Source organism: Miniopterus schreibersii (assembly GCF_964146895.1).
Source record: "Miniopterus schreibersii genome assembly, chromosome: 15".
In the NCBI taxonomy this organism is placed as follows: domain Eukaryota; kingdom Metazoa; phylum Chordata; class Mammalia; order Chiroptera; family Miniopteridae; genus Miniopterus; species Miniopterus schreibersii.
This window is the reverse complement of record NC_138115.1, coordinates 1,280,295-1,424,473: the sequence shown is the minus strand read 5'-3', so window position 1 is coordinate 1,424,473 and position 144,179 is coordinate 1,280,295. Positions and strand designations below refer to the sequence as shown.

The 144,179-nt window shown below is 45.2% G+C and overlaps 1 protein-coding gene across 1 annotated transcript; it reads right to left on the bottom strand.

Annotated features, from left to right (window-relative positions):
• Positions 1-63,932: 63,932 nt before the first annotated feature.
• RYBP (RING1 and YY1 binding protein) lies at positions 63,933-133,619 on the bottom strand. The gene is made up of 5 exons (XM_081159161.1): positions 133,415-133,619; positions 132,589-132,714; positions 65,043-65,219; positions 64,862-64,960; positions 63,933-64,450 (listed from the first exon to the last, which is right to left on the bottom strand). The coding sequence occupies exons 1-5, from the start codon at positions 133,444-133,446 to the stop codon at positions 64,198-64,200; spliced, it is 687 nt and encodes a 228-aa protein (XP_081015287.1). The 5' UTR covers positions 133,447-133,619; the 3' UTR covers positions 63,933-64,197.
• Between the last annotated feature and the right edge of the window lie 10,560 nt (positions 133,620-144,179).

The window sequence follows — 144,179 nt, the reverse complement described above, 5'->3', positions numbered from 1 at the left end:
TCCTTGTTTACCTGGAAGCCAAGTTCGGCTGGGCCTCTGCATTTTATCAGGCAGCCTCTGGATACCCTGGGAGCAACCGGGCAGCAGACCTCTCACAGCTTCTCCTGCTCACACTGGGTCATGTGACTATCTCAAGTCAATCACTGTGTCCAGGGGAACTTAATACCTTGGTTGCTATCACCTGGTTTGCCTGCCCCATCCCCAAACTCAGCTTGGGGTCAACTTGGAAAGGGACAGGTCCTTCAAAAGAAAAGCCAGGTGCTGTGAATAGGGTGTATTCAGCAAGTAGAGATGAGGTAGGTGGGGGGCAAGGAAAATGGCCCCCCGTGAGCATATCCGAGGAGAGGGAGTTCCTGAGCCAGTCAAAAAAGTGGGTAACCACCCCAGCTGGTTGGGTAAACAAAGCTGATGTGGTGCCAAGAGAATAAAAATGGATCTCTTAAGGCAAAAAACAAAAACCAGAAAACCCCCGCCCTTGTGGCTGGCTCTGTGCTTGCATCTTTGGGTGAGCCCCACTCCCAGGGAGGCCTTTCCTGGTTACATCTTCTCTGAGCCTCAGTTTTCTCATCAGCAAAATGGGGATAACACTACGAACTTGTTGGGGGTTGTTGTGAAAATTACCTAAAATTCATTTCATTAGAGCCCAATTAGTTCCTATATAATGGTAACAAATTTGGTCAGTACCTCTCAAAATTTTATTTCTAAAGGATAGATTTTTAGAAATTGGAGTTCCAGTCTTAGAGATCTATTTTCATTCCTTGAAAATACAAAAATGAGTTATAATTGCTGGTCAGGGCTTCCCAGCCTCAGCACTATGGACACCAGGGGCTAGATGGCCCTGTGCTGGGCTGAATGGCTCTGTGCTGGGCTGGATGGCTCTATGCTGGGGCCATCTGGTGCATCGCAGGGTGGTCAGCTGCATCCCTGGCCTCCTCCTACTAGAAGCCAGTAGCAGCCTCCGCTACCCAGTTGTAACAACAGAAATATCTCCAGATGTAGCCAAATATCCCCTTGGTAGGTCAAGTCCCTCTCTTTGGGGAGACCACTGTGATGATAAAATAAAATGTAAATTCACACTTGTATACATATGCTTTAAGTTATTGCATGGAATGTATATTGTAAGCCCCATATTATACATGTCCCATTGGGAGGCTCTCTACGTGGGCTGAGCTAGCAAGGTCCCTTAAGATCCAGCCACACAGATTGGAGGGAAGATAAAACCTCCTGAAGTAAGTAGCCGGCATATTCTTCCTGCCCCGGGGACTTTCGAACTGCATTGGAAGGAGAGCCACCCGTCTCCAGGACAGGGGTGGGCAACGCCCAGTCCTCTCATTAGCTTCCCTTTTAGCACAAGCCCACGGCTTCTTGGAACAGCATCAGGATTGGTGTTGTGTGGGTGTCCCAAAATCATGCTCTGCTTTTTACTATTCTTTTTACGTCATAAAAAGAAAGGTCAAGCCAAGCATTCATCAGCTGCAGGGGGAGGGGGAAGAGGGTTTGTCTGCAGGCGAACACAGGAGACAGCAAAATTCAGTTTAAGACTATCCCAGTCCTCACACTGAAACTGGGGCTACCTCTCTCTGCTTGGCCGTTTTGGGGTATGCTATCTAGTCCATGACAGGCCGGCTCCTGTGTCCAGCGCAGCCCCGGGCCCTGCACTTGGCTGCGCCTCACTTGGTTTAATGCTCTGCTGTCGCCACCTTGAATACCTGATACTTTTTAAGTGCAGGTGCCGCACTTTCCCTTGGTACTGGCCCTGTAAAATCCTGTGGCCCAATCCTGCTCTCTGATCTCGAGTATCGCATCTGTGCACAGCAGTGAGGAGGCCGGACCTCCTGGGCCCTGGGAGGATCACAGACCAGTCCAGGTGCTGACAGTTCACAGCACTGCCTGGCCATCCCAGGAGCTCAGGTCACAGTGGCCCCGATGACTTTCAGGACCCATCTCAGAAGGAAGTCTCTAACTGCAGGCCCAAGGCCAGGACTCGAAGCTTCCGGAGCCTTTGAAATCCTCACTGTTTATTATTTTGTCCCTCCCATCTGTTTCCTGCTGCAGTGAACTTTTTAAATGAAACGGTCTGCGGACTTGTGTGGGGGAGGGGGAGCAGCAGGGGCAGTTGGGAGACCCCACCCCTTGTAGAGTCCCCGTGGGCAAGTCAGCAGAGCTGAGAAAACAGGCCGAGTCCCCAGAGCTCAAGCAAGAGAGGAAGGAAGAGGGGGCTTCTTGCTCACCTCAGTGCCCCGCCCAGCTTTCCAATGAGAAAAGGTGAGTGACAGCTGGTCCTACAGGCTGTACCTGGGCCCACAGTCCAGCTCCTCCTTCAGTGTGCGTGAGCCTCCCCGCCCGCACTTCGCCCAGCCATGTGGTCTGCTTGCCCCACCTCAGCAGGTGCATCTTGGCAGGTTTCTGTGGCGTGGGAGTGATGAGGCTCTGTCTCTCCCATCACTAGTGCTTTGCAGGTGGCCAGGGCCCAGCACACCCCTACAGTTCCACTGAACTGGGAGCATCACCGTGTCACGTTGGAAGTGGAGTTTTGGCGATGAGACTCCACGAGAGGATGGGTAAGATTTACGGGTGTAGAAGTAAACCTCTGGGTTTCCAAGGTCCCATTTCCCTCTGTCCACCATGGAAGAAGTCCATGCTTGTCTTTAGCAGGCCAGAATAAAGGCCACTGCCCAGAGTCTCTGCTCCATATTAAAGTCCAGTCCAGTCCAGCTGCCAGGGTGTGGAATCCACACGCCCATGGGCCATGTGGCTGCTAAGGATACATGGCTATGGAGAGAAAAACATGTGAACACAGGGGTGAGTGTGGGTCACAGAGCAAGAGAACCAGAGAGCAAGCAGGAACTCTATCTGGGGGTTTAACTAGGAGCTTCTCAAACTAACCAATTGACTTTAAAATGTCACGCACTTCTGATGGGGTCCACCCCTAGCCAATCCATTGATCCCAGGTTAGACCAGTAGGCCTCTGTGGTCTAGCACCTCCCCCTGAAGTGTCTGACTCCACTGTGCCTGTCTTTATTTCCCCTGCTGCCTCCAGAGGGGTGTTATTCCCCCTGCAGGGGCAATGCTGGGATCTCTTGGGGGGTGAGGCCCCTGCTTCCCAGCTGACCATGCCCAACAATTGTTGACTTCCCTTGCTCTCTTCCTGTATTAATATTAACTAGCTAATTACTGCGATAACAACATGGGATAATAGAAAGTGCCAGACCGGGTCTGAGGACACCGTTGGAGGCTCCCATCTGGGCTGGCATGCTGGCCGCCCGCAGGAAGGACAACCCACGTAGCTCTGCTCGATGATGTAGAGTGACCACAGAAGAGGCTGCAGACTGTGGAGTGCTGACCGAGTGCCCTAGGCATCCCTGGCACTAGATGACCTCAGTGCTCCTTCCAGGGAGGGGCTGGGCAGTATCTGGGAGCCCTCATCCCACATGGCCCGGGTCGGCCTCCTTTACTGCACCCCTCCACCTCTTCCCTCCCCCAGCCAGACCAGTCCTTTCCACCTCCAGGTCCAAAAGCTTCCCTCTTCCCAACTCTTATTCCACATCTATTATTTACGCCATCAGTCCCGGACATGCCCCTGAGGCCGGAGCCAAGAGCTGACAGTCTTTCCTCCGGAGTTTCTGCTGAGTCACCCCCTCCCGGGGCAGTGAGTACAGGACATGCAGCTGGTGGAGGGGAGGGGGCGAGCTGGAAACACCGGGAACCAAACCACCCCACACCCCTCCACTGGCTCTCCGCTATTAGGCCAAGACTCAGGATGGTGATTTGTGTTTGTTTGTTTCACAAAAAGTAGAGATATGCCTGGGGGAATGTGTCACCATAGGAAAACCACCTCTCAGGTGACAAGACGCTGTAGGAAGGGGTGCTGTCCCTGCTTCATGCCCAGGCACCAGCTCCCCAAGGGGATGCTGGGAGAAGCCCAGAGCCCAGCACTGCCTGCGTTGTCATCAGTGTCTCCATGCTGAGACTGAGTGAGCCTTCTCAGGCCCTGCTCCTGGCCTTCGCCCTCCGAGGGTGACTGAGGCCATCCCCTTAGGAAAGCGACTTGATCTCTGAGACAGAGTGGTGGTCACAGAGAGTCTGTGATGAAGACCTTAGACACTGAAATATGCTCTAATGCTTAGCAGGGAACCCCACGTATGGGGGTGCTTGATGTGTCCTGAACTGCAGTTTCTTTTGAATGGGGGCTTATTTACCCGGTAAATAAATAACTCCATCAGTTACCACAAAAGTCTCTGCTTCACCCACCTGGGGGAGCTCCCAGCCAGGTGATGAGGGGGTTGCTCTTCCCCCTTCCCCCGGCGAGTGGCACCAGCCTCTGACCGTTCTCTGTGGGCATAGTCCTGGCAAGAAGCCAGTGTCTGGGCTCAGGGACACAGCCTTGAGAACGACACTTGCTCAGGAAATAATCTGGAGACTAAAGCACCTCCCCTAAATCTGGAAGACACTTCCATGCATAGCTTTGCTAACAGCTCCTCCTTTAATTGTTTTGGGCCAATCTGTCTCCTTTCAACAAATGCATTTTCAAGTTCAGAGCTGGGATGGGAGGGCACAAGGTGTGGTAGGTAAGGTGGAGCTTGGAGCCACTGTCACAGAGCCCACTGGGACTGCTGTCAAGTGTTGGCTCTGGTTACAAGACCAAATCACAGAATTTCTCCCCCACATCTGTCTCCAAGTTAGTACCACTCCTCGTGTTCCTCCTGAGTTCCTGGTGGTGCTGGGGGGGTCCCCACAAAGCCAGTGCACTCATCTCAGGTGCCTTTTATAACCCTCAGAGTCTGTACCCCCAGCCCCAAACCGGGAATAACCACATCTGTCCTCCCTTGGAATATGTGAGCTCCCCCTATTGGATCCTGTCTCATTTATCTTCCTCGGGGCCTCGGAGAGGTAAGTATTAGTAACAACAATAATAGTAATGTATCCTTTATTGAGGGCCCATGTGTCAGTAACTCCGCTCACCCCGGTCATATATTCTTTCATTTAACTCTTACAAAAGACTTCAGTTTGGTGTGGTTATTGTCCCCATTTTACAGATGAGGAAGCAGAGTTTTAAAGAGAGAAAATTTAAACTACTCCATTTCTAATGCTTGGCCCCAGCTCATTGGATCTTCTGTCTTTCCCCTCTCAACCCTCTCCCCTCTAGCAAAAAAGAAGTGCCACCTGGTATATGAGAAGACTTCCCAAAAATGTAAAGTCAAACGTATGGTGTCTAGAGCATCTGGAGCATTCTCTCCCCCCCTTGATCATTGGCCACTTATTTACTGGGAAACTGTTGCAAGTCTCCGCCGTACCTGCTGAGGATAAAATGAGGAGCCCTCGGGAGCTCGCCGCGCAGGGTCAGGCCCGCTGCGCGCACGGTGCTGTCCACCCCGCCGCCCCGCCCAGGTCCTACTCATTCATTCTTCAACATTTATAAAATATCGAACTAAGATTGGGTTAGGCTGGAAGTAACATAAAATCCAAATATAATGGCTGCCTTAAAGTATAAAGAAGGTGGGGGATTTTTCTTCTATGGTAATTTCCAGTAGCAAAGTGTTTGATAACTAAAAGATGTCAGAACAGAGAGAGGTCTTGATGGTTCTGTTGGCCTTTGCCTCATGGACATAATGTGGCTGCCATAGCTCTAGCCACTCAATCTATATTCTAAGCAAGAGTAAAGAGGGAAAGTCATGAGCGAAAGGTCCCATATGATCTGAGCCAGGCTCCTTTCTGCAGAGCTTTCCTGGAAGTCCTTTGAGCAACTTCTTGCACTTGTGTAACGGACAGTGTTGGGGCCTGCCCCTCCCATGTCCCCTTCACTCTCATCATGTGGGTACCGCAGAATCCCCTACAAACCCCTTCCTGTGGCCGCAGTAACTTGCTCAGGTCACCACACAGAGCAGGACAGAAGAGCCAGGATTAATGGTGCCCAGAGGCAGCCTCAGCCAATGTCAGATGGCAGTTAGTGGACAAAAACTCCACCTTTCTCACTCAGGGGAACCGTGGGACCTGCTCTGCACCACCTACCAGAAGCTCTCAGTGGCACTGATCCAGGTGCCCCCACAATACCTTTGGCTTCCTCCATTCCTTGTCACATTTCCCAGGTTCCATACAAATCCTTCCAGATAAACTGCTGGCTCCTGAATGTTTGCCTCAAAGAGTCGGCCTCTGGAAACCCAACCTCAGACAGCCTGGTTGGGCAGACTGATGGGTGGCCGCCCTGGACATGGGTCTGCGAGGCATGATCCTTCAGATGGGTGTCGCTGTTCCCATCAGTACTGGGGATCTGCCGCAAGGAGGGAAAGAGGTACCATCCTGGGTGAGCTTGCAGGTAGCAACCTCTGTCACACGAGACCAGGCTACCTCTAGATTGGGTCCAGAATTTCTCCGTTTGCACCTACAACCCTCTAAGAACCTAGCCATGCCGAGCGCCATGCTGGGCACAGGGTTCTGTGGCGGCCAGGAATAGCTTCTGCCCTCAGACTCGAGGAGGAGGCAGGCAGACAACAGCAATTAGAATTAGACATGGGTGCCACAGGGCAGGAATGGGTGCTGGTTTTTGGAAGCGCTAATTCCGAGCAAGACTATTCTAAGAGATTTACATGCGTGATAACGTGTAATCCTCCCGGCACCATCTGAGGCAAAGACTATTTTACTTTCTTTATTCTACAGATAAGAAACTGAGAATCGCAGAGGCTGAAAATCTTAGCCTAGAACAGGACCATTAAGTGTCAAAATTCAGACTCAAAAACTCATTTTGGGTGACCCCTAAAGAGGGCGTGTGGGAGGGTGAGCAGCAGCGAGACAGGTGGGGAAGAGGGTGAGACAGGTCCACAGAGAGAAGAGCACCTGCAAAGGCTGGAGGCTGGAAGCTCAGTAAGGCCTTGCCGGCTGGGGAGACTGGCCAGGCCTCCTCGACGGACTGACCCTCACAGAAAGGGAGCAATAGCTTGAAAGGCCCCGGAGCTGCACCCAGGAGCCACTCCCCCTTCCGTAGGACACTGGCCACATCCTCTGCTGCGTTCTCTGTTAACAGACACACTCCTCCCACGTCTGCTTGCACACTGCCCTGCCGTGCCCACCCTCGAAGGTCCTGCTCCAATGTGCCATTTGCACAGCCTCAGTTACACTAGATCAAGTTCCCACATTGGCACCATGGATCTTACAAGTATCACTTTCAGAGTCAGAAAGTCAGGTTCAATCCCGCTCTGGATTAGCTGTGGGCAAGTCATAGTCTGTCTGACTGTTTTCCCATCTGTAAATGGGGATTAAACACCCACTTCAGTGTTGCGGCGAGGACCAAGCGAGGTTGTGCCATAAGCACACAACCAGGCGTCTGGCACATGTCCGTGTTTTTTACTATTCCCATCACCACTACTCCCCCTCATACCGTGATGCCCACTCCAGTCCATCCTCACCCCAGCTGCTCTGTCCTCCGGGAGGCCTCGTTCCCTCATGAAGGCCTGGAGCCCTACCTCCAGCTACAGCACCTTTGGCTCAGCGGGTCTCAAACTTGGCTGCATACAGAATCACCGAGGAGTTTTCACAGAGGCCCTGGGGGAAGTGGGTGGGTAGGGCCTGCCTCAGGCCGCTGAGCTGGGCAGACACAGCTGCCCTGATAGTTCTGATCTGCAGGTAGGTTCGAGACCAGGGTGCTGACCTCTCCCTTCTACAAAGGCCTGCAGTTTGACCCACATCTACCCAGAGTCTCATTGTTGGCTAGCTGGCTTGTCAGGGTTTGCCTCAGCCCCAAGGCAAGGAATCCTCCTCCTTTCCAGGCTCAGCTAGGGCGTCTGCACCGGAAGGTGGGAGAAACACAACAGGTCATTTATCTGCCTCTCTTTTCCTCCCTATGGCCCTTCCTGTCAGTGTGGCCATCGCTCAAATGCCCTGGGAGCTGACCTCTGCTTTGTTCACATGTGGCTCTCAGGGGGTGCCCCTCAGAGTAAATCCAAAGAGCCTGCCCTGCACTGCAGGCAGCCGGCTCCCAACACGGGCAGGGTCAGAGGGGTCCTGTGCCATGTGCACACCCAGCCCGAGCTCCGTCCATCCACGCCCCATCCCTGCAGCAGCCCCTTGGCCTCATCCCTGCCTGTCCATCCCTAGGAAGAACTTGGCAAAGAGAAACATGCAAGCTATTGCAGAAAATATCTTTCAGAATGGCCATGAGAGCATCTCCCATTCCACAGGTTCATCCTACTTGTAACCTTCTGCCTCAGTCACCGGGAAGCAGCTCCCTCCCTCCCTCCCCTTGACCTGGGCAGACTGATGAAGTCTGGCGGAGGTGATGCCTGAGCCTGGTTCTCTCTCTGGGGATGCTTGCCCCTAGAACCAGTTGCCATGGGGTGAGGAAGCCCAGTCCCCACAGGAGGCTGTGTAAAGATGTCCTGGCCCCAGCCCCCGCTGAGGCTTCAGCCAGATGGACAGCAGCCGTGGAGCGAAAGCACTTGGAGAGGACTGGCCCAGCCACCGTCTGCCTGGGCGTCAGGAGAGACTCGAGGGAGAAGGAGCCAGCCTGTAGGTGAGGAGTGATGTTGGGAAGGAGGTGACTGCTTCACACCATACACTTTAAAGTGTTTTTGGTTTTTTTTATGGCAAGAAACAACTGATACACAGGCCCTGAGCGTGTGCTCAAGGCCTTTGGGGCAGGGAATTCTAGGGCCCCCAGGACCCAGAGACTGGTCTAGAAGAGAAGAAATGAGCTCTGGGTGGCAGGGCCCATGGGCCCAGCAGCCCCTCCCCTTCCTGGAAGGCAGACAGCTCGGGGGAGCCAGAGCAAAGTACCTCGAAGTGCATTGCGGGGGGCCCAGCGGGGCCCTGATTGCCTGGACCTAAGGGTGACAACACTGCCCCCAGGCACCCACCTCGAGAGTGGCTCAGGACTGCCGCCCAGACTGTGGGCTCTGAGCAGAGCTTCGCCTCTGCCTCCTGCAGAAAGAGCGGGGTGAGGGGCAAGCTGGGCCCTGCAGTGAGCCAGAGCTGTCACCAGCCGTGTTTGACTTGGCTCCCACTATGTTTTTTTTAGAAAAGGAATGTGTTGCCAACATTTAAAAGTTGTAACACTTCAAATAAAAACCTGTAGGTGTATAAATATGTATTTTCCCCCTGATTATAAAAACAAATACACTAAGATTTTCTCCTGAAAAATCAGAAAAATCAGATGAGCTGGCCCCACTGAGTCCACATTTCTTTGTTGCAACAACTAGCTAGAGCTGAGCATTAGACAAGGATTCCCTTTCCATTGTGTCCCAGGCCCCGCCACCCGCTATCGCTTTGAACTCACCAGTCTTCACTCATTGCATTGAACTGCCTGGCCCCTGTAGGCATTTAATTTTAGAATTCCCAAGGCTCACTGGTCAGCTGACCATCCTGGTCCATCAAAAGAGCTTTGTGTGACTTTGGGCAAACTCCTTACCTTTTTTTGCCTCTGTTTTCTAGTCTGTAAATCTATGATACAACTGCCTTAAAGCACTGGAGTGAGAACTAAAATGAAAATGCATGAGAAAGACATATCCCAGCACCTGGCATGCAGTAAATATAAATATTTGCTATTATCGCTAGTTATTTTTCTTATTGGAGGCCTGCCTGCCATCTCCCATAGGTTCCAATCAGCCCATGCGAGATGTCTCCCAATACCCCACTCTGCCAGTCAGTCCCTGAGGCCCAGGAAAGTCACGGGACCAGGAAGCAGCCCTGAGTTGCAGCCTCACCTTTGAATGTAAATATTAGTGTTGGCCTAGCCTGGGAGTGCTGGGTGCAGAAGAGCATGCCTGCTGGAACCCCAAGCTGCACAGCTGCCAGGAGCTGCCAGGCAGAGGGGCCACCCCCTGACCCTCTAGTGCTCCAGGTTGCTTACAGGAGGCTGGAAACATTTGCACCCCATCTGTGCCCAAGAGAAGGAAGGGTCAATCCCCACCAGGCCTGGGGTGTCTGATTGGTGATGCTGGGCCTTAGCCGGTGTGGCTCGCTTGGTTGAGCATCCTCTTGTGCACTGAAAGGTCGCCGGTTATACTCCTAGTCAGGGCACATGACTGGTGGGAGGGCTCATTCTCCGGTGTGGGGTGTGCAGGAGGCAGTAGATCCATGTTTCGATCTCCCACCAATGTTTCTCTCTCTCTCCTTCTCCCTCTCTAGAAAAAAAAAAAAAGAGCTGATGCCTGGTCAAGGGTCCTGGCTTTGACAGTGGTCGCCCCACAGAGGGCGACAGAAGAGCAAAGCCTGCCCTGGGGAAGAGCAAGTCCAGAGGTAGTCCACTGGCTATGCGTTTCCAGATTCGTGACTGGCTTCAGCCACCATGGTCAGCTTGTTCGAAGCAAAAGTGAGCCACTGAAAGCCAAGGGCTGCAGATCAGACTGCTGATCCCAACTCAGACCCACTGTGCCCCTTACAGCTGTGTAGTGAGGACAGGGAGGGTTATAGTCATGCCTGGGCACCCAGGGACTAATATCTTCTGGCCAACAGCGTGACTTCAGCAAATTTCCTGACTCTTGGTCTATCCGGGGAGGCAGTCTTTACAGGGTGGGTGACATTGGGGTCAATCAGGCCTGGGCTTGCTTCTCAGTTCTGCCACTAACTAGTGGTGTGATCTTGACTTCTCTGTACCTCAGTTTACTCATCTGTTAAATGGTGATAGTAGTACCTGCCTCACAGAGTTGTCTTGAGGATGAAATGAGACCCAGTGCAGAGGGAAGGTGTAGACACACTGGAGGTGAATGCTGCTATACCAACTTGCCAGGGCTTCATGTCTGGAACCTCCTAAGTCGCTGACCAGCCTGTGGATGACCAGCCCTGTGTCCACACTGATTTATCAGTGGCCACGTCCCCATCATGGCTGCCACACCACATGTCTACAATGGTGTACACTCTGCTGCAGTTCAGTAAAGCACGACCTTCCCCCATGACTGGAAAGGGAAAGTTGGAGCAGTTCCCTCTGGATGGGCTCGTGGACATTCAGGATGGCTGGTGAGTAGTTTTCTCAGCTCACCTCTTCCCTGTGGGTGGGCAACACTGCAGGCTAATGCATAGATGCTCATAATCTTGTCTGGGCATGAAGACACCACTCCGATGGCCCCAATCCCTACATGAAGCCAACCCCTGCCCCAATTCCAACAGCAGCCTCCACCATGAGTAAACATGGACGCAGTAAGTTTCTGCTGGGAAAACTCCTGCACTCAATTTGCTGCCAAGCCAGGCGAGAGCTATAGCTGGACAGAATTACCAGCATTGACTCACAGTGATGGATGAACTGAGAGGTGAGTAGGGACAGGAAGCAAACAGATCTATTTCCCTGCTCCAAGATTTCCATTTTCTCCCCCTTGGCCTTCCATTAGAGGCTGAGAAAGGAGGCAGGAGCCCAGGGAGAAAACCTCTTGCTTCAGTTCTGAGCATCTTCCTACCCAAGGAAGGTTTCCTGTGATCCCATCCAAGCAGTTGCTGAAGGACCTGGGGAAAAAGTCTGAAAAATGCAGTTGTTTGATGAAAAGAGATTGGCTGCTGAGGGAGGGGGAGGAGGGAGTAGAAAGCAGTCAACTTCATCCCGTGGGAAATTCTTCCCCAGGCATTTTATGTTATGAGTTTTCCCAACTGATTCTGATCCCCCACCAGTCCTCCAGGTGTTGGAACTACTTGGGCTGCAGGTCCTGCTGCAAAAAGGCTCCCAAGATAATCAAACTTCAAGGCGCTCAAATCAATGACCTGAGGCTGCAGACAGGCCAGGTGGTGCTCACACGTGCAGCCATGGGGCTTTCTGACCACTGGTGTCTTCGCTCTGAGTAGAGGGGAGTCCTAGCACTAGGGGCTTCCCAGTCCCCCATGGGTGTGCTGCTAAGTGGTTTCTCAGCTCAATGCCTGGACAGCCCCATCCATCAAATGGGCTGGAGAGGACGCCCTCTCTTACCAGTGGGAGTCGGTCTAGAGGCCATTGGTCCTGCGCCATGATAGGGAGCGGTGCCGGCTGGACACCTGGAGGTAAAATTCTGGGTCAAAGTGCATGTTAGTAAACATGTTGATAGATGCTAAAAGCTCTCCCAGTTTTTACCCCTGGGTCAGGCAACTTTTACTGTGTAACAATCTTAAAATTTTAGCTGCACAAAACAGTAAGCGTTTATTTTCTGGCTTACTTGCTTGCAATTCAATGAGCCAATTCAGTTACACTGGTCCAGACTGGGCCTGGCTGCGCTGAGCTTCAGGCCATGTCTCCCATCCCCCTCGGACTAGTAGGTCCATGGGAAATCTTACTTTCATGGCAATGGCAGGACCACAAGAGGAACAAGTGGAACCAGACAAGGCCTAGGCTCAGAACTAGCCCCCACCCTCCACCTACCTCCCTGGGCAAAGCAAGTCCTGTGGCCAAGCTCACTGTCAGTGGGACAGGGAGTCACACTCCTCCCGAGATGTCTGAGCAGGGGAGGAGTGACTACAAGCAGAACAGTAATCCAGGCTACACGACGCCCTGTCACAAGTGTGTCTGCTTAAATCCCTCACGTGCACAATGAGGGAGGCGCAGGAATGCCCGCTGCGCCCCAGCTGGCAGCTCAGTTGGCTGGAGCGCCGTCCTGTGCACCAAGACGGCGGCAGGTTCAGTCCCCGGTCAGCGCATCTGGGAGGCATCCAGTCGATGTTTCTCCCTCCCTTCCTCCCTCTCTCAAATCAATAAACATATTGTCAGGTGAGGGTAAGAACAAAAAAAAGAATCTTTGCCCCAACACAGTTTGTGTTGTTAAAACCTAGAGAAAAAACCAAATGTCCATCAATAGGGAATGACCAAATAAGCCACATGAATACAGCAGAATACGACGCAGCAGCTGAAAGGGAACGGGGCCTGTCTCCATTAACGAATATGGAAAGACTCCCCAAGGCATGGTGGGTGCGAAAACCAAGTCACAGAACAACATATACAGTGTGACCCCATTTGGAAGAGAAAATGTTGCACTGGGGTGTGTGTGTGTGTGTGTGTGTGTGTGTGTGTGTGTGTGTGTGCGTGCGCAGAAGGAAGACTTGGAGGAAATCTATAACCAATTTTACCTATGGGTAAGGCCTTCTGAATCATTTTAAATTTACAAAGGGAATGTGTTTATGTATTATATAAAAAATTCTTTTTTTTAAATTAGAATACCAGAGGAAAAAAATATCATTGTTAGGGGCCTGAGACCTTATTAGATGCAAATGTTCTAAGAATTCAGGAATGCTTGGATCCTGCCAAACCAGAGCCACCCTCTCCCCCACTGCCATACACACTCCTGTCCCACAAAGTCCCTTGGGAAACAAACTCACATGAAAGAGTGGGGGAGAAAACTAAAAGTGGATGTTTATTATGAGCTGGGCTAGTGCCCAGGCAGGCAGAGCCTGTGGGCATGTAACTGAGCTGGAGCGTGAGGTGCAGGCCCACAACCTACGTGGGCTTCTCCAGGCTGCTGAGCTCTGGCCTGAATCCAGCTGTCTGCTGAGCCTGCTAATACCAGAGCGCCAGAGACGCCCATGAGAAATGGGAATGAGAGGCAGGCTGCCTCTGCTTGGCTATTCAGCCCTCACGGGAGAGGCTGTGCCCATGTGACTGCCAACTGGAAACCAGCTCCCCATTGGCATGGCCTCCTCTACCGGAGGGTGAGAAAGGAGGCCGCAGGAGAGGAGAGTAGTGTCTCTATAATCATGATGGTTTCTTCCAAAAACCTAGATCTGCATTGTCCAGTATGGCAGCCACTGGCTCCATGGGGCTGTAAACTTAAACCATTTATACCCAGCTGCTCGGCCACACTTAACACACTTCCCCTGCTCTGTAGCCACAGGGGGCTCACAGCCGCCACACAGGGTGGCAAGGTGGGAAACGCTGTCCCTCGCAGGAGCTCTGGGCAGAGCTGCTCAGGCTCACAGCAGCTCAAGGAAGAGTGGGTGCGGCGCCCACCCCGGGCCTTGGACAGGTACCTAGAGTTTGCCGTGGGCAATGGCTCTCACTCTTCTGTCCTGAACATCATTAACATTTAATTTCAAAATGCCTGTGATTCATAACATCTCAGGAGGCCTGTGAAAGATGCCAGCAGTTCAGTCTCCGCTGGAGCGGCTGGGGAAGCCACCTCACCCTGGTGCTGTCCTGGCCCCACTCTTCTCTAGGGGAGCCCTGCTAGGAAGCAGAGAAGCTTCCATCTGTCTCCCCTTCACTGTCCTTTGTAAGAAAGGTGGAAACCTTTTCGGTATAGAAAGGATGGCTCCCCATCCCAAAGAAACCTGGCTTCTACCTCTATCATGGCACAAACCTCCTCTGTTATAACACTCATGCGATCCCCTCAGGGACAAATTTCTTTTCTCAAACTCATGGCCCTCCCCCGATACTCAGCTGTCCAATGCTTAACACGCCTGCCTCCTTTGTCTTTGGCCAGACAGCGCCCACGGACTCCAGTTCCCTCAGGGTCCTACTCCAGCCCTACCCCTCATCCCTCTTACTCCAGAGTAATCAGATGACGGACGGCCCAGGGGCTGAGTCCAGCTTGCAGATGTGGATTATCTGGCCTACATAGCACTTTTGCACTTGAATAAGCTGTCTTTTTAAAAAAAAAAAAAAAGAAATTCTACTTAAAAATCCAGACTTCCTTCTCTCGACGAACCAGAAGCTCTTACAAGCCTGGCCTGTCTTCTTACACATGACAAGCAACGGAGAGCGGCCACGTCCTCTTCAGCAGCCCTGGGCACTCCCTGGGCCGCAGGCCCCACTGCTCCCTCATGTGCTGCCTGGCTGCCCTGGGCACCTGAGTGAGGGACTGTGCTCTCACTGTTCGTGTTCTCCAAGTGCATCCTGAGGGGCTCCACTCCGGTCACTCTCTGGGGGTCCCCACACTCTCCCATGGTGACCTCCCACTGCACCCTGGCCTTCATTTGTTTCAGGGACTACGCCTCACCCAGACCTGCCAGCAGCATCGCAAGCTTGTCCTACTCCAGTACGCCATCCGGTCCTCCCTCTAAGCTGCTCCCCGCACAGGCCGGGACACTGGGGCTCACTCTTCCCTCCCCAGCAGATGCCACAGCCCCTATCTCCCAACCTTTGGCTTCATAGTCTGTCCACGCCTGGTGTAGCTCAACAGCTTCCTAACTGTGCCCCGCCTTCCAATGAAAATAGCCATTAGCCACTCATTCAATCAGCGAGTATTTATTTAGCACCTCTATGTGCCAGGGATTATCCCATAGGTAGTGACCAAGAGACAAAAAAAATCTGTCCTCTCAGGCTTACACTCCGGGGCAGGGAGACGCAGTAAACAAGGTGCGTCAGGAAGGCTTTCATGTGTTAGGAGACAGTGCTGCGGAGAAAAATTAGGAAGAGGAAGGTGGGGAGTCATTTGAAATAGGTGGTGAGGAGAGAGAGGCCTCAAGAAGGTGGCATCTGAGCCACGACTTGAAAGAGGTGAAGGAGTGAGCCACGTGGACACCAGCAGGCAAAGCCAGTCAGGGGAGTGATGCAGAGCCCTGAGGCAGGACGCGCTGGCCTGTCCTGGGAGCAGGGGGAGCGAGGAAGCCTGCCCCTGCAGAGTGACCGAGTCACAGGTCACTCGGGCCTTGCGGCCATTGAAGGAACCTTGTATCTTATGCTGAGAGAAACGACCGGTTGGGGCAGAACTGGAAGGTGATGTAGCTCGGGTTGTGTGGAGACAGGAGGGAGGGCCAGGCCTGCAGCAGGAGACGGGGGCCCAGGCCAGCGGGTCGAGAGGGGTCGAGGGAGGGACAGGAGTAGGTCTTCAGACATGTTTCAAGCAGGATGTGAGACAAAGAACACCCTGAGGGTTATGCCAAGGCTTGTGCTGCGTTTCTGCAGGTCCGAGCTGCTGCTGACAAGGCTGGTGAATTTATTATGTTTCAAGCACTTTCCTTGAACTGCTCAAGTTAACCCTCTTCCGACTGCAAGGCTGGGACGCACGGCCTGCCCGTCTAAGCAATGGGTGGATTAAACGGGAGACCATAGGGCAGGGCTGCATTGCTTTCCTGGGTGGGGGACGGCTCCTGAGCCAGTCTGACTGCCCCGAACCGCGCAGCACCATCCTCTAGTTGCGAGGTCTCGGACGGCGGGTGTCACCATAGCTCACCTGTGGCTGCAGAACAAGCCACCCGAATGTCACATCAGTCATTTTATTATTAACACTCAGTCTGGGGCTGGCTGGGCTCAGCTGGGCGGAGTCCTTGGAGCCCTTCACACAGCGACAGTGAGGCAGCGGCTGGGGCTGGCATCCCGACGCTTTCTCAACACAGTGCCTGCTGCAAGGGCTACAGAAATGTGCCAGCCACTGGGACTACAATGGCTGAGGTTCCTGGGGATCTTTCTGTCCCAGTGTGGTCTCCCCACATGCACTCTCCAGTAAGGTGGCTAGAAGGCACCCCAATTTTCTTAATGCAGGCTCAGGTCTCCAAAGGCACATGTCTCAAGAGAGACACAGCAAGAAGGAAGTGTCACCACAATCCTGATTTCATCTCAAAGGAAGCTGTACCATCATCCTGAGCTAGTCTAGAGGAAGTTGTACCACCATCCTGTTCTAGCCTAGAGGAAGCTGTACCATCATCCTGAGCTAGAGTAGAGGAAGCTAGACCACCATCCTGAGCTAGTCCAGAGGAAGCTGTACCACCATCCTGAGATAGCCTAGAGTAACCTGTACCACCATCCTGAGCTAGTAGTGAGGAAGCTGCACCACCATTCAGATCTAGTCTAGAGGAAGCTGCACCACCATCTTGATCTACTCTAGAGGAAGCTGTACCACCATCCTGATCAAGTCTAAAAGAAGCTGTACCACCATCCTGAGCTAGTCTAGAGGAAGCTGCTCCACCGTCCTGAGCTAGTCTAGAAGAAGCTGTACCACCATCCTGAGCTAGTCTACAGGAAGCTGTACCGCCATCCTGAGCAAGTCCAGAGGAAGCTGTACCACCATCCTGAGCTAGTCTAGAGGAAGCTGTACCACCACAATGAGCTAGTCTAGAGGAAGCTGCACCACCATCCTGATCTAGTCTAGAGGAAGCTGCTCCACCGTCCTGAGCTAGTCTAGAAGAAGCTGTACCACCATCCTGAGCTAGTCTAGAGGAAGCTGTACCACCACAATGAGCTAGTCTAGAGGAAGCTGCACCACCATCCTGATCTAGTCTAGAGGAAGCTGCTCCACCGTCCTGAGCTAGTCTAGAAGAAGCTGTACCACCATCCTGAGCTAGTCTACAGGAAGCTGTACCGCCATCCTGAGCAAGTCCAGAGGAAGCTGTACCACCATCCTGAGCTAGTCTAGAGGAAGCTGTACCACCACAATGAGCTAGTCTAGAGGAAGCTGCACCACCATCCTGATCTAGTCTAGAGGAAGCTGCTCCACCGTCCTGAGCTAGTCTAGAAGAAGCTGTACCGCCATCCTGAGCTAGTCTAGAGGAAGCTGTACCACCATCCTGATCTTGTCTAGAGGAAGCTGCACCACCATCCTGAGCTAGTCTAGAGGAAGCTGTACCGCCATCCTGAGTGAGTCCAGAGGAAGCTGTACCGCCATCCTGAGTGAGTCCAGAGGAAGCTGTACCACCATCCTGAGCTAGGCTAGAGGAAGCTGTACCACCACAATGAGCTAGTCTAGAGGAAGCTGCACCACCATCCTGATCTAGTCTAGAGGAAGCTGCTCCACCGTCCTGAGCTAGTCTAGAAGAAGCTGTACCACCATCCTGAGCTAGTCTAGAGGAAGCTGTACCACCACAATGAGCTAGTCTAGAGGAAGCTGCACCACCATCCTGATCTAGTCTAGAGGAAGCTGCTCCACCGTCCTGAGCTAGTCTAGAAGAAGCTGTACCACCATCCTGAGCTAGTCTACAGGAAGCTGTACCGCCATCCTGAGCAAGTCCAGAGGAAGCTGTACCACCATCCTGAGCTAGTCTAGAGGAAGCTGTACCACCACAATGAGCTAGTCTAGAGGAAGCTGCACCACCATCCTGATCTAGTCTAGAGGAAGCTGCTCCACCGTCCTGAGCTAGTCTAGAAGAAGCTGTACCGCCATCCTGAGCTAGTCTAGAGGAAGCTGTACCACCATCCTGATCTTGTCTAGAGGAAGCTGCACCACCATCCTGAGCTAGTCTAGAGGAAGCTGTACCGCCATCCTGAGTGAGTCCAGAGGAAGCTGTACCACCATCCTGAGCTAGGCTAGAGGAAGCTGTACCGCCATCCTGATCTTGTCTAGAGGAAGCTGCACCACCATCCTGAGCTAGTCTAGAGGAAGCTGTACCACCATCCTGATCTAGTCTAGAGGAAGCTGTACCACCATCCTGATCTAGTCTAGAGGAAGCTGTACCGCCATTCTGAGCTAGTCTAGAGGAAGCTGTACCACCATCCTGAGCGAGTCCAGAGGAAGCTGCTCCACCATCCTGATCTAGGCTAGAGGAAGCTGTACCGCCAACCTCAGTTAATCTAGAGGAAGCTGTACCGCCATCTTGAGCTAGTCTAGAGGAAGCTGTGCCACCATCCTGAGCTAGTCTCAGGAGGCATACAGGCATCTCCACATCATGCTGTTCCTCCGAATCAAATCTCTAATCCCAGCTGATATTCAAGGAAGAGGGAAGGATGAAAGAAATTGAATACATGTTTGTGTATTTACCACCCCAAATCAAGTCTCCATTCATCACCATTTATCCCCCTATACCCTCCTTCTCCTCCCTCCACCTGCCTCCCCCCAGTAATCACCACAGTATTGTCTGTATCCATATGGTGTACATATGTTTTTTCTTTTTTTTTTCCCTTTTTTTCTTAATCCCTTCACCCTCTGTAGCCCCTCCCTGACAGCAGTCAGGCTGCTTTCTATGAGTCTGTCACTATTTTCTTCATTAGTTCATTTTGTATGTTAGATTCCACATATGAGTGGAGTCATATGGAGCCCATTTCTCTCTGACTGGCTTATTTCTCTTAGCATAATGCTCACCAGGTCCATCCATGCTGTCCCAAAGGGTCACATTTCCTTCTTTTTACAGCCTATTAGTATTCCATTGTGTAAATGTACCACAGCTGTTTTATCCACTCACCTACTAATGGACCCTTGGGCTGCTTCCAAATCTTGGCTATTGTAAATAACTCTGCTATGAACACAGGGGTGCATATACTCTTTTGAATTAATGTTTCAGGTTTCTTCAGGATAAATTCCCAGAAGTGGAACCACTGAGTCATAAAGCAGTTTCATTTTTAATTTTTTGAGGTATCTTCATACTGCTTTCCCCAGTGTCTGCACCAACCTGCATTCCCATCAACAGTGCCCGAGGGTTCCCTTTTCTCTACATTTTTGCCAGCACTTGTTGTTTGTTGATTTATTGATGACAGCCATTCTGACAGGTGTGAAGTGATACCTCATTGTGGTTTTAATTTGTATTTCTCTGATGATTAATGACCTTGAGCATCTTTTCATATGTCTATTGACCATCAACACTTCATCTCTGGAGAAGTGCCTGTTTGGGTTCTTTGCCCATTTTTCAATTGGATTGTTTGGGGTTTTTTGTACTGAGTTGTATGAGTTCTTTACAAATTTTGACTATTAATCCCTTATCAGATGTAACATTGGCAAATATGGTCTCCCATTAAGTGGGTTGTCTTTTTATTTTGTTGATGGTTTTCTTTGCCATGCAAAAACTATTTCGTTTGATTTAGCCCCATTTGTTTATTTTTTTCTTTTGTTTTCCTTGCTCAGGAAGATATATTAGAAAAGAAATGTCCAAGAAATGTCCAAGATTTTACTGCCTATGTTTTCTTCAAGGATTTTTATGGTTTTGAGTTTAACATTTAAGTCTCTTGAGTTTATTCTTGTGTGTGCTGTAAGAAGGTGGTCTAGTTTCATTTTTTTGTACATATCTGTCCAATTTTCCCAACACCATTTATTGAATGGAGTATCTTTACCCCATTGTATGTTTTTGCATTCTTTGTCAGATATTAATTGACTATAAAGGTGTGGGTTAATTTCTGTGCTCTCTATTCTGTTCCATTGATCTAAATGCTTGTTTTTCTGTCAGTACCATTTTGTTTTGATTACTATGGCCTTGTGGTATAGTTTGATATCAGATAGAGTGATTCCTGCAACTTTGTTCTTCTTAAGATTGCTGTTGCTATTTGGGGTCATTTGTGGTTCCATATAAATTTTTAGAGAATTTGTTCTATTTCTGTGAAGTATGCCATTGGTATCTTGATGGAATTGTGTTGACTCTGTAAATTGCTTTGGATAGTATGGACATTTTAATGATGTTCATTCTTTCTATCCAGGAACATGTTTTATGCTTCCACTTACTTGTATCTTCTTCAATTTCTTTCTTCAGTGTCTTATAATATTCTGAGTACAGGTCTTTTACATTTTTGGTTAAATTTATTCCTAGGCATTTTAGTCTTTCTAAAGCAATTATGAATGGGCTTGCTTTCATAGTTTTCCTTTCTGATAGTTCATTATTGATGTATAAAAATGCAAATGATTTCTGGCTATTTATTTTGTATCCTGTTACCTTACTGAATTTATTTATCAGTTCTAGTAGCTTTTTGGTAGAATCTTTAAGGTTCTCCATATACAGTATCATGTCACCTGCAAATAATAACACTTTTACTTCATTTCCGATATGGATGCCTTTTATTTCTTCTTATCTGATAGCTGTGGCTAGGACTCCAGTACTATGTTGAATAAGAGTGGTGAAAGTAGACGCCCTGTCTTGTTCCTGTTCTTAAGGGAAACAGTTGTAATTTTTGCCCATTGAGTATGATGTTGGCTGTGGGTTTATCTTATATTATGTGAGGTATGATTCTTCTTTTCCCATTTTGCTGAGAGTTTTTATCATAAATGGGTGCTGGATTTGTCAAATGCTTTTTCTGCATCTGTTGATATGATCATGTAGTTTTTAAAAATATGTTTTTATTTATTTTAGAGAGAGAGAGAGAGAGACATCGACTGGTTGCCTCCCATACTTGCCCCGACCAGGGACAGAACCTGGAACCTAAGCATGTGCCCTGACGGGGAATTGAACCTGAGACCCTTCAGTACACAGGATGATGCCCAACCAGCCTAGCCACACCAACCAAGGCATCATGTGGTTTTTATCCTTCATTTTGTTTATGTATCTATCATGTTTATTAATTTGTGGATATTGTGCTAACCTTGCATCCCCAGAATAAATCCCACTTGATCATGATATGATCTTTTTAATGTCTTGCTGGATCTGGTTTGCTAATATTTTGTTGAGGATTTTAGCATCTATGTTCATCAGGGATATTGGCCTATAATTTTCTTTCTTTGTAGTGTCTTTATCTGGTTTTGGAATTAAGATAAGGCTGGCCTCATAAAATGAGCTTGGGACTCTTTCCTCATTTTGAATTTTTTGGTATACTTTGAAGATGATAGGTGTTAGTCCTTTTTTGAATGTTTGGTAAAATTCACCTGTGAAGCTATCCAGTCCACGACTTTAGTTTGTTGAGAGTTTTTTTGTTTTTTTTTTATTACTGCTTCAATTTCACTAGTTGTAATTTGTCTATTCAGATTCTATGATTCTTCCTGATTCAGTTTTTAAAGAAGGTATGTTTCTTGGAATTTATCTATTTCTTCCAGATTGTCTAATTTGTTGGCATATAGTTGCATAATATTTTCTTACAATTTTTTGTATTTCTTTGGTATCAGTTGTTATTTCTCCTCTCTCACTTCTGATTTTATTTGTTTGGATCCTCTCTCTTTCCTTCTTGATGAGTCTGGTTAAAGGTTTGTCAGTCTTGTTTATCTTTTCAAAGAACCAACTCTTGGTTTTATTGATCTTTGGTATTGTTTTTTTGTGCTCTGATCTTTAATATTTTCTTCCTTCTACTCACTTTGGGCTTCATTTGTTGTTATCTTTAAGTTCCTTTAAGTGTAAAGTTTGGTTGGTTATTTGAGTTTTTTCTTGTTTGTTGAGATAGGCATGTAAAAGCTTTGAATTTCCCTCTTATGACTGCCTTCCTTGTGTCCCACAGATGTTAGGCTGTTATGTTCTCATTTCCATTTGTTTCAAGTTATCTTCTGATTTCTTCCTTGATCTCATTGTTAGCCCATTGATTGTTCAGTAACATGCTATTAGCCTCCATGTCTTTGCATGTTTTTCAGTTTTTTCTTGGGTTTGATTTCTAGTTCCATAGCATTATGATCAGAGGAGATGCTTGATATGATTTCAATCTTCTCAAATTTATTATACTTGTTTTGTGTCCTAACATGTGGTCTATCCTAGAAAATGTTCCGTGTGCACTTGGAAAGAAAGCATATTCTGCTGCTTTGGGGTGAAATGCTCTGAAGATATAAATTAAATCCATCTGGTCTAGTGTGTCATTTAAGGCTACCATTTCCTTGTTGATTTCCTGTCTGGAAGATCTATCCATTGATGTCAATGGGGTGTTAAAGTCCACTACTATGGGAGTATTACTGTCAATCTCTCCCTTTATGTCCATCAAGATTTGCTTTACTTATTTATGTGCTCCTCTGTTGAGCACATAAATGTTTACAAGGGCTATACTCTCTTGTTAAGTTTTCCCACTATCATTGTGCAGTGTCCTTCTTTGTCTGTTACTATAGTCTTTGTTTTAAAGCCTATTTTGTCATGTATAAGTATTGCTACCCCAGGTTATTTTTAAATTTCCATTTGCACTAAATATCTTTTTCATCCCTTTGCTTTTAGTCTGTGTGTATCTTTTGTTCTGAGGTTTGTAGACAGCATATAAATGGGTTTGTTTTCTTATCCATTCAGCTCCCTATGTATTTTGATTGGAGAAGTTAAGCCATTTACATTTAAAGTGATTATTGATAGGTATGTATTTATTGCCTCCTTTTTCTCTTTCTCCTTCGTAAAGCAGGCCCTTAACCATTTCTTGTAATACTGGTTTAGTGGTAACAAACTCCTTTAGCCTTTTCTTGTCTGGGGAGCTCTTTATTTCTCTTTCAATTTTAAATGATAGTCTTGCTAGGTAAAGTAGTCTTGGCTGTAGGTCCTGGCTTTTCATCACTTTCAATATTTCATGCCAAGCTCTTTTTAAAAAAAACACATGGCTGACCACTTCATTTAGATCAATATCAAATAACTTTCAAGCCAACAACCTGCCTTTACTCAGATCTTTAGATATCCACCTGGGTTTTGGCTTAGATGTTCTGGATTCTTTGCAAGTCCCAGCCAGCCCAGAAGGGGCTCCTAGCAGAACAGCACCCGGCTGGGCCTTCAAGGTTCTTCTCCCCACCTGGTAGGTAGGGGTTCATACTTCTGGCTTGTTAGTGAATTCAATTTTGGGACGCAGATCTTGGACTTCCAGCCAAGCTCCCCGCTCCCCTCCCAAGGAGCCATGTCAAGAGAGGGAAAATAATTAGTTATTAAAACAAGTGCTTTAGAAACATGATAACTTTCAAGCCCCATTTTTGCAGCTGGGAGACATCCTGACATTTATAACAGCCCCACAGCCCTCTCTCAATGCTCATGATGCATTTTCAATCTGGTTTTCCAAGTTATAGCTGGTGGCCAAAAGAAGTCTTAGGCTGCCCTGCTGGCTGCAGAATCCATGTGCCCTGTGATTTTACAACTTACTCAGTTTTTGTCATTTGTCTGGAAGAACTAGCATTGCATATGGAGTGCCCATGCTAACAATGCCAAAGTCATGGCCCTGGCTTCCACACACCCAACCACCAACTTGCTTCTATTCATCTACCCACCAACTCACCCACCCACTCCTCCCTCTATTCACCTATCTATACACCAGCTTAGCCATGCACCCATCCACCCACCCACCCATCCATTCATCCATCCACCCATCCATCTACCCATCTATCCATCCATCCACCTTTCTATCTACTCATCCATCCACCCACCCATTCATCCATCCATTCTTTCAGACCTAAGGGCATCCATCCTTTCATCTATTTACCCATCCATCCATCTATACACCAACTTACATATCCACCCATTCCACTATCCAACCATTCATTCATCCACCTATTAACCCAACCCATTCCATCCATCTACCAGTCAACACATTCATTCATCCAGTCAGGCAATAGACACTTAATGAGCACCTACTAGCCATTCATGTATTCATTAATTTACGTAGCAAGCATTTATTAGCAGCTACTATTAATTTATCCAGCCAACCAACCAACATGTGTAGAGAACTTAATATCACATTCATTTATTCAGCAACAAGCATCTATTATTTATGCATTTACTTAATAGTGATCAGACAGCAACCATTTATTCATTCATTTAACAAACATGTGAGTAACCATCATTCAGTCATCATCCAGCAAGCTAGCATTTATTGAGCATTTACTAATGCCAGGCCCTGTTCCAGGTAGTTAGAATACTGTAACGATTAGGATAAATTTTACACATTTAAGCAGCAAACAGTCTAAAGCAGCAAGAAGACAGACCTATCAACAGATAACTGTTCTGCAAGGCTGCCAGTGCATTGATAAACACATGGGGCATGCAGGGGTCTCCAAGAAGGTGTACACAATCCAGCCTAAAAGCTTTAGAGAAGGCTTCCTGAGGGAGTAAGGTGAGCTTGAAATTCAGACCACCTTAAATCCCAGTGCTGTTACTTAATTCCAGGGCTTGGATTGTGACTTGCCATCTGAATGTCAGTTTTTCACTGTAGAATAGAAATGATAACAGTACTTGCTTTGTGGAATTGTGAAGAGGGAGGCATCTATGGTTACTGATCCATAAGTGGTCACTCGGACTACTTACACTTAAAGCACAGTGAGAAGTGAGTAGGAGGACCTCCCAGACAGCAACACCCAGAGTGAAGGCCGAGGCCAGAAAGCCTTGTTGAAAGTAGGACCAGGGTACTGGGGACCAGAAGTGATTTCAGGTTGCTGCAAGAAGTGGTGAGAGAGGGAAAGGAAGGGGAGGAGGAGGCTGGGAGGAGATCTGGCCACAGCATCTAGGACAGAGGTTCTTTATATATATATATATATATATATATATATATATATATATATATATGTTTCAGAGAGAGGAAGGGAGGGAGAGAGATAGAAACATCAATGATGAGAGAGTCGGCATTGATCGGCTGCCTCCTGCAGACTCCCGACTGGGGATCGAGCCCCTCAACCTGGGCACGTGCCCTGACTGAGAATCGAACCGCAATCTCCTAGATCCTAGGTCGATGCTCAACCGCTGAGCCACTTCCAGCCAGGCTAAGACAGAGGTTCTTAAGGTTGTTTCCCTGAGCTCAGCATCAGCATCATGGGGAAACTAGCTAGAAATGCAAATTCTTGGGCCCAACCCCAGGTCTACTGGATGAGAAACTCTAGGGCAGGTGGGTCCCAAGCCTTCCAGGTGTCTGTGATGCACTCAAGTTTGGGGTCTGAGCATAGGTCTAGAGGGTAGGAGTTACCTCACACTGTGGGGAGGAGGGTGCAGAGGAGTCCTGCAAGATTTCCATGGGGAGTGTTTGTCAACAGATTTGCTTTCTGAAAGGTTAAGTTCGGTGGTGCACGGGCAGGCTAAATAGCCATCTCAGGCAGTGAATAAAGAAAAATTGAATTTAATTAAGGAAAAGGGGTTGAGGGATGGGGTACCCAAAGGGAGGGCTACTCAGCACTGAGCCAAAGGGCATTGGGTCCGTGATGGCAGCAAAACACCCTCAGGACAGTGAGACAAGGAAGAGCCTAGAAGAGGCAGCAGGAGAGTCGGGCTGGGCCCTCTGGCCACTGAGAGGTCAGAGAGAAGGGGCCCTGGGGACAGGGTCAGGGGTTAACCCAGGATGAGCTGCCACTGCCCATTGCTCCCCTAGTTGCGAGTCTCATGGGGTCCCCTCAGAGGGAAGGAGGGGGATGGAGATGGCGCCGCGTGCTCCCCTGGGGGAGAAGGAATGGCATGGGTGTGCTCCCCTGGGGGAGAGGAAGCAAGCGCTGGGGCCTTTGTGTTGAGCCTATTTCTCTCTCTCTTGCAGGCAGGAGTCCTAGGAGAGGTCTCAGGGGAAGGTCTTAATAGAATATTCATCATCTTTCCAGGGGTGCTCTTTCAGGGCTGTGGTCTCCACTGATTGGTCTGTGCAGAGCAGGGAGTCCTTAGTCAATGTAGCTGGTCCTGAGGCAGCCATGTAGTCATGTGTCCGGTTTTGCTGCTTTTCTGGGCCTGGAGCTGAAATACAACTGAGGCCTGGATGTTATCTTTAGGGAGGAAGGCTCAGGGAGTCTAAACCACATGACCAGCAATATGCTGGGGGAGGCTAGGTTACTGTGGGGACAAGGGTCTTTTTTCCCAGTTTTGCCCCTTGCTAGGCATCCAGGGCTTCCTGCCCTGGTGAGTTTCTGTTCCCTAGTTTCTGTACCTGGCCCATCTAACACTTTCCTTATCAAATAAAAAATACATTTAGTTGCAATTTGTTGACAATAGGATCAAGGGGCAGGGAATGTCAGTAACTGAGAAGTGACTCATCTTTTCTGCTGACAAAGCAAATCCCTGCCAGTCTCTGGTGGAAGGGATGGGAACAGGGGGTCCAGGAGTGAGGAAGCCTTGACCTTGGGGTCCCCTTACTCCTGGAAGCAAGGAGTAGCTTCTGGCTCAGACACAAGGGCACCAGGCCATGGATCTGCCAGTTCTGGGGGCCTTGCTTCCCTCATGCCCACACCCTCCGCCTATCACATACGAGGATGTCACAGGAAACCATGTGCCTTTTTGAGCCACCCCACTGCGTTGGTGGCAGCCTGGCAGCAGGCATCGCAATGACTCTCATTTCCTAGGAAACAAGGAGTCACACTTGTACCTTTGCTTGGGAGCCTCCGCATTTGGAGCCAGCATGTGACTCCGAGAGCTATTTTTAGCCTTTCCCTGCCCTGTGTTGTAGGAAGAATGATTTGATGAAAACACTAAACTCATTGAAAGCCTGGGGGATGGGAAGCCTGGGGGATGTGAAGGGGAGGGTGGGCTGCCAGAGCAGGGAGGCTGCAGCGTCCAAGATTCCAGCCCCAGCTGAGCAGCAGCACAGACGTATTGAGAGCTGGGACCTGCTATGTCCTTGGGGTCTGTGCCCTTGGGAGGTGGGCGCAGAGAGGAACAAGTACCTCCAGCACCTGGTATTGTTTGTATGTACTATGGGCTGGGTGCTGTGCTCAGTACTACACCTGCATCATTTTACTTCTGCCTCTAGAGAAAACAACATCTCCTTTTGCAGATGAGGAAACTGAGGCTCAGAGGGCTTAAAGAAGTCGCTCAAGGTCATTAGCTTGGAAGCTGGTGAAGGGACCAAAGTTTTCCACCCTAACGCTGCCTTTGGGGATGTTGATTTTTAGCTGGTTTTTAAGAAACAAAACCCAGAAAGAACCTCCCCCTTTCCTGCCCTAGAGATGCAGAGAGAGAGACCTGCTGCAGGAAGGGGCCGTGGCTTCATCACCTTAGGAGCCTTCGCCCGGGCTTTAGTCCGGAGGACTCGGCCCGTTAGCCGGACCCCAGCAAGGACCTTCCTGCCAGGAGTGTCTCTTCCTCGACCACCTGTCATTGCCCACTCTCGCTTCTGAAGTCTAATGCCCCATCTCTATGTCCCCTCCTTTGTCCAAATGTCTCTGTCCCAATGTGGCCTCACTGTCTGTCACGTCCATGTGAATTCCCCACGCACATGTAATAAACTTTGACTTCCTCCTGTTAGTCTGCCTCTGTTCATGGTATTATTAGCTCAGCCAGAAGAATTGAGGAGATAGGAGGAAAGATATTACTATTTTTTAGCTCCCACACTGGGAATCTAGGATTTAAACCCAGGCCACCTCACCCTGGAGCTTGCCCCTTGCCCATCCTGCCTGAGAGAATCCCATCTGTACCCATTGGCTGCTTAAAGCAGGACGGGGCTGACTGACGGGCATGTGTCCCACCCAGTCGCGCAGTCTTGCGCTGGAAGGGCCCCGTGTGCCCAGTTTAATGTTCTGCCATCTCCATCTCAAAATTCTCAATCACTGTTTGACAGGGGCCTTGTATTTTTATTTTGTACCGGATCCAGTAGGTTACGCCTCTGGTCCTGCTGTAGAGTTCTCTTGCATTCTTTGTAATACCCTCTGATTTGCATGCTGGACTAATTTCTCAATTTATTTTTCTTCCTCCTGTTTCGAACAACGGAGGACTTACTTTTTGTTGTGTTCGTGATGAAGATCCACATTCTGAAGCCACTTGCCCAGACGTGGGTTCGAATCCCATCTCTGACACTTATGACACGTTCTCTGTGCCCCAGGAATCTGTTCCTCCCTCCTGAGCCCCAGTTTCCTCATCTAGAAAATGAAAACAATAATAGTTCCCTCCTCATTGCATTGCTGCATGGGTGAAATAGCATCTTTTGTGGCCAGGACTCAGCATGGTGCTGACATGTGGTAGATTCCCTTGCAGCTGGTCGTTGCAGTGAGTAGAGAGCAGGTGTCCTGTGGGCCTGTCCCACTGCACACCAGCCGCTCCCCTCAGCTTAGGAACCTGCTACCTGCAGCACTCCATGAAGAGCCTCTCTTTCGCAGCCCCTCCATCAATGTTCACTACCTGGAATCTCTTGGGGTGTCCTCAACTGTGTCCCCAATGTCAAGATGTCTGAGCAGACTCCAACATCTAGGCTGATAGCCTGTGTGACTCCCAAGATCCTCCAAGGCTCAAACTCTCCCAGTACATACCCCAAGAGCCCGGTTCCAGGCTGAAGTGAAGAGACACCTTTCGCCTCACTGAGCATTTGTCACCTGCGTCTATATCTAGTGTCCCGCTCACATAAACCCTGTGAGGTAGATAAGAACTGGTCCCATTTTACAGGCCAGTAGAATGAGTTTGGAGAAGAGAGAAACTTGTCTAAGGTCATGACCAGAAGTGACACAACTGGATTAGGACCCAAGCCCAACAACAAGTGTAGAGTGACAGGTTCTGGCCTTTCCCGAGTGTGCACTGAAGCCTTGCACCACAGGGCTGAGCCACGCTGTGCTGCGGCTGGGCAGGTGGGCAAGCAGGCCAATGGCTCGCCCAACTTCCTGACGCCCATGCAGAGAACCTTCTCCCTACTCCTTTAGCCAGAAGGTGTTAAATGCCCGCATGCCATCCAGCTCCTCCCAACCTGCCAGCCAGCCCCAACTCTTCAAACTCTCAGGTAGGATGCCCTGCTATAAAGCTTTTGGGGAGAAAAAGTTGGAAAAGGTGTTGGCTAGAGGAGGGCTCACTCAAGACAGAGGCCCACCATTCTGGGGGAACAGAGCGGCCTTCCTGGGGTCGGGGCGGGCAGAGGACAGCCGGACACAGCAAGGAGAATCATATTTGGCCTTTGAAGAATGTCCAGAGTCAGGAGCCCTCAGAACCCAAACTCTACCTGTTGGTGCCTCATCGACATCCCTGATCTTCAACATCCAAAGGTTCTTCGGCTGACACCTGGAGCCCGCTGCCCTGGGAGTCCACTTGGCCCGCAGAGGACACGCAGTAACGCCCTCCAAGAGCAGCTTCTGGCAGGGACAGACGGCAGGCGGGTCAAACACGCAGCTGCCTCGAACCTCAAGTGAGACAGTTTTTTGTTAATCCTCACACGAGGGTATTTTTTCCACTGCTCCTCAGAGAGAGTGGAAGGCGGAGAGAGAGAGAAGCATCGATGCGAGAGAGACACGTCGGCTGGTGGCTCCCGCACGCGCCCCGGCCGTGGGATCGAGCCTGCAACTGAGGTACGTGCCCTCGGGCAGAATCGAACCCGGGGCCCTTCAGTTCTCGGCCGACGTTCTAACCACTGAGCAAAACTGGCCAGGTCTCAGGCGAGGCAGTTTTAAAGTGTATTCCAGTTCCTCAGAGGACGCAGTGGCACTGAGTGGCAGGCGCCACAGTAGTACATGCGCTGTCTGGGCTGCTTCCCTCCGTCTCGGTTCCCCAGACCCTTGGCAGGGCTTCCTGGGCCCTCTCGTCTTGGCCTCAGATTCTGCTTCTAGGCAAACCCAGCCTAATACAGAAAACATTTCCATCCAGTCATTTATGCATGCCACAGGTCTTCTTTGCATTTCTTCCATAGGATGAGCATAGAAAGTGATTTCCTGTGGGCCTTAGAAAATGGGAGTTGTCATTCAGTCAGCAAAGGTTCATGGAGCGCCTCCACGGTCCCGTCTGGGAGGCGATGGGTGTGAGTGAAAAGAAACACCTTTTGCCCACGTGTGGCACGCCCCAGCCCTGCACGCCACATGCACTTTCTTTCATACAAGCACCCGGTGAGGTGGCTGCTGTTAGCCTCCTTTTTCAGACAGGAAGTTGAACCCTCAGGGAGGTTCCTGTTTTCCCGAGGTGACACAAGTAAGCGCACCAGCAAGGGCTGTGGGAATCTGAGCCTGCTGAACCTTGGCCTGGGCACCGAGCTACAGCTGCTCGCCCTGCCACTGCCCACCAGGCTTCCTCACCAGCCCAGCGGCTGTTGTCATTTTACCCAACAGCTATACACAGACTTGGCTGTAAGTGGAGGAGCTTAGACCAAGAGGCTCAATAGTCAATTCCTACTCTTCTCTCTACAGGCTCTGTGACCTTGGACATGTCAGTTAACCTCCTGAACCTGACCCTATACCTCGAAAATGGGGTGGTAGTGAAGGTTAGCTTTTTGTTCTCTGATTCTGAACTGATGTCTTGTGAATACCAGAATCAGGATTTGGACCCAATAAGTCAGACTCCAAACCCTGTATCTAAAGAGACCACCCCCCACCCCACCCTGCATATCCCTCCAAGGCAAGTTGTTGATGGAAGGTAGTTTCCAGTAGTGTCTGGAAAGCAGTGGGCTGAATCCAGATGATTTTACCATGAAAACAGTGTTCTCAGTCCACAAGGGCTTCTTGAAGTCACCATGTGCTTAAAGCTGGTTCAGGGAACCACACCTGCCTCACCCTATCAGTTGGCCCCTCTTGTATGAGAAAAGACTGAGGCATAAAAGGTAGAATTCACAGGGCCAAGGACATGTTATCCCCAAGGTTGGGGACCATGACAGCTATATAGGGGTGGGTGGGGGAAGCAGGCAGGAGCTTCTGGATGGCAGTGGCTGGTGACATTTGTCTGAGGCTTAGGCAGCTCTGGAGGCAGACAGTGTGGCTCTGCCACTGTCTAGCTAGAGTGCCTTGGGCAAGTCACCTCTCGAACCTCAATTTCCTCATCTGTGAAATGGATACTAATCGCCTCAGCAGTGTGGGGTTGTTGTGAGAATTGAATGAGATAATGTGTAAAGGCTCAGTTCACAGCCTGGCAAGTGGTAACTCTTGGTAGATAGAGCTGTAGGCAAATGTACTTTCTGAACACAATAGCACCAGCGTCTCCACTTGGTGTCTGCTTCTTCCAATAGGACTTGGACTCTTTCCATCTCGGGGTGGAGACTGTCCTCCTGCTGCTGGTGCAAGTGATAGGTTCTTTTGTGGTGACGTGAGAAAAGAATTTTCAAAGGCACACTCATGGAGAAGTTTAAACTCCAGGGCAAGGTTTTATTGTGAATTCAGGGGAATTAACACAGCCAGGGGGACGAGCAGGGTGGGCCAGCTCTACAGCACTCCCAAGGGCTCTAGTTAACCCTCCATGTATCTTTTGGTCAGGTAAAGAACAGAGCACCATCCAAGCTATTCAACCCAAATTCCTAACTTTTCCCAGGCCTGGCGTTAACGTAAGAAACATTCAAACCTGTGAAGAATTTTCTGTGAGTTTATTTGAGCCAAACTGTCGACATATGCCAAGGAGCGAAAATCTCAACGGATGGAGATAATGCTCCCGAGAAGGGCAGTTTTGCACCTTGTTTTTTACATTACAATCAAAGGAGGAGACGTAGGTGGGTTACATGAAATCCACTGGTGATGGGTTAGGGAGGAGGGAGAAAGCAAAGTTGTAAACCCTCGGGGATTGGATAAAAAGTAAAATGATAGACACACACTTCTTTTACTCAGGTGCAGGATAGTTAACAGTCAACAGTTAACAAGATATCAACAACAATGAGAGGATTCATGGTCTCTGCCCTGGGGTATTGAGGGCCCAGAAAAAGGGGAAATTACTTTGTTTTGCAAAGGCATGTTCATCAAGTATGTTCTCTCAGATGCAGAAAGACGACCGACAGGCTTAGTTAAGGTGAAAACTAACCTTTGTCAGGGAAAAATACCAGCCAAGGACATGACTACCCACTATAAACTGCTTTTAGTTAGAAAGTTTTAATTTCAGACCATCCTATGTGGTTACTTTAGGTCTCTGAGTTTGCAAGGCCGCCGTGCAGGCCTCCCTGAGCTGTCAGGTTAGCGTGTGGCCCCCTCTTGTCCACACTGGATTGGGCCCCCTCCCAGTGAATTCTGTGGGACTTCATGTCCTCCATCCAGTCTGATTACCTCTCCGGTTCTTCCCCGGCTAGGCCCCGCCCCTCTGCTTTGTCACCCCTCACCCTTACTGCACGTGTCCAAGAGATCCATTACATCATCTAGTTCCTACTGTGCATCCCCCGGCAGAGGAACTTCCTCCCCTCCCTCCGCCTGGGCTTTCAGCAGCCCCTGGGGAGATTTCCTGTCTCATTCGGAGGATTAAGTCTCCTCAGCAGAATTTCCCTGGAGTGAATGAGTTTCTTTACCAATAAATTACGTGGAATTCTGTTCTGTTACTTGCTTCTGTCCTGTAAATGGCTTCCTAGTTTATTAAGATTATTTACTTCCCTTTTGCTTTCTTCCTTATATTAATAACTAGCTACCTATGCTGACACTCTCCCCTGGAATCTGAGTAGTTTTGTGGTTTCAGTGGAAATGACACCATGTGACTTCAAAGGCTGGGTCATAAAAGGCAAAGCACCTTCTATCCCTTTCTCTTGGGACCTTGTTCTTGGAACCAAGCCACCATACTATGAGGAAGCCCAAGCAGCCCACAGAGAGACTCACAGAAAGAACCAAGGTCCTTGCCCAAATCTGGCTGAGCTCCCAGCCAACAGCCAGCACCTACTTGATGCCATGTGATGTTCTTGTCGACTCATTCTCCAGCTCCAGTCTCAGCTTTTGTCATGTGAAAATCTCTCCCCACTGAACTCTGCCTAAATTGCAGATTTATGCACAAAATATATGATGGTTATTGTTTTAAGCCACTAAGCTTGGCAGTGCTGTTTGCAGCAACAGACTGATTCAGAGAGGTTAAGGAGCTTGCCCAAGGTCACACAGCTGGTGAGCAGAACTCAATCTCAAACCAAAGTCCCCAGGATCCTGGGGCAATTAATTCTTTTATCCACAATCCTCATTTAAAAGATGAGGAAAACAGGGCTCAGAAAAGTTAAGTAACATACTTAAGGTCACAGAGTCATGTTATGGGTTGAACTGTGTTTCCCCAAAAAGATGTGTTGAAGTCACAACCGCCAGTACTTCAGAATGTGACCTTATTTGGAAATGGGATTTTTATAGATGTAATCAAGTTAAGATGAGGTCATTAGTGTAGATCCTAATGCAGTACAACTGGTGTCCTTATAAGAAGGGGAAATTTGGACAAAGAGACATCACACACAGAGAAGACAATGCAATGCAAAGGCACAGGAAGAACGCCATCTACCAGCCAAGGAATGCCTGAGGCTTCCACAAGCTAGGAAAGAGGCAGGGAACAGATTATTCCTCTCATGTCTCAGAAAGAATCAGCTCTGCTGACACACTGGTTTCAGACTTCAACAATAAACTTCCACTGTTTGAGTCACCAGGTTGTGGTACTGTGTTACAGCCGTCCTAGAAAGCCTAATACAACTAGCAGTAGGCTCCTAACCCAAGTATGCCTGATCCTAACAGTTATGCTCTACTGCCTCTCCCCTGAGGCATTCTAGGAAGGCTTCCTGGAGGAAGTGACATCTAAGTCCTAAAGGATGCTTAGGTGTTAACTAAGAGATGAGGGGAGAAAAGAGTATTCTCTATAGGAGAGGCAGGTCGGGTTGCCAGGAGACCTGCTCTGAGGACCAGGACTAAAGAAGCTCGAGTGGCTGCAATGAGCTGTCTGTGCAAAGGCAAAGCTGGAGCAATGCCGGAGGCCAGATGAGGACGCCTTTGTTAATCCAGCAGGCAGCCCTTTGGATGTCATCCCAAGGGCAGTGGGGAGCCATCTGCCTTTTTCTTCCAAGCCTTGTCACCCCAGCAGGATTCCTCTAAGAGCGTTTCACACTGTGGCCTGGCCCTCATCCTAAGAGCCAGGAAATGAGGGAAATGGTGGGTTGTGCTCAGCAGGGGAGGAACTGTCTTTGCAAAGCCCCCCTCTACTCTGGGAATTTAGGGCTTCTGCTGCTGACTTCCACCCTGCAGCCCCTCAAAAGTCTTATCACTGCCAAGTATGAGTCCAAATTTGAAAAGGCCAACACATAGCTGCTGGGCGACACTCAGAGGGTGGCTTATAGGCTCTGTCCTCAGGCGGCTCACTGTTCCTGGGAGGGTTATAGATTAAGACGCCCCCGCCTGCCCTGTGGAGCTGGGGCTTGTGAGGAGTTAAGGTTCCTGTTATCTAGAGCAAGGCCTCACTCCTGCCACCTGCCCCACCCCCAAAAAGATAGCTTCTATGTGTCCTCCAAAAGTCTTTCCTACATTCTTTTCAGGTTCAAATTCCTCAGCCAACTGGAGTTTCTGACATCACCGCCTCTCCCACCAGTCTCTGTGTGCCTCCCGCTCCAGTGGTTTCCACTCTTCTGTTCAGTCCTAGATTAACAAATGTTTTCACAGACACCATATCAGGCAACTACGGCAAAGAGCCGACGCTGGGGCTGGAGATTGCACAGGGTGCAACTGCAGCAAAGAAAATAGCCCTGACTCTCCCCCAGAGGCCTAGCATTTCCCCCCAAGGAACCGGAGTTGTCTTTAAAGCCTCGGCCTGTCCTGTGGAAGCCGTCCTGAGAGGAGCCTTCCAGCTGGCACAAGTGGCCAGCTTCACACTATGCCCTGGGCCACAGGCAGCATGTGCTCAGAGGAAGTGTCTTGTTCTGATTCCCAGAGAGGGTGCCCTAAAGGCAAGAGTAGCCCTCATATTATGTCCTATCAACCACCACACCCAGCAGCCAGGCCTGCTGGGGGATGTCATCTTTATTCCAGGGCATCATGTACCCATTGAACACTTGGGAGTTCAATTTCTCAAGACACAGGACAGCAAATAGTGACCAACTTCAAGCAAGAGCAAGAAGTCAATGTGGATGGGGAGGCAGGAGGAAAGGGAGGCTGAAGGTGTAAGAGGGAACCCCAGAGTAGAATGTTGGGGTCAGGGTGTGGGGATGTAGGTGGTATTGGAGGGGGGTATGCCTCATCTCCTTCAGTTGCTTGTGGGGATGGGCTTCTTGGGGTACCACTGGAATAAGCATTTCCGGAGGCCCCCACGGGAGGATGAGGTATGGTAGAAAGCTTTATTTCCCTGGAATTATACCCCTGGGTTTCCAAAGTCCCATTTCCCTTAATCTGGTCATAGAAGAAGTATAACTGGGGTTTCAGCAAAGCTAAAATCAGAGCCAGTGTCCAGAGTTTCTGTTCCATATTTGCATAGTCCAATATAACATCACGCTAGCTCCAGTCCATTCGTCCACTGTGTGGGGGGTCCTCATGGCCGTGGGCCACACAGGAGAATGCCAGGAAGCCACAAGCGAGCCAGGAGCATAGAACAACAAGGATCCCAAGAGCACAAGAGAGCGAATTTCTTTGTTTAGGGGATTAAATATCCCAAATTTCCACTGGCTTGCAGTGGCCATGCCCATTCTGTCCAATGACCTCTGTTCCCCAGTTCCCCGAACTTTACTGGGCATATGTTTCTCTCCCCTTTGTTGGTTCCCTGGGGAGTGTGAAACTGCAGCTTCCTGGTGAAGCTCCCCAAGTGATACATCTATAATGTCTGACTTCCCCCTCTGCTCCTTTCCTGTTATTAATAACTAGATAATGACAATGGTGTCACAGGGACAGGATACATAGATTACCCGTGGACCTTAGGCATCAGCTGGTTCTGGCTCTGCCACTCCCTACTATGGCTTTGGGCAAATTACTCCAACTCCGGGAACCTCTGCCTCCTTCTCTCTAAAATGAGTACAACAAAAGCCTGGACGTGAAGGGCTGCTGTGAGGGCACAGGGTGGCCCAGCAGCAGCACAGCCTCAGGGACCGGAAGCTGCAGTAATGCGGGGTGTGTAGACCCCAGTTGAGAGAAGGGGCATGGGAAGAGCCTCTAGGAGCCCTCTGGCTGGGGCCATCAGTTTGCCTGCTTGGAAAAGTGAGTCCCACATCCATAGCCACAGAGTGCTCCCTGAGCCCTTTCCAGGCTTTCTTCTTTCATCATCACCCAGACCCTAGCGGGTGGGATCCATTCTCATCTTCATTCTAATGAGGGAGCCACAGCTTGAAAAACCTAGCAAATGTGCCAGTGTTGTCACAAGGCCAGTAAGTAGCTGAGCAGGTGGCAGACAGGGTCCAGAGTCCCCTCTGCCAAGAGCATGTTGCATCCCAGCAGAAAGCAGCCTCAGCTCCTGAGATGAACAGTCCTCCCCTCAGGCTAGACACCCTGTGGACTGGGAGGTTGCACTGGGGCCAGAGTCTGCCTGGTAATGACAGTAAGGACAGTAACGACCTCACAACCACCTGAGGAGCCCTGCCTGGCTCCAGGGAAAGTCCCAGCAGGCTCAGCAATTCAGTGAGCAAGATACACCTCCCCCCCAGCTTTCCTCACTGTCCCTCTCCTCCAGAGGCTTGGAGGAGGCAGAGTTGCAGCAGGAAAACCCACACCCAGGTCACTGGTACTCATGCCAGGAAGGCGTGTCCAGCAAGGGCCATGCCCGGCCCGAGAACCTGAGAGCAGAGGGGGCGGGCTGCTGGAACAGCGTGCTCTAAAATGAGGAGGCAAGCCAGGCAGCCAGGCAGCCAGGCAGCCGTCGCGTGTGTGTTCAGCAGTGGCACTGTGGGAAGTCAGCTCCAGGATCTGAGCCACTGGGAGGGGTAGGCCCCAATCTGGGCAGAGCAGGTAGGGCTAAGGATGGGGGAGGGGAAAGAGGGGGAGGCCAGAGATTTCAGGAACAATACCTGCTCTCAATATCCCCTGCTGGGAAGACACTGGGGGGTCCCAGCTCTGAGAAAACCCTCAGAGGGTGGGGGTAGAAAGCTGGCCAAGGGCTCCCTGCCCTGTCTCCACGGCCATCATCAGCCTGTGGCCTCTCTGGCTGACAAGTGGGAACCCCATGTCAGCTTATTCCTCTCAACCCCATCCTTTCTGATGAGTCGAGAGCAGGAGGCTGATTCGGGACCACGCATTCTGGATGTTGCTGAGGGCGCTAAGGTACATTTCCGATTGATTTGGGGTTTCTGTCAGGGACCCACTCCTGACTCCTGTGGTTTATCAGAGCCCAGCCTGCGCTGCTGTGGGTGAGGCTGCAGGAGTGGCAGGGGAGGCCCGTGCGACGGGCTGACTGTGTCTCACACCTGGAGCCTGTGACTCCCCACAACCGCCTGGGCCCACTGACACGGCTGATGGACCGAGCCTCCCGGGCTGAGTCCCGGCTGACGGGCGACTGCCGCCCTGACAGGACTGATGGGCGGGTTGGCTGGTTGATAGCAATGCACCTGCTGTCTGGCTGGCTGCCTGATGCAAACTGATTGGGTAACGGGGCAGCTCACTGTGACTTCCAGCTTGACTCCCTGACTCCTGTGACTGAAGGCTAATTCCGGTGGCCGGTGGCAGGTCAGCCCGCCTAGGTGACTGTTATCGTCCACCCGCCAGTCAAAAGTGAAGATCTTGCCTGAATTACCTGGCTGGGCGGCAGCTCTCCTTCAGACCGACCAGATCCGACTGTCTGAGCCCTTTGTGCACACCGGGCTTTGAGAATGACTTGCTGGCTGGCTGGTGTTTCTTTGTGGCTGTGACTGACCAGGACACAGACTGTGGCTACCTGTGACAAACTGTGACTGACTGTTCAACAGACAGAAACTCAGAAACTGACTATACCCAACTGCCTGGTCTGGCCGGGGGACTGGCAACCTGCCATGGTCATTGAAAATGACTGTCGGGGCCCTGAAGGCTGCAGGCTGCCCAAGATTGACCAGACTGATAGGAGACTGCCAGACCGCTGGCTACTGGGGACTGTGGCAGTGTAACTGAGTCTGGCTGTGAGACAGCCTCCTACCAATTGACCGACTTGGATGTGGTGCCTGGCTGGCTGATTTTGATTGGCTGTTGGGTGACAGAGGACTTCTAGGTGACTGGCTGGCTGTTTGAGATGGGCTCTCTGACCCTGCCTCGACTGACCGGCTGGCTGAAGACTGAGCTGGGCCAGGGGCAGGAGACTGCTGACCAAGGCAGTGATGAAAACTGTGAGTGGACATGTCTGACCTGCAGCCCCGACTGTGTGACCGAGTGTGACTGTAGACAGTGACCGGCCGGGTGGCTGACTCCCGGGCCGTGACTGGGTGTAAGCAAGTCCGACTGACAGTCAATGACTAGCTGCCTGACCGGCTGACTGCAGCTGTGACTTATGTTGTGAGCGGCCCTGCTTGAAGGTGTGGCCCTGATTGTGTGTTGAGGTCTGACTGTGACACAATGACAGACTGACAGACTCTCCTAGTTCGCTGCCTCTGGGTCAGCCTGTGAACACGAACAGGGTCCCTGCCTGTCCCAGAGGCATTACCGTCCCTACCGGGAGTGGCACAGCCTGGGGGCAGGCAGCTCCCAGCAGCTGGGTGAGAAGAAAGGGACAGGGCTGCTGCGGGGAGCAGGACAGGCCCTGCCAGGGCTGGGCTCACGGGAAAGCTGCACCCCACCCTCGCACGGCCGGGCACTGGAATATTCTCTGAGCTGTTTTTTAGCTTGGGTCTTATAACTTCTTTTGGGGGGGGTGGGGGGTGGGGGCTCGTGGGAGGGAAGCAAGGAAAACCTATAAATATAGTGAGCCAATAATTACCAGCAGCACTCCAGTTACAGGAGCTCGTGGGGGGAGGGGGAGGAGAGCCCGGGGGTGGGGCACGGCCACTGTTGGTTATGGGCTTGGACCGGGGCCAAACCACAGCCCTGGAAAAGCCGGGCCTCAGCGCCCGCTGCGGAAGCCTTTGGAAGGAGCCTGCATCTGTCAGACTGTTACCCCTGCCGTGTCACAGCTGAGGAAGCAGCCCATGGCCTCAGGGACCAGAGCATCTCCCAAACCCAGCCCCCCTAGGCCGCCTCACAGCGCCCAGGAGAGGGACTCCGGCCCTTCACGGTCCACAGAGGCTCCGGGCAGCAGGTTTTCAGGGGCAGCCCGCTAGTCTCTGGCAAGGCGCTCGGCCTCCCGGAGCCTGTTTCCTCACCTGTCCGGTGTTTCCAAGCGGAGGCCGAGGGGCAGAACTCAGACTGGGCTCACAGAGGCTTCTGTCACTTGCTGAACATGGGCGTCCTTGCCCACAAATGGGAGTAATACCAGTAAGGGCTCTTTTCTGTCAGATCGTCCAGAGGGGGAAACACCTGATCCAGGCAAAGCCTCAGCTCAGGGCCCGGCCTCCACTGAACAGCCGGGAAATGTCGCTGCACAATTATCAACACTCACCTCACTCGCGGGGGGAAACATCAGGGTTAAAGGTCTTCGATGCAGATGCACCTGCGAAGCCACGAACTCCAACCCCCAGCGTGGTGGGAGGCAGCCAGCAGCCTGGTAGCGGCTGCTTCCTGAGCCTGGCTAGGCCCTCCCCAACACCCTGAAATGCCACCTGTCCCCCCAAAGGCTCCACACACTCCCTGGGGGCACCAGCTGCTCCGGACACCACAGCCACTAGGTTCTGGCCTCGGGACAGGAAGGCAGCAATAGGGGGAAATTCTTCGGGGTTTCTCTGGGAGGAGCCGAGGGCCCAGTCGTCCCGAGCAGACCCGGGTGGGGCAGGGGCCTCTTTCAGGAGCGCCCTGGGTCTCGGGCCCTCCAGGGCCAGTAGAAAAGGCCAAGCTGTCTTCTCAGTCAGTGGACTGGGGGGGGGCACAGAATTTCCCCAGGAGGCTGAGAACCCCAGTGTGAGCCCAGAAAGCCCCCCCGCACTAGCACTGCTGCCATGTTCCCGAGGGGCTGCTGAGGACGCCGCTCACCTGGCCTTCACAGCCGCCCCAGCCGCGAATTACAGCAAACAGGTGCTGACAATCCCCAGGTCCACAGCTAAGAATAGAAGGCGCCTCCTGATTCCTTCCTTCCTCGTTAATTCCCTCATGAAGACTAAGACCACAGACTCAGGGCTGGAGACTTACATTCAAATCCCAGCTCAGCTGGTTATGGGATCTGTGACCTTGGGCCAGTGACCTCCCCCTCTGAGATGGAGGCCAACTATAGCACCAGTCTCACAGAGTTATAGTGAGGATTTGACAAAATGCTCAATAAATACTTAAAAAATGTAAGGCTCAGGGAGCTGAGAGTGTGTCCCTCCTGCCCCACAACTGCTCCCTCCTCTGTGAACTGGGAGTAAAGAACTTCCCAGGGCCACTGTGAGGAACTCATGACACTTGGCATAGTTGCTGCCACCTTGCACAGCTCCAGGGGTTACTGTGCACATCTTATTTGATTAGTCACTGCCTCAGCCCCTCTTCGTAGTGGCCCTGTCTGGTCCACAATAAGGGCTCAAGAAATAGGAGCTATTTGTTTTACTCTTACAGGGGAAGGCAAAGAAGGAAACCAGCATTTAAATACCAAGGGTGTGTTAAGGGCTAAATTTAGATGTGGTGAGAATGCAGAAGAGGGGCCTCCACATGTAAAGGAATAGTGAAGGAATGAGGAAGGAATGGAAGGGGTCAGAGACATGAAGGGTTAAGCCAAGGGACAGACCTCGCCAGCTGGGAAGCTCCTGGCAGAAGGGACGGCCTGTGCAAAGGCCGGGGGGCTAGAGAGAGGGGAGCACATGGGTGCCTGGACCTGCTAGTATGCTGAAGCTAAAGTCCCAGCAGGACAAGGCAGGAAGAGACACCGTTGACCTGTGGTTAGGGTAGGATGGGGCAGAACGAAGGCCCTTGTTCCAACTCCTACGAAGGCTGGGGGGTGATCCTTTCACCTCGGCCAGGTTCTCTGGTGTCTGAGCAGCTTAGGAGCCACCAGGTCTGTGCTCCTTCTGAAGTCTGCAGCACAGACTCTGACTCCTTGTCTTTTCCAGTTTCTGGAGGCCAGCTCTGTTCCTTGCTTTGTGGTCCCTCCTTGTTCTTTTCACTTCAACCTCTTGTTTCCATTTTCACATTGCCTTTTGCCCCTTGAATCTCCTTCCTCCCTCTTAATAAGGAACCCGAGATAATACTGGGCTCGCCAGGATAATCTCTTCATCTCAAGAGACTTGTAATCTTTCATCACATCCTGCCTCAGGGCCTTTGCACTTGCTTTTTTCACTGCTTGGAATGCTTTCCTCCCAGATATCTATATGGCTTATTCTCTCACCTCTTCAAGGGTCTGCTCAAATGAAACCTTGCACCCACAGTCTGGTGCCCTCATTCCTCTCACCCTGCTTTACTTTGCTCCATTTTACTTTTTACCAACTGGTGTACTAGAGATTCACGTATTTGTTTATTGTCTGTCTCCTCCAACTAGAATGTAAACTGCACAAAGACTAGGATTTTGTCTATTTTGTTCACTGTGGTGTTCTCAACACCTTCAGTGACAAATGAACAAATGGGGCAACTGAAGTTCAGAGAGGTAGAGTGACTTGCCCAATGTCACACAGCTAGTAAGTGACAAAGCTAGGGATTTGATCCCAGGCAGATCTGATTCCCATACCTTAACGGTTTAGCTCAATGATACCTGTCAGCCTCTTAAAATTCACTTATGTGGGTGCCAGCCCCTCCTGCCTGGCCCTCAGCCTCCTCCTGGCTGATGATGTGGTGACTGTGGGCTGCCCCAGAAAGTAACCAGATGAATAAAAGTAGTTCCTTTGCGCCAGGGCGTTAGATTCCACAGCAGACTGAGGGCACTGTGAGGGCAGGGAGCAGTGCTGTTCCACTTGGCACTGAAAAACCAGTGCCAGACAAATGCCTGGCACCGTGAGTGCTCATGAAATCTTTGATGAATAATGAATGAATGGCTCTCATTTGATTGCGCAGAGAAGACCTGTTGTACGTCTGCCTGTGAATCTGTGTATCCACCCATCCATCTCTTCTCTCCCCCTCTCTCTGGGCTTTGGGGACCACCCATTTTCTGCCTTGAGGTCCTGGCCACATTCCCTGCTGCTCTGCGCATCTCTCACTCCTGCTTCTCTGGGTTCCACGGGAGGGTCTCCCCTGAAGTGCCTGCTCTCAGAGGTCAGGGAAGGAGGCCCTGCACTGGCCTCCTTGCCTCTCAGCCTGAGCTGTCCCCTCAGGATTGGCTAGAAGGTGAAGGCAAAGGCACTCCCTCCGATCCTACACTTTTCTGTACTTCCCTGTCCCTTCCCCAGCCAGGATTTCCAAGAAAAACAGGCCCTTTAGCCTTCTGTACAGTTTCCTTCCTACCAAGCTACCAGAAAGAGAGTCTAAGTATCTCCCACATTGGAAGAGTGAAAAAAGGCAATGGGGAGATATAAACAAGGATTAATTAAACCCATATGCAGCCCCGAGGGGCAGCACAGTGGCTGCTGCGGCTGCAAAGATACCTCCCAAAGGGGTAAGAGGATGGCAGGAGGGTGCGCCGGGCTGCCCATGGCAGGAAGGGCTGCTGCCTCACTGAAGAACCGCGAGCAAGGCTTGCAGGAGGCGTGTTGGTCTGACCAAGAGGGAGCCCCAACCGGTGTCACTGCAGCCTTCATTCCACTCCACGATCAACCTTTCAACTGACCACGAACGTGCCACGAGGACAGCACTTGGTTAGCTCCTCTGACTCCATGTTTTAAAGCCTTTGTTTACCAATGCGATCATCCCGGCTCCACGTAATATGAGAGCAGCCACTAGTGTGTGGCCACTGCACAGCCACACCTACTGCAAGCCAGGGCTCTGTGCTCACACTTTACCTCCATCAATACTTAGAAATGCCACATTTCTGTGAGTTAAGGTGTGCCCATTCTACAGGCGAGAAAACTGAGGCTCAGAGAGGTTCAGTCCCTTGCTCAGGGCCACAGTGCTCTTCTAATTTCCGGTTTGTTGCCCTACAGCAGGACTCAGCAAACCACTGCTGGAGGCCAGTCCCAATGCTGCTGGTTTTTATAAAGCTTCACTGAAACACAGCCATACCTGGTTGCTTACAAATTTCTTCTGGCTGCTTTCATGCCAGATAACGGCACCCTATGGCCCCAAAGTCACAAATATTTACCATGAACCCTGACCTGAGGGTACTTTTTCCATTGATTCTTATTATTTTTTTTTAGAGAGTGGAAGGGAGGGAGGAGGGGGAGAGAGAAGCATCGATGTGAGAGGGACACATCAATTGGTTGTCTCCCACCTGTGCCCAACTGGGGCCTGGGATGGAACCTGCAACCCAGGTACATGCCCTTGATGGGAATCGAACCCGTGACTCTTTGGTGTGAGGACTGACGCTCTAACCACTAGGCCACACCGGCCAGGGCAACTGTATGAATCTTTACAGAGAAAGATTTCCAACCCCTGTCCTGTAATCTCCTATGCCTGTTCCCCAACGGAATCCTTTAAAAAGCTGACTTACGTCATGACTCCACATTTAAGATCTTTTGAATAAAATCCATATTTCTTCCGAATGCCCAAAGGGCCAGCAGGATTTTGCACTTGCTGACCTCTCCCACATCTGCCCCACTGACCACACTCCAGCACGCTGGACCCTTTTCATTCATCTAATGCACGGGGTTCTTTCTAACTTCAGGACCTTTGTACTTGCTGTTCCCATGTCTAGAATGCTTTTCCCCAGCTTTAAACTTAGTGAAATACCATTTCCTCTGAAAGGCCTCCCCCTTTTATTTTCTGTTCCCACACCTACTCTATTTCCTTTCTAGTAGTGAGAACAGTCTGCATTGTTTATCTGCAGGTTCACTTTCAATCTCTCTTTTGCCCTTGGCTGCAAGCCCCTCGAGGGCTGGGACTGCCGCTGTGTTGCTCAGTGCTGTGGTCACCGCCTGGCACATGTTGGGGGACCTATAAATGCTGGTTGAGTGACTACAGCACAGGCATGTTGGCATCCAGGCCTGTGGGTCTCCCAAGGCCTTCCTCATGCAGACACTCCTGCCCACTCCCTTCCCACAGTGTTCAGAAAGCAACGCTCAGAAGTCTGCTGAGCGAGCAAAAAGCAAAAAGACAACTCCAGAGAGGGGCCAGCCAGGCTCCTGCCTCCTGGGAGTTCCCAGGGGCCACACCCTCCCGCTCACCTCTTCCCTTCTTCAGGGAGGCAGCCAAAGAGGGCAGCCCACGGTGGCTGCGCAGGAGCCTCCCGGAAGGAGTTTGCTGCTGCTCTCAGGCCCCACCCCACGTCCCCCAAGGCCGGGGACAGGCCTGGCTTTGCTGGAGGATGTGCCGTGCGGGCCAGCTACAAGAGAAGGTCATCCAAGTCGTAACCCTTGGAGCCTGCGAATGTGACTTTATTTGAAAAAAAGGGTCTTTGCAGGTGTAATTAAGGGTCTCAATTCTGGCTGACTGGGGTAGGTCCTAAATCCAATGATGAGTGAGCTTTTAAGGCACAGAGGAGGAGACACAGAGGAGAAGACACAAACAGAGAAGACGCAGACACAAGGCAGAGAATGGAGTGAGTGGCCGTGGGCCCCAGAATGCCTGGAGCCACCAGCAGCTGGAAGAAGCTGGAAAGGCTCTGGGGGGGGGGAGTACAGCCCTGCCAACACCACGATTTCAGATGTCTAGTCCCCAAAACTGTGAGAAAATGCATTTCTGTAGCTATAAGCCACTCAGTTAGTGGTTAATTGTTACAACAGCCACAAGAAACTAATACACCTGAGAAGGGCAGGCTCTTTCAGCCCACAAAGCACATGCTTTTGAGATCACAGAATTTTCTGCTGGGAGGGACCCCAGGGCCCAGGCGCCTGGAATTTCCTGACTGCAGGGATCCAGGCTCCACTTGACCAGCTCCACTCTACCCATTGCCCCTTGTATTTGTCTTCCAAATGACCTACCTTTTTCCTGCTCAAATGTATTTCCAGAGAGGACTTGGTCTAGAGCAGGGAGAGCCGGCGCCACTTGGATTCACTGCTCCACCCTTGACTCACAGGCAGCCAAGGAGCCGCTCAGGAGCAGCACCTCCTGCTGGGCACACTCAGGGCTCTGGAGACCAGTGAGGAGGAAGCCGCCAGGAAGCCTTGCCCTCCTGGGTCTGGCGTTCTCCTGTGGAAGGGGCTGGAGGATAGTTGACCAAATAAATACAAAGCTGTTAAAATTAAAAACGTCCATTAGCATGTCATCTAAAACTGTTTGTGACCAGCAGGGCAGCGGGTGGAGGCAGAGACCAGGATGTGGCTTCTGGGGGTGCCATTGCTTGGCTCTTAGAGCCTCAAGCTTCCCTCCAGCAAAGCAGAAGGAAGTCCCGGCTCCCAAGCCCCCTGCCTGAGAGCCCTGGTGCTGTGAGAGCGGGGACTCCCCTCCCCTGCTTGACAGGTAGGGTCTCCTGTGACTGTGGGGTCTGTGGGCAAGCACACTGTGAAGCTGGGCACTCCCAGGGAGGGTGGGAAGCTGCTCCTGAACACTTCGTCTGTAGTAGCAGCAGCCTCTGCAGTTTGCTAAACCCAGACCACCTGTTTTACATGGGTCACCAACCGAACAGCCTTGGGGTAAGCGTTCCCAGTTTATGCACAAGGAGGCGAAGGCCCAACAAGACCACAGCTCTAAGTGGCAGGAGCAGGATTTGAACTCAGGGCTGATCTTAGCCATCTCACTCTACCGCCTTAGCTCTATTTCTGAATTAGTAAAGTGTTTTTGGCTGCAAAGAACAAATATCCAATTCAAACTGGTTTAAGCCCACCTCTGACCCCAAAAAGAATTTATTATAAAGTTTAGAGCTCTCGGGCACAGTGGGATCCAGATGTCAAACACCGTTCTCACAATTCTGTCTCATCCTTGGGCCTGTTTTCCTTTGTGTCAGCTTTACTTTATGGCACCAGAGGTACCAAAACTGCCACTTGTGGCTCCAGGCTTCTACTCTGCCTCACAAACTCACTGGGAAGGTGGCCCTTGTTTCAGAGGTGCTGCCAGTCCTGGGTATCATCTTCATTGGCCCAGCTTGGGCCACATCACCAGCCCCAAACCAATAATTTGGTCAAGGGGAAGCAGTATCCCCATTGGTCAGAAATGGATCAGGTGACCACTGCTGAGTCGGCAGGAGGACAGCAATCTCACCCCCAAATTACAGAGACTGGGAGTGGGGCAGGGTGACCCACAGACGGGAAATCGGAAATCACCGACGAGCAGGATGGGTTCTCGGGGAGCAGAATGCACTGCAGCCTCTGGTTCTTCCTTCATCTTTGCCAAGTTCCTCTGAAAGGCCTCCAACCTGACTGTCATGGGAAGACAGGCAAAGCTCTCGCTGCTGCAGCAAGGGGCCCGGTGGCCGCCCCGGGGTGGAAGGCTGGGCTGTGGAGGGAGCGGCATGTACATCCTCCCACGTCGACAGTGTGGCCAACAGACTGAGTGGGTGCGTGCGAGCAGAGGTTTAAATGTGTTGGCTTCGTTTGCCCTGGTCTTCTGTGGTCCTTTATTTGTCATTATTCTCTGGGTGACCACTGGCTCCAGAATGAAGAAACACATGGGACCTACCTGACCACAGACCCAAAACCCAAAGCAGACCCACTGAAGGTCCCAAGACGACACACACACAGTTGCTGGAAGTGGGGAGGTGTGTCGTGGCGATGTGACCCCGAAGCTGACCACCCCACTGGAGAGCCTGGGAGGTTTATGTTGAGGGGCCACTATTCTTTGAGGGTTTTCTGGGAGTTAGTACTCTGAGCTGTGGCCAGTCTGCATTCTGCCAAACTGCTCTGGTGACCCAGGAAGGCAGGGCCACCGCATTTTAACACAGCAGACTCACGCCAGCTCCACCAAAGGCTTCACAGGCCAGGGGCTTCTGGAGCCCCATCCAGGGTCTCTCAGGGTCTTTCCCAACTGTGTGTCCTTGGACCAGTTATTTGACCTTTCTTGTCCACAGCTCCCTCATCTGCAAAAGGGGATAATACTAATCCTTAGCTCTTGGGTGAACTAGTTGAGAGAATATATAAAAACAGTTACAGCACCAGGTGCAGGGAGCTAGCTCAGTGAACGTTAACTTCATATTTACTCATTTTTAAATTACTGACGGAGTAAAGGTGCGTTTAAATGTTCAGTCTGCTCCTCTGACCTGGGAACACAGTACAAGGCATGTCCCCCGGGGAGAAGCCCAGGGCGCCTGCGGGAGGCGGGGAGCCCGGCACGCTGGCCCGCCAGCTTCTTTGTCCCTGTTTCCTCTCTTGGTTACTTGAAACCACACAGCCAATTCATGTATTTTGACAGCTCATTACACAAATAAGAATAAAACAAAGGCGCGTGAACAGCGACAGCGTTTGCTACAACTTTAGCCCGTGAGAAAGAGCCACGGCCGGGAGAAAAGTCACAGTCCCATGAGGCCGGGAAACACTGAAGTCCTCGCTTCATTTCCACCGGAAATTTACTGTGAGTTGATTTTGATGCCGCCTGACAGCGCAGCCCCCAGCCCAGCCTTCTTCGGGCTCTGCGCTGACAGCCCGAGGCCCGAGGCGGGCGAGGGCCTCAGACGGCAGCACCGGCCCTCCTTCCCCGGGAGCTGCGGGGTGCCGGGCACCGCGTCACGCGCTTGCTCGCGTGCGGTCGCACTTAGTCTCACCACATCCCTGGGGGTGTGACATGCACCTTTCCTCAGGTAAGGAAACAGATTCAGATATCTCGAGTGACATGCCTGCACCCCACATCAAGCGGGAGGCACATCCAGGACTGAACTCAGAGCTGACGACCAAGTTTGTGCCCAAGTCCCTGTTTCAGGCTTCGCCTCATGGTCCTGGCACTGCCAGACTCTGGGACCCTGGGTCAGAGAAGTCACCTTGGTCTTGTGTGGAGCCCAGAAAGAAGCTCGACGTCAGGGCATTTCTGCTGCTCCTCCAGCTGTGAAACCTGGGCCGGAGGAACCCAAGGCTGCCGGTCCTGCAAGCCCAGCACTGGCCACGTCTAGGAAGGGCATCCCCAGAACTCAGACCTCAGGGCAGCCCGGCCCCTGCGGCAGGCAGATACCCTCCCCACAACCCTGGGGTGGCCTCCCTGGCTGTGTGGCCTCAGGACTCAGGAAGCCCTGGAATCAGTTTTCCCACCTGGAAAAGAGTGGCACACACTTGGCTCAGTGGTTTCCAGACAGCATCAGGCAACGACACCACCAGGGAAAGTGCACACACCTCCACGTGCTGCTGTAGAAAAGAGCGGCTGGGTCCTGGCGCCCTTGTCTCCCTGGGAGCAGGTGGCACACTGCTGGTCCCACTCGTCCCTGGGCCCCACACAGCTCCAACGTCCTACACCTCTTGCATCTTGATACATGCCTCCCAGACCAGTTTTTCTTCCCAAATGTGTTAATCAAGACCCTTGGTGACAAAAACTCAGTGGAAACCAAGTTAAGCAAAAAGGGGACTGTGTGAGCAGAGGCCCTAGAATTCCACTCTGGTTTTTTCAAAGTTGGCACTCCTTGCTTAAAGACTTCTTGAATGGCTTTCTACAGCCCCTGCAGTGCGAATGCCACCTGACCTGGCCCCTGGTTCTCTCTCCAGCCGCATTCTGAGCCTTGCTCTCCTTCCTCAAGGCCTTTGCACATGCTATGCCTGCCACCTGGGATATTCTTCCCCAAGCTCTCTGTATCCAGCTCTTCCTCACCATTCAGGCTTCAGCTCAGATGCCACCTCTTCAGAGAGGCCTTTCCTGTCCACTCCAGCTTAGATAACTGCAATCACTCCCCTCCGCCTCACCTGGCCCTGTTTCCTCCTCACCGTCTAGATGGAACACTCTTGCCCGCATGCCCGTGTGGTGTCTCTCCCCCCACAGTGCCCACTGGAGAGGCTCTTCACAGTGTCACTGCACCGTCCTTGACCTCTGCAGTGCACACCATGTACAAGTGCTCACAAATACTGTGGAATGCACAAGTAAATGAGTGACACAAAACCTTTGTGCTTGGTTGAGTCTGGACTCCTCTGCCTTAAGTTCAACATCACCTGCTGCAGCTTCCTGGGCTCTCCTGGATCTCCTCCTGCTCCACTCCCACCTGGTCCCCTCGGTGCATTTGCTCCCAATGCCTCTGCTGCACCAGAGGAGCCCAGCTGCCGTCCCGTGGGCCACAGACTCTGTGTGGCCGGCCCCTTGGAGCCTGTCTTGTGCCTTCATGCGTCTCTCTGCTCTGGCCCTTCACCCTGCACCTGCCCAGCTTCCGGAGCATTTCCACAGACTGCGCACACACTCCTGCGCACCAGTCGGCTCCTCTACCTCACCTCACGCTCTTCAGGGGAGAGACTTCGCTTGACTTTGCATGCTCAGCCCAGCCCTGTTCCTGGCATTTAGTAGTGCTTCTTAAATATTGGTAAATGAATGGATGGATAAATGTGGTTGAATATTTACTATATGCCAGACATTAAGCTAAAAATACATTCTCTCATCTTCTCAGCAGTCTTGCAAAGTAGGCACTCTTATGTTTGATTGAACACATGAATGCACAAAGGAAGGGAGGAAGGAAGGAAGGAAGGAAGGAAGGAAGGAAGGAAGGGAGGGAGGGAGGGAGGGAGGGAGGGAGGGAGGGAGGGAGGGAGGGAGGGAGGGAGGAGGGGGGAAGGAACTTTTCAATGAGGGCAGAGCCATAGTCCAAGAGCAAACAGAGTCCAGGAGTAATATAATTAGTGGGAGGCACCCAGTGTAAGGCACCAGGAGTGGAAGGAACTATAGCATGTTGCAGGTTGAACTGTGTTCCCTCAAAATGTGTATGTCGAAGTCTTAATGCTCAGAACCCCAGAGTGTAATCTTACTAGGAGACAGGGTCTTTGCAGGTGACTGAATTAAGACAAGGTCATTAGGGTGGGCCTAATCCAATAGGACTGGTGTCCTTATAGAAAGGGGAAATCTGGACACAGAGGGAAGCTGATGTGAAGAGACACAGGGAGCACTGGCTAGGTGGCTCAGTCCATTGGAGCATTGTCCCAGGCACCAAAAAGGCTGCGGGTTTGATGTCAGGTCAGTGTTCAGTAGAACCGAGGTTGCAGGTTCGATCCCCGGTTGGTCCAGGCACATAAGGGAGGCAACTGATTGAAGTTTCTCTCACACATCAATATTTCTCTCTCTCCATCTCACTTCCTCTCTCTCTAAAATCAATAAAAAAGCATATCCTCCAGTGTGGATTTAAAAAAGAAAAAAGAGAGAGGCAGGGAGAAAATGGCCTCTACAAGCCCAGGAGAATCAGGTCTGTGGCACATCCCCCCTCACGGCCTCAGAAAGATGCTGTCAGCACCTGATCTTGGACTCCTGGTCCCCAGAACTGTGAGGCCATGAATTTCTTTTAAGCACCAGACTGTGATGCTTCCTTATAGCAGTCTTAGCAAACTAACACAGCATCCAAAGGCACTCACATTCAAAACATTTTGGGCCAAATAAGACCTGTCCAGAGGCCGCACTCTGCCCAAGGGGGCACAGCGGGCAACCCTGCAGCCTCCCGGTCCCTGAGCATGTTCTGTGCACCAGGGAATTGGCTCTGCGGGAAGCTGAGGTCAAACAGATGAAATGGGAATTCAAGTACAGTTTGGAGACAGGTCTGTGAGTCACAGATTAAATGGGGCAGGGACTGCGGTCGGCCTCTGTGCCTTGGTGCCCAGGCCCCGAAGCCGGGTGCTGTCCCACACAGAGGCTGTGTTTCAAGGACCCAAGAAAACCAGATTAAAAAGAAGAGATAGATTGAATCAGTTTGCACGTGAATGTCGACTAATGCCCAGCATATAGTAATCGATGTTCCGTAGAGCCCATTAGAACCGCCGTTTCCAAGTGTCTGTTAATTATGAAAATGGAACCTATTTTCCCACTCCATTTAGTTGAGAAATTTCATGTTTCACTGAAAGGTTAATTACAAACCAACTTCTAAGAACCCTTTGTTGGAAGCTTCTGTTTCATTTTCTCCAAGAGAAACCCTGAGCTCCGTATTTGGGAAGAGACTCGGCTGGCTTAGCAGAATCTTTTACTCCTGCTGCCAGCCCCAGATGCAGCGAACTCTCAGGTGGGCTGGGATTAACCAGAGACCACGTCAAGCCTCCCAAACCATCTAAAATGCAGGTTTTGTTAGTTTTTGCATTTAGACTGAAGACCACTAACTTTTTTCAATCTGTTGGTCTGGTTGCAAAAGTAAGAAGGTCTCAAGTTCTGGGACCACAACGAGAGACAATCTTCCAGCGGCTGCATGGTCAGGTCTGCTGGCTCCCGCCCGTGGGGAAGGTAAATGGTACATGGTGTGGTGGGTGCTTCATACCACATGGCACCCCGCAGCCTCAAAGAAGCCCGAGAGGCCTCGTTTTCCTCATGACAACTGGGATGGCATGTACAGGGCAGGTCCCAGCACCACGGCTAAGCCCCTTCCCCAGCATTAGCAGGGCCAGAGATTGTCCCTGTTGCCATGGTCCCATCACAACCTTCTCAGAATTCAGTTCTCTGCAGCCATGCTGGGAAATGCCCCAGTGGAAGACGCTTCCTCTGGCCCCTTCAGCTAACTCCATGTGTCTATACGTGGTCTCACCAGGCTGTCATTATGGTACCCCAACCCTGGGCATTACGGGTGGGCCAAGCACAGGATTATATCCCTCTGATTGGGTCAGGAATGGGTACATGGCCCAAACTCACTAGGACTCATAGCTAGTATATAAAGATAGTCCTCCTCTTAGATTTTTTTTTTTTAATTCTGTGCTATAGGGATATAGACCCAAGCTTCTAAGAACCAACTTTCTTGCCTGATGGAGTGTTTCTGGCTGTAGCTGGATAACAAAATAAATGATGATGATGGTGATGATGATAAATACTTATATAGTGTTACTGCTCCAAGCACTATTCTAAGCACATTGCATGTATTACCTCACTGAGTCCCCACAACGCTCCTCTTACCACCATCGCCATTTCACAGAGGCTAAGAAGCTGAGGCACAGAAAGGTTAAGTAACTTGCAAAAGGCAGCCTGACACCAGAGTCTTTACTCTTACCCACTTCCATAGAGTGAATAAGAGAAGGATGGCGGGGTGGCAGTCATTAAGCCCCTGGATCCAGTCATGCCTGAAGCGGATTTCCCAGGAACTGGATTTCCCAGTAACACAAGCTAATTCATTCATTTGCTTGAGCTGCTTTGTTTTTTTTGTCTGTCTCTTGCAACCAAAGGAGCCCTGCTTAATCCATCCCTACAGTACATTCTTCCTGGGTAGAAGACAGGCAGAAAATGTCTAGTGTTTTCTGTAGTCTATTAACAGAGTTCTTCCTAGGAACATAAAGTCCCTTCCTATGGTTCTATTAATCTTATTCCACAGACTATGAAACTGAGTCCCAAAGATGTTAAGTCATTCATCCAGGAGTCCCTCAGGTCTGCCTGACCCTCTGTCCATGACCCAGACACCTCCACATCTGCAGTGTCATTTTGGTGACACATAACACATAGCCCCACTGCTTCTAAATCTAACGTAAAGCTTTTAGCAGATATGCAGATGCCAGGGTTTTACATAAAATTCATATCACACAATTCAACCATTTAGAGTGTACAATTCAATGATTTTAAGTATATTCACAGAGTTGTGTGAGCATCACCAAAATAAGCTTCAGAACATTTTCATCACCCCCCCCAAAAAAACTCTGTATCAGTTGTTCCCCATTTTTCTCCAACCCTCTCTCCAGTCCTAGGCCACAACTAATCTACTTTCTGTCTCTATAGATTTGCCAATTCTAGACTTTACATGTCAATAGAATCACACAAAGTATGTAATAGAATTAAGGCTTCTTTCCACTTATGAATTTTGGGAGACACAATTCAATCCATAACATTTCACATTCCTTGTTGATCTGGGAGATTATTTAGACTTTGGGCACTTTGAATAGGGTGTACCTGGGGAGCAGCACCATGTGTTAAAGCATCCTGTTTTAAATCCAGGATTGGGGCATAAAGAGCTGGGCTAACCATAGACATTGTTAAAGATACACTTCTTATGAGTCCCACCTTCGGATCATCACAGGCAAGAACAAAGATGGACCAGATTCACACAAAGAGCTTCCAGAGCAGAAATAATTCTGTAAACATGTAACTAAAACTACATCTCTTCCCCTACCCAAAACTTCAGACCACAAAACTCCCCAACTTTAGTGACATTTCTCAATATTCACTTTAGAGACATCTAGCTGACTAGAAGCAAAATGGTGACTGGGACCATGAAGCTGCGTTCAGCTCCAGTGTGGCTCTCCGAGTACCAAGCAAATAGCTGGCTTCACTTTTCTTCCAATTCTAACAATGCAGCAAGAATGGAAAAACAGGTGTTTCTGTTCAGAGTTTCTCCTTGGATATGGCTGGGTTAGTGGAATGGAGGGAACTAGGCTAGATTTAGTTCTTTCTAGTTCTTGGTCAATTTCTATTTGTATCCCTTATTCCAATAAAATGATGTGGTAGACTGATTAATGCTCAAAGTATTTGCTGCCCTCCCAGTGGTACCTATCCTGTGGGACAGTTACCCAGCCCTGTCCTGTGCAGTCATGTGATTCTTTAGCTCCTCAATGTAAGCAGACATGACGTGTCATCTCTCAGCAGAGGCTCCAAGAGCCCAAGCATGGTTAGCTATCCCTTCTGCCTCAAGACTGACCATAATATCCCATAATATACCATCAGCCTAGCTTCCAGAGCGAAGACAACATGAAGTAGAGCTGTGAGAGATTTGTAGCATGGGTGAAAAACCATCCTTGTTGTCAGCTTTAGAGATTTAAGGTCATTTGTTATAGCAGCAAAACATAGCTTGAGCTGACTGAGGTAGGAATTTCTTCAGTTTGAAGCTGCCTCAACGGCTCCCAATTAACTCATGCAGCCATCACATTCTCTGAATAATATAGATTCTTTTCAGGGAGGACATCATTTAGAAGAGAGGAAAGAACCATACTGAAATGATCTGGGTCCTTCTTATCCTGCAGTGGCACTTCAATTTGGGGCCATGGAACCATTCTAGAATCCAACAAAACCTCTAAACACTGCCCCCAATAAAAATGCATAGTTGCAAAAAAAGACACATTTTCAGTAAATAATTTCAAGGAATTCACCTCACAGATGCTTCAAAGCCCATTCATGAACCCCTGATTTAAGATCTAACTTCAGTCTTTCTTTTTTCAAACACTCCCAGCAGCAAAAACTAAGTTGGAGAGCTGAAACTTGACATAGCACTTAAGAAACCTTCCACTAGAGGATAGGGACTTGATTACTCAGCTCTGGGTCATCACAATATTTAGTACAAAGAAGACAATCAAGAAAAGTGTGTTGGACTAAACACGACAGCTGTATTGGTAGGTGTTCCATTGTACAGGAGAACTCAAGCTCATCCACCTATTAAGTGAGAATTAGATCTGTATCCTAAATCCACTGACTTTAGACCTGGCATTGTCCAGATTTATATCATCATCAGCCCTCAGATTCTCCTTCAGACTCAGACTGAACAAACCACCGTTTTTCCTGTGTCTTCAGCTTGAAGATGACAGACCGTGGGACTTACCAGCCTAGTGAGCAAATTTCTATACCCGTCCCCCCTCTTTCTCTCAAGTTCTAAGATGAAAGCTGGAGGAATCAGGCAAAGCAAAGGATGCTGCTTCCCTCCCATCTTCCAGAAGCGACGCCTGACAGACACTTTCAGCTTGCTTCCCATTGGCTAGAATGTGGTCACATGGCCAGGCTCAGCTGCAAGGGAGTCTGGGGAACGTGGCCTCATCCCAGGAGGGAATCTGCCCTGCTCACGGCTGGGATTCCATTACTAAGAAGGAAGGATGAATAGAAATTGGGGGGCAATTAAGAGTTTTTACCACCTAATGGGAAGTGTTACTGTTCTTATATTCAAATATAGCCCCTTCTAATCAGAGACCTGGTTTTCAGGCGGGCTGTGCCCTCTGGGCAGGGTTGTCCAGACGGAAAGACTCACGTGTGCGCGGTCCAGGATGCCTGTTCAGTGGGAGGTCAGGTCAGACTCCCATTTCCAGGGTGGACTCCTTGTGGGCAAAGACTTAAGGGTGGGCAGTAGTGACGGTGAATATGCTGACATCTGACAAAGGAAGAAGAAGGCAGCCCAGCCGAGACCCACGGAACTCAGGAGATGAAATGTTAAGCCCTTCACCGCAGCAGTGGGCGGCTGGCCACCATCTCAGCTCCTCCCGAAGGGCCTGCTGCCTCTTGGGATGCCAGCTCCCAGCAGGGCTGGTGGCCCTGGAATGGGAGAGCCTGGTGCCCAGGACGAAGGGAAGGGTCTTCAGTGGGGGGAGGGTCGGGAAGGTGAGGGCATCAGCCAGGTTACTGTCTGGAAACTGTGCCATTTTAACATCAACAGCAACAGTCTGTGCGGGTCGTCCTGAGGGGAGTTGGCTTTATGTGGGGGAGAGACAATTGCCGACAGAGGGAGGGAAGGACAAACTTTCTTTCCCATGGTGATTCCCACGCTTTCTAGAGGCCTTTAGGAGGATGTGTGAGAGGTTAGGGACTAGGAGATGTGCCTAGCAGGCCTTGGGACACATGCCCAGTTAAATATATGTTTAGCCCTCTCCAAATTAGGCTCTATGCGGGTGGGGCAGGAAAGTAACAGGTACCTCAACTTTTCACCTGAAGCCCCATCAAGGCAGGAGAGTATTTGAGGTCTTGCACTTTATTTCTAAACTCCATGTTGAGGGTGCATCTCCCCACACGCCGCACTCCTGGAAATGATGCTGTACATTTATTTAGCTGCTCCTTCCTACACACCAGGTGTCATGCCCCCCCCCCCCCCCGGGGGAAGGACAGACTTTCCCAGGCCCACACTCGCCCCTGCAGCACTCACAGCAGCTGGCTGGGCGCTGGGATTCTCGAAGGCACCGAAGCGTACGCTCACATCCAGAGGCTGCCAGTGTCTCACCTGCTGTCAGAAATGAAGGCTTTTGGTGTCCAGGGAGTCAAGAAGGACTCCCCTCGGAAGGAGTATGACTAAGATGAACCCTGCTGACAGCTGGAGAAGCCCAGGGGCCAGGGCACAGCTCCCTGCCCGCGCCAAGCCACAGCCACGCTGGGCTCACAGACACCTGGGAATATTTTCCCATTTACAATTAGAATGCAGGCCTTCCCTATTTTGTGGTTGGGGTTCTGTTTCATGGCTCTGAAAGGTCCAATATCTGTAACTAAAGAGGCATCTGAGGGTGAAATGAGTTATCCCTTTGCAGAGCTACTGTGACTCCGAATGTGGCCTCCATGGTGGGGATTGGCAAGTGTGCCAGACAGACCCCCGTTACCCAGGGCAGGGCAGGGGACTGAACTTCTGTGGGCAGCTACCAGGAGATAGGAACTCATGGGCTTACTAAATCCTTACAACCACCTCACCATTCTACAGGGAAAGCGACTGAGGCTCGGAGGGGCTCAGTCATTCTACATGATCACAGAGATGTGCAATTTGTACCTAGTAAGTCTTTAGTACAAGTCTTTTCACTAACCTTTTCCCCAGAGTTACATGAGTTGGTAGAAGGTAGGTAAAATAAGTTTTAAAAACACCATATTAAAGTAAGTTCAATGGGTTTCCTTACTGCAGGACTTCTCAGAGCCTTAGACATGCTAATGGCGACTGAAACTCCAAGAGGGCTTGTACATTAAAAATTTACCAAATTCATTTGGCATCTGGCCCTGGTGTTCCAAGGAACATATTGTTCAACAAGCTCCCCACTCAGCCCCTTGAAAACTAAAAGTCAAGGCTGTGGATTAGGCCCTGATTCAATTTCTGACTCCTCCACTTACTAGCTGGGTAACCCTAGGCGAGCTCAGGAACCTCGCGTGCTGGGCTCCTCACTGTGAAACCGGCAGGTGGCGATTCCTCCTTCCAACCCCCGGCCCGCGCCCGCGCCCACCCCTCCAGCCGAGAGGGCTGTGTGGCGCCCACCTCCCTCACAGAGCGAGGCAACGGAGTACACTCAGGGGTCAGAGAGACTTAGTCAAGGTGCAGGTAACAAGCAGTTTAGGCTCCGTGGGCCAGTCTCTGCCACAAGGACTCCCCTCTGCTGCTGTGGTGGGAGAGAAGCTGTCATAGGCGATGTGTGCACAAGTGGGGCGATACACCTCCACTTACAGACGCTGGAATTGGGATTTCATACAATTTCACGTCACAAATGTTCTTCCTTAAACTTTTTTCATCCATTTGACAATCTACAATCATTCTTAGCTTCCAGGCTGCAGGGCCGGGCTGCAGTGTGCCCCAGCCCTGCCCAGCTGCACTCAACACTGCTATTGTGAGGGCCAGCCGAGCCCACACGCCTGAGGCTCACGAAGCAGAGCCCATCCGTCTTGCCATCCTTGCTACTTAAACACATTTTGCTGGGAGGCCGACTGTGTTGAGTAGCAGCGGTGCAGAGTGGGACGCAGCGAGGAGCTGTCGCAGGCTGGGACAGAGGGGCGGCAGTGACGGCTGCTCCCACCGCCCCGGCGCGTGTGCTCCACTCCCACACTGGGGCAAAAGTTGCCACTGGGTGCACGGCTGCCGCTGAGCGCCCCGCCTGTCTGCCCCGGCGAACGGGGGGCCGGCAGCGCTCCCCATCACCCCACGTGCTTGCTGCGTCTGCCTAGTCGGGGTGACCTCCGCAAGCGGGAGCTGCCTGGAGCTCTACAGTGGGACTTAGAGGGTCTCACCCCTCGGGAATGTCTCAATTTCACCTACTTTCCACCCTGGCAGCCTGTGATAATCCCAGCCAATGAGATTACTATCAACTTCTCCAAATGCCTTTAAATGTGAAGAGGCAATGAATTCAGTTTACATATCTGCTTTGCCTCCCCCATGGATCTCTCCTCACTCCAGGCTGCTGCTGCGATGGCCGAATTACTCAGGCCGATTAAATAGTGCTCATCTAGAATTCACTGTTCATGAGTGCATTTGTGGCTCATCTAGTGGTTTGTAGCTCACACTTCTCTGCTCAGAAGTTGTGCCATTTACGTATGAATTAAAAAAAAACCATTCTGGGGCACTAGACTTATCACTTCGTAATTTACATAAATGTAAACCACTGTGTTGTACACATGAAACTGTAATTGAAAATTACAAAAATTTTAAAAATCCCATTCTTAATAAGATGCTCCTATGTGTATGTACATGTATATATGTAACCCAGCAACTAACAATTATTAAATTCCTACTGTGTGGTGACGCCAGGCACTCTGTGGGTCTCTAATTCTCCCACTAACTCTAAACTTTTTCTCTTTTAATAATAACAGGACAGTAAGCATCATTTTAAAAATCAAACTTTTAATGAAGAAAAGTGATATTCATTGTTAACACTATTTATAGTCACAGAAACACCAAGCAGCTGTCAAAAATGCCACGGGGCTTTATTTACATGTGACATTCCACAAACTGCTTCTTCCTCTGGGTCAAGAAAATAAATATGTAAATAAATAAAACTTAAAAACAAGATAAAACAATTCCAGAACAAAACAAACCCTTCTCATTCATTCCTGGCGTTGACATCAGTGAAGCATTAGAATAAATGTTCAGAAAAAAATTTTGCTTCCCATTATTAAAAGCACAGCAAATTACAAGCAACTGCTGGGCACTGGCCCACAGCTCCTTGGAGCAGAGAACAGGGCACGAAGAGGTGTTCCAGAGACGAGGAAATAACCCGGCCAGGGGAGGCGCAGTCTCACCGGTTGACTCCAAAGGTGTATGCTGTTGTTTCTAGGAATCCCTTTGGTGGTGTGCCCTGTCACATGAGAGTCCCTGAGGTAGACAGAACCGGTGTGACAGCCTGGGCAGGTCCCTGTCTGGCCTATATGGCTGGCAGGCCTGTGGTCTGGCATTTAAAGCTACAAGTGCTCAACACAGGCCTCTTGGTCTGGTCCATTTCTGAGCAGGGACCTGAGCCTTTTGAAGAGTTGGGTGTTGGATACTGAGCTCGCTTCTCTCCTGTCTCCTTCGAGCATCTCAGCCAGCCTTCCTCCAAGGAGTGCCCCACAACTGAAGAGCTAACTAAAAACTGCCCTGTAATGTTCCCAGGTGCTTTGGCAGGTTTGCCCAGGGCAGGAATGACTCATGAGTGTCACTTCACAGGAGCATGGGGTCTGAGGATTCCGAGTCTGAACCCAGCTGAGGGCTGATTGATTAGTAATGTCTGCACAAGCTTGAGGAGAGGAACAACGGTAGGTGGTGTCACTTTTGTGCCAGGTCTGGGTCAAAAGCACCTGCCTCTGCCAGTGGGCCATATTCAGGCTGTCTCCTCCTCACCACACTGTCCCGTTGGCTGTTTTCAGCACTGCACTGGATGCACAGTGGGGACTCGAGCAAGGCCTAGCCCTGCGCCTCCCAGGAGCCCCCAGCCCCAGCCTCGCAGTTCCTGCCAGCACAGGCAGGCTTACCTGGCAGATCTTAACATCTGGGTGTCTACTTTCAGTCCAGGGTGTGAGCCCAACCTCATCTTTCCAGACATGTCCTACGAACTTTTTAATAAAAATCAGGGCCTTCAGTGGCCCATTTCTATTGCACTTAACAGCCCAGCCTGCTGGGAAGATTGTCCCTTCCTGACAAACGCAGTGACAGGCAGCCATACCAGACCTGGCTCCTTCTGATTAGCAAACAGGACCTTGAGAAGTTTTTAATCCTAGCATGGGATGGCTCTAAACCTTTCCTTGCTATGATTTTACGGTGTCAGAGTAGCTCTTCAGAACTACTGGTGGTACTTATGCTGGGGCTCAGCCTTCGCCTCCCTCATTCTCACAGTGAGAAAGAACCCACACTCTCCCCCAGATATCCTCGCACTTCCACTGCAGGGACCCTCGCTGCGCGCCTCTAACTAGTGGGGGAGGCAGTTTCTACCCTCCCCAAATGGGGAAACCAGTGCCACCAGCAGCAGGGGCTCTCATGAAGGACTCCTCGTGTACCAGAGAAAGCCTGTCACTTTCTCTGTACCCACAACAGTCCCTGGGAAACATGAGACATTTGATCCCTGCCCTTGAACCCTTCCAGATCCCCCCAACACTTCTGAGGGGCTGGTCTTGGGTTGTGACTTGGTCCTGGAAAATAAGGACAAGGAGACTGGACCTTGCCAAGTTTTCTTTTACCAGGAACAAGCCCATTTTCAAATTACGGGCTCTTCCTCTGTTAGTTCAAGTGCTGACCCACAAAGAAGAGTAACGGGATGGATCCTGGTACTCCCAAGTGGTTTCCATGTTCTTTGGAAGCAGTGGCAGTGGCCTCGGCTTGTGTGGCTTCTAGGTTTGACACTGTCTTTTGTTTACATCCGAGTCACAGTTTGCCTAATGGCACTTGGCCAGAAACAGGTTGTCTTTTGAGGGTTTTCAGTCTCACACTGAATTAGCCATTGTGAGCCATCACCTCCACTCCCTTCTGTAGGTCACGCAACCCACACAAAGGATGCCCTGCACGCGTCGGTGCATTTTCTTCCACAGCCTGGCCGTCTTCCTGTTGAACTGTGCTCTGGCTGCAGCCAGGCACTGAGATGCCAACCAACTTCCGCTTCTGACGAACGAGTCCCGCTCTCAGCCTCCTGTCCACACTGGGGGCATTCCACACATTAAAAATCTGAGTTCAAAGAGGAACTATTTCCCTAAAGGCTAAAATCTACACACACAAAAATAAAAGATTTCAATGTAAATTTTACTATTTTATTTGTGAAAAAACTACAAGCAGATTCATAAATAGACATTTCTATGAAAGCGGGAAAATGATAAAGTGGCCTCTAGTAACATAGTCGTGCACATGCCAGTAACGGGAATATATTAACATCTTTTATTTGCTAGACAAAGAGCAGTGTCCAATATAAATTTCCCCAAAACACTTAAGACCTGTGAATTTCTGACCAGTTCACAAAACCACCAACGGACACTTTAGCATGAAGGAAAAACAAACCTAAGTCTGTCAGCTCTAAGGACAGTACAGAGCAGGAACTTCCGAAAGCGTTATACAAGCTGTCTTTCTGGGCAAATGAAAATAGAGCTCGTATAATACATTAACAAAAATTCACAAGATTATGTTTTGACATACTTAACAAGCATTCTCTATTTGTCTCCAACAAACAAAGCTAAGGAAATAATGTAACCATCTTTACACAGTAAATTAAGGTTACAAGTCATACACAAGAACAGAACTGCTTGCGCATTAAAAACTGTTCAGCTCCATTGTCATACTCTAAATGTTGGCTCTTAAACCATTTTCGGTTACATACAAGCAAAGGTTATTATATATTCAGCAATTAATAAATTTTCAATAATTTAAGATATGGTAGCTTAAAAAAGTAGACTGAGAATGGTCTTGATAAGGCAGGTGAAAGTCTTTGTGGAACTAAACTCCCAGAAGCTTCTGCCAATGTTTTGAAATACCCAGATTGCACCTGAAGGGCTCTGACTGAAATGCTTTGTGGGTGTCAAGATTCTTTACCTTGTTTTAACTGCATGACTAAGAGCATGTCAGGTAAGCTCTGTGCCACTTGCGGAAGATCGGGTGTTAAAACAAATGGAAACTTGCAAGCGTAACACTGTGCTTTATTTTGTCTTTATAACCTGCTTACTGTGCCACTGAATACCAAGTATTTCTGACCCTCTTTTGATACGTATCTTTCTAGCCTACACTAGTGTTCTGACACACTGCCTACTAGCTGTAGGGAAAACTGCAAGTGCGGGAAGTTGCATGAATTCCATTTCCAGAATGCATGCCGAGGGAGCGCAACCTCAGAAATGAAAAGCCTCGACTACCCACCACCTTACGACCCCAACAGAATACATGTGGCAGCTAACAGGCTGGCCCAACACCTGACTGCCAGCTGCAGTTTCCGTCAAAATGGCAATTTCATCCCACCTGTTCTAAAGCAACCCCCCTTTCCTTCTCCCTCCCTATTCTTTAATTTATCACGGAGGCAAAACCGAAAAACCAAGACATTGGCAATTAATTAATTAGCAGCCTGAGTAGCTGGTTAATCAGCTTTTTCCACTAATCTAGGGGTCCAATCACTTTACATGAAACTAATTTTGAAAAGTTACACAGTGTTTCTGAACAAAGTGCACACCAACACTATTGGTTCGAAAAGCAGTGCAACCCACAAGTTTGGTGACATTTAATTTTTCTTATTAAAAAGTTAATTTAAAAACTTAGCAATTCCTTATATCTCTGGAAAATAAATATGGCTGACTAATTTACCCTCCCTGAGACCCTTAGTAAAAGGAATATTAAAACTTTAGAAGGAATGTCTTTGCAATATCCCACTAATATTAAAATGTGGATTTAAAATTCATAGTCAAATCACTATGTATATATTCTGATGCTTACAGAAAGCATTTGATTTCCTTTGGTTCATTAATAAATACTTGAAAATGTATTTAAAAAGATAAGCATAGCTTGCATCCCAGATACAAGCGTTGTGTTAAGAGGGGAGCATTGCCGAGCATTGAGCAGGACCACAGCGACAGGTGGCACTGCTTTATGCCTGCTGCTCTGGAGAACAGAACTCAAATTATGGTGCAACAGTGACCGCAGAATAGTTTGAATGTAAATGTGAAAGGAACCTTTCCTGTTGGCTACTCAAATCAAGCTGTTAATTTTTTCTTTTTACTTGAGGCCTCCAGACAGAAGTTACTTCTATTCTTAAGCATACCAGGTTTTACACACCAAAATGGGGTGCTTCCTTACAGATCAGCTGCCCTACCATGAACCCCTAAAGTACGATCAAATAAAGGAAGGTGACACCAAGTTCCTGTCCTGAGACGACTGAAGTCCAGGAACTCTGGACACAAACAGAAGAGAGACCCAAATCCAAACATGCAAAACAGAACATTTTTTAAATGTGGAGGGTGGAATCATTAGTGGTCTTGGTTTTGGTCAACCCCTCTCCCCAAGACAGTAAAAAAAAAAAAAAAGAGTGAAAATAAACTTTAAAACAGAGTTTACTCAAGTTATCTTCATGTCCAAGAAGAGAAGACCAGACGCCCCAGGAAGTCTGAGCCTCCCCGTGACTGCTGCCAGCACACGGAGCGCTCCCCACTAAGGCTCCCTCCGCAGGGAACCAAGCAGCCTGCGGACTGAACCTGTGGCCGATCACCTTTGCTCCTCAGTAAGATACACAGAGTGGGTTTTTAAGAAAGAAAACAATTCTCACAACTGAGTTGATAGGGTAGGGGAAAGGAGGGGGCATGAGGCAAACAAATTTCAGTGACAAAACCCCCACAGCAATGCTATGTGCAGAGTGGAAATCGGGATTTGCTTCCTGTATGGACCAAAAATAGAGTTCAGACCGTTTTAATCTTAAAGCTGAGAGACAATTTATAGATGCACCGCAGGCGTGAGGAAGGCCTGGGAACTGATGGAGCGAGATGTAGAATCTGAGTTCTCCTCAGTGCTACGCAGGACAGCGATGGTGATGCGCAGCCGGAATCTACAGGAACACTTGGCATTCTGGAGCTGGCTCAGTTGCTTCTGACCATAAAGCCTCCCAACCAACCGCCGGTGGCCTGTCAGTCACTCCAAGGCAAACGCAGGCTGCCCAGAGCAGTCTTGAAATTTGAGATCACAATGTTTAAAAATATATATGTTTTCCTATTGTCCAGGACGCTTCAGACAGATGAGAGAATCGAGTTTCCATGTGGCTTGGAACATACTTCATGGGAGACCAATTTTAATTTGATTTCAGCTCCTCCGTAGAAGGGACTGTCCCAGACCTGTGACTGCTCAATGCTGCATTCACTTCACAGTGTATCGAGCACCAGCGCTGCCATGGATTGGTTTCAAATAACCCTTTATATATAATTTTATATTTATATATAGTTATATCAAAACTGATAGTACATAGTATAACTGGAAGAAAGAACTAAACTTAGAAGGATATGCTGAAAGGATGGAGTTTGTGAACACAATAAATAAAAGTTCCCTCCCCCCGCCAGCCTACCTCCCAACAAAACAAAAACAAAAAACCAGTTGTAATGTACATGGAAAATTGTGCACAGCAGAATTTTTTTTTTTTTTTTATAAAAAGTAGATTCAGGAGCACATCCAATTATAAATGATTGTTAGGAAAATCATATAAAACAATGGAATACACAAAAGTGTCAAGAGTCATCGTCAGGGTGTGAAATTCCTCGGTGGCCAAGTGCCCATGGCAAGCAGAAGCCATCCTGGCAGCATTGCGAACAGGCTGCTGTCCACAGAAGTCCTCCAGGGCGCAAGCAGCACGGGCAGATGGAGGATTTGAATTTCATACCCTGATTCAGTTCCACAATCCCATGTGCAATTTCAGAAAGACTCGTCATTTACTGCAGACATGTCGCCCTTGGGAGTGGAGGAACGGGAGGAGCCCTTGTCTGTGCTCTCCGACCCCGAGCTGCTCTGGTTCTGCTGTTCGGAGCCTGCGCTAGAGGTCGCCGTGGAGGAGGAGGTGGAGGAGGAGCGCGTCTTTTCCTTAAAGTCTGTGATGATGACGGTGACGTTGCCTACAGTTACTGCCAACTGCTGTGCAGTGCTCCTGTCCACGTTTTTCAGTCGGGGCCTGAAAGCAGTACCATGGGGGACAGCCGATTAAATACACCAGATTAAAACGATTTCTGGCAGATGTCACCAATACACAGAGATTTCAAGACACTGCGGCAACGCATCTAAATTGTCACCACCTTCCAGAGCTCACCACAGACCTGCCGATTAACAGGAGCACCACAGAAACCACCCTCCGTTAGCAAAGCCCCAGGCCCCTCCAAAACTACTATCAACTTGTCTGCCTCCTGTTTGGCCACAAGGATATAAAAGTGGCTCCTATACACAGGTATCGCGCTAACAGCTTCAGGCCTCACTCTTCGCTCCACTTCCTTAGCCTGCGAACCCGCAGGTACAAAGCATCTGGGTTCTGGACTGTGACGACACAGACCCGAGCAGCCCTACCGGACTGCGCCCTGGCTCCCAATACCTGGAGGTGTGACTCGAGTCGCTGGTCCGCGTGGTGGCGTTTGCAGACTGTATACTGTTCACTTCGCTAGGAGGGTCTTTCAGAAGATCGGACTTTGGTCTAAGGGGGGAACCAAAAGAGGCATTTGAAAGATGCACTGGTCCCCCTGCGAAACCACACGCCCTGAGCGGCCCGGGCTTACTTGGTTTTCTTGCTGGCGCTCTTTTTGGTGGCACTGGGGCTGGCCTCCTTCTCCTTCTCGGGCCTCTCCCGGTCCTGCTTCTCCACCTTCTCCTTCTTCTCCTTCTTGGGGGGTGGCGGGGTGGCGTACTGCTGGGCCACCTGCTGGGCCACCAGCTGGGAGTTGATGCGAGGTTTTCTAGAACAGTCGAGGGCAGACACATCATTATTTGCTTTATAAACACTTCTTTCCATTTATTTTGGTCTCCCGATGTCTCGGGTATTTATTTTATCACTGGTCTCTGGGAGCTCACTTACATGGTGCTACTTCTACGTCACTATGTCCATGTGGCTCGGATGCGTCCACAAGACGTTCCCTCTTTCAAATTCACTTTCTGTGCCTCTACCTTAATGACATACGCACATGCTCACACAAACAGTAAACAATGCCTTTCGGCCAATAAAAAGGACACGCTTTCTAAAAGTGTTGGGAACACCACTTCTTTTGAGCTGTCTTGATTTTGAGCTGTCAGCTTTCAAATACTCCCACTGCAGAGGGTTAATCTCATTTTATTAAATGGACACTGGTAATTCCTTGAAAAGAGAATAAAATGACAAGTGACATTCACTCCTGAATCCAATTATTCCAACTTGGTCTGCTCCCTTGCAGCTCTGTGATTGGCACAGACAACACATATAGAGCAATAAAAGGTAACTGTGGTTTGCACTAGCTCCCCAAGGGGGTGAAGACTGAAAGTCACTATAAAAAAATCTTAAGTGACACACTCACTGTGATGTTAACCACTATGTCCCCCGCCAACCTCCAACTGATACTGGCTCTCAACACTACTGTTTACAAACTATAAGTGGTACCAAACACTTCTCACAATTACCATTTAGACCCAAATGGGACAGGAAGAAAGGAAAGCCTATACAAGGAAAGACTAATTTAAAAAGACAGTCCCATCTAGACGGACATGTACAGCATAATAAACTCTCCAAGTACAAGGTAGGGAAACGGATCCGTTCATGAGGTGAAAGGACTGGTTGCCACAACATAACGATCCCCTTCAGACCCTACAGCTCCCTCCCCATTCCCCAGGAGGGAGGACTGGACAAAAGGAAAACCTAGGAAAAACAAAACAAAAAGAGAGCTGCTAGATACAGAACATGCTGGCCCTTGCGCTAGGCACGTTCGCTGGGTTACCGAAGCACCTCTTGGGAGCAGGTGTGCAGAAGGCAGGCAGGACAAGGAGGACAGGCGCTCACCCCACGCCCGCATCAAGGTGAGCCTGAGTGTGGGAGGCAGTGGGTTTGCTCTGAGGGTTGCGGTACTACTTGGTGGTGGTGCGCCTTTGCCAGAAAACACTCACAAAGGCGCAATCTCAGAGTCAGTCTCCTGTGGGCCTCCAGAAACATAAGCCTTGGTCGCAGGGTGCCACCCCAGGAAAGCCTGTCAGGTACACCTCAGCCTGGATCACAAACGGCCTGACATGTCACTGAGCAAGGGATTCAAACACGGATGGGAAGTCTCCCTAGAAAGGGAGGAACGTACTTACTCTAAGCCCGGGCCCCAAATGGCACAGGACCCCACGTGAAAAGTACTTCCTCTTTCTGCAGGTTCTAACAGAGGCAGCAGCAGTCATCCTGACAGTGGCCTCCCTGAGAAAAGCGGGGCTGCGTCAACACCCACAGAGAAGACAGCCGCCACTAGAAACGTCTCACAAACACTTCAGGGGACACACCAGATGGGCTCTCTACAGGGATCACCACACAGTTTAAGTCAGTGCTGCACACTAACCAGGACTCAGCGCTAACACTGTGAATAACCCATTAAACCTTTAGGGAAACTACACCTTGAGGAGAGTGTCAATTCCTCCAGCACGTGTACTTTAACTTACTCCAGGGAAATCTGGTCCAAGAGTGTCTTCCACAGAGAGTCACAGGCTCGCCAGGTGCCTGCCAGAGATGCCAGCCTCCTCACCAAGCTCAGCCAATCAGTTAAGAGGAGGCTGTCTCGCACCAGGACACCCTACCACATTCTGCGATGCCACTTACCACAGGCCACTGTAACTGCAAATCACTGTATACTCCTCAATGGCAAAGCAGCACTTTAATCATCTTTGTTAAAAAAATTATCTACTGGGTGAAGAATAAACAAACATCGCACAGAAAGACAAAGTAGAATGAGGACTGAGAAGAGGGCCGTAGCTTTAGTGACCCAGGAGGCCACTGCCAACTTTTAGAACAGGCCATGTGGGATCAGGGCTGCAAAGATTAAGGGGCTCAAGACCCCAGAGGGCTAATTCAGAGGAAACAAGAAGCTTCTTTGAGAACCATGGTGTTGAGGGAGCACATGGCTCTCACATGTTCATGAGAAAATGAACTTGACGAGAATGGTTGTGTTCCTCTCCTCTAACAGTCAACCAAAAATCAAAATTTCACAAATGAAAAGGACCCAAGACTATCTGGTATCTGACTGTTATCAAGAAATATGGAGTGTTTGCTAAATCTACCTGTGTTGTCAAAATTAGTGCTGTGTTCTAAATGCCACAGATCTATGTCCTCAGTAACAACCTAACTCGGCCCTCCTCACACCTCAGCAACAGATGAGCACTTATTACTTTAATTACTACAGCCGCTAGTTCAAGTTGCTTCCCCAGAGCCGGGACCATGGATGAGGTAGGAAAGTACACCTAATTTACTTTGAAAAGGCGCACAGTGTTTCTGAACAAAAAGCATACCAACACTTAACGGTACAAAAAGCAATGCTCTTTTGGAAGGGGAAGGTCAGGCAAACCAGGGCAGGGCACCAGTATAAGGGTCCCACAGGTCTCTTGTTCCTGCAGTGAAGGTGCTGCAGTAGCCATGCTGCTCTGGCAGCTCTTGCCATCTGTCCCCTCATTTCTAGGCTACTCTGCTGACTGCGTGCGACAGAATGGAAATGGTCAATCTCCAGTAACAGAGCTACACACACTTCACTACTGTGAGGCCAAAATCCAGCCACCTTCCAGATCAGACATCACCAACTGCGCCTGAGGGGAAGAGGCACACCGGAGCACGGGCCACAGGACAGGCGCACCACGAGGCCGTGCAGCACAGGATCCTCTCGAGGAGGCATTCTGTCTCCATTTTAAAAATTAAGACGGAGAAGCAGAGCGACTAAGAAACTTATCTAAGGATTAGTTAACTGGTTGAGCTGGGATTTTTAACCCAGATCCATCTGGACTCTCCATGGGCTCCTTATAAAGGTAACTGCAGATGAATCTCTCCACCTTTGAAGAGCCCACACTTGTTTATACGTGTGTCTGCATATATGGGGTGGGGGTGGGTGATGTGGCTTGAGCACAGATTGCTAGGGATGAAAAACTCAGGTCACCCCCCCAGGCTACAGTTTTGCTAGACACCTCCCGAGAGTCCCATTACCCTCATTAGTCTCATCAGCTTTACTCTGGCAAGAGGAAGACCACTGGGGTGTCCTTATGGGAAGAGAAAGGGCAGGAGGAGCTGACAAGAATGCTCTCCCCTGCCTTTGGAACACTGCCTGTAAGGAATGAACCCTGATGACGATCCTAAACACGGCTGGCCACGAGGAAGAGTTCCTTTCCACAGATTTAGGCTGCTCAATGAAGTCTTCTCAGTATCACACAACAAAATGTAAACAGCTCGTTCAATGGGCAGAACTTTCAACAGGCTGCAGAAAGTCAATTCTCCAATATGTAGCTGAGAGTCTGGGTTCTCCAAAATTACCTGTTTCCCAGCTAACAAACCTTAAATAAAAAATTAACAGCCTTCACAATACAGTGGAAGACATTAGATGACAGAACACGGCTAACAGCTTTTGGTGTCTAAGCTTCCAATGAAAGCTAATCAACCAACAACAACAAATAAAAAGCCCCACTTGACCAAAAATGCTGTAAGCAGCGGGCCTGGTTTCCTTTATGAGTAACTTTGGCACCAAACAAGTTTTTTGTATCGTCGCCTTCTTCAGGGCTATATATTTTAAAGCAAAATAAACAAACAGAAGAGAAACAGACTCGTAGATACAGAAAACATTATGACAGCTGCCAGATGGAAGGGGGGTTGGGTGGAAAGGTGAAGGGATTAAGAAAAGTTACAGAATAGTCGAGGGGATATAAAGAACAGCATAGTACACATAATCAGTGATACTGCAGTAGTATGTGTGGGGTCAGAGGGTACTAGGCTCACTGGAGTGATCTTTTTAAGATATATAAATGTCCAATCGCTATGCTGTACACCTGAAACTAATATAATACTGTACATGTCAACTGTAATTGAAAAATAAGACTACTTTTTATGAAAAAAAGTCTTAAAATTATTTTATAAGATCTATTGTTATTTCAAGAGCTTACAGATGAGTATCTGTTGTGAAAATGGAATAACAGACATCATCAGGAAAACATTCTACTTGTTTGCATTTAAACAGCTAGTATTTCAGAAAAGTCCATTCCATAAAAAGTGGAATACACCTTACCACTCGTGCCTCAGGCTTCTTTGTACCTCACTACCATAGCAGCAACAGGGCAGATATGTCCTTATGGTTCAGGCGACAGAACAAAAGGCATCTCTAACAAACCGCAGCTTTTCCTATGTCCAACCCTTCCTAAATTATCATTTGTGTGTTTTGCAACTTACAGAATTCCATCTGGTGTTTCACTTTTCAATTAAAATACACCAAAGGCTCTAAAATCAGACAACTCAGCCATCAAGGAAAGGGGTACTTTACAATTTAAAAATGTCTTCCAGTCAGCTCCCGCTGCCCTGGAGTCCCCTGGACATTGCCTTTACAAGCCCCAGCCCCTCGCTTGCCTGGCAATCTGTTTGCTGAGGAAGAACCAGCCTCAAGGTTTAGCAACTCTGAGAGTGTTTTTCTACTTACTCCCTCTATCAGGAGCCCGCGATTCTTTAGGACAGGTCACTTCGTGGGGCTGTAATCACAAGGAGTCTCTCCACACACAGTTTTCCTGTCCCTACACTCAAAGGGTCATTCTACACATGTGCATTGGGCCAGTGGCGATAAGCATGAATTTTTGCATTATGATGTCCCAAAACTTAGTACTAGCTGGGAACACAGCAAAGTACTCTGTGTGTGGCCATCAAGCAACAACACCTGCTAACTAAACATTCTAAAAATAAAATGGGAACAACAGTAAATCCAACATCAGGGACTGAGTAGGCAAAAAGTGTAAAAATGCTTTATAAACTGCACATTTTTTTTCTTTGCAAAAGTACCTTGTTAAAGCCACAATGAGGTTAACAGATCTGCTATCTGTCTGAACTGGTCTGCATAGAATAGTGCATTCCAAGCTGCAAACAATCAAACTGCAAATACATTTGTAGGATACAATCCACTTTTGAGTAAAGCCTGCATTTATCTAAGGCAGTGTAAGTGTTAATTATCAGAGTGTCTGTCTATCCCAACAATACCTTCCACTACACAGAATGGCCCCTGGCTTTGATGACTAACACAAAAAAGAGGTTTCTGTTCATTTTACCCACAGCTCCGAATCACTCTACTGTTTTAAATGCCAAAGATAACAGAGAGGAGAAATGCTGGGAGTGGAACACAGAAGTTAAAGAGTTCAAACTCCAACATTAACAACCATGAGCCCTTATGTCTGACGGGTCCGAGAGTTATCAGGATGACTACTTATGTAGGGTCTAATCACTGGGGTGTACACCTGAAACTAATACAATACTTTGTCAAATGTCATTGAAAAGTAAAAAGTGACTTTAAAATAAATGTCACACACACAAAATAACCATGAGACCTTAAAAAGTGATATAAAACTTTTTTAAAAAATCTAGGAATGTACAGAACATTCTTGAAGCGAGCAGGCTACTTTAGGCTCTTTCTCCTCCACTTGTGCTTTTTGTTAAATGACTAGCACCCCATTCAGCCTCAACAATTCTAAAACACAGGTTAGCCACTAAAAAAAGAGCGGGTTAACAACCAGACCAAAGAGAATCAGAATCACCAGACTATTAGTTTGATATTCTTTCAACCACCATGCTAGGCTGAGGGCTTTTTAATAAAAGGTCTTAATACCTAAAAGTTTTCTGTACCTTTTTCATATTTGTGGTGGTGCTATCATTCAGTATTACTAAGAATCACCCATGTGATCCCAGTCCAATGAACAATAAATAACATGCGAGGACATATGGTAGATACTTTGGACATATGGGTTTACAAGTAAATTCCCAGGGAGTTTCCAGATAAGTGCTTTCTTTGCAGTTATTTTAAGGGACTGAGAACCTTAAGAGAACACTGGACAAATAGTCACCTGTTCAGCTACGGGAAAACGAAACCACACAGCAGCTCCAACCTAACTCTTCCCTGATGCAGGAACGTTAAGACCTTGTACTAGCTGCTAGTCCCAGTGACAATGGTGCCCTTTCAGCTTGCTGGTTCAGGTCCCATCAACATCACTTGGACCTAGCTGGCTCTGCTCTGGAAAGCCTAGTCCTCACAGCTAGCGCTGCTCTTGCCATAGCGTCAGGCCATCACCATCAAGTGATGGGTGACTCAAAAGTCCAGTCGCTTCGCTAGGTCATATGTTGCATGGCATTATTAATTTCCCTCTGCTCCCCAAAGAGTCTCTCTTCTTCCTGTTCTTTTCTCTCCTAAATAGTTCTTGCCCCTCTCATGTAAACACTTGTCTATATGAAATTTCTCAACTCCTCTAGCTCATCTTCTAGAATGAGCCAGTGGATGACCTAAAGGGGTCTTAGTCTGCATTCTAGGTAATTCTTTCCCATCAGTACATATCCATGACTCAGGAGAACCTCTCTGCTCTATCTGTACCGGAAAACTAGCTATTTCCCTTCAAACTGACTCCAAATTATCCAATAAAAAACACAAAAACTCATGGACACAAACAACAGTGTGGTGATTGCGGGGTGTGGGTGGGTGGGTGCAGGTGGAAGAGGGTATCCGGGGGAAAAACGGTGATTGAAAAAAATACAAAAATACAAACCATTCCCTTTCTCCCACCTACTTTCCTTCTGGTCACCTTCACGGTGTTAGGGAGGGTATGGACTTAGAGTTAGCATAGCCTTTGGACTTTTGTCCAGACCCTGCTACCAAGCTCAGGTGAATTACTCAAAATGAAAAATGGGGCCAACACCTAACTTAAGTGTTGATGTCAAGATTAAATAGGGCCAAGGTCACTTAGCTTTTGCCATAGTATATGCACATACAACATGTAGATATTCAACAAAATAATTTCCCTTATCCAAAGCACTACTTTCCAGCTGTGGATGTATCTACCACCCTGTCTCAGTACTGGGAGGTAAATGGGAAGATTTACAGGTAAAAGAGGCTTGTAAGTCTTCCTCCAAGACGTGGTTCTAGAGACAGAAGCCCTTCATGTTCGTGCTCTCAAGGTAACTGTGCTGTGCAGCAGCAACAGCAGCACTAAGGATCCTCACTGACTTAACAGCCACTTTTTCTGCGTATTTCAGAGGATTTTGATTTTGCAGATATTCCTTTTAAAAGAGGAGGCCACCAGACTTCTACTGTATGATACACATGGTGCTACACACACACTCACAGATATAACTTGGTTAGGAGCTGGCTCCAAGAGAATTAACAAACCATCCAACTTAATAAACAGCAGAATCTGAAACGTTCTATGAGCTACAAGTGGTTTAGATTCTTGAAAACAAAACACCTATTTTATAAGCCACCCTGGCAGCAACAGATAGGTTATCTTAGCCTCTTAGGGGTTCACAAAACCCTCTCAGAAGGGGTCTACAAGGCCACAGCTATTTCCATAATAGTTTTCCATAATAATTCTAAGATTACTAGCCAGGGCTGAAAATAAAAATTTTAAATTTACTAAACACAAGAACAACTTTCAAGAAGTGGGCTTAAGGTATTTCAACCACAGACTATAGATCTGGCTTCCTCTCCCCTTGGAGCCTAAAATAATTTTACTATGGTCATTCAAATAGTTTAAGTAAATGTCCCATAATAAATATGCTCTTTAGATCTCCCACAGCATTTCTCCAAAAGCAAGCCCACTGAAAAAGAACATTCAACTCACACCAAACCCTCAGAGCAAGCTAAAGACCTATGCTGCAGATGTGGTCAGAGTAGTACTGCAGGGTCACTGAGACAGTGGGAGTCTCACAGCAGCTGCTGGTCCTGCACAACAGGTGTAGTGGCGACACACCTTCCTCCACCTGCCGCATTTCTGAGGAGGAAAGCCCATGAAGGCATCCAATGTCTACTCTCTCCGGGCCACATCCCATGCTCTCAAACTCGGCTTGTGTAAAGAAGCAGAGATGTAACATGCCTTGTGCCATCTCCTCTCCCCATTTCACCTCACACATTCTGGCTTATGTTTCCAAATTCATTAAACAGACTTTTCCGGAACCTCCTATACGCCGAGGCAGGGCACTGTTGATGCTTGGATGTAGACGTGCTCATTTTCCAAGGAGCTGGTAAGATAGGACACAACAGACGTCAATGGCCTACATCTCTGGGGAAGGTCCTTTGTGTTTTATGGGGTGTAGCTTGCCACACAAGCTGGAACATCGCACTTTACAGGTGAAATACCTAACTCTCCCCTCTCTACTTTCTGTATTTCTTTTGGAATCTAACTCAGTGACGTCGGATGAGTTACACACTCTCTCCAAACTTCCGTTTCCTCGCTGGTAAAAATGACTAGAGTAAGTCATGTCTAAGGTTCCTTTAACTCAGACACTTCTATTCAATATTTAATAAAAACAACTAAATAGAGTATTTATTCTTAAGGCACAGGCAAGTTTGCAGTTTATGCTGTTAGTAACTCATTTAGCCCTTTTTTAAAAGTCAGGAATAAACATCATGAGGCACATTCTATGAACTATAGTGTTGGTTTAGCGACTTTGATATGACCTCTCCCTCCTCACAAAAAGACACAAAATTACCTTTTAAATCACGTCAATGATTTAGGAGGAATCAGAGAAACTACAAATCTCTAAGCAAACATATTTTCAAATGCAAATAAACTTGATGATGAATCAGTTCTTTCTCCAAGAAACACTACACTAAAGCAATCCATATGCTCTGCAAATTATTTTATAGCTGTCAAAAATCCCATTTAAGATGCATTTAACCACTTTGAAATTACAGGTCATGTTCACAAAAACTGGGCACTTGCAAAACACACAAAAGAATCAGTAATTCTTCAAAGGAAAAAAAAAGCTATTGGATAATTCAAAGAAATCCAAGATCTAATGCATCAGTTGCCCTCTTCAGATCTTGGTTTCCTCATCTGCAAAATTAAAGAGTTTGACTAAATTAAGCTAACCTTTAAGGATTCCTTCAAATCTGATCCTTAAAACAGAAACACACATACTAGAAAATAACAGTTTTAACAGTTCATGGCCAAATTATGTTATAATGGGTCTCCCAAAACACTGGCAGTCAACATGTTCCAAAAGCCCAGCAGCACTTCAGAAGGATGTGTTAATTCAGGGTTCTTAGCCATGGCACTGCTGATGTTGTGGACCTCAGAATGCTCGCTGTGGGGGTTGTGCTTCTGCACTGTAAGGTGCTTAGTGGCATCCCTAGCCATCCCTACTCACTAGATGCCAGTAGCATAACCAACCCTGTTTTGACAGGCAAGAATCTTTCCAGACATTACCACATGTTCCCTGCCTGGGAAAATTACTTCCAAGAGAGAACCATTTATGTATACAAGAATATAAGGGAATAGAAATATTTACAAAAATGGGAAAGCATCCCAGAAAAAATAGCATTTATATAAAAATTTTATCAAAGGTATCTGTCAAAAACATCTGTAATGTGTTCATCACTCTAATTGGTAAGGTTATAAGAAGGTAGGACTTAGGAGGAAGAATCCTAACAACTCATACATAATACCCTGATACTGTGGACTTTTTTTTAAAACATATTAAGTTGTATGATCATGCTTCTCAAATATTTTGCAGTTTTATTAAATAAAGCCCTGTACTGCACAGCTGCACAGAGATTCAGTTGTCGTAAGATATATCACGTAAGACTGGTTAAACATGATGTGCTTGGTAATTCTACGTATAGCTAAGCATCACATTGGTCAGGAACCTATCAGTTGCTTAAATCTAAGGAACATTATTTTAGTGAGTAGCACCTATTTTAGGAGAACCCAAGGTAATATGTAGAGAACCTCTGTGTATAACACCATCAGACCAGTCAGGCCAATCCCCAAACAGAGGCTGAGGGAGGGCTATTTTGATGATATCTACACAGTTACAACTCTGACAGTTAATATCATCTATACTTCAGGCATTTCACGTTAATCACGTTCTTTATTTCCAGTAAGGGAAGGAAAATATTCAAATAGTTAAAAATCAGATATGAATGAAGGTGAAGACTCTGAAACCACTAGTAGTGTACCAGCTAGATACACTAGCAATGAGTTTGAGAATTCCTTTAACTCAATAAATAGGATTTCGTTTTGCTGGAGCAGTGGGTGACCGTGTGACAGGTTGAAGATGGGAATTTATATAAATTTAAACAGTACAGTAAATTTTTGAATTAAATGTTGATCATACTTTGTTACACAGGGATCAAACATTTCTAAGAAATAATCAGAAAATACAAAGATCTGGACAAGAACAGAAAACTGAATAAATAAGAGCTATTCTGAGACTACTGTCAATAGACACACAGCACGCTAACACACCCACCACACCTTAGTGCCTGGAAAAGCAGGCATGCACATATCAAAGTCACTTAAGCTAAAGAAAACATTTGCTGGAAAATCTCAATAACCAATTCTGTCTAAAGTGTATCCTTCCCATCCTGAAGGACCAAAAGAAGTGGTGTTTAGGACAATACATTAACAAGCATGTGCTCCCCCATCCATGAGTACTTCTCTTACGTACGCAAAATCCCAAAAGAACTTTCCTAGCAAGTAAGTGTGGGAGGCGGCAAATACTTATTCCTGGGAATACTCTGGTATATTCTCTCCTCTTCCTCCTCCTTCACACGCCACAAGGACCTCAGAACACTGCTACCACCTCCATCGCCACATCTTCAATGTCCTCTCCCCTTCGAGTCCAAACACTTCCCTCCACAGTTGTCCTATTAAGACATTGTTCCAATTTTCCGTCTTCCCTCTAGTTATATCTTGCATGATACTATTGAGACCATATGTCCAGGGAAAAAAGTCCAACTTATTTCTCTGCTTGAACTCTGCCACCACCTGGGGTGTACGGAAGGAAATCTTAACTCTCTGACCCTCACAACCGAGTTCCAACATTCCTTACCAGCTGCCTTTCCTCCACTCACCACCCAGGCTGCTTCTGAGTTTTAGCTCGAGCCACACAGGACTTGATCTTTTCAAAAGATACTTGACCACTTGCTTATCTGCTGGTCCCTATGCTTCTGAAATGACCTTCCGCATACTTTACCTGCAGAACCCACACCTACTTTAAAATCCAGCTCAAATGCCAGCATTTTCCCAACTTCTCCTGCCAAATAACAGTTTGTGGCCAGATCTGTGGGGTTCTCACACCACCTCTGCTACTTAATGTTCTATCTTATAATATCACCCTATTTACCTGTCACTCCCTACTAGATTATGAACATCTCTGAGGCAGTAGTGACCTTTAAATTGTTTGCTATACTTGCCAAACTTGCTTCAAAATAATCAGATGCTCCTGATAGTAGCTCAGTTAGTACTGGCTACAGAAATGCATGTCCTCTGTGTAAGGTGGTACAGACAGCAGATACTGGGCTCAGAACCTTTGTATAACTCACCTTTCATACCGCCATTCCCCAGCAAAAAGCCTAGGACATAGAAGGGTCTCAATGAATATAAAGACCTACCCCAGTGATAGAACTCCCAGTTTAAAAGAGGGGAAGGGAAGGAAATTCACAGGTGCTTCCTGTACGGAGGCACTGTGACGAGTGTTCCACATTCTCACAACTTTTTGAAGTTGTTGAACGAACTGAAGCCTAAAGATCCAACAGTAAAAAGAAAGCTCAAGCAAGTAGAGTTTAAGCCAAGTGTATGCTCTCTGTACTAATTCACACTGCCCACCCAAAGAACCTTGAGAAGGCGGCAAAGGAACTGAAGCCAATCGAAGTGAAAAAAACAAAGAAAGTGGTATACTATTAAAGAGAGGCGAAGTGTCCAGGCAAGAATAGCTGACAATATTAAAAGCTGCAGCAAGCAATGGAAAACGGGTCCCTGAACCTGCCAGTCTCCTTCCCTAGATTACACATATGCCCCTTACTCCACTCCCCCCTCCTCTGCTCCTACCTCAAATATCCCAACTACGTGATCACATCCCACCTACACTCACTACCTACAGGTATGAAAAAGCAGCTTGGACCTTCTGTCCACAGTGCTGTGTTTTTAACTATCTAGGGCCAAGGAAGTAGGGCAAAATTCTTTGAAAGTCAAGTCTTAAATCCTTCAGAAATGCTCTTGATCTTTTCTGTTTCTCTATCAAAGTAAAAAAGATCTATGGGTAAGAACAACTTACTCCTCGAAGCATGACACAATCTGCATACTTCACCCTAGAAAAACCACAGTATCACAAGAGTAGGTATTGTGGCATCAAGCGGGATTCTCACATTACCATCAAGCTCTCCAATTACATAGATTTACCTAAATCCTGAACTTATACAAAGGGATATGTGGACACACTAGGATGGTGGTAGAGTACATACATGCACAGCCGCCATCATCCCATACAAGAAGTTTTCAAGTTGATATCCCACTCAATTCAGTCTCTATCTACCTTTGGTATCAAAGTAAGCCAATCTGCATGCCCTGTAATAAGTCTGCAGTAAGGTAAGAATCCTATTATGTTCTATAAATGACTTTGAAATGTCTTTTTAAAAAATACTTCTTTCCTCTTTTTTCTTTTTAATCCTCACCTGAGGATATTGTTTCCATTGCTTTTCAGAGAGGATGGAAAGAGAAGGAGGGAGATCAATGTGAGAGACACACATCAATTGGTGGCCTCCTACACATTCGCCAACTGGGACTGGGGATCAAGCCTGCAAATGAGGACGTGCCCTTGACCAGAATCAAACCTGAGACCCTTCAGTCTGCAGGCCGACGCTCTAACCACTGCGCCAAACCAGCTGGGGCAATACTTCTTTCCTCTTAAGCTAAGTTGCTGCAAGTTCACTTTCTTCAAAGATTTGCCGATTATATGCATATATGTATAACCGATGAACAAAGACAATAACATATTTTTTTTTAAAAATTGTCCCTCAAATTTGGGTTTGTCTCATGTTTTTTCTTTTCTTTTTTTAAATCTTCACCTGAAGGTATGTTTTCATTCATTTTAGAGACAGAGGAAGGGGGAGGGAGGGGGGGGAGGGAGGGAGGGAGGGAGGAGGGAGGGAGGGGGGAGGGGGAAGAGGGGGAGGGAGGGAGGTCCATGTGACAGAGAAACCTGGACCGGTGACTTCCCCTAGGCACTCCCGACCAAGGATCAAACCTACAACCTTCTGGTGTCCAGGACGATGCCTCAACCAACTGAGCGGCCTGGCCAGGGCTGTCTGGTGTTTTCTTATGGTCAGAATGAAGTTAAACGTTTTGATAATGTCACAGCAAAGATGTATGTCCTCCTGGGACATCATATCAAGGGGTCGAGGATATTTCCACATCTTATTAGTGGTGATATTAAGATGATCACTGGGCTACAGTGGTGTCTATCAGCTTTCTTCACTTTGTATCTTAGAAAAGATATTTTGAGACTATACGTATAAACTTTCACCCAGTAACGTCAGCATCCAAATGTTCTGAAAAAGTACTATTGTTTTGTTGTTTTTTTGCCTAATGGTGATTTTCTAGTTCCACCTTTCCCTCCGCACTTACTGACACTCTTGTGTGTTTCTTCTCTCCCATTTATTTACTCATGCTATTATTTATATATGCATAAATTCAAGAATATTTTTTTATCCTATATGTTAAAATCCAGTACTACCATTATTTACATTTTGTTGCTCAAACTGCTCCAGCTTTTGGAGCTGCCACCAGGAGCTCTTTCATCAGGTTGAAATCTTTTGATAAGCCCTCATCCTTTGAGCCTTTAGAATTAAGAGTTTTTAGGAACAAATAAATGTTCCTTAGACTATTTTACATTCCTAAGCACTGTACTAAAAAAATCAAAACCCATTACAGACTAGCCAGAGAAAATAAAATAACTTGTCCTGCAAAGCAATAAATTCTTACATCCTATCCTAATTAGCATTATATTCCAGGCTGCATAACCTTTAACCAAAGCTGGGTGGTGTCTCAGAAAGTGGGAGCTCTGATCTCATAATGAGTACATTTTCTGAGATTATACTCACTAACAGAAAGCTGCTGTGTTCTAGAGACACTTGATCCTCACAAACATTTTGTAGTCAGAGGTAAAAATGCCAGGAGGAATAATGACAGATGTCAGACAAAGTGTTCTTAAAACATAATATGTATTTTTCTGGTATTCTGGGGGAGGGAAAGGGACAAGATTTCAAACTCTGGAACAATCTGGAGATATTTTGCCCGGGAAAAGGGTACAAGGGCCAAAGCATGTTCCAAAGAAGACTAAGTAGTCTCTGTTGGAGGAAAATAACAAAGAAACTGTTCCTTCTGACTTTATTTAGCCCTCTCCACAACTCTAGAAGAACTAAAGACTAGTGGGACCTCTAAAATCACTCCCTGCTTGTAGCTGCATGGTCACCTGCCATCCACACACACAAACAAACAAGAGGACTAGGAAGAGCAACAAACAAGTGCTGAGGTTTGCTGACTTGGCCAATTTTTGTCTAGGTTAAATTTTAATGAGGTACTATTTAGATACAACAAAACGCACAATTTTAAGAGTATAGTTTACATTTTGACACGTGTACACATCAGTGTAATCGCTATCTCCAACCAAGGTTCCTTTGTGTCCCTTCCCAGACAATCCCTACTTCCAGCTCCAGGAGGTCACCGATTTTGTTGTCTCGCTATGGATTAAGTTTGTCTTTTCCCGGAGTTTCACATAAATGGAATTATGCGGCATATATTCTTCGTTTTGTATATGAATACTTTCATTGAGCAAAATATCTCTGAGATTTGTCCGTGTTGCTGTGTGTTTTATTTGCCTGGCCTCCTACTGATGGACATCTGGGCTGTTCCCAGTTCTTAGTTATCTCGAATAAAGCTGCTTTGAACATTCACGTGCAAGTCTTTGTGTGGACATGTTTTCATTTCCCTTGGCTAAAATACCTATGGCAAGTGTGTATTTAACTTTATAAGAAACCGCCAAACTCTTATTCAAAGTGATTGTACCATCTTACATTTCCTGCAGCCAAGTACAGGCTTCCAACTGCTCCACATCCGCAACTGCACTCGGGAGGGTCAGCGTTTTTCATTGGAGCCACTCCAGTGGATTCCCAGTAGAATCTCTGTGGCTATACCTTACAGTCCCCAGTGAGTAATGGTGGTGATCCACCTTTGCCCAGGACACGCTTCCACACAAGCACAGGTGATGGCTTTTACTACATTTGTGTAGATCAACGAGCTTATCAATATGGTAACTGTCAAAGCTGGGCAACGGGCAGAGACTGTTGTCTCTTGTGTGTTTAAATTGTGTCAAGAAAACCTAAAAATAAATAAACCTTATTTATGCCATCTGCTGGGTGGCACGCCCAGGTAATGTCTTAATGTCTAAACTGAGGTACCAAGGTACAGGAAGAGAATGAAAGTAAAAGGACAACGACTTGTCTAATCTGGGCTCACAGTAATAGAATAAAGCTTTTTTGACTCTGGTCTAAACAGCTTTCCAAGAACCTATTATCAACTAACTAAAAATTACCCAGCTGACCCAAACGAGCAAGGTTTTTAAAAATCAGTAGACAGGTGACGAACTGGAAAAGATAGCTGGAGGACTAGCTAGCACTTCAGATGACAGAATGAGAATCTGAAGAGGTTCAGCGAACTGCAATAATAAATTCGAGACCAAGACTTGGTTTTTACACGACAGTAGTATTTATGGAGATGAACTGCTTGCTGTGTCTCTTAATCTGAATGCAGCTGGCTTAGTGAAGATTGGCAGATGCTAAGAAAGCAAAATTTCAGCCCTAGTTCTTTTTAATCAATGTGCAGAATGACTTACAACAAAGAACCACAGCCTTCAGTCTGTTTTCCCACCTGTTGAAAGAGAAAATATCTGTCCTACCTCTCCCTCAACATGGTTGAGGGTAAAATGTTGGAACCAGTCAAATACTGTAAACACTTGAGGGGTAATTTTGGTTTTCCCATTCACACATATATATGTTCATAAAGCAAACTCAAGTTTTAAGAACTTTGGTTTTAGTGAAAAGAGAAAAATATTTTTCCAAGTTTTATACCAATATATGCCTCAGAGGGCTGATACTACATAAACACTCCCACAAGAAAAAAGACAAACCTTAACTGCCATCCTACATTTACTGAGCGTCGCCAGTGATTCATGAGTGAATTTCCTGGAAAAGTAAATCTGCCCAGTGTCAAATCGTTTTTAAAAATTAGTTTTAAAAAATGGTATTCCATATTTCTCATATTATTGAACACGACATGGAAAACAGCTTAGCTTTCTGATTACGTGAGGCCGCCGTCCCCGCAAGATTCCCTGGAGAAGTATGCGGAGCTGGAGCAGCTTATCTGGCCAAGCCACCGTTTCCATGGTGCCCATCAATGGTGCTGTCTTTGAGTTATGCCATCTGTTACCCTAGGGGCTGTTCATTTAAGAGCCATCCACACTCAGTCCCAGCCCTCATCTGGGAGACCAAAACACAGTTAACATAACATGCTAGAATTGAGAATGCAATTGTCTCAGAAACAGATTACAATGGAGTCTACTTCTAAGCACTAGTTCAGTACCTTCTCCAAGAACAATTTTTGTAAATGAGTTATTACTGCATTAAATCCATCGATTATAAAAAATACATTTAAAGCTTCCTCCCAGTTAACTGTTCTTAATAAATAAGCTACAGCCATGTTATCTCAATATGTATGCACATTCCAAACTTAAAATCCAGTAAGAACAAACACTTCAAGAAGACACACAGACTTCAGTAAACACATTCATTCTGTAAGTATAAAATATTATCTTACGGGAATGACAAATAGAATAATTCAAGACCAAAACCCTTCCCTTCAAACACAGCTAGGAAATATACAGTATTTTTGATTGATAGGGATATAGGTGAAGACTTATCAGCTAACCATTAAATCTTAATTATAGAAGAGGTGTTTCTTAAAACCCAGAAAATGACCCTTCTTCTCCTGAAAGAATCAGCAAACTCAATTCCTAATTTTTACAAAAGTACAAAACTCTAAATAATATTAATTATCATTTAAATTTATCTGTTATGAATAACAATAGAATTACTTTCATTCAACCTTTTCAGCAACTGAAGAACATGATGGGCCCCTCGATAACTAAGCTCTGGCAAAACTGAACAAACTACCCCACAGTTAGGGAAAATACAAACACATTTAAAGCAGAGACATGGTAAGCAGAGCGAGTGCTTAGCTGCAGGGAGACACAGCACCCGGCAATCCCCTACTCTAATTTGTTGAGTAGTTATCCGCAGCCCAAGACCCACTGGCTGTACTGACTAGTCCGGACAAGAAAGCTGACAGTCAAGCTTCCATGTGGCACTTAAGCTCCTGAAAAGCCCATCTGTGGATCAATAGGGTCTTGCTGGATGCCCCAATTTGGTCAGTGCACAGCTGCACTGCTGAGAAGAAATCACAGTGCTTCAGGAAACAGCAGACAGAGATGTTTGCTTCTGGCTGTGCTCTCAGGGAGGACAGGGTTTTCGAATCTATACTCATCTAACAGTCTCCTAAATGCAAAAGTGACCCACTAGGTGCTATAAGAAAATGAAAACACGTAAGACGAGGACCATAATGGGCCAGAGCAGGATAAATACCAAAAAAGTACAAAGTGAATGAGTTTCATGCAAAGAGGAAGACAGGTCCAGCTGGTGTGATGAGATAACCCGGGGGGGGGGAGGGGGGGGGAGCTTCACATAGACTCTAGGGATATTCAAACCCTTCAAGATGTAGTTTGGACTTGTCATGGGTGACTCACAGAAACCTAGAGTGTCTGTCAAGTAGTGTTTGCAATGTGCAAATAGATGTTTCTTTAAGAAATACACTGAGAAACATACCAGTATCCTCTTTAAGGTTCACAATAGATAGTAAACATTAAAGACCTAGAAGTTTTATGGTAAACCTGTGTAACTTTGTTTGTACCCAGTGATTCCACATTTATTTGATCACAGAATCCTCTTTGGTTTTGCCTGTTTTCTGTTTTTATTTACTGAATTCGTAACTTTCGGAGGGTTCTGTTTCTGTTCCACTGTTTCACCATCAACCTCAAGCTTAAGGACTAGTGCCCTTTCTTTTGCAAAGAGTGGAGAAAAAGTGGTATTCTCTCAGTTACCTAAAGGAAGTTGCGATTCATTGTTTTCCGTTTTTCTAGTAGTAAAAGTTAACTCCAAAATGTGCTGAGTATTTGTGATAAAAAGTCTGAGTTAGTAACCAACATAGTAATGACATTATACCTTTTACTCACTACAATTCTGAGGGCAATCTGATGGCAGCTGCCTGATTATAAATGCTGTCCAGGAATGCTACTGGTATCCTTCACTTTTTGAAAATTTGCATAAGCCACTTGCTTTTACGGCAGACCTACATTAGTACCTGTATTTCATAATAAATAATCTGAAAAGGACTTGCACTTTTATGAAGAAAGGCAAAAAGCGAAATAATGTCTGGCATTTGTTTTGCAGCAGCCACTATAGAGGCAGCGTGCACCCCAGGCCCTGCCAAGCTCCTCCCTGGAACCACATTCAGCATCTCAGCATCCAGCTGCCAGAGCTTGGAACTGTGTCTGTGAGCATCTGTGCTTTTTCTCATTTATTTTGTGAGTTAACAACATTGTTCTAAGGTATCACAAAGCCTAAGAGGGTTCGTAAGGGTGTATATAACTGGACGTAATTAAATGTGTTGAGCTTGGTATGGGAAATAACGACTGTGTATGCTTGAAGTTGGGAGTGTCCGCCATTCACACTATTTATATGCAAAGAGAAAGAACCTTGAAAGCTGTAGAAATTCCTGTTGCCAAGTGCTGAGGAAAGAGAGATAAAGAACACTCTCTGTATCTCAAATGAAGTCTTCAGTAGTTCTTAACATGGGTGGGTAGGGTCTTTCTTGGAGGCTCTTATCAATGTGATAAAAACTATCAACCTACTTGGAAAAGAGTACACACAGGAGTCAGCGTCTGCATGCCATTTTTAGATTTGTAGATCCCATGGTTATGACTGGTTCAGCAAAGGCAAGTTTATACAGAAACAAATAAGAACAAGGGTGGCTATGATCCCATGTGGAACTCACAGGATCTCGGGATGTTCCTGCTCAAGCTGCCTGATTCTTCTCTTATCAACTACGCAAACTCAGCATTTAAGTTGTAAAATTGGGTTATGCCCTGAACAGTATCCAAAAACTTAGCTAAATTAAAATGATTGAAAATAGACATACACAAACGTCATTCTACCTTTACCCCACAGACATAGTCACCTACATTCATTCTTTTTAAAAAAATGTTTTTATTGATTTCAGAGAGAGGAAGGGAGAGAGATAGAAACATCAATGACGAGAGAGTAGGCATTGATCGGCTGCCTCCTGCACACCCCCTGCTGGGGATCCAGCCCACAACCTGGGCATGTGCCCTGACCAGGAATCGAACTGCAGTCTCCCGGATCCTAGGTGGATGCCCAACCACTGAGCCATGGCGGCGGGGCATCACCTACATTATCTCCATTAAGGTGTAATTTAAAATCCACATTAAGGGATCATTCCATCTTTCCCTCTCCAGTCCCACCCCATCAGTGCATTTTATTACAGAAGAACTAACAGAAGTTTTTACTTTTTAACTTGTTTATCCATTCTTAAATCGAGTTTTAGCTTGTGTACTTAATTTTCCTAAATAAATTTTAAGTATTTTGTGATCGAGAATAGTTTTCACATTCTTTTTTAAAATCTGAGCTCCTGGAAAGTATTACCTTGAACATTAATATTACCAATATCCAGTATTACAGGATTGAGAGATGTGTTTCTTTTCTCCTGTGATACCTTGAGTAGCTCTGAATTCAAAATCTGCACTTTGAAGTCCGCTCAGAAAAAAAGGTGTTCTTGAACATATCCCTGTAGGCGGGAATGAGTCTTTACACAAACATCTGTTGAATCTCCTTCACAGCCACATGCACTGGGCCCAGTTTGCAAATATGAATTAAGAGTTTGGATAGACCTCAAGCAGATCCCCGAGGGAACTGATGGGGGCAGACTAAAATGGGATGGCTTGGGTTGCGATGAATTCCACAGGCTTGTGTAGCAAAGCTGTCCATATAAAATTCATGTATGTACATAAATACAAATGTGTGTGTGTGATAAAATCATCCCAGTTCACGGCAAAGGCATCTCCCAAAAGCAGAGATGTGGCCTCTCCTGGAGGCGTCCAATCAATCAGCCTTCCTTCCATATAAACCAAGTCCAGTGTCACCATGCCTCTGCCTCATCTCAGACACACCAACAGCATACACCTTTCCAGACAGAGACACACACACGTGCCTGCCCACATCCCTCCAGCAACCCCCAAATCTGCCCCATACAGGCACACACATCCCTCAAACACACATGCTCTTCAAACACATATACACTGATACCAACAAAATATACACAGATATACCATCCAAACAAACCAGTACTCTGTACTTAATGGCATACATCTAACAAACAGAATATGACTTAGGTGACTTTTGAGCTTAAGTATAAAGGTACTGTGCTTTCCTCCTTGCTCTTCTTTGGGCCACAGGTGGAAGCTGGCAGTGCTGTCCTGAGGACCCCTACAAAGCCTTCAGAATCAACCAATAGCCAGCAAGGAAACTGAGGTCCTCACAGAAGTCATCTTGAAAATTGGATCTTCCAGCCCCAGTCAGGACTTCAGATGACTGCAGCCCAATCCAACATCTTCCTACAACTTCATTAGGGACCCTGAGTCGAAACCACTTGTAAATTCCTAACTCTTAACAAAGGCATGATAATTGGATAAAGGTGGTGAAAACATACAAACTTCTAGTTTTAAAACCAAATAATTGCTGCAGATGTTACGTAAAATGTGATGACTATAGTTAACACTGCTCAATGGTACCTTGGAAAGCTGCTGAGAGAGTAAATCCTAAACCTTCTCATCACAAAGAAAAAAAAACAGAGGGGAAGATGGCAGCACTGTGAGAAGAGCAGAGCGCCCCCGCTCCCGGCCACGGACTCGATTTACCCCTAAAGAACTATGTAGCCAGCTTGGAAAAACCAGAGAAACATACCTGAGTGGACGGAGTGCGAGTGGGGAGCACTGAAGAAACATCATAGAATCCGGTAAGAGAGGGGGGTATGTAGGAAGGGGGAGTCCCCCCTGAGGCCTGTGCTGGGCTCCAAGCCCCAATGCCTGGAGGCTGCAAAGCTGCACATGGGGACCCTCTGCCTACCTGTGGGGCACTGTGTTGAGCCCCAGAAGGCATTGAATCTGTGGGGGGGGGGAGCCCTCCCACCCTGAGCTCCTGGTGTCGAGAGGCTGGGATCTGAGACCAGCCCCGAGAGTGCCCTCCCGCCCTGAGCTCCCGGTGCCAAGAGGCTGGGATCTGTGACCAGCCCTAAGGGTGTCCTCATGCCCTGAGCTCCTGCTGGGGAGAATCTGGGATTGGTGACCAGCCCCGAGGGGCTTTTGGTGGCCTGTGAAGCTGCCCCAGCTTTGTGAAGGTCAGTGGTGCGGGGAGATGCGGGGAGCTGCCTTTGGGTCCCCTCCTGCTAGGGACCTTGGTGTGCGGGTGGCGGGACCTTGCCGGGCAGACACTCTGCCTGTGTGTTGCTCTGTGCCTTTGTGAGTCTGATCTCAGAACTGGTTCCCACCTTCCCGGCGTGCACTGTGCCAACAGACCAGCAGAGGCTGGGGTTGGCATCTGGTTGACCAGCCAACCAGAGCTGAGCAGGGAGGGGCGGAGCCCGCCAGCCTCTCCCGCAGCCGGGAGCACCGCCCCCAACAGGAAAGGGGCGGGTCCCGCTCACCAGGCCCCAGACACACCCGCAGGGCACAGTCCTGAGGGGGAAGGGACAGCAGCTCACAGGAGGACTTTACAGGAATAAGACTCTCAGGGACTGTCCTTTGGGAGCTGGAGGAAACGCTGAAACCCCTCCTGGGGGCTGGGCAGGCAAAGGGCTCACCAGAATGTTCTTTAATCGAACCCACGGAGCCCAGGCTGCTGAAACGGCCCAGACAGAAAAGGCAACCGGCTGAAATCAATCTGAAGCTGCAGCAGCTCAGAGCCTGGGGAACTAGAACCAGAGGACAGGGTAGGGACTGAGGAGCTGGCGGTGGAGCAGAGACTAACTCCTGCAGAGTGAGCACCTGACAGCGACACCTCAAGGGGAGTGACACCCTGAGCTACACTAGCCACCCTGCACCCTGAAGACTCTACAGAAGACTCTGGAGCAAGACCAGGCAACCACAAGGCTACAAAAATAGTTGACAAGGGGAGGTGGTCCACGGAGAGCCTCAGATCAACCATCTACCTGAGGACACCTGAGCCAAACCTGGACGGCTCCTCACATTGGGTGACACACAAGCACCTCCCAGGAGAACTGAAATCAGCCCACAAAACAGTGACCCTTGGACAACATAAGCTGCCCAGAAGAAACCTACCTGATTGACTTTTCTTCTTCTGTTTTTTTTTTTTTTTGGTTTTGGTGGGGTTTTTTTTGTTTGTGTGTTTTTTCTCTTTATTCCTTAGAATGAAGAGAAAAGGGGGAAAATTTATTTTCTTCTTTAAATTTTTAAAAATTTTTTAAAAAACATTTGTAACTAAATTTTTTTCTCTTTTCACAAAAGAATTTTGTCTTGCTTAGCTTGTTTTTAGTTTTGTTTTATTTGCTTTGTTTTGATTTATCCTTGCTTCTTCAATCAAGACTTTCTTGATATCCCTGCTTGACGACTGGGACTTTATCATTATAACCAAGTTTACTGCTTTTCTCTATAGTTTCCCCCAAATTTCTTACCGGACTCCCTCCCTGCCTGGGTTTCATCTCTCTCTCTCCTCTCGATCCACTGGCATAACTTTTTGTTCTTTTTCTTTTTTCTTCTTCCTCTTTTCTTTCGTTCTTCTGTTTTCCTCCCTTTTATCTTTCTGTCTTTTTGTTCAATTGTTAGTTTCTCTTATTGTCTTTACTGTATTTCTGTTTTCTCATTTTCAACTATTACCCTATTCCTATTCTCTTCCTTAATGTTTTGCTGGCCCTTCTTTCAGAATCTTTTCTCTGCTTCTATTATCTCCCAGTAGCTTATCTATTTTTACATTTTAGTTTACTGTTATTTTCTAAATTTTCACCACTATTAACAATACACATCTCTCTCTCTCTAAGCTTTACTTTTATTTCTCTCTTTATTTTTTTAAAGCTTTTTGTGTGTGTGTTCTCCCTTCACTCTCCCAGTTCTATTTTCACGTGGGTTGTTTTCATTGTGACTGTCAAGATATTTTGTAAAATACCTCGTTTCCTGGAAGTTTAGTTGTATATTGTCCTGCCTTGCCAATACCCGTACAACAGCTTACACGACGAGGTTGGGGCTGAGACACAGTTAGCCAACTTGAGAGGAGGGTCCTCCCAAGGACTGATCAACAACAATCTAGGCCCAACCACAACAGGAGAACATAAAGAAACCACAAAAGGGACATGCCTAGAGCACAGAGCTCAGAAGTATAAGGAAAACACACCTCTGAGCTCCACTGGACCCACAAGACAAAATCCCACCCCACAAGACTGGGAGACAGCAAATATATCTAATATATAGATATAAACACTAAGACATACCAAAATGGGGAGACAAAGAACCCCCAAATTAAAGAAAAGGAAACATTGCCAGAAGTAGTCTTTGATTAGATGGAGTTAAGCAAGTTATCAGAAACAGAGTTCAGAGTATTGATGATGAAGATGTTTAAGGAACTTAAAGAGAAAAACAAGGCAATAGAAGATAAGATCAAGGACCTTAGGGAAAACATGAAAAAAGAGATACATACCATAAACAAAAATCAGACAGAAATAAAGAATGCTGTATCTGATATCAAGAATACACTGGAAGGAATTAAAAGCAGGCTCAACGAATCAGAGCATAGAATAAGTGACTTAGAAGACAAGGTAGAAAAAAATCACTCAACCAGAGCAGGAAAAAGAAAAAACACTTAAAAAGCATGAGGACAGTCTAAGGGAGCTTTGGGACAACATGAAGAAAAACAATATTCGCATTATAGGAGTGCCAGAGGGGAAGGAAAGAGAGCAAGAGATAGAGAACTTGGTGGAGGAAATAATGACAGAAAACTCCCCTAGGCTTGCGAAGGAGAAAACCACACAAGTTCAGGAAGCAGAGAGGGTTCCAGACAAGGGGGACTCAAAAAGACCCACTCCAAGACACATCATAATTAAAATGGCAAATGTCAAGAACAAAGAGAAAATATTAACGGCTGAGAGAGACAAGCAGTGACCTACAAGGGAACCCCCATAAGGCTGACTGCTGATTTCTCAACAGAAACTCTTCAGGCCAGAAGGGAGTGGCATGAAGTTCTCCAAGTAATGAAAAGCAAGAACATGCAACCAAGATTGCTTTATCCAGTAAGGCTGTCATTTAAAATTGAAGGTGAAATAAAGAGCTTCCCAGACAAAAAAAGGCTAAAGGAGTTCAGTACCACCAAACCAGCATTGCAAGAAATGCTAAAAGGACTGCTCTAAGAAAAAGAAGGAATAGTGAGAGAAAGGTACATCAGCATAAAGGGGAAAAATGGCATCAAAGAAGTTATATCAATAGTAACCTTAAATGTAAACAGAATAAATGGTCCAATCAAAAGACATAGGGTAGCTGAATGGGTAAGAGAATAGGACCCAAATATATGCTGTCTACAAGAGACCCACCTGAGAGCAAAAGACTCACACAGGCTAAAAGTGAAGGGATGGAGTAAAATATTCCATGCAAATGGAAAGGGAAAGAAAGCTGGAGAAGCAATTCTTATTTCTAACGAAACAGACTTCAAAATAAAGACCATAATAGGAGAAAAAGATGGTCACTACATAATACTAAAGGGATCAATCCAACAGGAGGAAATAACCATTATAAACATTTATGCACCCAATAAAGGAGCACCTAAATATATAAAAAATTTCTTGGGGGACTTTATGGGGGAGGTTTACAGCAACACAATCATAGTGGGGGACTTTAAAACCCCACTGTCAGCATTGGACAGATCATCAAGACAAAAAAATCAACAGTGAAACGCAGACCTTAAATGACTCACTAGAACTAATGGATTTAATTGACATTTACAGAACATTTCACCCCAAAGTAGAATACACATTGTTCTCAAGTGCACATGGAACATTCTCAAAAATAGACCACAAGTTAGGGCACAAAGCAAGTCTCTACAAATACAAGAAGATTGAAATCATATCAAGCATCTTCTTGGATCACGATGCCATGAAACTAGAAATCAACCACTATAAAAAAACTCAAAAATATTCAAACACATGGAGGATAAATAGCATGTTATTAAACAATGAATGGGTTAATAAAGAGATCCAGGAAGAAATCAAACACTTCATGGAAAGTAACGAAAATGAACAGACAACAACCCAAAATCTATGGGACACGACAAAAGCAGTCCTGAGAGGAAAATTCATAGCATTACAGGACTATCTCAAGAAACAAGAAAAAGATCTAATGAACCATCTAACACAACAACTAAAAGAACTAGAACGAGAACAGCGAGAAAAGCCCCGAGGAAGTAGAAGGAAGGAAATAGTAAAAATGAGAGCAGGAATTAATGACAGAGAGACTGAAAAAACAATACAAAAAAAATCAATGAAACCAAAAGCTGGTTCTTTGAAAAGGTAAATAAGATTGATGCACCTTTAGCCAGACTCACCAAGACACAAAGAGAGAGGACCCAAATAAGTAAAATCAGAAATGAAAGAGGCAATATAACAACTGACCCAACAGAAATACAAAGGATTGTAAGAAAATACTATGAGCAACTATATGCCAACTAATTGGACAACATGGGGGAAATGGACAAATTCCTAGAAGCATACAACCTTCCACAGCTGAATCAAGAAGAGGCAGAAAACCTCTTCTAATGAAAACAACAAATGAAATTGAAGCAGTAATCAAAACACTCCCAGCAAACAAAAGTCCTGGACCAGATGGATTTACAGGAGACTTTTACCAAACATTCAACGAAGAATTAACACCTATTCTATTCAAACTATTTCAGAAAATTCAAGAGGAGGGAAAACTCCCAAACTCTTTTTATGAGGCCAGCATCATCCTAATCCCAAAACCAGATAAAGGCACTACAAAGAAAGACAATTATAGGGCAATATCCCTGATGAACATAGATGCTAAAAACCTCACTAAAATACTATCAAACCGGATCCAGCAATACATTAAAAAGATCATACATCATGACCAAGTGGGATTTATTCCGGGGATGCAAGGCTGGTACAATATCTGCAAATCAATAAATGTGATACATCACATAAACAAAATGAAGGACAAAAATCATATGATCATATCAATAGACGCAGAAAAAGCATTCGACAAAATCCAGCACCTATCTCTGATAAATACTCTCAGCAAAGTTGGAACAGAGGGATCATACCTCAACATAATAAAGGCCATAAATGACAGACCTATAGTCATCATACTCAATGGGCAAAAACTAAAACCATTTCCATTAAAAACAGGAACAAGACAGTGATGTCCACTTTCACCACTCTTATTCAACATAGTACTGGAAGTCCTAGCCACAGCCATAAGACAGGAAGAAAACATAAAATGATCCAAATTGGAAAGGAGGAAGTAAAACCGTCATTATTTGCAGATGACATGATATTGTACATAGAAAACCCTAAAGCCTCCATCAAAGTACTACTAGATTTAATTTGGCAAGGTAGCTGGATACAAAATTAATATCCAGAAATCAATGGCATTCTTATACACCAACAATGAACTTTCAGAGAGAGAAATGAAAAAAACAATACCATTTACCATTGCAACTAAAAAAATAAAATACCTAGGAATAAACTTAACCAAGGATGTAAAAGACCTGTAGTTGGAAAACTACGTGACACTGAAAAAAGAAATGGAGGAAGATTTAAACAAGTGGAAGAATATACCATGCTCATGCACTGGAAGAATTAATATCATTAAAATGTCCATACTACCCAAAGAAATTTATAAATTCAATGCAATTCCTATTTAAATCCCAACAGCATTTAAAAAATGTATATGGAACCAAAAAAGACCCCAAATAGCTGCAGCCATCTTGAGAAAAAAGAACAGAGTGGGAGGGGTCACATTACCAGATTTCAAACTGTATTACAAAGCCATTGTAATCAAAACAGACTGGTATTGGTACAACAACAGGCATATAGATCAATGGAACAGAACAGAGACCCCAGAAATAGACCCACGACATTATGGTCAGTTAATATTTGACAAAGGAGGCAAGAGCATACAATGGAGTAAAGACAGCTCCTTCAATAAATGGTGCTGGGAAAATTGGACAGATACATGCAAAAAAAATGAAACTAGACCAACTTTCACCATACACAGAAATAAACTCAAAATGGGTAAAAGACTTAAATGTAAGTCACGAAACCATAAAAATCCTGGAAGAAAACATAGGCAGTAAAGTCACAGACATCCCACGTAGTGGAATTTTCACTGATACATCTCCTAGGGCAAGAGAAACAAAAGAAAAAATAAACATATGGGACTACATCAAACTAAAAAGCTTCTGCCCAGCAAAAGAAAATAGCCTCAAAATACAAAGGAACACCACGGTCTGTGAAAATATATTTGCCAAGGATGCATCTGATAAAGGGCTAATTTCCAAAGTGTACAAAGAACTCATACTACTCAGTAAGAGGAAGACAATCCAATTAAGAAATGGGCAAAGTATCGGAATAGACACTTCTCCAAAGAGGAGTGACCTAGAGACACATGAGAAAATGCTCAAGGTCGCTAATCATTAGAGATGCAAATTAAAACCACAATGAGGTATCATTTACTTCACACCTGTCAGAATGGCTCCATGAACAAATCAACAAAGGACATGTGCTGACGGGGGTGTGGAGAAAGGGGAACCCGGTACACTGCTGGTGGGAATGCAGACTGGTGCAGCCACTATGGAAAACAGTATGGAGGTTCCTCAAAAAATTAAAACTGGAGCTGCCTTTTGACCCAGTGATCCCACTCCTAGGAATGTATCCTAAGAAGCCTGAAACACTAATCCGAAAGAATATACGCACCCCTATGTTCATAGCAGCACAGTTTACAATACCTTAGATCTGGAAACAGCCCAAGTGCCCATCAGTAGATGAGTGGATAAAAAAGCTGTGGGAAATATACTCCATGGAATACTACGCAGCTGTAAAGAAAAATCTCATGCCCTTTGGGATAGTATGGAGGAACCTGGAGAATATTATGCTAAGTGAAATAAGCCAGGCAGAGAAAGACACACATCACATGATCTCGCTTATATGTGGAATCTAAAGAACTTAATAAACAGATGAACAGAATAGATTCAATGACATGGAAGCATAGATGAGACTGACGAATGGAGGGCGGGTGGGAGGAGGGGGAGAGAGTAACCAAAGAATTTATATGCCTATATGCACAACCCAAGGACATGGACAATGGTCGGGAGAGGGACTGGGGAGCGGGATGGGACAGGGTGGAAGAGGTCACTGGGGAGAAAAAGGAATATCTGTAATACTTTAAACACACAAACAAAAACAAAACACTTTTTGGTAACTAAATGAGGTGATGGATGGTAACTAAACTTACTGTGGTAATCACTTCATAATGTATGTAAGTCACGCCATCATGCTGTACATCTTAAACTTATACAGCTGTTTGCCAACTGTATCTCAATAAAACTGAAAGGAAAAAACTGTGTATGAGATATTTAAGTTTCTATTTGGGGGTTTTCTTACACAGCAATAGGTAACTCAGACACAAGCCTTCCATATTTCTCAAATATACATTAATTTTTAAATAAAATATAGAAAAATGCCTAGAAAATGCTCCAGGTTATGATAAATCTATTTTTATTTTTATTTTACTTTTTTACAAAATACTGATTAGATCTACTCTAGAGGGAGTAATGGTTGACTTGAGGAAGCCAGAAGTGGAAGAGTTAATATTAGTAACTCAGCTCTGACCTCACAGTCAACTCTTCAGACATTAAATCAAATACTGTCAATATTTATTGTATTCCTTTAGACTAGGGGTCAGCAAACTATTTCAGCTTTGTAGGCCAAGGGGCAAAATCAACAAGACTATATAGACAATTAATGACCATTTAAAAATACAGGTGTTCGGCAATAGTTTGCCAACTAGAGACTAGATTACAAAAAGTATATGGTTTCTCATACTTAAGCAAATCCAAAACTTTCAGCGTCAATATGTCAAAGGACTTCTCCATAGGTTGCATATTATGCATTCTTAATAAAACAGCAACAAAATTTTTAACTAGAATAGTTGCTTTTTCATGAGAGCAAGGCTTGCCATTCCACAGTTAATGGTATCTCAACATGAGTCCTGAGAACAAAGACATACTGCTGTCAAACTGGAAGAAATGCAAATCTGTTTCAGTCAGAATATTAGGGGCGAGGTGGTGATGGTCGTAATGTTCCAGCAAATGAATTTATCACAAACAAGTAAGGGGTCCGAGTAGCAAACATGACGTACTGGGTTCCCAGTACAGCAGGGAATCATGCAATTCACGGTCAACTACTGCCATTATCACGTCCTCTGGCTTTAGAATTCCACAAGTTACAGATTTCCTAAATTATTATTACTATTATTCTTTAAAGTACACACAGCTCTGTAAATTCAACTTATTTGGACCAAAGGATGGTTGGAATGAGGTTAATCATTAAATAAGCCCTCATTAACCATATGATAGTCAGGAGACCTCCAACACCTAGTCCTTAAACTCTGTGACTAGCTGCTCAACCTTTGCTCAGTTCATTTGTTTTCATGGGATACATAAGCTAAAATTTTATGGAGCTAAAATTTTAATCTGATTTCTCCGAATGGCCAAAATCCATGACTTATACTTAAAACAAATATGAATAAGCCTAAAACAATTTAATTCTGTCTACTTAACTGACAGCAGGTGGTAGGTAAGTAGTGCTCTTATACTAAAAAAGAGGCAATGAAAAGTTCTGGAAAATACTTCAATTGCTTAGGTTCTCATAGCAGGAAAATTCTGTAAGAAGCCAGTGAAATGTTTTCTGAAGGGAATGCCAATCTCCTTGTTTAATTAATTTGCCTTAAGACAGTGTTTTGTTTCTGTCTCTAAATTATAGACCCATTAACCTTCTCAGAATTCTTCCTTCCCACCCCTGAATAAAAGCTTTTTGTTAAATGTTCTCTCTTTAAGTGAAAATATCACTGAAGGCACTTAAAATCAGTCTGGTGGGCCAATCACTGACCCTGAAAACCCCCATAGGAAAAAATAACAGGATCCAGCTGCATCTGCCACAAATGAACAGCTGGATACGCACTGTGAAACTATAGTCTTATGCTCATCTGGCTACATGGCCTCCTGCTCGGTGGCGGAGAGCATTTGGTAAAGTCCTCATTATCCTATCTTGGCATCTGGTGGCAGGTAAGGACCCAGTCTAAATCCAAGTACACTGTGTACTGAGGTACTGTTTTAGGACTTCAGTAGTTTAGACATACTTAGCATAAAGTTCTGACTGCACGTACTTAAGTAAAATTCTTTACAACCTGAAATATTAAGTACCTTAGAAAACTCAATATTCTAAGAACACTCACATTTTCAAAACTGTATTTAAGAAATTTAGTGCTATGCCATGGCTAACCATCTCCTTGACAATGACTCTATTCCATGTATTACTTCAATGGGGGGAGAAGAGAAGAAAAGGAAAGGTTTGAGTGTTTAAAAGTAAAGAGTGGTTATGAACTAATATTTTAATGGGCTGATTTGGTAGTTAAAAATATATAACCATTACTTAACTCTTCTTCCACTGTGTTCTGCAAAGGGTGAGATAGTCCACAAAATTTTTAATTGCATATATATAAATATTTAATCAATGCTAATGAAAAACAAACACAGGAAATTAAGACTAGGAAAAAAGACTATACAACATTGTTGCTATAGATCAGCAATTTTCAACTTTTTCATCTCATGGTACACGTACACTAATTCTAAAATTCTGCAGCACACCAAAAATTATATTTTGCCAACCTGACAAAAAATAAATAGGTATAACTTTGATTCATTCACACTAGGCACTATGGTGCTGGCTGCTGTCATGTTTTAATGTGAGAGTCCAAAGGGGAAGAGGCCAGTGCCTCTGAATCAATAGGCAGGTGCGGCATGTTTTTAAAATTCTTGGCAGCACAGCGGTTGAACATCGCTGCCCTAAACAAAGAGGTCTGGCTACTGACCCCTCGGCCTTAGGATTCCCCTTCTCCCCTACTTCTATCTCTATTTCAAAGCTTTCCCTAACTGCTCCTGTTGACCACAGTATCTACAGCCTCAGAAGTCTCTGAATTTCTGTGTGCTCTCTTATTTGGTTCTATAGACACATATAGCTAATGTAATTTTAATACAGTTGCCTTGCACTTTTATTTTTCATTCATTCATTCATTCATTCATTCAACATAAGCTGTACTTCAATTCAAGCACTGTGGAAGATGCTAGAAATGCAATGGTGTGCAAAAACATGCAATCCCTGCTCTTCAAGAACTTGGTCTAAAACAGGGAGACAAAGCAGCAAGTAATCACACGTATAAATAAAAAATTACAACTGAAGAAAGTGTTCTAAAGAACAGGAACCTCAGGGGCATATTCAAAGAAAGTGGCTTTGGGGTGAGGAAGAGTTGAGGACTGGCAGTCTCAGGTAGGGTAAACATGAAAAACGGCCATATGGTAGGAAGGAACGCCATAGTTGTTAAGACTACACCACACGAGGGCAGGAGGCATGAAGGTCAGGCAGGGTGTCAGATCGCACTACTATTTAAGGATCATGTATTCGGCTACTATAAATCCCCTATACTGTCTACTACAGTACTATATAGATGGAAACTTAAAACTCACTGGCTAGATGAAAAATTATACAACTGCGATAGGAATGTGCTGAAATACTGAACAAAATGCATACAAGTTGCTAAATAAGCAGCCTGGCAGACAATCCTACTAGATACATATTGCTGATTCTCATCTATGCCTACTCTTAAATAGGTGATTCTCAAATCTGACTGAATATGAGAATCAGGTTGTCCCAGGAGAACCAGGAAGCCCTTAAGGAACAAAGATGCTCTGGCCCCAGCAACAGAGTTATTCATTTAACAGATGTGAAATGGGGGTAACCTAGGAGGAAGTATTTTCAATGGATCCCCAAGAGACTCTACTATGAAGTCTGGGTAGAGAACCAATAGTCTTAGGGAGAGCTGTCCTAACTTACTTCTCAAAAGTAGCTTTGTGTTTCTCATAGCCCTTCCTTAAACCTAGACATTCCCCCACTCTAAACCCGATTTAACCCAACTGCTGCTGTCTCCAAACATCTGAGTAGCTAAATCCCAGAGGAAAACACACATTCTTTTCACACCCTTTCAAATAAGTAAGTTGGTATAAAAAATGAAGTGGGGTGGAATGGTGTTGGGTTGGAACAATAAATCCACTGGGACAGTAAGCAGTCCAGTCTTGACTATTCTAGTCAAAACTCTGGTTTGTGGAAGACGGGTAAAATCCATAGGTGGCTGACTTTTGTCCAAGAGAGGGGAAGGCTCAAGAAACTAGAGGAGAGCAGTGCCTTCAAAACAGCTCCTCCAGTTACAGGCAAGTAACAGCTATAGCTCAATACAGGTCAATTCTGAAGCTATTAAAATTGCCTGAATTCAAGTAGGCAGACTTTGGCTACACCTTGTGTTTTGTTACATAAGAAAGTGGCTAGTCAGTGTTATATGTATGGACCCTGAGAAAGGTGATATCTACTAGGCAGGGCTCCTGGTGGCTAACTGGACTCAAATTTTAAAAAACAGAGCCTAGCAGTCATTTCTAAATAGGGGCCTCTCATGCAAACAGCACCTCAGGGAGAACCCTGCACTAAGGTGCAGGTCTCCCACACTGAACTGCCTGCCTGCCTGCACTGTGCTCCTGCCAGCTGAGCCAGCCCCTAGAAAGGAGTTCCTGGAATCCTATTTCAACCAATAGGACTGAGGCTTTCTCCATCCAATCAGAGCTGCACAGCTCTAGTCCCATCAGCTTCTTTACTGACCAATCGGAGATGCTCCATTCTGACCAATCAGGACAGTGTCTTTTGGGCCAATCAAACTGCGAAGACTTGAAGTCCTTATCTGCATGAGGACAGAGGATCAGGGACCAGGAGCAGAGACTTTAGTCTTTAAGTCCCTCTGACTCTGAGAGCACTTTCCCCTTCCAATGAAGACTGAAGACTGCATTTTCTCCCAGATATTCTGCCAGAGCAGACCAGTGCAGAGCAGAGCTGTCTACCAGAAGGAGGTCGCCTGGCTCCAGGGCCTCCTAAGTGCTGTTTTCACAGTGTGCCGTTTGCACTGAAGTTTCCTTCTTCACTGCACCCCAAATTGGGGATTCCTGTTGGTGTTGCATTGATGCAATGACATTCAGTTGACATCTGAAATAATAGGATTCTACCCCTTATACTGTTTATATACAAAAAGGTAATGTTTATAATTATTCCAAATTATATTATTCCAGAAATATCTGTTCACATCTCTTCCATATTAGATCAACACTCAAAGCATAAAGGAGATTTTAACTATTAAGTAGGCAGGTTTTACATACTAAATTTTTTTTAATCAGGATTTTCACTCTTAAACTTATCTCAAAAGATGAAATGAAAATTTCACCGTCTCTATTTTAAAACTAAACCCATTCTAAGAATAAGTGACACAATGAGAAAAATTAGCTCTGTCCAAGAACATTCTTAAACAAACCTGGGCAAGTTGTAAATCACACCATCCAGGCACCATTATTTGAAGTCATCTTCCATTTAAAGAGTCTCGCATCAATGGCACAAGTGCCCTTCATTACCCTTCCCACTTAATACAATCTTTCCCCAGTTCCACTGACCAGGGTACAGAGCTGATGTGAGAAGGGATTACTGGGCTTCTTAATGCCTTTACTTCCTGTTGGCTGAAGGTTGAAAACTTGGACTTGGTCCTGAACTAGGTAACACATGTGGAATTGTCAGCTTAACATAAAGTGTCTTTAAAGAGTCTTGAATGAATGAATGAATGAATGAATGAAATAAACAGTATCTGCTCAGCAAATGCCTCCAAATTTCGCCTCCAAATTCCTGTAACTTTCAAATATACGTGAAAAATTTTTCCTTTAAATCCAGGAAACAAGAACATTCCATTCCACCTTTTATGACATAATTTAAAACACATTTCATTCAGATTTTTATTTCCTTCTCAAAACATAGTTACACTCTGGGGAAAAAATGACTTAAAGATGTCATCCAGTCCTTCTTTTAACAATGGCTGCATTCTTGGAAATGTGCTCTCTCTTCTTCATCACCTAACGCAACAGTATGACTTTGTGTTTAAAAAATTAACATGAATAAATCTTAGGACTGAAAAAAATAATGCAAAATTACTTTATCATGCATCAGGCATCTTTTTTCTAACCCATTTCTCTTTGTGTGGTAGTATTTAAAAGTTATTTTCTATAACCTCAGCAATTTAATACTCGCCAAACCATTTCCCTTACCTTTCCATCTAATTAAAGTAGCTTAAAACACACACAAAACATTATCTAAATTACTACTTCTTACTAAAACTTTGTTTAAAGTAATGAGATTGTTTGCACTGGACTAAGCCCAATACTAAACAAATGAAACATACTACAATTCCCTTTTAGAGATAATGACCTAAACCTATGAACACCACAAAATATTCAGGGCACACAGTAAAAAAGAAAATATTTGGTGCAAGCTAAGTAGTGCCTTCAGTGAACTGGTGAATAAAAAGTCAAAGGACAAAGGTGGTGTGTTATAATAAATCATCACAATTCCCACAGAATAGGTGAGCACTTCTTGATATTATAGAAATCTACACAACTCACATCTCTGGGGTTACTGAGGAAGAAATCTGACAAGTTGATATAAGCATTCCAAAAATAAATGCAGTTAGAAAGAAGGCTGGCATTCAAGAATAGAAATCTTAAGTGAAGTGAATCACTGTGTATAAATCTGTACAGTCTACAGAAGGCAAAGAAGTATGCACCCACAAGAAGACAATGTAACCTGTTCAAGAAAGGGGGGCTTTGGAATATAAACCACTGGCACGTGCACAAATGCTTGCATGATAAAAATTTTATTTTCACTTCCTCCTTGGGTGGTTAATATGGTTTACGTTATTGAAGTGGGAAACTAATTACTGAACAGATCCTTAATTTTAATTTTAAAAGCATGTAACTCCTTAAATTCAGAATTTTAATACATCACTACCATTCATTCATCAGATAATCTTTTAAAAATAATATACATTTTCAAAGTGGTTAAAGATCCTTCCTCACAGTAAGACTAATGTTCACCATAATAGAACAAACATAAAGGTCTGACTTATGGAAATAATAATTAGTAAGTAATTTGAACAAAAACAAGTACCATTTCCAAAGAAACCAAAACCAGCTTCACCTTTGTTCTCCACCAAATTTGAAAGGCAAAGCCTGAAGAGGTCACAGTTGAAGGCAATCCCTCACATCACCCCCACTACCTGACCCTCCTCCCCCCACTTTGATGTAATTCCTTCCTCTGCAACTCAAGTCAGCATGTAATACTGACTCTATGTATGTTCTGGATGGGTTCTGTCTACCCTCATCTTTAAAATGGAAGTAATACTAGGTGTCTTCATGGCTGCTGTAAAGATTAAAGTTATCTAGAATATGCCTTGTATGGGGCCAGACATGTAATAGTTACACAATAAATGGTTATTATCCCATCTCCTGCTATAGATCAAAGTACAGTTCATCTGAGTTACTTACTATAAACCTCCTTTGTTTAGTTTATCACAAAGAATGGAAAATTCATTCTCCCACTGTCACTAATTAATTATACCACCCCCTTCCTCAAAAGTATCAGCACTGTGGGCCAGATCTGGGTTCTTCACGTCACAATCCATTCCCAAGTAGCACTGGCGCTTCAACACATTCTCCAGAGGTACCTTTGGCTGGACTACTCCTTCTGCACCCCAATTCAACCTAGAGTGTTGTTCTTGTTCATTATATCCTGAAGCCTCACTTTTTTTCAGAAGACTCAAGAAATATTTAATAAACATCCACTATATTTATTAACCTGACAAGTGATAGCTAGAAAACCTAGAATTTGTTTGGTTTCCCTACACCTCGCAGTTCTATTTTATTGCTTTCTCCACTCAACACAATTGATCAAGCAATTCTCCGAAAACAATTTCCCAAATAAGAAAACTATGAGAGGCCCAGAGATAGTACTGACCTTTTAAGACCTTCTAACTAATGAAACTGAAGGCAATCTCATTTTCCTTTCCTGGGTACATACTTCCTTTGAAGCTCTATCTACCCACCTTATCTAATCTAAATCCATCCATTCATCCATCATCCAATCATCCATTTGTTAACAGACTCCACTGACTTGTTCTCTGCCACTAATTATATACCCGTATTTGGTAATTATAGCCTTACATCATTCAGGACCTATTCTATTATTGTTGACAGTATTACAGATGTCCCCCATATCCCCTCCTTTTGCTCACACCTCTACCCACCCCCAGTCTTTCACCACACTATTGTCTGTGTCCATGAGATATGCATATATGTTCTCTGGCTAATCTCTTCCTGTCCCCCCTCCCCTCTGAGATCTGTCAGTCAGTTCCATGTATCCATGCCTCTGGTCCTATTTTGTTCGTCAGTTTATTTTGTTCATTATTAGATTCCACCTATAAGTGAGAGCATATGGTATTTGTCTTTATCTGACTTATTTCACTTAGCACAATAATCTCTAGGTCCATCCACGCTGTTGCAAAAGGGGTCCTTCTTTTTGACAGCAGCATTGTATTCCGTGGTGTAAATGTACCATCTTTTTTATTCACTCACCTACTGATGGGCACTTGGGCTGTTTCCAGATCTTGACTATTGTAATAACTCTATGAACATAGGGGTACAGGTATCTAAAAACCTTCTACATAGCAAAAGAAATCACCAACAAAATGAAAAGGGAACCCAACATATGGGAGAACATATCTGCCAATGATACATCTGATAAGAGATTAATTTCCAAAATATATAAAGAACTTAAACAACTTAATACCAGGAAGACAAATAATATCCAATTAAAAAATGGGCAAAGGACTTGAATAGACACTTCTCCAGAGATGGCCAAGAGACATATGAAAAAGTGCTCAAAGTCACTAATCATAAGAGAGATGCAAATTAAAACCACAATGAGATATCTATCACCTCACACCTGTCAGAATGGCCACCATCAACAAATCAACAAACGACGAGTGTTGGAGAGGGTGTGGAGAAAGGGGAATCCTGCTACACTGCTGGTGGGAATGCAGACTGGTGCAGCCACTATGGAAAGCAGTGTGGAGTTTCCTCAAAAAATTAAAAATGGAACGGTTGTTTCACCCAGCAATCCCACTTTTGGGAATATACCTTAAGAATCCCAAACCACCAATCAGAAAGGATATCTGCACTCTGGATATGGTTTAATGTCTTTATGCCAGTAATAGTAGTTATGGGTTCAGCTCATTTGAGTGTTGTGTTAATGAAGCCAAGACTGTATTTCTATTTCCACGCAGACCAAGGTGTTCTGCTCTTTGGTGCCCAGATACACTGCTGCTGTTACTAATGGAATGCTGTTACTATAAATGCCTACCATTACACAGCAAGAGAGGTAAATGAAGCATTCAATATTCAACCAACACACATTAGGTAGCGACAAGTCTAACAGTCCCTGCCCTACGGGGATACATAAGGTTAGAAGTGATACTTAAGGTTAAGAGCAGTGAGACAACTTTACATGTGAAAGATGATGGTTATGAGGGCGGGTATTGTGGCACAAAAGAGTGAACTCCAACTTTGCCCAGAGTAAACAAAAGGACTAGGGAATCTTCAATCAATTAATCAAGTGAACAAAAGGAACAACATCCCTAGAGGGGAAAATATATGTAAGGGGGGGGGGGGAGACAAACAAGTGTGGGGAACTCCAAAAGACTTGGGCAAAGCACATTATCACCAGTGATAGAAAGGATGTAGGTGGTCACTAAATATTTGGGTTTATAGCCAGGGGGAGGGGGGGGGTGTCAACTACGTAGAACATCTTTGCTGTCAGTTTTGTTTTGCATTTCTAAGTTCACATGAGAACTGATTACATCATTGTGTTCTATGTCCACAGCCTTTCTCAGCCTGAACTACAGGACACAAAAAATTATTTCACTGATTTTCTCAATTCTCCCAAGGATATACATAATTAGTATAATTCTGAATACAGAGGGGAGAAGGTAATTCACTATCTCCAATGAAAACCTTAGAGCAGTAGAGCTTAATTCTCTCAAAACCAGTTAAGAAATGCTCTTGGGTTGAAGAACCATCTTTGCAGTTATCTCAGTAATGAACACAAAAGATACTATTGATCCCAAGAATAAATGTATCTGTTGAGAAGGGCTCCTGGTGCCTAACTGGGCTGAAATATATAAACAGAGGCCTATCTCACACACAAACTGCACTTCAAGGGAGAAGCCTGCACCCAACTGCCTGCCTGCATTGTGTTCCTGCCACCCCAGCCAACCTATAAAAGAATTCCTGGAACGCTATTTCAACCAATAGGACCAAAGACTTTCCCTGTCCAATAGGAGATGTGCAGCTGTATCCCCATTAGCATTTTCACTAACCAATCAGGACAGTGATTTTTAGACCAATCAAACGTGAAGATTTAGAGTCCTCATTTACATGAGGATGGGCCAATCAGGGACCAGCGGGCTGAGACTTCTCTCTATATGAGTTACCCGCTGGCTTGGAAAGGATACTTCCCCTTCCACCTAAGACTGAGGACTGCAATTCCCTGGCAGCTGAGCACAAAGGAACAAAGCAGAGCACCCTGGCACCCCAGGGACACCTCAGAGCCTGTTCCATAGTCCCGCAGTTTCATTAACTGAGCTGTTCCACAGCTGTGTTGTATCACAATTGAGCTGTTTGTACTGAATAAAGTTTCCTTCTTCACAGCATCCCAAACTGGGGGTTCCTGCTGGCATTGAATTGGCGCCAATGACCATCTGTTGACAGTATTAACTCAACCTGAGTTCTGTGCCCTTATATGAAAGGTAGTAAATGATAAGGAACTTCCATTGCTGTTATATTTTTCACGCAAAGGAGAAAGGAGAAAAGGCAGTAAAACGTGCTAAGTGTCTCAAACGGCATATTTAAAACAAAGCTTTATAAAAAATTACAACCCACAAATTAGAGGATTTAAGCTGGGAGACACAGCTGAGATCTATTAAGTATAACCTTTCACTGTAGATATAGATTAGGAAAGCAAAATCCGGGGAAGGTTTAGGTGACTTCCCTGGAGTCCCACATGGTGCTCAGGCAGAGGCAGCACTGAGCTCAACATTTCCCTGACACACCCCACTTCAAAACAAAAGGACTTTATAATGAAGTAATAATTAGCAATGGCAATGATGGAGAAGAAAATGCATTGCTTTATAATGCTTCACAAACAGCACTTACATTAACCTGACCATACACTATAATAACTAGGCTTACCTGGTTGTATTTTCATGCTGACTTTATAAAGTCTGAAATACTTTTAAATTTGCTTACTGTGTATTGATGTTGACGTTATAGTCAGTGAGAAACTGGTATCAGAAGAAACAATCTTTCTAATGTGCTAAGAACATCTAACTTATAGATAGCCAATTTTGTAGTAAATTTTTTAAAAATTAAAGTTTAAAATACAAATTCCATCTCTGAGGTTTCTATAAGAAGGTATTTTACAAATTCAACTTTAACAGCACCTTTGCTTTACCAGAAGGAATAAGCGAAGTTTGAATTTACTTGGCTCGAGCGAAAGTAACTTACTTTCACTGTGCTACAAGTGCTAATAGTGGTTATTACTTGTCTTTTCTTGTGATCTATTCAGAAACTTCAAAACACATAGACACCTCAGTACACAAACCAAGTACATTCTATTTTTAAGGAAAATGAGAAATCAATAAACTTTAGCCCAGATGACAAATTCTAGACCAAAAAATAGCAAAAATTAAGGATGATTCAGCCAATTTGTAGGCCTGTGATGAGAAGCTATCTCCATATTTATCTCTAGAAACTAATGTAAAAAGATGACCCCCCATGTCCCATGAAACCATTTCTCAGGTGGCCAGAACTATATATGCATGTTGGCAGCTTTAAAAGCGAAAATCTGGAGGGGGGGGAAAGTGAGATTGATTTACTTTTATTCTCAAAAGATTCAGAGGGCTCCCTCCAATCAGTCCTCATGCAGCTACACTAATGATGTGAATAAGAGATGACATAGCCCAACAGTTTTTCCTACACTGCATCAAATGAGGTTTCATTATTTATCACATTTACTTTTCTACACATATTTATGCTTAAATGGAGTAGAGCAGCCTAGAGAGTAGGTCAAATTTCCTGGTAAAATCTAAATTCCTTCCCCAAACACCCTCCTCCCAAAGACACTGACATAATTAAGTCATACAGTAAAAATGTAGCCAGTGGGAGCAAAACCATCATGCTTGGGGGGGGGGGGGGGTAGAGAATTAAAGGAATGAGGTTTAAGTCCAGTCACCTGCTTGTGGAATATCCACATTTCTTCAAAAGTCTGCAAAACATGCTTTCTGGTTTGTGATTGAGGAAAAGCATCCAAGTCAGCTCGGGGGCCTATCCACTCAGTTTACTAGCATGTGGTTGGTGCGAGGACAGGACAGACCGCCTGCACAGCTGGGTGTTGTTACGCTACCTGCAGCCTAACAAAAACTCGTGGTTAATTCCATATGACCCATCACCACAAAAGACCCGATTATCGTTACTTGAAATCAGTTTCTGACAAACTCCAAGGTAGAGATGTTTTTAAGATTACAGCATGCACATTACAACAGTTTCCCATATTTTCATTTCCATGCATCAGCTATGATGTTAAAAAAAACCTATATGAAGTTAAATGTCTGCATAAGCAGCGGTTCCACCTCTAGAAGCCTCCACATAATTGAGTACAATGCAAAACAAAGGAGACACCTTGCAGCAAGGCACAGCTAATTCTCTGACGGGAATAACTTTGCACAAGAGCTGAACATATTATTACTCCACCAACATGTCACATGCCACACACACACTTTCCCTCACAGAATTCTCTTGTAGCTTCCTGTAAGAAGCTTCTCAGTGAAGCAACAACTCAATTCCTCTTATCCTGCCCTCCCCAATCATCACCAAGTTCAGATATGTCCTTTTACTTCTTAGCAAGAAACACTTGTAGCTGTTGCAGGACACAATATGCACATGACTTAGGACGTGTACACTACTTAGTTAACACTACTGTGTCTTATCTGAGAGGTGATCTCAGACCCCTCTGGTTTCTGATCTTCAGGATCAGTCCATATTGTGTCTTAGCTGAGAGGTGATCTCAGACCCCTCTGGTTTCTGATCTTCAGGATCAGTCACTTATATGGCTTGTAGTCCCTACACACCCACACTTGCCCCAAAGCCAGGACTGTTCTGCAGAGGCGAGATTCCTAGAAGGTGGATGATGGAAAAGCACTTGACCTCGTTAACCTGTACCCACCTGAGATGTTCACTTTCAATTAACGGTTACCACTGTGCTGCCTTTTGCATATGAAGATGAATGGGTAAGAAATCTAACCCTGATGCCATAATTAAGTGTATAGTTTGCATTCCTTCATCAGTTTCTCCACTTAAAAAAAAAGTTTTACTCAAGTTCCACCTTGCACTTTGATAATCTATCACTAGTGAGCCCATGGCAAATGAAGACAAAACTGGGATATATAAGTATGAAGGGAGGAAAAAATATGACAAAAATTTGACATCTCTCAAGCCAGAATTATAGTGTTGTAATTGACCTCCAGATGGCAATTTTAAAAAAGCTTGTTGCAACAATAAAGTCTACATTAAAAAGTTAAAAAGGGAAAAATTAAAGGGTCTATTCCTTTTGCCATGTGTTCTAAACAGAATGAGAACAAGAACTCAGACACTTGTCCCCCACTAGCCTGAATTTCTAATAATAACCTGACAGCACTTGGAGTTTAGTTTTCTCTCTCTCTCTCTCACACACACACACACACACACACACACACACAAAAATTATACATGTGTGTGCGTGTGTGTGCGCGCGTGTAATGCATCTCAGTTAAGCTTTATATTACTTGCTCTTCAAGAAAAATGTCCTGAACAGGTCATTTCAATATAAAGTAATATGATAAAAACCAAACGTTTCACATGAGATTTACAATACATTCAGGAGTTTGGGGACAAAAATATATGTACTATCACCTGTTTTTTCAGGTAAGAAAACTAAAAAACAAGAAATGAATCAAGGTGGTAACCCAATAATGTTTTAGAAATAGACCAATAAAGGCTCACTCAGCTCATAATGCGTATACATCATCACCAGTACAACCGCCTTGAACAAAAGGATACACTGAAGTTTATCAAAATCATCAGTAAGAAAATGAAAAGGCACATAAACTTGATAAAGGGCATGTGACCAAAATATAGAAAGAACTCTTACAACTCTAAAAGGCACACAACCCAATTTTAAAAATGGGTAAAATATGTGAACAGACAATTGACTAAAGAAGACATACAAATGGCTATTAAGCACAAGAGATGCTGGACATCATTAGTCATCTAAGAAACGCAAATTAAAACCACAATGAGGTTCCACAATATAGCCACTAAACCAAGCTATATACAAAATACCAGGTGCTGGTGAGGACGGGAAGAAACCAGAACCCTTATATATTGCTGGTGGTTAATATAAAATAGAAAAATTGCTTTGGAAACAGTTTGACATTTTTTTAAAGGGTTAAACATACAAACACCATATAAATCAGCAATCCACTCCTAAGTTATCTACTTAAGAGAAACAACAACACATGTCCACACCGATGTTTATAGCAGCATTAGTCATAACATCCACAAATTGGAAACAATCCTAATCTATTAACAGGTAAATACAGAAAATATAGTTTACCCATGCAAGGATATACTACACAGCAATACTGTAAAACAAGGTTGGCAGACGTCAAAAACAGTTATCTACTGAATGATTCCACTGACATGAAATTTCTAGAGACTAAAAGGGTATCAATGGTTGGTTGCCTGAAGGGTGAGGACCGGCTGTAAGTGTTCTAAAACTGGGCAATGGTGATGGCTCTACAACTGCATAATAAATTCACTAAAACTCACTGAATTATTTGATAGGTGAGTTGTATAGTAAATTATGATGCAATAAAGCTGATAAAAATGAAAACTTTAACAACCCAATTCTCTAGAAATTTTTAATATTGAAGCTAATTTACTTCTCAAAATAGTCTCATCTTTATTTACCAATAAACAATTGATTATGTTTTCAAACAGAAACTGTGTTAGGGGTAAAAGGAAACTAAAGGTGATGGCAGTTTCTCATGTTAAGGCATGTTCCTTAGAAATTTCTAACAAGAGCACACATATTTCAGTCTCATCTGCAAGGTAAAAAAAAGAAATTCAATGCACTATCCAGTACCTGTACTCTTGGGCATTTCTCCAACAGAAACAAAACTTATACAGGGTGGGGCAAAAATAGGTTTACAGTGATGAGTATGTGAGAGAGCGTTTGTTCCTGCATATTATCGTTGTCTTTTCCATACGAACAACTGTGAACCTACTTTTGTCCCACCCTGTACTCACACAAAAACCTGCACACAAGTGTTTACAGCAGCTTAATTTGTTCATAGCCAAAACCAGGAAATGATCCAAATGTCCTATGGGTGAACACTGAAACTGTGTTACATCCATAATGAACTACTGATACATACAACTTGAATGGATCTCAAAGGAATTATGACTGAAGAAAACTTTCAAAAGGTAAGGTTGTATGTATGATTCCTTTACATAACATTCTTGAAATGACAAAATTATAGAGATGAAGAAAAATTAGTAGTTGCCGTGGGGGGGGGGGCGACACACACGGGACGGGGACGGACAGGATGGACAGATGGATGGATGAACAACCAAGGCTATGGCTATAAAAGAGTAGCAAGGTGGCTTTTTGTGATGAGACTACTGTGTCTTGACTGTGATGGTATTACGCAGACTACACATGATAGCATAACATGAAACTAGCTATGATTCTCATATTCTCCACCCCTGCCCACACAAGCCCACACACAGGTCCAAGTAAAACTAGAGGAATCTGAATAAAGTCTGTAGACTGTATCAATGTCAATGTCCTGGGTATGGTACTGCAGTATAGTCATGTAAGATGTTACCATTAGGAAAAACGGATAAAGGGTATATGGGATTTCCTTGTAGTATTTCTTACATGTGAATCTGCAATTATTTCTTAAGTTTTTTTTAAAGAGTTAAAAAAAAAAAATCAACAAACTATATATGCACTACTACTTCTATGGAATACCAATGTATCACATATTCTGAAACTAAGAAGTCTTGAAATATATTACTCTTTTTTGGGACATAAATCTTTGCCTGTAAAGCAGACCTAACAAAATTTGTGATCAAAACCAATCATTAACTATTGTTCCCTAAACACTAGAGAAAAAAAGTAGGAAAGCGATTCAGCACTTATAACTTCTATACTGAATTACATAAAACAATCTCTGGAGGTGGGTTAAAAATTTTCACACAAAAAGAATCTCATTAACCAGAAATGCATTTTCTCTAGTGTGGTATAGATGGAGCCTTCAAGACTATAAGACGCACAAAGAGCCACACCTTTCATACAAATTCCAGGTTTACCAAGCAAGTTCAAATCACTAACCTGGGCTCTTAGCACCTTCACACACAAATCTCATTTAACAGGGTACCTGAGCATCTGGTTAGTGGAAAGAACTATCACAATAAACTGTCATTCTCCTTATACCTCAGTCTTTTAGGAGCCAGATTTCATCTTCCTCCACTATCCCTACTTAAAGCCTGTAGAGTTCCATCCCTAGAATATGGTGACCTACTGACTGATGGCACCCAGCAAGGCTTCACATGGAATGAACAGCTGCCAGTAGGAGGGCTAGGGGTCAAGGTGAAACAGGGTCACCATTTCAAAGAAAGAAGCAGTTCTAAAGGACCCATTTGAAAAACATTAACATTGCCTGATAGCTATAACAATGCAAAGAAAAGCAAGATGGGCACATATCGTACAGTCATTTTGTACCCTGAACTAGAGACAACTAAAGACAAAAGATAGAAAACATGGGATGAGAACTATGAAAGAATCAAAAGAAAGGACTGCCAAAGTTCAAATTATAACTCAGGGAAGTATACCCAGAAGATTAAACCCTCTCGGATTAAATTAATTAAAATCAAATAAAATTTAAAATTTCCTCAGTCTCATTATCCACATTTTAAGTAGTCAATAGTCATATGTCATTAGACACTGCCATATACTGGACAGTATAGATACAAACATAAGCATCATTACAGAAAGTGATGCTGCTACTGAACAGTTCTAATTTATAGATTAAATGCAATCTAATCAAAATCCCAGCAAGTTTCATAGAAATTGACAAGCTAATTCTAAAATTTACAAGAAAAAACCTGAGGCCTAGTATAGTCAAAACAATTTTGAAAAAGAAATACCAAGTTGAAGGACTGGCAGTACCTGAATTCATGATTTATGTTGACTATTTACAGAATTCAGACAGTGTGGTGTTGGCAGCAAAGGGCTGACACAGACTCCATGAACAAAATAGTTGTGGATGAAAAGGGGCCACATGCTAACCTGACAGCTCAAGGAAGGCCTGCACAGTGGCCTTGCAAACTCAGAGACCTAAAGTAAGCACAAAGGATGGTCTGACATTAAAGCCCTAGCTGGTCTGGCTCAGTGGTGACAGCGTCAGCCTGCAGACTGAAGGGCCCCGGGTTCAACTCTGGCCAAAGGCACATACCTGGGTTGCAGGCTCCATCCTGGCCCCGGTTGGGCCACTTGTGGGAGGCAACCAATTGATGGCGTTTTTATACACCAATAATGAATTCTCAGAAAGATAAACTACAAAAAAAAAGAAAAAAAAAAGAAAATCTCATTTACCATTGCAACAAAAAAGTTAAGATGCTTAGGAATAAACTTAACCAAGGAGGTAAGAGACCTGTACTGGAAAAACCACAGGACACTGAAAAAAGAGAGTAAGATACAAACAACTGAAAGAATATACCGTGTTCATGGACTGGTAGAATTAACATCACTAAAATATCCATACTACCCAAAGCAATCTATAGATTCAATGCAATTCCTACTAAAACACCAACAGCATATTTCACAGAGCTAGAACAAATATTCCAAAAATTTATATGGAACCAAAAAAGACTCCAAATAGCCTCAGCAATCTTGAGAAGAACAAAGTTGAAGGGATCACAATACCAGATATCAAATTATACTACAAGCCACTGTCATCAAACAGCCTGGTACTGGCCCAAGAACAGACATATAGATCAGTGGAACAGAACAGAGAACTGAGAAATCGACCCACACCATTACACTCAATATTTGACAAAGGAGGCAAGAACATACAATGGAGTAAAGACAGTCTCTTCGGTAATTGATGCTGGGAAAATTGGACAGGTACATGCAAAAAAAATGAAACTAGACCACCAACTTACACCATACACAAGAATAAACTCAAAATGGATAAAAGACTTTAAAGTAAGTCGCAAAACCATAAAAATCCTAGAGGAAACCATAGGCAGCAAAATCTCAGACATCTCTCATAGCAATATGTTTGCCAGTACATCTCCTAGGGCAAAAGAAACAAAGGAGAAAATAAACAAATGGGACTACATCAAACTACAAAGCTTCTGCCCAGCAAAAGAAACCATTAACAACACAAAAAGGGAGCCCACTGTATGGGAGAACACATTTGTCAATCATATATCTGATACTGGGTTAATATCCAAAATATATAAGGAACTCATACAACTTAAGAAAAGGAAGACAGACAATCCAATTTCAAAATGGGCAAAGGACCTATATAGACACTTCTCCAAAATGGACATACAGATGATCAAGAGACATATGAAAAAATGCTCAAAGTCACTAATCATCAGAGAGATGAAAATTAAACCCACAATGAGGTCTTACCTCACACCTGTCAGAATGGCTCCATCAATAAACGACAAGTGCTGGCGAGAGTGTGGAGAAAAGGGAACCCTAGCACACTGCTGGTGGGAATGCAGGTTGGTGCAGCCACTGCGGAAAACAGTATGGAGTTTCCTCAAAAAATTAAATATGGAGCTGCCTTTTGACCCAGTGATCCCACTTCTAGGAATGCATCCTAAGAATCCCAAAACACCAATCAGAAAAAATGTATGCGCCCCTATGTTCATAGCAGCATTATTTATTTACAATAGCTAAGATCTGGAAATAGCCCAAGTGCCCATCAGTAGATGAGTGGATAGAAAAGCTGTGGGACGTTTACACCATGGAATACTATGTGGCTGTAAAAAAGAAGGGTTTCTTACCCTTGGGGACAGTATGGATGGAACTGGAGAGTATTATGCTAAGCAAAATAAGTCAGTCAGAGAAAGACAAGTATCACATGATCTCACTAATATGTGGAATCTAAAGAATAAATAAACTGATGAACAAAATAGATCCAGTGACATGGAAGCATGGAACAGACTGAGGAATCTCAGTGGGAAGGTGGGGGGAGTGGGGAGAGATTAAGCAAAGAACTTATATGCTTATATGCATAACCCATGGACACAGACCATGGTATGGGGAAGGCCTGGGGCTGAGGCGGGGGGTGGAGGGGGGTCAATGGGGAAAAGGGGGGGATATATCTGTAATACTTTCAACAATAAAGATAAATTTTACAAAATAGTTTATAAAAGATATGGAAAGAAAATAAGAACTTAAAAGGAAAATACACAAAAAAGGTGAAGGGATTAAGCAAAAAAAAAATAGGAAAGAAATATACAGGTGGTCAATAAGCACATGAAAACATGTGCAACATAGTTAGTTATTAAGGAAACACGAATTAAAACCATGAGATACCATCAGATGCCCTCTATCAGTCTAAAATTAAAATGATTAACCACATTTAGGTTGGCAAGGATGTGGAGCATCCTTATACAGTGCATCCTTATACAGTGGAATTTGAAATGATACAGCCACTTTAAAAAACAGTTTGGCAGTCAAGTTAAACATACTCACTGATTCCACCCCTAGGTATTTACTCAACAAAAGTGAAAGCATAGGTCCACACAAAGACATGCTCAGGAATGTACAAAGCAGCTTTACAACACCTAGAACATGGAAACTCAAATGCCTGTCAACAGGTGAATGGATAAACAAATAGCAGAATATGCACACAATGAAATATTATTCAGCTGGAAAAGGGAATGTACATCGATGAATCTCATAATAAGCATGCTGGCTGAAAGAAAATAGACCCGCCCTCCCAAAAGAGTACATACATCTGATTACATTTATATAAAATTCTAGAAAATGCAAACCTATAGTGAAAGAAAGCAGATAAGTGGTTGCCTGAGGACAGAACGTAAGAAGGAATTACCAAAGCGCAAGAGAAAATTTTCAGGTGACAGATGTGATCATTATCTTGTTTTTGGTAGTTTCCCAGGTTATTCTTTAAATATTAAGTTTCTTATATGCCAAGTCTACATAAATAAAGCTGAAAAAAATTAAGCACAGACATTATGCCTTTTCTCCTGATTGGAATACAATACTTTTTGTTTTTTAATACAGAGGATTAATTAATACAAAGGTTAATACAGAAATTATGCATTAGTACACAAAATTTATTCTACATAAGGGTTACTGACTATTATCTTTTAAAATCAGGAGACGCTACAAAGAGAGCATATTTTTATAAAGCAAAGTATTTCTCACTGCCTTTAAGTATTTTCAAAATGCTGTATCTTCATTCCTAATTTTAATTGTTAATAGAGCCTAACATTTTAGCTTTAAATTTAGTATCAAATACCATTATGACAATCACACACCTTACAAATTATAAGATGCATCTCTTTAGAAACAATCTGCACCACCAGGGTCTCACCAAGACATGAAGTGGCTTTCCAGATGCCTAGAAGAATCGTGACTCTAGCCCGTGCGCAGCCTCCGGCGACTGAGGTCACTGTACTATTTCTCACGCTCCCTGCAGCAGTTACCCTACTTCTTCCTTTTCTTTATCTCCATACCCGTGTCTGGTCCAAACATTTTTATGTCCAGCACAAGAAAAGATGTGAAAGGAAAGAAACACAACCAGGCTGAGTTTACTCCAAGGTCAATTATCTGATTAGCTCTTTCCTGCTTCGTGCCCTCTGAAAGTTTTCATGCAGCTGGACAATAGGAGAGGTGGGACTTCTTTCACTACTTTTAAATCCTTGAGTCTTAAAAAGCAAAAGGGAAAGAAAAAAAACAGTACATAATTTTCATTTGCCTGAAGCCATCTTTTAATTCCAGGGTTTGGGGGTTTTTTTGAGGGGGAGGGTGTGAAAAGGTCGAAGCTAATGATTAAAATGAAGTTTAGGGTTAGATGAGGAAATTCTCAATCATAAGACAACTGGAAACCTGGGCAAACTGCTCTGCATTTATCATTCTTATGTTGCTTTCTGCTGTAAAGCAGAAGAGAGGCCAACAAGATTGCTGTTTCTGATTCTAAAGCACCCGCGGCAAGAATTAAAAATATATTCATTCATATACAGTAGTAAGTATTTTCCACAACTTAATGCAAACACTTGCTAAACTAAAGGTCAAATTATATACTCGAGAACAGTACTGAAAGTCCAATTTACCTGCATGCGACACACATCCTGACTGTTAAAGAACAATCCATCCGTTCACGTCGACTTGTTGAAGGGGAGAGTATAAAGAACACAAGAAAACCACATATTGAGTCTTACTTCCTAAAATTCAGATACATGTACTCAATCACATAGATAAGAGTTTTAAAATGAAAAACTAAATAGCAATCACCATAAAAATCAAAGTTAGAAGTTTTAGCTCTTTCTTCGAAAATACGGTTCATTACCACTAGTAGAAAAGTTAAGATGATACAAGTGTGTCCAAGCTACTGGACACTGCCTACTTCTAAAAAGTTGGAGAATAAAAACCACTGTAAATCTGAATTTCACTTTATAGACGTGACAGATGTAACTAGAATTACAAATAAAAATCTCATTTCTAAAGCATTATTTCTTATCAAACTATAGAGCCTGGGTAAAGGAAAGGGGAACTAGGAAAAGATAATTAGGACATATTTACCTGACAAAATCATAACTGGAAACAAAACAAACTGCCGGTGATAGCAAAACAAAACTAAACAGTACACTTTAAAGATTACACTGGTCACTGAGACAAAATAATATCCTTATAACAATTCTCCATGACCAATGTTATCAATAAAATGAATTCTGAAAATACTCTCCACCTTTCAAAATGACTCATCAAGTTACCATTACTTGGTTTAACTATGGGATTAAGTCTAATGCTAAATTTTGTGAAAGTTCCCCCAACTAGGGAACAACCTGGTTGCTAGGTACTAAATTTATTCATTTTTGTACAGGACTTTCCTGGTTTGTAAATATTTTTTAAAACTAGGTACTGACTTCACAAAAGTTTTCATAAAACATCTATTTAGAAACCAACTCTGAGGTTCACTGTTAATCTCTATTTTCATAGAGCATTTACTTATTCTCAAAGTTTGTGCTCCGTTAAGTGATTAATGTAACAAATTCTCTTTTTAACAAAACATCCCCATTCATCATGAGAACTATCTTCTGTCATGAAATTCATGATTAGGTCAGAGTTCTGAAAATACTAACATACAACTCTAAGAAGACTTCATTTATAAACAGAACCTGCTGAGAGGGAAGATCCTCTAGAGCTTCACTCTGAAAGAGTAGCACAAAATTCCAGTATCTAAATTATTCATCAGTTCAAAAAATTCTGTGGCCCACCTCTTGAAATCCTTTACTAAGAGAATTAACAACCATTCTGAGTCCTAACTCAGCTGCAAAATTTCTAAGAAAAACATAGACTTCATGATCTTGCCAATTTTAATCCACCTTTACCTCCGTAAGCCATATCCTTAGTCTAGAAAGGTCCTCTATAATCACTGTTTTACAAACCTTTCAAGATAGCTGTTTCCGAAGCCTTAAGCCAGCAAACACTGGACAGAGTGGAATTTCAGAGGAAGGCATTCTTTAGTTCTCCTGAGAGATCACTGTTTTAAACAGACAGTGCTTCAGAAGAATTCTATTTTGCAATCAATTGCTGTCTCAGCTGTGAGCAGAAAAGCAGGTATGGGGAGATAATTTTAAGAGTAACAACAGCCCAACCGGGCATGGCTCAGCAGTTGAGCATTGATTGACCTAGGATCCAGGAGATTGGGGTTCGATTCCCGGTCAGGGCACATGCCCGGGTTGTGGGCTGCAGCCAATCAATGACTCTCTCGTCATTGATGTTTCTATCTCTTTCCCTTTCCCTTCCTCTCTCTGAAATCAATAAAGATATATAAGAGTAACGACAGAGTAAAATTAGAAACTAATGAGAGGAAGTAAATCAGTATGGCATTGCCCGGCCGGGCGTTGCTCAGCGGTTGAGCATCGACCTAGGATCCAGGCGATCAGGGTTCGATTCCCGGTCAGGGCACATGCCTGGTTGCGGGCTTGATCAATGACTCTCTCATCACTGATGTTTCTATCTCTCTCTCCCTCTCCTTTCCTCTCTCTGAAATCAATGAAGATATATTTAAAAAAATTTTTAAAAAAATCAAAAAATCAGTATGGCATTATTTCCAAGTGATTTCTTAATTTTTTTATATTCCAGTATCATTGACATACATTATATTATTATAATTACATTAGTTTCAGGTGTAAAACATAACAATTCACTATTCGTATATATTGTGAAACGATCACCACAATAAGTCTAGTTGACATCCGTCATTATACAGTTACAAATTTGTTTCCTTGTGATGAGAATGTTTAAGATCTCTCAGCAACATATAAATAAATATGGAAGGGTTCCCTCTTCTGTCTGAATGCTATGGATGAATGTCCAAATTGAAGTCTATAGATTGGGTGGCTATACAGATGATAATGCCATTATCAGAGAAAAAACTAGAGAAAAACATCAGACAATACTGTGAAGCTGGAAAAGATGTGGATTAAGGGCAACTCTGATATATAAACTTGGGTTAGGAATGTAAGCTCTAAGCCTTTTTGTTATCTGTAAAATGGGGATATATCTATGTATACATCATAGACTCTTCAGGGTTAAATGGGACAATTCAGGCACTATGCTAAAAGCCTATTAAATGTTGGCCCTTGTAAGCATTCTCACTGGACTGGATGCAGATCACCAATGAAGTCTTTGATGAGAGCATCCCATTCTTCTTCCTGTTACCTAAGGAAGTTCCTTCTGGGTCTGTGTTACACTTAGAGCACCTAGATCACTCAGCAAGTTGTTTGAAAATGCTCAGCATGAAAAATGTCCAGCCCGGCCAGGCGTGGCTCAGCGGTTGAGCGTCGACCTAGGATCCAGGCGATTGGGGTTCGATTCCCGGTCAGGGAACATGCCCGGGTTGGGGGCTCGATCGATGATTCTCTCATCATTGATGTTTCTATCTCTCTCTCTCCCTCTCCTTTCCTCTCTCTGAAATCAATAAAGATATATTTAAAAAAAAAAAAAAATGTCCAGTGTACACCTGAACCAAGCATTGCCTTGGGGCATGACCCAAGTATTAACTATTTCAGTAATATAAATGTTGCAACAACAAAAAAAAGATGGACCAAAGTTGTTCTTTTAGGCAATATAACAAGGACTACATAAGAATATCCCTAGGGCTGTAGTACACCAGTTTGTACTTAAAAACAAACAAACCAAAAATAACCCTCATCTTCTATACCAGATATTCTAAGGGGAAGCCATTATCTTAAACATCCTTAATAGGAGATTAACTGAATCTATAGTGTTTTGGTCAGTCTGCAATGATTCTTAGACTGGGAAATCTGGCACAAGAATTTGTTACCCACAAATGAAGGATTTCAAAATAAAAACATTAACTAAACTTAAATAAGGAAACTGTTCAGCTACACATAGAAATCATCTAGTTCTGGAAATTTCAGAAAACTTCAAATATTAATTGCAACCCACATTTTAAAATCCAAACTTAGCATATATATCTATCTGTACATATGTAATGCCTTACAATGCAGCTATTTTTAGTTTTTATTCACAATATAATTGCAGTAGCAGAGGCTGTGTATAGTCAGATTTTTCAGAAATCCTAGGCATTGAGGTTCCCCTGCCAAAACAGAAATCTTTGAAACAGATTGCATTACATAAAATTTCACCCCAAAATTCAATGAGGATAGCTACATTCCACAATCCTCACAACAGCCCTTCAATAAAGAAAACACCAATGAAGAATTTTATGTTGCTAAGATTCACCAAGATCAGAAGTGATGAGCTCTTATCGGATTCTGATGGGTTTTTGAGTAAGATTTATAGACCTAAATCTATAGTACAAGTTGGGTAGAGAAGAAGAGTAGCATTGTCAGGCAAATCATGTGGAGCCAAAAGGGAAAAAAATCTGAAAAGGTAGAAAACTAAGGGGCAAAGAACACACTACCTACTTCCGCCATCATCACTCCAGTTCTGAGCACCAAAATAAAATTACCCATTATAAATACATATCACTGATTCACACCAGAAGTACTTGTCAAAATTAGCTGATAGTTTACTACCTCCATACATGCTGACCCAGAGAACCCAATAACAAATGGATGTCGTCATGTGACTTCCTCAATTTTCCTAATTGGAGAAGAAACTCGAAATAAAGCCAGCAATATTTAACAGTGAAAGCAGAATCTACATATTAGAACATCTGACTGCCCAGGGGACAAGCACCTTCCACTGCACTCACAATCTCAGCGCCTCTCCCCACTGACTTTAATGGTGGCATGCAATGTCTTTCAAAGAACGGTGTAGCCCTGGCCAGTGTGGCTCCACAGTTAGAGCGTCATCCTGTGTACCGAAGGGTCACAGGTTCGATTCCTAGTCAGAACACATACCAAGGTTCAGTTCAATCCCTGGTCAGGGCAAGTGTGTGAGGAAACCCACAGATGCTCTCTGTCTCCCTCCTCCCCTCTCTTGAGTCGATGAAAAGGCATATCCTCAGGTGAGGCCAAAACAAAACAGTATGTAATTTTCTGAACATGTCAAGTGATAAGCAGCACTTCAAAGACTCTGATTTTAAGGCAATCAGCATATATTACGTATTCTTAGCCTCTTTCTGTGGATGTATTTAACTACGAGACAGAATGATTAACACTCTATAAAGAGATAAACCAACGAATCTATACAAGAACTTTTTATACCAAATCTGATCCGATGAGGCTAATAATCTCAGGGTAATTATCACCCCCTCTCCTCATTCCAATGGCCCTGGAAGAAGACAATGTGTTCTCTCCCAAGACAGCAAAGGTGGAAGGGAAAGAATCAAAAGAATGCAATTAATAATTTGCCCATTTAATTAAGCCACCTTTCTATTTCTTCTACTCTGAGCATGAAATCAACTAAGTCACTTTACTTTTCTGAGCCTCAGCTTCTTCAACTGTGAAAGATGGATAATAACTCTCTTGGGATTGCTTTGAGTGTTACACTGGGAAAGTGCACATAAAACTGGCATGCAAGATGTAAAGTACTATGCAAATACAGGGGTGGGCAAAGTAGGTTCACAGCTGAGTACAGGAAACAGTTTATTCTTCTATTATTATTTGTTAAGTATTATATTATTTATTTGTATTACAATTGTAAACCTATTTTTGCTCACCCCTTTTACAGTATTTTATAGCATCTTAAGATTTAAGTCTAAATGTTCAAGTGGCTGGTGCGATATTTTGCACAAGTGTTCAAGTATTTGTCCATTCAGCAGTCATAATACAAAGATTATCTCATGTACTAATTATATGTTTATTCACTAGTAATATTATAAAGTCCTGTCTTTAGAATGATTTCACTCAATCCAGGACACACTCTACTGGAAAAATAACATTACCAACAGGTACACATTGCTTACAGTATGTATTCTGCACCAGGTCCCATGCCTAGTATGGGACACACAGTCACTCATCTAATCCTTACAGTACCCACCACCTGTGGAGAAGTTACTACCTGTAAATGAGAAATGACAGCACAAGTTCAAGTAACATGCCCAAGGTCACAAGGGTAGCAAATGATAGAGATGGTTGGTGCTACTGGAACTCAGGTCTGACGACAAAGCCCTGGCTCTGAGCTCCTCTCCACTATGGCAGTCACTAGCCACGTGTGGGTACTGAAAAGCGGCTAGTCTGGGTGAGCTGTGCTGTAGTTCTAAGACGCACACCAGGTTTTGAAGACTTAGTGGGAAAAGAATGGAAGATATCTCGCTGCAAGTGTATAACAATTACATGTTGAAATGATAGTATTTTTAATATAATGAATTAAACACAAAATGTATTCTTAAAAGTATTTCACCTGCTTCTTTTTACACTTACTGTAGCTACTAGAAAGTTTAAATTTGCATGTGGCTTGCAACGCATATATTTATGTTGGACAGCAGTATCATTTAGAAAACCACTCAGGATATCTTGTAAATACAAAGAGCACAAAATAAATTTAGATTTACAAACACAACATGTTTAGAGTACAGATACTTTCCAATCTTAACTAATGCTGTTTTAATACCAAGTTAATGTAACCAATATAAACAAAACTTCAAAATCCCTTAATGTAAAAATACTGCTCCAGTTACTTAAATTTCAAAAGTCCACAATTAGATCATTTTTTAAAAATGTCCTATTATGAAAATTGGCCTTTCCAACTACAAAAGTGATACCAACTGATCCACACTATAGAAATTAAAGAAAATTACATACACAAAAAGAATCCATCACCCCCCACTCAGAATACAATGACGAGTCACTCCTTCTAGGTGCGTTTCTTAAGCGGTACGAATACTCCTTAAGTAGGACCATACTGCTTATCCTTTTGTAACTTGCTTTTTTCTATTATGACGTTATCTTTCATTACAGATTCTGAAATTATCCTTAATTTTTTATTTTGAAATAATTACAGATTCATAGGAAATCACAAAAATAGTACAAAGTCCCATATGCTCATCACCCAGTTTCCCTGAAATGGCTGCATCTTCTTGATTATGGTCCAATATCATAACCAGGAAGGTGACACTGGTACACTGTGTGTGTATATAGGTCTAGGCCATCTTATCACACATGTAGACTCACGTAACCATGACCACAATTAAGATACAGATCTATTCACCACCACAAAGATTTCTCTCTTGCTACCCCTTTATAGTCACACCCATCTCCCTGCTCCCCACAAGCTCTAAACCCTGGCAACCACTAATCAGTTCTCTCTGGGTAATTTTGTCATTTCAAGAATATTAATGGTATCCTCTAGTATGCGACCTTTAGAGATTGGCTTTTTCATTCAGAATAACGCCCTTGAGTTCCATGACAGTTGTATGTATCAATAGTTTGCTCCTTTTAAACACGGAGTAGTATTCCATGGTAAGAATGTACCATTCATCTACTGAAGGGCATTCAGGTTGTTTCCAGTTTTAGGCTGTTATAAACAAAGCTGCCACTAACAGGTTTTATGTGAGCGTAAGTTTTTACTTCTCTGGGATAAATATCCACAAGTGCAACAGCTAGGTCATATGGTAAGTATATGTTTAGTTTTATAAGAAACTGCCGAACTATTTTCCAGAGTGGTTGTACCATTTTACAGTCCCATCCCCAATGTATGAGAGATCGCAAAACATTTTTGAGAGCTGCAAAATATTCATGGCTATTCCATACTTTTTAAACAACTCCTTGCTGATTCCTATGTAGGTAATTTTCATTTTTTGTTATAAGGACACAATTAATGTACCTGTACTTACACAGAAATTTTTACATGCAGATCACACAAATTCCCAGAATTGGATCACAGGGTACAAATATTTTAAAGAAATTTGGTACCAACCATCATACATAATGGCCTTCAAAAAATATAAATCAACAACTGTGAAAGAATGCCCATTTTCCAATCTCACTAAAAATTTTTTCATAATATTTAATATTTGACTTGCCAAAAAATATTAGCTTGTTTTGTATTTATTTGAGAAATGGGAAGGTTATACATTTCTCAACTTTCCTAACTTAATTTGTCATTCTTTTATGAATTACCTATTCATGTTCCTTGCTAACATTTTATTGGAATGTTGATTTACTAATTAGAAAGACCTGGTCCTGTCTTTCTAACATGATGCAAAGAAATGGGGTTTTTTTAATACATATATCTGAAATCCAATGCAAGTGTTAGTAATGTAAGATAACAGCTGAGTTTAGAATGTAAAAAAGATACGAGTGTAGCCGATATAGTCCCCCATTTATAAACATTCCTATACTTCACACAATATATTAATAATTAAGGCATATCTCATCTACTGCAAGCTCCAGAATGGATCCTAGAATGTTGATCCTTTATTTCTTCTAAGTGCACTTTGAAATGCCAAGACATAATCTGCCACAACATCAAAAACTATCATCAGCTTCATTAGGAAACCTGGCTGGCATCTCTTTAGGAGAATTTAGGGTCGTCTAAACCAGCAGTTCTCAAAGCGTGCTCCCCAGACAAGCAGCACCAACACCACCTAGGAACTTGTAAGAAATGCAAATTCTCAGGCACCTCATACCTACTTAACAAAAAATGCTGGGGATGGGACCCAGCAATACATCTCAACAAGCCTTCCAGATGATTCTGATGCATACTCACGTTTGAGAACAGCCAATCTAAACAAACAATATAAAAACATTAAATCTAGTTTGCCTTGTGTACTTAACTATCCTTTGATAAAGGATCTAGAAGGAATTAATTATGCTGCAGATATTAAGAATTCAATGAGCCCGGCCGGGCATGGCTCAGTGGTTGAGCATCGACCTAGGATCCAGGCGATCAGTGTTCGATTCCCGGTCAGGGCACAGGACCAGGTTGTGGGCTCGATCCCCAGTCGGGGGCGTGCAGGAGGCAGCCGATAAATGACTCTCTCATCATTGATGTTTCTATCTCTCTCTCCCTCTCCTTTCCTCTCTCTGAAATCAATAAAGATATAGTAAAAAAAAGAATTCAATGACATATTCTCACTTTCCAAACCGAAACAATCCAAAAAAATAAGCAAAATAACTGCAAACTGGATTTTAGCCTTATCTTCTACAAGGAGGCATCCTAAACCATTAAGTGTTCACAAAAATTTTCCCTTAGAACCCAAACGAACCATATAAACTGACAGGTCAGAATACGTACTTTTCAAATCAAGGACTGGGTTTGTTTATAGCACATACTGCCTGACTTCGCAACTCCCACATGGTAACTACCACCTACATCATTTTGAAAATTCAATGAACTAGCATATTAAAACACAGCAGGTGGAAAACTATATAGTTTCTTAAATATCTGTGCTAAATAAATAAATAAATAAAATAATTCTGGATGGCAGAATTATGAATAACCTTTGTTTTGTTGTTTTCCCCAAAATTTTCTGTAATAAGTATTACCTTTATAACTAAAATAAAGGACAAAGAATCACTGACCAAATATAATGATAAGAAAATTACCTACAGAACATCGGTATTTTTATAATTTTACCAAGGTTCATTGATAATTTTTCTTTTATCTATGTGATAAAAATTAAGGTGCTGGGGTAAGAAATTACATAGTTTGAATTTAGAACTGACCCTCTCATGAGTGTTGGTCTGGTAACACAACCGAAATGCAGTACTCCACTATGGTGGCTATCTTCTATCCACCAAGCTGAGAGTCCACTCTCCCTTCAAGGAACAGGTCCTGCAGGTGTGTTAGGCTTGGCCAATCACAGTAAACCAACCTCCAGACAACCAGAAATGGTCCAGAAATTGAGCAAGTCACAGAGGTCCTGATCCTGCAGTTATTCCTTTGACTGAGTTCAAATGGTATCCTTGTCTTTGTTGGCAGGAAAATTCATTTTTTAATTGTTTTGACTTAATGTAGTTTGAGTTAAATTCCTATTTCTTACGACCTTGAATATTCTTGCAGCACTTAAGAAATTAAACCTGTAATTCTGTAAAACAATGAACAGTGCCTAACCTACCTATGGAATCGGGTCTGTTCTTAGAAAGCAGTCACCAGGTCTGTTTTCCCCTTTTGACCAACCATCACGCACTTGATGTGTTTTAAGGCCCAATATGATGATGAAACTGGTACCCTACTCACCCTTAATTTCTTGTCCCTCCCAAAGGCTATCCAAGTTTCCTCTCAAATTGAATTGCTAATGCTCTTGGATTACAGAGGAAAATGTTTTGAACAAGTTTTAAGTAAGATGCATTTTTTACATATCCCTTCCACTAGTTTATTTTCCCAACTAACGGATAAATTAAGATAATTTTTCTAAATTGATAGAGGGGAAAAAAGGAGAGGAAGAAGTGATATCTAGTCCTATTAAAATATAAAATGTTCACGATTTACTCTGTGATTTCAACTATTCACGATTTCTGATTAACAGTTTTATTGCACTGCCTTTACGAAGAACTCACCTTTGACACCACAGCCTGCATCCATCACTGCATGGAAGTGAAATTATAGCGAAATAAATGAATAAAGTGAATGAGTCAAGATTTCAACTTAACAGAAGTAATTAATCCAAATTGCTAAATTGAACAGTAATGTGCACCACATACAAGCTACAGTGACCAAGGTATGAGTGTGCTGACACAAAAGAACTTACACAGTGGACAGCCCATTTCTAACACCCAAAATGTTCTGTAGCCATTTCTAAACTATCTTTAGGTGCCAGCTTACAAGCACACCCATCCAGTTCCTTATCACCCCTCAAAATTGGCTCTGCACAACAAAATAGGCCTCTGGTTTAATACCAGACTTTTCAATATGACTTTCAACTGCTTAAACCAGCAAATGAGCCACCAGAAAGGATTATGAAGCATCCCAGCTACTGTTAGGTGAGTGTGCTAATAAAACTCTGAGGCTGAGGCCACTCCAGGAAGTAAATGCCTTGCCTACAGCCTCCGAGGCTCTAGTTCTGTGTTTAATTTCTAGCACACACTTAGAAAACAAAACCAGAAAAACAGGAATGCTAGTTTTAAGGACATACTTCATAAAGAAAACTTTCTCCTAATTGAGTAACATTTACATACACAAGACACATGCCCTAATATGAAAGAATGCTTATTAGAGCTCTTAAGTAGAACAGTTTTAAGGGGGACTCAAATCAAAACCCCAAGTCTTCACTTGCTCTATATATATTTGCTGAACCCCTGCCAAGTGCCAGGCACTGTAACATAGGAAAATAAAGCTATGAAAAGAAAGGTCCCACCCTCAACAAAGATGAAAAAAGCAAAGGTAATCCAATGAAAATACAGTTCAACTGTTATGAGGAGGTATACACCAATGTAGGGCGATGGAAAGGCTTCCAGAGACGTCCAGAAGGACAATAAGAGTCAGCCAGGACACAAAAGGAAAAGCATTTCAGAGGAAAATCCAGAGGCACAGAATGAATACAAGGTATGGAAATGGGACATCATGGTCCATGCTTGGAAAACACCAAGCAGTTTGGTATGAAACACAGACACAATTCATGGCAGGCTGCTTCCAGATATTCCAAAGAAAGAGATAGTAAAGGACCAAATAAAAAACCCCTTGTGCTGCTCAGGATTTGGACTGGATCCTAATGGCCATGGGAGTCAGGAGATAATTTAAGTTGTCCAAGAGGAGAGGCCCAAGAGCCAGTTAGATTTTTTTGTCACGTGTATGTGTGCATGGGATGGTGGCAGCTATTTGAGAATTACCAGCCTGTGGGGAGAAGTGGAAAAGTGTGGATGGCATCTGGAGAGTACAGTTAAGTAGGTAGGAGGAAGCAAAGAACTAATTAACTTGCATCAGCCTGTAGAGCAAACCCTACATCTAAGAATCATAAAGGCCTAGTTTAAATCCTAGACTGAGCGAGGTGTTCCTCAATGCACTCCCATAGACGAATGGACTCGATTCACCTCCTCTAAAACGCACTTGTGTTCTATTCCATGAACTCATTCATTCCATGCCTACTGTGAAGTTCATCCACATCACTGGGTGCTTTATACCACTGGTTATCTTTTTATTTTTATGGTCTCATCTTTTCAACAAGCTTGTTAGGTTCCTTGAAATCCGGAATTTTCTGTCTATTTAATATGTTGAAATATAAATGACTGAAAAACACTACCAATGAGAGAGAGTTTACTTCCATTTATTTGTTCTAAGAAGTTCCCACACCCCAGGATTTGTTCCTTCCACCTAATGATGTGTGGATTTATGCTACTGCTGGGAGGAAACAACTGTGTTCAAGAATATAGGTAATGAAGAGAAGCTGAGAAGAGATCCTATCTCTAGAACGCATAAGGGTCTGCATGCAGAGTTGAGCTCTAAGATATTCATTATTAGGATTAAACAACCCTGGTAAAATAAACAAGAACCACACACAACTGGGATGGGTCTCACAACCCAGAAGTGTCCATACTGTACGACTCCACTTACATAACGTTCAAAAAATAAGCAAAGCTCATCTCTGGCGTTAGAAGAGCAGCTGGGGTAGGGGAAGTGATGGCAGAGTACACATAGGGCTTCTGGGGTTCTTATAGGTTCTGCTTCTTAGCCTGGGTGCTAGCTGCACAGGTGTGCCCCCTTTGTGAAAGTTCATTGAGCCTTATCACTGATTTGCACCCTTTTATGTATGTATGCTGCAGTCCAAAACATTTACTTAAAAATCAACAGGTAGCCTGGCTAGGCGTGGTTCAGCAGCTGAGCACTGACCTAGGATCCAAGAGATCGCGGTTTGATTCCCAGTCAGGGCACGTGCACGGGTTGCGGGCTCCATCCCCAGCTCGGGGGCATGCAGGAGGCAGCTGATCAATGACAACTCTCTCATCATTGACGTTTCTATAGCTTGCTCTCTCCCATTTTCCCTTCCTTTCTCTGAAATCAATAAGGATATATTTTAAAAAAATAAAATTAAAAAATTAAAATCAACAGGCAAAAAACAAGAGGGAGCCCAAGTGATGAAGAGTATAAAGGAAGATGCCACAAAGAGAAAAGGCCCTGGTGATGGGAAAAAGAGAACTGGAAAGAATGTAGAATGTTTTAGTTCAAGTGGGAAAGCAGGCATTTAGAGACTGGCACCTAACATACTAATGAACTAAATTAGTGCTGATAACTATCTTGGTAAATTATAGCCACTAAAGAAAGTTTTTAATAATCTTAAAATTTCTTCAGCATCTACGGAAGCACACAGTAAAAGTATGCCGCATTAACAAATACACAACTGAATCCATTCTGAGCCTCCTACCTAGTAACTAGTAAGATACACTGGCAAGTTAGCTGGCCTAGGTTTGTTTAGTCTGTGACAAGCAACTAAAAAAAGTCAAGTAGCTGTGTACAAAGGCTCCAACTCTAAACTGTTCCCCCAAAAATGAGCTAAATGGCACAGGTAAACATACAGAAATAACTATATCCTTGTTCCAAAAGAAAGCAGCATTAGTATTTCCTAAAAAGGCAAATGTGTCTCTGCAATCTATAAAGCAGTCACTCCACCCAGTCCTCATCACTCTGAAATTCCCCATCCTGCTTTTAATTCTTTGTAGCATTTGCCACTAGCTGAAATTATCTTATTTTTGTTTACTTGCATATTTTCTCTTTCTCTCCATAGCATTTTAAGCTCCGCAAGAACAAGGACCTTATCTGTCTGTATACTACTGTAGCCAGAGCCCAGATGGCTGTGCGCTCAATAAAAACTTGTCAAATAACCACAACTACCCAGTAATTTACTTTAAGGTCACCAAGTATACATAAGATCAAGTCAGTACCAATAAATCGGTAGGTTCAATGCCACAGCAAATACACCGTTTCTGGGTGAGAGTAATTGACCCAGCTTTTATACCAGTTTTGAGGCTGAGGTTTGACAAGGTTTGAAAATTTGGAAGACAGGTAATTTTCTATATATTTTATGAAGAAATTTTATGATAGACAAACCCTGTAACAAAACCAATGGGACCTAAGGAGCAAAAGCCCAGTGGTAGATGACCCAGAACCTTGGAGAAGAGACTTCTTCTGCTCCATATTAGGCTACTCCCTCTGCTTTCTCGGAGTTTTCCTATCTGAAAAGTACTACAGGATGATGAGCTTTTGAAGCTTCAGCAAAAATCAAAATGTGACATTATCATTAATTATGTGTGCTTTCCCTTATAACTTCTAAAGTACTTCATGAACCCTAAAGAGACTTTGAGTTGTCAGAGTATCTGAATTTAACAGGAGAAAAAGTCCAACATTACAACTGCAAACAATGAGAAAACAAGGAAAACATTTTACACACAAAACAACTGAGGACCAACGTCCAATTCAATATCCTAAGTACAAACTTTTTTATTAAGCTACACAATCTTATTGCACATCTAAAGTATATTCCTGACTTTTACTTGTCTGTAAAATCTCTAAAACCAGTACGATTTTCAGACGGATAGTATTAAAATAAACAGGGATTAAATAAAACATGATTTCAACTCAACATCATGATAAAATCTGGAGTTGAAGACCAATAAGTTCTAAATCTATGGTAATTACTCAAAGCAAAAAACACCCAAGTTTTCAAGTGAGTGTGGTTTAAGCAATAGCTGCAAGTTAGATACAGTCCAATTACCAAAAACCATTTATTAGCAAGACTTGCAAAGTCTTGGTAATTTTTATTTTACAATAAAGACATCACTGCATTCAGAGAAATAACAAGGCTAAAAGTAAAATATACTTACTCTGCCCAACACTCAAGAACTCCAATTTTCAAATTTATAGATTGTTTTTCTTTTAAAAGCTGGATACTCTTTCATGAACCTGGCAAAGTGGGCTACGAAATACTACTAGCTATTACCTAGGAAGGGATAGTGTTTCTTCCCCACCTATCACCACCTTACATACACACTCCTTTATCTTTTAGCTTGAAAGGCTTAGAGTCCATCAGCACGGTAGGTGGAGGTAACTTTCCCAACTGCAGGTTGCTCCTCTGTGTGCTGGTATTAAAGACTTAAAAGTATATCACAGAACAGGCATGAGATGGAAATGTTCTAAAATGGTTTGCAGGGATGGTTGCACAACTCTTCAAAATTACTAAAAATCACTGAATTATACACTTGCAATTGGTGAACTTTATGTAAATTATACCTCCATAAAGCTATAAAAAATAACCAGCAAGAGGTAGAGACCCAACACAGAACTGATAACACACCCAAAATGTAAGGGGTCTGTAAGAATTCCCTCCTCCTTCATGGAACATGTTCCTCAGGAGTCTCTGGCCTTCCTCTCATTCTACTCTAGCTACTCCAAAAGGAACAGTAAGTACCTTTGGAATCACTTCCATGACTCCATCTGCAGAATCAAATGTACCTGGTACATATGGCAGTAATAGTGAAGAGCTGGCAGGTAATTCTGTAGAATCAATTCTCCTGTCCAGAAGAAATAAAGAGCGTGGCGGACTCCTAACTGATCCCAAGCCAGACTCCTCTGACCTCCCACAGCTTTTTATACCTCTCTGAGGGCCTTTATAACCTAGAGTATGGCCATTCTGGTAAATGGCTTACCAACTTTCAACACTGTCCTCCTCTCCCCAATGTCCTGAGCAGTACCATTCACATCCTGAGAATATTAAAAATGTTCTTTGGATGAGTGGTAGTATTTTCCTAATCAAACTGAGGCATATCAATTCTACCCTCAGAGGATGAATACAGTGCTGTGTCCTACTGAACTGCCACTAATTAAAAGCCGGCTTCTTTGGTTGGTAAATGATGACAACAAAAATGACAAGAACGATGAACTAACTCAAAAATCACCAGACTAGCCAACCAGCTGATATTCTAAAATGAAACATCTCAAAACAACATCCATTTTCTATGCCAGTCAACAGGTTAGAAAAACTCTTTTATTATTTAAAAATTATTCTAAAAATTACATATTTTTGCCTATTACCCACTGTCCAAAACCTAGCAACAAGCTTTCTGCTTTCTACTGCCATCAGTACGAAGCCCGACTAAAACATTATGCAAGGCAGAAAATGTCAAACCTTTGCGGTACAGAGAAAATTGCAAGAAAAAGGCCCAGGAAAAAACATGCAATAACTAGGACCAGAAAAACTGACCAATACACTAAATAGGATAGGATGAAAACCTGTGAAATTAACCTTTCCACATGAAGCACAAATATTTGCCTTCCAATTAGTGACGACTTCTAGAATAGCTCTAAAACACCAAAATACTGGCAATAACCAAAATGAAACAAATTTAGGCTATGTAAGGGTATCTATCTATTACGAGTTGATAAGACTTTAAGCCTCACATCTCTGGAATCTGTGTTCAAAGCCTACTCAACACCAAAAAAATTACACAAAGATCTTTAAAGATAGTAGGTGAGTATCCTGTTCCTGAACAGACTCTAAAATATTTTCATTAATAATTTAACGTTTACTTAAAAAACTGAATTTCACTGTCATCATCTGTGACTGAAAAAACTTTAAACACCCATATTGTTTTTAAAGTGAAAATGTTTCACGTGCTTCCAAAAAGTTGATGAGTCAGAGCTTTAATACATGTAGAGGCTGAAATTCATTTCATGATGACAGAATTCTTCCCAGCATCACATCAGGTGCAAACGTGTGAATCTGGTGTGAGTTTCTCTTCACCAGTACAGTTCTCAAGTCCCTAGGAGTTTCCTAAGTCACTGACCTGAGCATCATCTACGGTAATACTCAAAGCAAAACCACAATAAAGAGCTATGGCCTCTGAGGGATTCTACAAGTAAAAAAAATTACTCATAAATAAAATACAATTGCTGCTGCTTTAAATAACACATACATTTCTAAGTTTTCATGCCATTTGGTGGAATTCCCTGTTTTGGATAGCAAAACAAAATCTATTAAGCTCACAATGAGTGTTTTTATTTTAACTAAATAAACCTATTCTATATAATACAAAAAACTGACATGAATTTACTTTAAAAACTTACAGTGAAATATCTTCACTATATTCTTGGGGTTGCCCAATATCCTATTTCATCCCAGGTATAAATAAAGCAATGGCATCCTAACAGACACATTTGCTTAGTGAAAGAACAATACCCAGTTAAACTATAGAGCACTAACTACCACACAGTCCTATTGGAATGCCACCAACTCAGAAACAAGTTCCAGTGAAACAAAGTCTTCAAGGACCCACCAGAAATTCACTCATTCTGTCTCACTTTCACACACACAGCCCGATGTCTGCACATTATATGACCTCAAGAATAGTTTTAACTTCAAACTTTAACATCAGTGAAACAAATTCAAGACATACGTCAAAAGATGGCCGGAAGACTACAAAATCAGCTTTGACATTTAGCCCTAGAATATCTAAATGCTAAATCTGGAGTGCAACTTTTGATACCAGGTGCAGTTTACTACCTTCGCCAAAATGAAAAGAAATTTTTTCAACATTCTTTTCATTACAATAAAGTTTTAAACACAAACTACAATACAGTCACATAATTCATTACACCATTTTGCAAAATCGTCTTCCATCAGCACTTTGCATAATCTAATCAGAAAAAAACACACCAAACTGACAGCTTGGCCTTCCAAAAAATGCACTTTCTTTATCAAAGCTGAATATATAGTTTTAAGCGCAAGAAAATAAACGTTTGCAGCTCAAGACAGGAAAAGCACAACCAGCATTACTGTACAACCAACACTAAATTTCTCAGAGAAAATAATTCAAGATAGGCAAATTAAAAACATTCTGCGCATGGCAAGAAGAAAACGTCTTCTGTCCTACAATCCATAGCAAAAGTACTGTTTCCTCTCTTTATGAGCCAATGCAAACAAGTATAAAATAAACTCAGTGTCTGAAATAAGACGAAAACCATGGATCACTTATTCAACAGAAGGCTATGCACCCAAAACGAAATACAACCAAAGCCACACATCACCGACCCCACAAATGCAGAAAAAGCCAGAATCAACAAGTTGGAAAAAGGGCAAAATGAATAGCTCACTACCCTCTTTCCCACCTTTAAAAACAAAAAGTCCTTTAACAAAGGGGAACACAGATCTTCAAGTACCTGGTGGAGGTGCCTTTTCTCACATCACAGATGCTGCATTTAAAGGCTTCCGCGCTGTTTCTGAAGGTGCAGACGCTACAATCCCAAAAGCCTTCGTCTGCGGCAGGTTTCGCTTGTCGTTTTGGCCTACGGAGGAATGGGGAGAGGGGAGAAGGGAGAAGGGAAAAGGGAGAGGGGAGAGACAGGGAGCGGGGAAACGGGGAGACAGCAAATCACAGGCGCTGGTGAGCGTCGTAATTTCGCAGCAATCCAGGGCTGGAAACTTCGCTCGGCGACCACCCACCCACCCACCTTTCCGGGACGAGAAGAGGGCCCGGGGCGCCCCGCAGCCCCCGCACCCTCCGGCCGCGTGGCTCGCCCGGCCGGCGGCGGCGGCCCCGGAGCAGGGCCGCGGCGGGCGCAGGAAGCGGCGGACTCGTGGACTGAGCGTGGGGCCGGGGGGGCCGGGAAGGAGCGCGGCCGGACCGGAGGGGCGCGCAGGGGCCGCCCGGGCCGGCGGCGGCTGGGCCGGTCCCTGCCCATCCCTCGCAGGCCCGCGCCCGCCCTCCCGCCCTCCCCACCTGGTTAAATCTCCCTTTGTCTGGGCGGAGCGGCGGCGGCGGCGGAGGGCGGCCGAGGAGGAGCCGCCATGGCTGCGGCGCGCACGGCCGCCGGCCCCGAGGGGAGCGGAGCGAGGACGCCGCCTCCCGCCGCCGCCCACCCCCGCCCCCGGATCTCCATCTTAGCGGCGCCTCCCCCGCCCGGTGGCTCCGGGCCTAGTCGTCGCCGGCCCCCGCCCGCCCCCGGCCCTCCCTCCCCTTCCGCCCCCTCGGCTCGGAGCAGGTACCTGGTCGGGCTCTTCTTGTCGCCCATGGTCATGGATGGGCTGGACCCCCGCCCCCCCACAGCCGAAACCGGCGCCGCTCGGAGGAGAAACGCCGTCCGGGGAGTCGTCGCGGACCGACCCCCCTCCCTCCCCCGCGCGCACCCGCCCTCAGCCGCCGGGGCTCGAGCTCCTGCCGCCGCCGCCGCCGCCAGTCTCCGGACGAGACTAGTCCCCGCCAGCGCCGCCTCCGCCGAGTGACTGACGAGGGGCGGGGCCGGGCGCCGCGCGTCACGCCCGGGCGGCCAATGGGAGGGCGGCGGCCCGCGCCGCGGGGCGGGGCGGGCGCGGGGCGGGGCGCGGCGGCCCGGCGGCCGTCGGTGTGCGTGCCCCGGGCTGGGTGCGCGCTGCTGGCGCGCGTGCCTGCGGCGGCCCCGCGGCGGGGCGCGGCGAGCGGGCGTGCTCGGCGGGCGCACGTGGCCGCGCCCGGGCCCGCCGTGGCCTCGCCGCCTCGCGGCGCCCGGTGCGGCGGCCCTGCCTCGGCCCGAGGGCGCCGGGGGAGCGGCTCCGCGCGGCGCGTGCGCCTCCGAGGCTCGCAGCGGCCGCGCCGCCGGCGACGCTCGAGGCCCCGGGGCCGCGGCGCGGAGGGCCTCTGCCGGGTGCGCCCGCCCCCACGCGCGTCTCGGTACCTGCGTGCTCCAGCCCAGACGCCCGAGGGAGCTGTGCGGAAAGCGCGCGGCGCGAGTGGAGGTCGCGGGCTGGACGCCCGCCCGGCCCGGCCCGCCGCAGCCTGCCCCGGGCCAGATGGGGCGTTTCCCTCGGAAGGAGCTGTTGGAATCCTGGCGGCCACGTGCCAGCGGGCAAACCTTGGGCCCCAGCTCCTTCACCTCCAAAGTGGGGCTAGTCACCTCCCCTCGGATTGTTTGGAGAATCCTAAGACGTGCGCACGAAAAGCACGCAGGTCAGTGCCTGACGCTTGAGAAGGACCAATGCAAAGTGCTGGGCTCGGGGGGGAAGGGCGACATCTGTAATACTTTCAACAATAAAGGTAATTTTTAAAAAACAACAAAATACTGCGTTGAGAACTTTCATAACTGGGCCTGCCCTGCCCTAAGGCCAGCCTAATGGGCTTGAACCTGACTCAGGCCCCTCTGCCCTCCGGCACTGGGTAGACCTGGTGGGGATAGGACCCCAGATGATAAAAGGCTGGGCTGGGCTGAAGCCCTGGGTGGGGGTAGGGACAGGTCAGAGAATGCTGCATAGAGTTTGGGGGTGGGGTGGGGAGAAGGGTCTAGAGGGAATAGAGAAGTCCTCAGCATCCACTGTGATAGTCCCTGTTAACGTGTAAACACAAAGTGGGCTATTACCAGGACTGCCCCATGGAAGGGAAGCTTACTGAGACAGTGCCCGGGGAGCAGGAAGTCCTAGGATTAGTCCGGGGATCAGAAGCCAGAGAATGGAAGGGAGGGAGTGTGTCAACTCTAATTTGATCAGCACATGCTGTCCTTTCTAGGCAGGCACACCCTAAAGGGCCAGGAGGGACAGCAAGGGTCAGCAACCCCCTGACCACTCTCTGCGACCTGCCTTCTCAGAAAGGGGGGAAGGAAAGGAGGAAGAGGAGGAGGGAGGCATGGAGCAGAGGGCCAAAGGGGACAGGGAAAGCCAAGCCCTGGTGCCCAAAGCCTTGGCCTCTGGTGTCTGCCTGGCGTGCTTCCAGGACTCCACCCCTGGTGTGAAGGTCCGGAGAGGAAAAGGGTGGTAAAATATCCCAGCTGGAGAAGTGGCCTAGGGGGAGAGGACTGTGTAGCTGGGAGCCACAGGCAGTGGGAAGGAAAATGACTTTATTGTCATTTATGTAAAGTGCACAAATCATTTGCAGTTTTGTGTGTACCCACTAACCCTTTGTGTCCTCCACCTAGATCAAGGTAGAGGCCATTGTCCCCCTCTCATCCCTTCCTCACAAGTAACCACTGTTTCCCCTTCTGTTACCAAAGACGAGCTCTGCCTGTTGGTAAAGGTCACATACATGGGTCATACGGTGTGTACTCATAGTCCGCACCCTTTTCTCAACGTAGTAATTGTGATGCTCATCCACACTGTTGCCTACATCAGTAGTTCACTTTTCTTTGTTTGCTTCAGTGTATAGAATTCCGTTGCAGATACAGGTAATTGAGTCGTCATTCATAGGAGGCTGACTTTTTTAGTGGCTTTTTTAAAATCTTTTAACTGTTTTACCTTTTCAGAAAAAGACATAGTTTTAAACATGTTTTTAAGAAAAAAAGTTTCAGTATAGAGAACTAATTTCTAGGAACATATCAGACCCACACGTCACCATGTGGTTGTAACTGTAGAGGCTCTAGTTTTCGTTCCCATGTTGGAGTTAAATCATCTATTGAAAGTCTCCTTGGAGTGACAGGAGCCTGACAAGACTCCTTCTGGAGCAGTGTGCTGTAGAAGGCCTGGCTCTGAGCAGGGAGGCAGACTGTGGCTCTAGAGTCACGGTTTCAACCCTAGCTGGGTGGGGGGCAAACCTTCCTCTACAGTGTGGCTTTGAACCATCACGGTGGGAAATGACAAGTGGGAGCTGACAGCCCCTGCCCTGTTCCTGTTTCGTGTTTCATTTCAAGAGAGGCTTCTACTGCTTTAAAAATTATTTGAAACCCATGGTTTTAGAATAGATGCTGGTTAGAAGTGCTCCCCAAGAAGTGTCTCATGTAAATAACTCCACTGTTATAAATAGCACAGATTGAAAGACCACATTCTGTCTCCAGGTCCCTATACTTCAGTCACACTGGCTTCTTTGCTGTTTCTGGAACTGTCACCCTTCTACCTCAGGGCCTTTGCACTTGCTGTTCTGTCTGCCTGAAATGCTCTTTCTCCCAGATGACCACATTTTCATCTGCCTCACTTCCTTCAGGTCTTTGTTCAAAAGTCAGATTTTCAGTGAGGTACTCCCTGGTCACCCAGTGTAAAAATGTCTCCCAATGCCTCGTGTCCCCCCTCACTGCCTTACTTTTTTCTCCTTAGTTACCACCATTTAACATACCATGTAGTTTACTTATCTTGCTTAGCAGATCTTGTCCCAATAGAATATAAGCTCAATAACAGCAAGGATTTTTTTCTCTTTTTGTTTCCCCCCCACCACTAATTTTTTTTTATTCAACAATAGCAAGTTATTGAGCAGCATCTAGGGAAATGCCTCATTTTAGGGACTAGAAGATCAGATAAACAAGACAGACTTGATTCCTAATCTTTTATAGTTCACATTCTAGTTGAAAAGCCAAACTTTATGTAATTAATTAATTATGATTGTTACAACTGCTACAAAGTCAAAGTACAGGATGCAAGGCAAGAGGATAGTGAAGGAAGGAGAGGGTCCCCGAAAAAGTTAAGATTACCTAGGAGAAGAGAAGGGAAGATGGCTCCCGGACTGGTGCTGTGGAGGAGCTGAAAGCCAGCAGCTGTGGCTAGAGCCCCGCGGGAGAGGAGAGGTAAGGCTGGAGAGATGGCTCTGGCCCGATCCTGTATAGCTGGGAATGGGGTCTTTGTCCTGAGTGCATGGAAGCTATCGTCAAAGTAAGAAACATCCTGCAGAGAATTTTTATGAGTTCATTTGAGCCAAAAGTAACAACAATTGCTGGAAGCAAGATCTCAAATGTTCTGTAGAATAACAGTTTGCAGTTTCTTTTATGCATTTGGAAATAAAATGGGAACATAGGAATATTACATGGAGGTGAAAGAAAGCAAGGTGGCAATTGGGTTACAGGCCAGTTAAGATTAGGTGTTCTCTTGAGGGATATAATGTCTGGCATTTCAAAGGTGTGTTAGCCTAGATGCTCTAGAACAATGGGCAGAGCTGGCTTAAAATCCTTTCACTAAATAAGTGCTTGGCCGGGGGCGACTGCCCGCCAGGACCTGCGCAGTTTGGAATGGATGATTTATTACAGCAGCCCTTTTTGTTCACACCATTGATAAGTTTACCAAGAATATTTGCTTACCTGGGACTGTCTGCAGTCTGCCTTCATCGATGAGATGCTGGTAGAATGCAGACCCCTTGGAGGCAGGGGGTAGTGAGAAAAACTTCAGATTGGCCCGAGAAATGGACCAGGAAGGGCAGCTTGCATGGGCTTCCCTCCTTTCTTCTACTCAGGAAAGAAGCAAACACTACTGGTGCCTGCCAAAGTAAGGATCTGGATCTTTATCAACTCAGCTTCCTCCTGCCTTGAAATCTGCAAATACTACTCCCAGGCAGAAAATGTACTCACTAGGACCTGGACTTTGAACCTTAGGAATACCCAATAAAGTTATAAACAAGTGAAAGCAAAAGGCCTTTCTCCAAATAGCTCAGGGCTTATCCCACCCCACCCTGTTATACCTTCTTATCGTCTGAGTTCCAAACTGTGGTATGGGGTGGGCTCTTCACCAATCTGCAGTGAAATGAGAAAACTAAGGAATAAGTGTATGAATGCTCGTCTACATCCAAGTAAATTACCAACAGTTGATTCTTGGAAAAGACTTTTTTATTTGGAGATTATGTCTTTCCAACTGTTTTGTTTTCTTGGATGGTTGAGTAATTTTTTATTTTTTTCAGGTACGAGTGAAAGTTTATTTAGAAAGTCACAGAGGTAGAAGAAGTGAACCATGGAAGAAGGGGAGCTAGCTGGGCTGCATGGATTCAGGAATAAAGTTACACAGGGCCCTCAGAGCTTAGGGGAAAGAAAGGAAAAGAAAGCGCCTGGAGGAAAGAGGGGAAGACTCAGGATGCTCCAGAGAGAGCAAGCCCTGAAGGGCTGGGTAATTTAAACACCCCCCTTTTTAATGGAGTGACGGCCATAATAGATGGTAGTTGTCTTTCTTAAAATGTCCCCAATTGGCCAAATCACATGCTGATAATTCTGCATTGGCTTCCTCACCTTCTCTCCTGTCACCAGTTTTATGCTTGAAGTTGTAAGTAACCAAGATCTAAATGATTTTAATGAAACATTCAGAGATAGTGTTGAGTGGGAGAGGACTGTGAAAACAGTATCATTGGTAGCTAAAAAAACCGCCCGAGAAAGACAGTAACTGAAAGACAGTCACTAGGAAGATTTTGATTCTAATTGTGAAGATTTAATGCTCTACTTGGCACTGGAGTTCCTTCAGTGGTTTAAGAGAGAAGTTGTTCCTTGAAGCAATTAACTACCTGGAGAGTCTTAGGCACTGGGAGAACCTAGCTCATTTCACTTACAGACTCAGGCTTGTGCTGATATCACTGAGGACAGCTGCACGGAGATACCAATGATAGGATTAACTTCTAAAGAAGCAGCTCTGGGGCCCGGCCGGGCGCGGCTCAGCGGTTGAGCATCGACCTAGGATCCAGGCGATCTGGGTTCGATTCCCGGTCAGGGCACGTGCCCGTGTTGTGGGCTGCAGCCGATCGGTGACTCTCTCATCATTGATATTTCTATCTCCCTCTCTCCCTCTCCTTTCCTCTCTGAAATCAATAAAGATATATTAAAAAAAAAAAAAAAAAAAAAAGGCAGCTCTGGAGTCAGAAAGGTGGAGCTTCCTTGACCCTCTGTGTTGAACCTTAACCAGATTTTGCAACCAACTGCAGAGCCACTTGTGCAGGTGCTCGTCAGAGAGGGGAAGTTTTATTGATTTGCTTCTTGCACAGTGGGAAATATCACCAGACAAAATGGTGCTGGGTTATTCCTCAGCATTTACAAAAATTAATTTAAAATAGAGATCCTAGACCTAAACGTAAAACCTAAAACTATAAAACTTCCAGAAAAAAAATATAGGAGAAAATCTTTGTGGCCTTGGGTAGGCAAAGATTTCTTAGAATGATACAAAAACTAACAAACAATCAAAAAGCAGAACCAAAAACAAAACCCACAAACAAACAAAAACAAAAACAGAACCATGCTCCATAAAAGAAAAGGTTGGTAGCTTGGACTTCATCAAAATGAGAAACTTCTGCTCTTTGAACAACACTGTTAAGAAAATAAAAAGACAAGTCCAAGACTGGGAGAAAATATTTGCAAAACACATATTTGATTAAGGAATCATATCTAGAATATAAGAACACAAGCAACTTAATGAAAACAGGACCAAAAGATTTAAATTGACATTTCACCAAAAGAGATATAGGAATAGTTAAAAAGCACATGAAAAGATGCTCAATATCATTATTCACTAGGGGATGCAGATTAAGACCACAACGAGATACCACTGCACTTTGGAATGGCTTAAATCAAGCAATCCTGACAATTCTACGTGCTGGGAAGGCTGTGGAGCCACCCTCCCACGATGCTGGTGGGAGAGCATATGGGACACTGCCTCTGGGAAATGGTTTGGCAATTTCTTATAAAGTTAAACATACACTTATCACATGAGCCAGCAATCCCACTTCTAGAAATTTACCTAGAGAAATAAAGACGTATGTTCACAGAAAAATTTGTACTCAAGATATTTATAGTTTTCTTTATAATCACCAAAAGCTGGAACAAACCAAATGCCCTTCAGCTAGTAAATGATAGGCAAAGATTGGTCCATCCACACCATGGAAGAAAAGGGAAGAAACTGTTTACATGTGCAACACAGATGAGTCTCAAATTCATCATCCTAAGTGAAAGAAGCCAGTCTCAAAAGGGCACATACTTTGTGACTCTATTTATGTGACCTCCTGGAAAAGGCAAAATTATAGGGACGGAGAGCGGATCGTGGTTGCCAGGGGTGAGGGGTGGAATGAGGGTTTGACGACACAGGGAGGGGCAGCGAAAAGGAATTTGGGGAGGTGATGGAAGTAATTTTCCTCTTGATTGCAGAGGTGGCTACAAGGCAAAACGCATTTGTCAAAGCTGGGACTCCTGTGCCAAACAGAGAAAATTTCACCGTATATAAATTACACTTTAATAAATGTGGCTTTTGATCGTTCGAGACGAAGAGCTCCTCGAGGCGCTCCGTTCCGTATTGCCTGCTCCGCGGCAGCAATAACTACAGGAGCTGGCATTCTGCCGTCGAGCCGTGTGCCTGCCACGTGGGGAGCCCTGTGCTTTTCTCAGGGTTCTTTTCACCACTCAGGCCACAAATCTTGGATCATTCCTGACTCCTCTCTTTCCCTCGTACCCCACATCCAGTCCATCGGCAGGTCCTCTGTGCTCGGCCCTCACCATGTCCCCTAAGCAGTCGCTGCAGGTGAGGACCATCTCTAGCCTCCTCATTGGCCGCCCTGCTTCTGCTCCTGGAGCCTGTCAGGACACGCCGGCCTACGCTGTGGCTGCTCCCCCACGTCTTCATGGTTTCTCCCCTCAGAGGCTGGATCCTCGCTGCAGTGGCCTGTCCCGTATCTCCTTCCCGGACACCCAGGCTGAAGGAGCAGCTGCCACCTGAACAGTGTGGTCACTGAGACACAGGAGCAGGGCCTCGCGTTGGCAATGAACTGCTTGGCCTGGAGGTGACATTTGTGACTTCTGCTCACAGCTCATTGGTCACAGTTGCGTGTCCCTACTCAGCAGCGGGAAGTATAGCCACCGTGTGCCGGGACCTGGAGATCTGGAAATGTTTGGCCTTCAGTTTTGTGATTACGATGGTTCTTTAAAATCTTTTCTCCAAACAGGCAGAGGATTCTTTTAAGATGTATATGATAGTCACTCCCTGCTTGAAATCCTCTTAATGGCTTCTTATGACACTTAGATTAAAATTCAGAATCTTAACCCTCAGCTTCAAGGCCCACTGGTCAGTTCCAGGCACACCGACCATGGGGTGTTCTGCCAAACCTAGCCACTCCTAGGGCCTTTGCACGGCCACACCTGTGTCCTCGCCAGGTGTCTGCTAGCTGCATCCTCCAGGAGGGCCTCCCTGACTGAGGCATCTTGCATGGCATCACCCGTCAGTGCCACCCATCCTCCTTTATTTCTCTCTGTGTTTTTATCATGACTTGGCATTTCGTGGTGTATTATTTGTCTTTGCCTGGCTCTTCCACTAGAATTTGATTTCCATCAGGACAGTGCCTTTGTTGTTTCATTCTATATCTCTAGTAAAAGGGTCAGTATAGTAATTGTTCCTACTCATAGCAGGAACGCAAAAATCATTTATGGAATAAATGAAGCACTTGTACATCTGTTACCCCATCGAAACCCCAAACAGCTCAGTGAGTGAGACCTATTGTTGCCCTACTTGATGGATGAGTGAGTGAAGTGACTTGCCCAGAGTCAGGGTCAGAGTCTGAAGACTTCCCAACTCCATCCCTAAGCTCTCTCCTCACCCTGCTGCTTCTGAAACGCACTGCCATTGAGAAAGAACCAGGGGTTTTGGAGAGCGCCTGAGGAAGGTGGGCCAGCAGGGAAGTTCAAGTATCCTTTCCAACCAAGGATCCGGGCTCCTCTTGAAGACAGGGAGGGTTGCTGGCCCTCGCGCACCTAGTTCATGAGTCCATATTACTGAGTTCTTGTGAAAGCACACCAGCCCCATTGCCAAACCCAGGGAATGAGCGAGGTATACACTTGGGCACTGCTCTAGTTGGGGCCTTAGGAATATACAGAGTGGGGGGGTTCCCTATTATGGCATGATTTCCTTCATTGATTCAATAATATCTACTGATGCCCCGAGCCCAGAAATTGCTTCCCCAGCAACTTGTTCATGATACTTGAATTTCCACCCTTAGAATCAGAATCATAGAATTCTGAGGGTAGAAAGGAGAGTCAAGATAATTCATCTAGTTGTCTTTTGAGTTCAGAGGCAAAAACCCAGGAGAGTGGAGATTACAGAATGCTTCACACACATTGGTGTCCTTGGCCCTCACAGCCACCCTCTCTGTGAGTGACCATGTCCTCCTCAGGATGAGGACTGTGCTGAGGCTCAGGCGGGGCAGGGAACTAGCCCGAGGCCATAGAACCCTGAGCAGGTTTTGAGCTCATTTTTTAAGCCTGACTCCAGGTATTCCTACTATTACCACAAATGGAATGCCTAAAACCCAAACATCCTGGGATTCATTAAGAATTAGATTAAGAGGCTCACCCATAGGAACATCTAATGTTGTCATGGACTGAATTGTGTCCCCCTTAAATTCATTAAAGCCTAACCCTCAGTTACCCAGATTTTGACTATATTTGGAGTTAGGGCCTTTAAAGTGGTGATTAAGTTAAAATGAGGCTGTTAGGATGGGCCCTGAGCCAATCTGAATGTGGCCTTATACGAAGAGGAAGAGACACCATGGATTCACATGCTCAGAGGAAAAGCCATGTGAGGACGCAGCAAGAAGGCGGACATTTGCATGCCAAGGGGAGAGGCCTCACCAGAAACCAACCTGCTGACACCTTGGTCTTGGATTTCCAGCCTTTACAACTGTGAGAAACACATTTCTGTTGTTTAAGCCACTGATCTGTGGTATTTTGTTATGGCCCCCTGAGCAGACTAATACATATATTATGAATCTGTGTGCAGCTAAAGAGATATTGCCTGTGAGATAACAACCAAAATATATGGAGTGTTTACTCAGGCAGGGTATAAGCACTGTAGGTGTTTTAACTCATAAGACAGTGAAAAATGTGTTATATAACATAGTATGAGGCCCTGTTCCAGATAAGATTCATCTAGCTGGTCACAGGGACCCAGGATCTTTCTCTTATTGGATTCGACCTACCCTTCAGGAGTGCAGATGGTTGTTACCACTCCGATAGCACAAGGCACAACACATAGAGGAAGAAAAGAAACCATCTTTCATGTGTCTTTTTAAGATGGAGAAAAACTTCCCCTAGACATTCCTACAATCTCCCCCTCATGGCTGATTGACAGAACTGGGTCACATGCCCACTCCTTAAGCACTCAGTGGTTTTGGCCAATCATCAGGAATGGACTGGCAGTGGGAGTTGGTTGACAAGGTGACAGGGGCACACATAGATGGAGATATGCTGGAAACAGTTGTAAACAAGGATCAGAGCACAGATTTTGGCTGAAGACATCATAGAGGTGCTGTGGGAGGAAGGGCTGAGAGAAGAAAAAGGACCTGAACAGAACTCCGGAGACCACCTCTATTTAAGGGGCTACCCGAAGAAGAGAAATTACAATGTAATAGCTGAGAACCTGACTGAATCAAATGGACCTGGACAGGAATTCCAGCGCTGCTACTTGTCAGCAGTGTGACCTGCGTGGCGCGATCCCCTTGTGGGTACTCCCAGCTTTCCCCATCGCTCCTTCTCAGACCCTCTCGTCTGGTCTCTTTCGCCAACAGCTATGAGAAGCTGCGGTGGGCTGAGGTCATGTGAGGCGTTGAAATGCAGAGTCTCGCCTTCCTTGCTTGTAAAATGGAACCACTAAGTCCTACCTACCAATCTGGGGTTGATGAGAAAACAAACACAACGCGAAAGAGACCAGATGAGAGAGGGTCTGAGGGGTGATGGGGAAAGCTGGGGAGCACCCACCAGGGGATCGTGCCATCAAGGACACACAGTGAGAGGACTTCAAGGAGGAGACAGTGGACAGCTGTGTCATCTGCTGAAGACAGGTCAGGCCAGAAGCAGACTGAAAAGTGCCCTTTGGATTTAGGAATTAGAAGGTCACTGGTACCCTTGACAAGAGCACTTTGAATGGCGTGCTGGGGCTGGAAGCCAGGAGGGAGGGGTCAACAGTCAAGGCTGGAATTCCAGTTGCCTGGCTGCCAACATCAGCATCCTTTTCACTATGCGAGGAGCTGCTTCATTTTGAAAATTCCTGTTTTAATTCATGCCTCAAAAATACTCAGCTGTAGAGCAATAAACAGTAGGATTCCACAATATGTGAACGTACCAGCTCCTCTGCCTCATTCTAG

Excerpts from the sequence above, each read along its gene's own strand:
- RYBP (XM_081159161.1), bottom strand. The coding sequence starts at position 133,446 with ATGACCATGGGCGACAAGAAGAGCCCGACCAG. Across the intron at positions 132,715-133,414 it reads GACAAGAAGAGCCCGACCAG|GCCAAAACGACAAGCGAAAC; the intron begins GTACCTGCTCCG and ends ATTCCTCCGTAG. Across the intron at positions 65,220-132,588 it reads AGAAAAGGCACCTCCACCAG|AAAACCTCGCATCAACTCCC; the intron begins GTACTTGAAGAT and ends CGACTGTTCTAG.